This window comes from Scatophagus argus, chromosome 10 (genome assembly GCF_020382885.2).
Source record: "Scatophagus argus isolate fScaArg1 chromosome 10, fScaArg1.pri, whole genome shotgun sequence".
NCBI classification, from domain to species: domain Eukaryota; kingdom Metazoa; phylum Chordata; class Actinopteri; family Scatophagidae; genus Scatophagus; species Scatophagus argus.
Window position 1 is genome coordinate 14,471,951 of NC_058502.1, and position 121,896 is coordinate 14,593,846.

The 121,896-nt window shown below is 40.0% G+C and overlaps 5 protein-coding genes and 1 non-coding gene across 15 annotated transcripts; 1 reads left to right on the top strand and 5 right to left on the bottom strand.

The window, feature by feature from the left end:
• Window positions 1–34,447: 34,447 nt before the first annotated feature.
• On the bottom strand, window positions 34,448–34,521 carry trnan-guu. Its single transcript has one exon. It is a non-coding gene; the product is annotated as a tRNA-Asn (tRNA).
• A 20,368-nt stretch (window positions 34,522–54,889) lies between these two features.
• Window positions 54,890–66,953, top strand: LOC124065721 (lutropin-choriogonadotropic hormone receptor-like). Its single transcript, XM_046401381.1, is given in 12 exon segments — window positions 54,890–55,382; window positions 55,642–55,713; window positions 58,036–58,110; window positions 58,372–58,446; window positions 59,512–59,586; window positions 59,870–59,947; window positions 60,128–60,196; window positions 60,638–60,712; window positions 63,600–63,788; window positions 63,918–63,971; window positions 64,691–65,702; window positions 65,705–66,953. Coding segments are annotated over 12 exon segments (2,022 nt in total). The 5' UTR covers window positions 54,890–55,212; the 3' UTR covers window positions 65,783–66,953.
• A 178-nt stretch (window positions 66,954–67,131) lies between these two features.
• gtf2a1l (general transcription factor IIA, 1-like) lies at window positions 67,132–71,806 on the bottom strand. Of its 7 annotated transcripts, none has more exons than XM_046401385.1 (9): window positions 71,601–71,806; window positions 70,631–70,732; window positions 70,382–70,505; window positions 70,142–70,194; window positions 69,472–69,565; window positions 68,887–69,368; window positions 68,065–68,301; window positions 67,839–67,928; window positions 67,132–67,748 (listed from the first exon to the last, which is right to left on the bottom strand). In XM_046401385.1, exons 1-9 carry the CDS (start codon window positions 71,622–71,624, stop codon window positions 67,641–67,643), a joined length of 1,314 nt encoding a protein of 437 aa, XP_046257341.1. In that variant the 5' UTR covers window positions 71,625–71,806; the 3' UTR covers window positions 67,132–67,640. The 7 variants fall into 7 exon arrangements, with proteins under 7 accessions (XP_046257341.1, XP_046257340.1, XP_046257339.1 ...); XM_046401384.1 differs by having other exon boundaries at window positions 68,065–68,304; window positions 71,601–71,805; XM_046401383.1 differs by having other exon boundaries at window positions 68,854–69,368; window positions 71,601–71,805.
• Window positions 71,807–74,566: 2,760 nt separating this feature from the next.
• Window positions 74,567–81,909, bottom strand: LOC124065720 (stonin-1). Of its 2 annotated transcripts, none has more exons than XM_046401379.1 (4): window positions 81,732–81,909; window positions 75,200–77,137; window positions 74,841–75,043; window positions 74,567–74,711 (listed from the first exon to the last, which is right to left on the bottom strand). In XM_046401379.1, exons 2-4 carry the CDS (start codon window positions 77,052–77,054, stop codon window positions 74,646–74,648), a joined length of 2,124 nt encoding a protein of 707 aa, XP_046257335.1. In that variant the 5' UTR covers window positions 77,055–77,137; window positions 81,732–81,909; the 3' UTR covers window positions 74,567–74,645. The 2 variants fall into 2 exon arrangements, with proteins under 2 accessions (XP_046257335.1, XP_046257336.1); XM_046401380.1 differs by lacking the exon at window positions 81,732–81,909 and adding an exon at window positions 81,423–81,709.
• A 1,456-nt stretch (window positions 81,910–83,365) lies between these two features.
• On the bottom strand, window positions 83,366–95,675 carry ppp1r21 (protein phosphatase 1, regulatory subunit 21). Of its 3 annotated transcripts, none has more exons than XM_046402175.1 (22): window positions 95,024–95,675; window positions 93,862–93,930; window positions 93,232–93,414; window positions 92,931–93,032; window positions 92,650–92,814; window positions 92,505–92,563; window positions 92,128–92,222; window positions 91,839–91,891; window positions 91,217–91,366; window positions 90,968–91,069; window positions 90,779–90,867; window positions 90,548–90,684; window positions 90,264–90,356; window positions 89,570–89,697; window positions 88,792–88,941; window positions 88,353–88,445; window positions 87,060–87,314; window positions 86,622–86,657; window positions 86,089–86,205; window positions 85,343–85,441; window positions 85,118–85,246; window positions 83,366–84,474 (listed from the first exon to the last, which is right to left on the bottom strand). In XM_046402175.1, the coding sequence occupies exons 1-22, from the start codon at window positions 95,081–95,083 to the stop codon at window positions 84,445–84,447; spliced, it is 2,394 nt and encodes a 797-aa protein (XP_046258131.1). In that variant the 5' UTR covers window positions 95,084–95,675; the 3' UTR covers window positions 83,366–84,444. The 3 variants fall into 3 exon arrangements, with proteins under 3 accessions (XP_046258131.1, XP_046258133.1, XP_046258132.1); XM_046402177.1 differs by having other exon boundaries at window positions 93,298–93,414; window positions 95,024–95,674; XM_046402176.1 differs by having other exon boundaries at window positions 93,268–93,414; window positions 95,024–95,674.
• Window positions 95,676–97,417: 1,742 nt separating this feature from the next.
• On the bottom strand, window positions 97,418–116,344 carry foxn2a (forkhead box N2a). Its single transcript, XM_046401809.1, has 6 exons — window positions 116,176–116,344; window positions 106,044–106,627; window positions 103,301–103,425; window positions 102,930–102,979; window positions 102,193–102,261; window positions 97,418–101,055 (listed from the first exon to the last, which is right to left on the bottom strand). The coding sequence occupies exons 2-6, from the start codon at window positions 106,611–106,613 to the stop codon at window positions 100,631–100,633; spliced, it is 1,239 nt and encodes a 412-aa protein (XP_046257765.1). The 5' UTR covers window positions 106,614–106,627; window positions 116,176–116,344; the 3' UTR covers window positions 97,418–100,630.
• Between the last annotated feature and the right edge of the window lie 5,552 nt (window positions 116,345–121,896).

Below are 121,896 nucleotides of genomic sequence, written 5' to 3' on the forward strand. Positions count from 1 at the left end.
TTTTCTCTGCATTCTGTGTTTTCTAGTTGTTTGATATCATTTTTGTTTGTTTTCAGGAGGTGGAGTGGATTATGAGTACACAGCAACAGTGCGATGTGCCTCACCTGCAGGCTGCACTTCTGAGTCAGGCCTGAGAGGCAGAAGCTCCCCATCACGCTTTTCACTCTGTCAACAATGCATCCGGTCTCTGAACTACAATGTCTCTTTTCCCCAGCTTACAGGCTCCTTTTTAAGTAGTCAGAACCACACACATATGTATGAAAGGAGAACTGACTGAGCTTGCATTCTCTCTCAGCACCATTTGTACTCATACTCACTCAGCTACAACTGCAAGAGCTGCCCTGTAAGATCAGTCTTTAACTGTTGCAACTGTTGCAGCAGCTCTGTGACAGTAACAACAGTGCTCACTGGACTTATATATAGTCAGAGACGCTGTCCACACTGTTATAATGATAAATGTAGATGAAGATCTAACGTCTATCGTCTAACTTCATCCGTATGTTTACGAGGGTTGATGGCATGAAGAAATCTGAGCTGATTCTGATTGTCATATTTTAATTCCTGACATTAAAAGTGCCAGATAAAGCCAGTGGACCTTGATTTAAGAGTAAGGACGTATAATTAAAAAAAAAGATATCACTGAATATTTAAATTAATAGATAAAATGTGGCATATTGTGATTCTTTTTAAATTTTAACATTTCTGGGTTTGGTTTTTGGGCAGCCAAAAATGTATGTGCGTTGAGTCCTAAAACTTATGATGTCAGTAGTTCTAAAATCCTGGCAAAAACTGTGTGAAACAGCTTCAAAAACCTGACAGAGATGCTCCATTATCTTTGTTTTAGTCTGAAAATCCGTATATGACCCAATAAGGTGGAAAATCAACTTCGACTACAGATTACAAACTATAATTCAAAAGTTCCAAAGGAGTAAGAGGCGTGCAGTTAGTTCAAAAGAATAGAAATTTAAATGACTGAATTATAATTACCAAAAATATAAATGAATAAATAAATAAGATAAACCAATTATTTTATCTTTAATATCAGTTAATAATTATAGTATCTTCAATCCAGTAAAAGGTATTTTTTCAAACTTGCCTCTTAACGAACAAAATGAACCTAATTCCTGCTTCGGGGATTAACAAAGACAAAAGGAATTAATATTCTCTGTCATTAAAAAAAGGTATTTAATCCTGATAAGTTTGACTCAGTCCTGGCAGATGAGAGAAAGCAGTTTTGGTAATTTTCAGCTGTAGGACGATGAGGTGGTTGTGGTCTAATACTGTGGTGCCTCATGCTTGCAAATCAGTGTCTTTGAGAGAAAACACATGCATACTTACTCGGATTGAAACCCTCATGTCACAGCACCCAGTGGTACAGTATAGCTGTGGGAGACAGTAAGTCAATGTAGGTCTTTGGAAACCATCCTGGATGGCAAAAACACTGACTCCAACTGCCAAAAGGCCAATCAGAGGGTGTTTTAATGTTGAAAATGTTTTATTCACCTCAAGTTAGCTAATTGACCTCTGAAACCAACTTGAATGAACATGGCTACGTTTATCAAGTTAGAACCACTCAGAGGGCAAAGGCCATAAAGAGTTGCCTCCTGCCATCAGGAAGGAGGAACACTTGGACTGTCACTATAGGAAAACTGGAATAACTGACAGAATAAGTCTAGTTATTAGAATTTCCCCTATGTGTGACTTACAAAGGTCTATCTTATCTTATGTTATCTTATCAAGGGAAAATACCCTTCTAACCATTATCCATTCTTTACCTTCTTGTAGTTCAGGCTATACGAGGAACTGCACCTTTGCTCTAATTTTAACAAACATCTTTAGAATTATGGTTTATCTCTCTCAAGCATAGGCATACCAAAAGGTGATGCCATTCATGCAGGAACTAATATGAGAGGCATGCATCACCCGTCACAGATAAAGATAAATTAAAGAACACAAGCAGAAATAGAAAGCTCACAACTGTTGTAGATCACAGTTTAATTCAATGAGGACAGAAGTTAGCACGCTAAGCAACTAATCCTCCCCTTTGACTGAGGCCTCACCCCAATATATTCTGTTGATGTATTCTCAGAAGATGCTTGTCAAATCAAAAGTATCTCACACAGGTATTCTATATCACAACTTGACAAGTGTTAAAGACTCAGCAAACGAGAGACAGGCAAACCTTGTCATCCCTGACAGCAAGGAAATGTGTTGATTTGTTTTTCTCCTCGAGAAGCACTAAGACAAAAGCTACACTAGCACTCTGAGGCTGTATAAATGAATAAGAAATTGGATGGTAGTAATAAGGACACGGACAGCGATGTCGTCACTCCAGCTCATTAGGACTTTTAGCCTCCAGGCCCAGGATTGTTCTATTCTCAGTTATATAAAACACTATAACACCTCCTTTATTAATACTTGCATGATATAGTGGGTATTTTACTGGAAGTGTCTGGCAGCTCTCCAAAGACACCAAGAGTTATTGCATGTAACGAACAGGTGGCATGTGAGTACAAGCTTCCCTCCTTCCAATTCCTCCCTCCTGCCTGTAAAGGTGTCTTATGGCTCTCTGGGGCAGGAGGCATAAAACTTCACTGCAGAGCAAAGATTTAAATTTTGAGGAGACTAAAAAGTGATGATGCATAAACAGTGCATGTTCATAAAATTCTGCATACACCACCTGTGCTTTGTTATTTATTCACAATCACAGTGACTCTCCCAGAAAAACAAGATATCAGCAGTGCAGGACTTAGTGGCACCCCTTAGCACCCCAATTACAATATGTCACTTCTGCTTGACAGGAAATAAATGAATGACTATCTCATTCATTTTCACTTTTAGGTGGAAATCAGTCCTTTGTGGCCATTTAATAAAAGCTAAACTGCTTAAAATCAGCACGGTGATCATCAGCCAAACTTCCAAGCAAAACAATATTGAATATTTTTACATATTCTTAACATATTGTATTGTAATATGATGGATATTACAGTGCACAAAAATAATTTGTATAATTTTGCATTATTCCCAAAACTGGAAAAACATAAGACTACACTGATGTGACTGTCAGGCACTGTCAAGCAGGAAATATCCCAAGCACATCCCTCAGGAGTCTGGTAAGCTCCATTGAAACTTATCCTTGCCTGATATAAAATAATGTCTGGCAAATTAACACAACTTTCAAGCTGAAACCTGATTAAGAGGCATTTCCCAGTTATAAAAGATTAACTGACTAAGATCATGTGAAAATATCAACAGATCAAAGGAAGAGCTTTAGTTTGATGAAAGCTAAAACTGTCAGTTGTGGATGAGCCAATGGAGAAGGAAGAAAGTGAAACTCTTGCCATAAAAACTACAGCAAAAATATATTTCTCAAAGGGTAAGTATAAGATATTTATGAGTCAGACATTTCTCAAAAGCACGGGAAAAAGACTGAATATCAATTTAGCTTAAGAAGTATAATGTTAATAAATTTAATGCATTCTGAGCCTCATCAGCATCAATAACCATAATTCTATTTTGAAAACGAATACTGTAATGAATTACAGGTTTATTCTTAGGAAATGTGAGTGATTCCAATAAGTGTACTGACAAAGTGACAGGTTTGTTTACTTCTGCTTTGGCCTGATAGTTATCTCATGGGTTTCTCCCCTAAGAACTTTGTTTATTTCCTCTTGTGAACTAAAAAGGATTCTTTCTTTCATCTTCTGTCAGGTCTTTGTTGTAGCACACATTATGCCAGCTTGTTTTGTATCGTTGCATTGTTATCGTATATCACCCTCCCTGTCAAAACAACAGAATTGTCTGTTGTTGGTGTGTTTATTGTGGATGACATAGTAGTATGTTTGCCATGTTGTGAGTGGAAATGTTGATGGAAAGTAAATTCACAGAGCAATAATTGGATTTAATTATTTTGCACATTTTGTGTTATAATGACGTTTTAGTGCTAATTAGAATATTTTATAATCAATTTAGTTAAAACCTTAATTTCAAATTCAGTCATATGTGCCCATCATGATGATGCACACAGCCTGCAGTCTAGAGCAGTAGGACGCAACCTATTTCATTTAAAGCGAAGCATTTGTGATGTACAGATACATTCTTAAACAAAAGGGCAGTTCAATCAAAGAGAAATTTTAACATCCCAGATTGTTTCATTTCAAGGATTTTTAGACGCGGATGAAAGATGAAGGTTAGCTAACTGTGAGCTAAATGCACATTAGATATCAGACAATGACATTAAGCAGGTAATGTCTGGGAATTTCACAGTATTATTTTAGTGCGTTAGCGTACTTTAGGTTTGCTTTGCAGGAATTTGGTCACAGGTCAAAGTGCAACAACACAATACGAACAGACCCTGCAATTGACTGGCAACCAGTCCAGGGTGTACCCCGCCTCCTGGCCATAGTCAGCTGGGATAGCCCCCCCCCCAACCCTGACGGATATGCGGTATAGAAAATGGATGGATGGATGGACGATAAGAACAACACAGGGACCATAAAAGAGATTACAATTTATCCTGAAGTCAACACAGATACTGTACCTGAATCTAATTTCATGATCATCTGTCCAATAAATAAATTCAGATTATTAACCTCACAGTGGCACCAGAAGAAAAGTCAGAGAAAGTACAGAAAAAAAATGACATAATTTTGTAAGAAACTAATCCTCAGGTTACAGGTTCCTCTTGTTCAAACATTTCAGAGCTAACTGTTTTAGTTAACTAAGCACAATCTCACGGGTTTAAAAAAAATGTATTATTAATTTTGACAGAAACCAAGCTGGTGAAAAATGCAGATTATGTCCAAAACATACTGTATCTGTTTTAAACAAATGTTTAAGTAATGAGTTCCTCTCTTACAGACAGCTGAATCTATCCATCACAGAAACTAAGTTGTCGAAGAAACCCAGAGGAGATACCAGCCAGTGAAAGCAGGAGCATCTGTAGCTCCTCATCTTATGTGCTGAATCAACCATTTTGCTAATCTGCTTACATTGTAGAACTCTGATTGTGAAGACTCACTATGATATTTACATGGGAGCATAGCTGTGTAGTAAAGTTTCTCAGAGGTTGTTGTCTCTTGAACCATCTGAGCGCGTTATTAGTTGGTTGACTCTGCACTCTCCCTTAACAAGGCAACATTAATTTAAGATGCCATTCCACATGAGATATGAAACATGAAAACATTTGCTTATCACAAGGCTTTGGCCTGGGGTGGGACCACGACTGCATTCACCGTGTCGTGAACAAATACAGGAATTAGAGGAATAAGAGAGGAGATCAGAATAGCGGGATGTTACTTTGCTCTGGATAAATAGTGGATTTAAATCTGAAAGGATTTCAGCAGCTACTCAATCCTTTCAGGCAAACTTAAATCCCGTACCACACGCACATATACTATATAGACAAAAGTATCCAGACAGGCCTCTTTTTAGGGCTATTTTCAAGGGATGGGCTTGGCCCCTGATTTCCAGTGAAGGTAATCTTAATGCTTCGACATACCAAGACATTTTGGACAATGCTATGCTTCCAACTTTGTGGCAGCAGTTTGGGGAAGCTCCTTTTCTATTCCAGCATGACTGTACCACAGTGCACAAAGCAAAGTCCATAAAGACATGGTTGGATAAGTTAGGTGCAGAAGAACTTGACTGGCCCGCACAGATTCATGAACCTCAACCCCACCAAACACCTTTGGGATGAACTGGAATGGAGATTGCAAGCCAGGCCTTTTAATCCAACATCAGTGTCTGACCTCACAAATGCTCTACTACATGAATGGGAAAAAATTAGCACGGAAGAGTGGAAGCTGTCATAGTTGCAAAGTTGCCTGTGTTTTTAGAATGTAACAACATTAAAGTCGGTTGGTGTAATAATGATATATCCCAATACTTTTGTCTATATAGTACTTGTGTTGGGTCACCCGCTACCTGTGTGAAACCTCAGGTTGCCTGCAACTACATTTAGGAACCCGTGAGAAGTCCTGTTGGTGCTTTCTCTGTTCCCTCGGCGCAATGTGAATTTTTTGTTTTGGTCCAGCATGATGTCTCATCATTTTTTCTTTCCTCAGCTGTAAAATGGCTTTGGCCGTCCATTGTCCTGTTGACTGTATTTTGCTGTCTATCTGTCAAGGAGACAACTTCCTCCCTGAGACACTGTCATTGGTAATTATGGCCTGAGATAAACTCTGCTGGAACAGCTGGAGCCAGCATCCAACATACAGCGTCAAGGTCAACCTCTGAAGGACATGCCACAGAAATGGGCCACTTGAGGAAACAGCCATAACAGTAAAATCAAGTGTTCATGTGCCAGGATTTTTGTCCCCTCACTTTAGCTGCTTTAAAATACGTCTTTGTCTTTATAACGTAACCTTTGACAAGCATTACTTTTTACTGTCATACGTCCAACTCAGTTGTCCCTCAACATCTCTGTTAGCTGTGTTGTAACAGTTTTATGAAGCTTCAGGTGAAAAACTGTAATCAGTTTTATGCCAGCGTCTGTGATGGAAGATATTTGGCTCAGGACTGAATCAAAGGCTGTGCTTTACAGTTCCAGGCCGGGCAGCACTTAGAGTTGGGAGTCGTAACTCTGCCTCCGGCTGACAGATAAAGTGGGCAGGTAGTAAATAATAAGAAGCACTAGAAGACCTTGGAGGGGGCCCCTGAACTAATTTAATGTCCCTTCTTCTGAATTTAAATTAGACTGTAATCCACAGCTGCTTTTTCATATCACAAAAATATGTTCTCACAGTCCAGCTGTACTCCACTGCTGAAACACTATGTGTAGATGAGTGGTCACTGCAATGCTTCCCGCTTCGCTAAAAAAGGAAAAAAATGTGAGAAATAAGATACTCCATCACATATTTTGATTCATCTGAAGGACTCTCTGTTGTATTAAATATTTATGGGGTGAGGTTTTCTTTCAATAACTTTAAAAAATGACTCAGTCATCAATCTTTGTCATTTAGCAGACGAGTTGCTCACTTTCACTTGGGAGAAATGAGGAACTTGGGCATATAGATTTCTATCTGAAATCGGTGGGAGAGAAGTAGAAATCAATAACAGTGTTTGTTTCCAGCAACATTTAGAATGAAGAGCGAATGGCACCAGCCAGACGTCCAGCTGCAAAAGAGACAAGGAGGGGTGGGAAATATGGAATTAATCAGTCGCCTTCCGTTTATGTTTCTGTCCCCTTCACTTCAACGTGCTTACCAAACAAAACATTTCTGTTTCCTCTGGGAAGAAAGTACAGTAGCTATTCATTTAATTTGCCGCCTACCAGCACAAACAGTTTCCTCTTATGCAACCAGAAGTGTTTCTTAAACACCAAGACTATTAATCAAATCCATCTAATATTTAATATATTTTTTATAAGCTTGACTCTAAATGTACACTCATCTATTCTTCAGCAGTTATGAGAAACATGAGTGTGAGAGTTAATACTACACCTTCAAAACAAAAACTGCCCAGGGAAATACAGGAAAATGCAACTGAGTGTAATACATCCACTGAGAAAGATCATACTCTGCAGCTGAAAGCCACAGAAAACTACTTTTTCCACAGTCAGGAATGAATTTTCTTCCACAACTTTTCACACCAAGTCACCAAGATGTGGCAGAAAGTGTCGTCAAAATAAATAAATAAATAAATAAAAATCTAGCAGGTAGACCTTGAGTTGAAGTTGCACCCAGCTTAGTTGTCATGAGGAGTACTATTGAGCCTGTGTGTAATGTCTTATGAAGTCAAAAAGTCAAAAATAACCATGCTGATGTCATACAGGAGTGATGTCATCACGGGCTTGGGGCTTGGAAATTTTTAACAGAAAGCCAGTGTTACAAACTGGAACCATGGAGTATGAAAGATGCATTGCATTACCGAGTTGCATTACAGGAAATGTAAGCTACATTTCTTGATGTTTCAACCTTTGCATCTATTTTGACCTGTCATTTTTTAATCTGTTGCTTTTAAGTCCCCCAACTTTATGTAAGCATGACATTAAATTCATGTTGCACAATTAGAAATATCTTCTTGATACCACACATCATTTTGCACAATTGCAGTTTTAAGAGCATCAGAGTTTTAAATATTTTGTATTCAGTTTATATAGGACGTCAGATGAAGGTAAATGGCCAAGAAATATTTTTAGCTGACATGTGGAATTATGAGGCATCTGAGGCATTGTAATGTCACAACAGCATTTATTTTGGTCCTTTTTCTTCTTTGTGGTCATGAGAAAAGTGGAAAAAGAGCTGTTTTGGTTTTTGGGTTCTTTTTTTCTTTAGCCTTGACATGTATGAGTAGGAAACAAGGGCTGCTGTCATGAGCAATGCTGGCCTTTGATGTCTGATGATCCAAAGGACAGTGGCATGTAATGGGGTTGCAGTGGTGTTATTATGCAAAACAGGTGGGTCAGAGCAGGGTGAGAGTAGCCGAGAAAGCATTTCTGAGTGTTCAGATGTTCCATGAGGGGACAGCGAGAGGACAGTTGTTGTTAGTATCCCAAGCCACCTGCTGCCTGCTGTGCAGCAAGGAGTCCGGCGAATCCCTCCACTAATGAAATTTGACATACTGGAGATGACAGGTGCCATGACAGCACTCTGCCAGGATACAGTGGAAGGGGAGGGGAACATGAATTCTTATAAGTTACCACACCTGTGCACCCCTGCTCCGCTGCTCCAAGGTGAGTGTGTGATGGAAGTGCTGGTGATTTCTAAGTCGACAGGTGATACATCATTCAGCAGCAGGTCCACAGAGGTATGCTCTCAGCAGAATAATGACAGGTGTGATGACAGTCGCAGATCTGAGTAATTGTGTGGCATTAATGTATGAACGTTGAATGGACCTTGACCTGATGTAGTGTATATCTTGTAGACTGAGGTTAAAATTGTCCTCCAGAGAAGAATTGACTACGCTGAGTTTGTGCACCTGTGTGTGTGCTCACAGTGAAGCATATAAATGTGAGTCTAATTTGAATGATGTTTCTGTTGTTTTTTTCTTTTTTCTTTCTTTTTTTTACATGTTTTCAGTTGTGTTGTCAAGTCTACCCTAATTAATTCACAGTTGGTGTCTGCCGGAGTCTGAATCATTTATCTCATTTCACTCCCAGATGTGTACCTCGGTTGCTGTTTTGGAATTGTCACTGTGCGCAATTCGTGGGCATGACAGATTTGACATTTCATTTGATTTTGTTGTCAGTCTGTCTAATTTTCTTGCACTTTGCCTGTTAATTATCATCACCTCTATAAAAATAAATTAGAACACAAAAATTCTTTTAGCAACTAGTTCAGGCTTACCTTTTGTACTATAAGAATATTCAAATGTGCATGTTGCTTCCCGGGGGATATCTGGAAAATTTATAGAATTATTAATGAGTTGCTGGACTCCATGGACTGGCTTAACTGGTTTATTAATTAACTTAGAGATTTGTGGTCAGGGCTCATAACTGAACGATGTCTTCATTGCCTTTAGCAGCCCTTCAGCTGTTGAAGACACATACTGAGACCAAAGCTGGTTACATGAGCTAATCATCGACAGTCACGATGATCAGCACCGATATGTCATGTTTGATCTTAATGGGCACAGCTGGGATTGTAGATCATGTGACATTCTCTGAAAAATGTTCTAGGATTTTAAAGAAAATTAAAACACAATGAAAGCATATCTCATGATTGATACCATGATTAGAACCATTTGGTTCAACACAGTTTTAACCCACCATAATATACTGAGATCGTTTATGTTATATCAGATAGTCCTAACTAAGGCAAGAGAGATGAGACCCAAATCCTGTGTCTAAGGAACACAAAAAGCTGAAAAACTTGCTCATCATCAGCTCAGTGAATGAGCAACCGTAATTGAAATGAATGGGAAACTGTCTTGGTACACTGTATCTACCGCTCATATTATATCCATGAACTGCTGTTTGTTGAAGTGCTCAGCAAACACTGCAGAGCAACATAAGAGCTTTGGGATCTCAACGGTGGAAATTAGAGTTCCCACATCCCAATGTTAAAACTGTAATTTATTATCAAATTATAATTGGTGCATTCACAGTATGGACCGAGTAGAAGTGACAGCCTTCAGTGGCCTCCACAAGTGAGCCAACTGAGACCATGAATCTGGGCCAACTCTGGCAGACTACTTTAGCTGCTGAATTGTCAGATACCACAACAGCTGACAGTTACCGCTCACTTTAATGACTTGTGCGGAACATCTTTTGAAACTACAAATGCAAAAATCAGCACATTTTCAGGTAAGATGCGACAGCCACATGATGGAAAAGCAGCCATTACTGAAAGGCTACCAAATTTAACACAGCCTTTGCACAATGCTCATGTTTGTCAAGACTGACACTCACGAGTGTGGCTGGAGGAGCACTGTAACAGCACAATACATACAAACAAGACATAGACACAGAGCAGTTCAAGCAAGTTAGTGCTAGTTTGTAGATGGGTAAGTTTGTGCTTTACACGAAAGCATTTGTTACTCATATTTATCATACATTTGTTCTTACCATTATTGGAAAGCAACATCCTTACTATACTTTTTTTCTTTAGAGAAAATATGAATTATTACCACTTTAAAAAAAAACTGAGCCAAACCATCACTGAATGACACTGGTTACAGCTTCAATATGTATTTGTCTCTGCCTACAGCTTGTGAAGTAAGAGACCTTTGCAGCTATGATGCACTGAAGATGTTAACTCATACACATATGTACTGTGTATATATAAAACTGTGTGGAAGAGGAAAGGAGAGCATGAAGAAAATAGTTCATATATTCCTTTGGGCCTCGTCTCTACTTCAAGGAGGAGGTGTGGATGTGTAGGCCAGTGTATTTGCTAACCATAGCTACATGACATCAGAGCCACACTCAGTTTTTGTGCATAAAATGAGAATTTAGATGTTTTATACATTATTTTAGTGAAGTACAGTCTGCTGCGGACATAAAAAGGTGGCACAATGAAACAACAGCTGAGTCTGTGTGAAATAATACATACAATTATTATGTTTAATAATACATAAAATAGCTCAATAATCATCTATTTAAACTAGTGTTCTAATGAATTTATCACGATTAAAAACAAGCTCACAGCAAGTACTCAAGTTATTCTTCCGTGATGTGATTAGTGACATACAGTATTGGGAAGTTCATTTGTGAATCTGGCAGCCGCAGAAGATCAATCGTGCCTCCCTCAATGCCCGTCTCCTGTTCGTATTCCACCACAGAAACAGTGAAGAGTAAAATCATTCTTCCCCATTTTAAAACTGTTTTCACTCCAGCTGCAGAAATTGCTTCATACATAATACATCAGCTTTTAGTTATTTATTCATTACAACTGTTAGCATCGTTACAGATACACACTTTTTATGCAGTCCTCAGTCTCCACTTCCTTTTTCTATGCCATTGCTCTATGGCGCTGGCTTACTTGAACTTACTTTTCTGATGTTGATTTATCTTTTTCAATTTAGACATCAAGCTTTCCTTCTGATGCATGATGCATAGCACTTTTTTTTCTTGCTGTGTTTGGAACATCTGAAATTCAGGCACCAAATGGGGAAATGGTAGGAGGCACACAGTCATACATATAGATCATACATTAGGTTTTATCAGATGGTCAGTCCACTCCTTTGGTCCAGATTGTGATATCTCAACAGCTATCAAATAGATTGAGAAAAACATTTTTACAAATGAAGGATGAATTGCAGATAAAGTGGGCCTCTAGCCCCATCACTGTCAGTTATTTTAAATGTATGACTGTTACTCAGAAGGAATACAATACAAAAATAAGGAGAATGACATATAGTAATTGTATTTCCGTTGCAGTTGATGTAAGTGAGAAAGGGCCCCATGGTGAGTCAGTAGCTATTACAATGAATAAATAACATCAAAAATGTCCAAATTTGTCTGCTTAATGTTAGTGCTAAGGACAGCTTTTGACACTAATACAGAATAATCCTTTCTCTGCTCACATCATTGAGACATGTTTGGGACTCGTTGAGAGCACCAATGTGTCACTTTTTCCACACACTTTCTGAAACAAATGTGACCTACCAAGTTGTAAGCCACAAAGTCACACTTTTGATGAGTGAACAAATTACAGTTATGAAACCGAAATAACCCAAACAAGTAGTTTTACACCTTGTAAAATATGTCATCAGACTGTTCCAACTCCTCGTGCTTTAATCATCTCCTATCCGGACTAACACTGGTTCCCAAGTGAGACAGTGTATATAAAGAGTGTCTCGACCCTTTCGCCGTCTCTTCACAGATTCAAAACAACAACGTCACATACATTTGCTTAGGGTCTTCCTTTCAGATGTGATCCAGCCCCTATCCTCTTATCACCATCATGAGTATTGCCTCTCTTCAGGCTGAACTCCTCTCACTGCTGGCTCTCCAGTGGAGGAGAGATAGTCTAACCCCAGCTACTGCTGCACATCCACTCCACATCTTCAGTAATCGACTGCAATAAATCACATCCTCTCTCACAAATCTCCTTTCTCTGCTCTACTGATCTAATATGCATCTATCAAAACATCAACAAAAGATATACCCCCCTCAACCCAGTCCCACTCCCCAACTGTCAAGGCACAAGACACGCTTTCAATGTAGTAAATAAATTTGGGCTGATTGTGAAATGATTCAAATGAGGTGATTAGGTCTTGTACACACGTCAAGAGTTATTTTTAATTTTCAAGTCAGAAAAAATAACTTGAATGATGTTACTGATCGTTGCTGGCGCTGCTGATATTTGAAGGTGACTCCTCGTGAGCTCAAACTGAGGTATGCCTCTTTCAAGGGTGTCAGCGCTCTTCCAAAGAGGAAACATTGCTCTGAGTCCAAAGCCATGTGTCTGTATTTACTACGCTGACTGCCAGGCAGATTAAATATTTTATTTTGACAATTTTCTAATTCTCCTCTCTACAATGGCAAGCTGTTATTGCCGCAGAATTTTGCTGGTACAAGCAATTATGGCTAAAGGGGTCCACAAGCTGGGCTTAGTGAACTATTGTTAGCATCAATTCCTTCAAGAATATGAGATTTAATGCATGAGAGGTGAGACTTTTCATTCCACTCTACAGAAATGAAGCTTTGTCCAATGTATTTGTTTGGGGCTAAGGTATTGTGTTTGCTGCCATGACAATTTATTCCTGCCCAACCTAATTTAAATTGTCCCAAAGATAACATGCTTAAGCATACAATGTTATATTGCATTTTGCCATACATTTGCAGCTGTAAGTATATCACTGTAAGCATTTCAGAGAAACAATGCTTGATTTGCAGCCTCAGTTTATTTTAAATTTAGCTATTGTCCTATTGGTTAAAGTTCAGAATATCTAAAAACAAAGAAAGTGACATAAAGGGTTGGAACGTCCTCTGTGTACCCTCAGCAGGATAAAAACTGTGTTTTCAAAAGTACTGAAGATACTACTTTGCTCATGTCAGTATTCTTAATAGCTACCTATTACTTTGATCATAGCGTCTCTATCCATTAAGAAATTCTTCTGACAGTTACAACCATATGTAATGTTGTATTTTGAATGATGGTGCTATAGGCAGTGGGAAATTCCTGTCATCTCCTGGGATCCCACTGAAAAACGTCAGCACTGGGTCAGCACTGGGACATCCCCTGGCCCTTTGTGTATAAGTTGAAAAATACCTTCTTCAAATGGCTTAACACTTTTCTTTCACGTGTTGCCTGTACCTGTCATCTGTGCCAAGGTTGCCTTGAATGATAGCAATTGAACTAAAAAGAGGTAACAGAAGACACCTGTGACTAATAACACTGCTTGTAACCCCGCAGTCCCCGCGCTGACCGTGAGTATACAGTACATTGGTGGGTATGTCTGGCTCTGGAGGCTGTATGCTCTGTATGGTTAGGTTAAAGTTTTAGTTTTCAACCCTGCGAGTTTCCATTTGTTTAGGTCCTTGATGTCTCACAGAGGATGCATGTCAAACATTCTGGTGTTATTAAATGTTGATTTTCCAGTAGTACTTATTTTGAGTTGACAAGTGTTGATTGGAAGGTTGGGGGTACGTTCATGGAGCTGATATGGCTCTGGGGCGACTGTTCATAATTAGAGTGTTAAATTAATTTTGCATAAACACCAGCATAGTGTTAATTTTAACACTCACACTTAATTAAAACTGATGTTGTGTACAATAGAAGCCTTAAAAGGCAAGGTGATCTGATTTTGAAAGATTTAATTGCTTCCAGAGACATATGAAATGTAACTTTAATAATTACATTGACATTCAGATCTAATGATTTTAATGTAACAAAGTAGTACTTAGTGCTTGGTGATAAATTAAAATCATATGGAACATATATGATTCAAAGATTTTACTGTGCATGTGTGGACATTTCATTGATTTATTTATTCATTTACCATTCCTGATTTTGAGAGCCTGCAGGATCATGCTTTGAGAGAAGGTGACACAGAAGGTACCCTGGAGCTGTTCCTATTCTAGCTTTTTAATTTTATTATATTACCTTTTATCAAAGGGACCTACAGTATTTAATAGTCAGCCATTAGAGTTACCTTTATTTAAAGCTGTTGAAAGGTGCATTAAATGTGTACAATATCACTAAAATAAAAAATAACTGTATTTGACTAACACTAGATAACACATGTAAGCAAATCCAGTAGATCTAAGATTGAAAAAGGTCAATGCAACGCTTTCTGTACTAACAAGGTAACCATAGTGGCATTTTGATTAAAACGGTTCTCATTTCCTGCTGCTCAGAGCCTCAAATGGTATCGCAACTTTTGAAAACGTTGTCCTTGATATGACAGTTGATGAGGTTTTCTATTTATGGATTTTACTGTTGACTATCTCTTGCCGTGGCTCCACACAAGATCCAGAGGTACAATCTGTCAAGGACGATGACATTTCAAAGTGATGAACACAAACAACAGTCACTTAACGGTTTGTGTTTTGCAGATTATTTATATTCATGTGACTGAGTTTGTTCCAGCATGAGCAGATGAATAAGTTTATATTCATATTCATGTCTGTGTCCTTATATGAAACATACATGTATGCATTTATATGTGCATGAATATTTCAGTGGTACTCAGCAGCATCATTAAAACAGATAAAAAAAGTGAAAACTGCAAAGACTCTTTCTTACTGTTTTGACATTAGTAATAAAGTCCCATTGCCATTAATTTGCAGTAAGCTGTTCAGTGAGGAGCTTCATGCAACAAACATCTTACCAGTGTAAGAAAATATTACATTTTCTCACCACACTCTCACATGTATTCCAAGCAGAGCCCTGAGTGACAAATAGATGCAACTTTCATAGACTCAAATTAAACTCAACAAAGCTACGGGACCATGAAAGGATGATTTTCATTCCTTAATCTGCTGTGTTTGTGACTGTTTAAGGTCATGCATATTTATAAAAGTGGAAGCCCCAGAAGTAATGAGAATGCCTTTCATTTATCTTGTTACTGTCATTTTACAATGAATGCCGATGTGCTCATGAAGAGGGAATTGCACAGCCATTCATGTTCCTTTTACTTACTTGCATTTCAATTGACTTCAGCAGTAATGGAGAATTGATGTACAAGGGAATTTGAATACAATAAACAACATTTTAGGCAGAGTCAAAAATGTAATTCAGTGATACAGTACACATAATCTCCACAGATTAGCAGAAATATTATGGGGAAAACAGTAAAGGGGGGATTTTTTAAAGATAATTTAAAGATATAGGATTTCAATTATCATAGCACTTTAAAGTATATTAAACGATATAGGAAATAGATTTTAAAGAAGGTGCTGTTCTCACATCATTGTTTACCTTCTGGATTGTCAAGGGGCCAGTTTTCTCCTCCTCTTCAAGTGATTGATCAAGAAACGTCTTTGACAGTTTGATGGGAGCTTGAGTGATGGGCATCCCTGACTGTATCCCACCTGTCAGGCTGGAATGAATTGTCCATCCCATCAAAGATCACCTTTGATCTTGCTAGTGGAGATAGTGGAAAGGCACAAGGCAGAGGACCTGGCTGAAAAAGCATCAAGTAATGTTACATGAGAGAAAAAAAGACTGTGACTCCCACTCCCTGTTTCCAGTCAATCTCAGTCTGTGGAATTGCTCACTCTTTCGAGTCATTTCACATGTGGAGTTTATGTGATATGGTTTAAAGGTCTTTTATGAGATTCTCACATGATATGCCTATAATTGAACACCTTGACAAGATGCCCATGTGACTGACTCAAGCTATAATCAAACCACTTTGTAATCACAAGTAAACAAGGTTTTGTGCAGACATGTCACATTTTAAATCAATCAAGAGCAAGCATGACCTCTTCAACCTCCAAGTGCTGATGCATAAATATGGAAGCAAACAGATTTGGTGTAATCTGTCATGGGACTGTGTGGTGTTTAAGTTGCCAGGCAGACTTAAACATGATTATCCCAAAGACAAATGTTTCTTCTCAGCGCAGAAACCCTTTCACCCTCACTGCTTGCTAACAACAAACACGGGGAGTAGGATGAGCCTGGGTGGCTGAATTACCATGTACACAGTGTTTGGAAGGCCTAATGGATAAGAGCTTCATGGCTCGACTTGAAAGAGAGGCATCGATGTATCCAGGTGGTGTAGAGGTAAAATACTCAACTACGACTGTAGGGACCTGGGTTCAACTCTTGGCAGCTGTGCCTTTAGTCTTAAACAATAGACATGAGGGGAGGCCAGCTAGGGATCACAATCTGGTCGCTGCTAGCATCTCATACTGGGCAGACTCTCACTCCCACTGGGTGGTTTCACTCTCCCAGTGAGAGTTTCTGTTGTGGCAGTGCAGGCCAGTGAACACTGATAACAATGAGGAAATATTGAGCCACTATTACAACCTCATAGCTGACTGCTAGCTGGGCTTATTTTCATTTATTCTGCACTAATCTGTTAGTGCACCATCACACAAGGCAAAGACATGTTTCAAAAATAGGTGACTCCATTCCTTTTTTTGGTATCTTTGTGTTGAGCAGTCTTGAGTGTCATCTGTCAAAAGACCTACACCAGTTTGACTGCTTTTGCTATAAAGTTAACTGCCTCTGTATTTGTTTTCCCTTTTGGACCAACCACAAACCGACAAAACCTGAAAGCCTTTGAAGGACACTGTTTTGGATGGCAACATGTGGGGCATTTGCTTCAGCTAGCTACTGAAGCTAACTCAAGCTAAGCCTCAAACATCCCACTGCCAGCCAACTTTCAAGGTCTTACTTTGATTTATTTACAGTTTTAGTTCACACAAACATTTGCAGACACTTAATGTTAGAGAGTGACCATATATTTTAAATGACCATGGTATAAGTGGGATAAAGCACTTCAAGGTGTCAATAATTAGTTGGCAACATAGATGCCAGGACTGACTCCTCACCCTGGGGATCAATAAAGAAAGTAAGTTTCCTTCACCAAGTGTATGACAGGGTGAAGAGTAACCTCAGAGGAGACCCGCCTTGACAGGAACTTGTTAATGTGGGCATTAGGTCACCTTCTGATCTACAACTAGAAGGAGACTACAGGTCAGAACTAGTGGGATTGTTCCATCTGGTCTAGGCGTAGTTTCAGACTGCCTAATGAAGCACTAGAATATGTGGCTGGAGAAAAGGACCTTGCTTTCCCTATCTTGCTCAGACATTTGATCACGGTCTTGAGAAATAAATAAATAAGCAGTGGAAAATGAACGGATGGTTGGATTGCGCCAAAAAGCTGGATTTCCAGCTATAAGGTTTAGTTCTTTATAATGTAGTTTTAGCAGGTTTTCCTTGCATTCATAGGGATGGGACTGGATGGCTGTAAAGCCCTTTGAGACATTGAATGTGATTCATGAGCAATACAAATGAACTTGACTTGACTTACTTTGCTATAATCAGAGAATAAAGGTGTGCATCCCTCTGCGCCTTGGATTGCTTTCAGTCTAGACAGCTATCATATGAAAATACACTTATGCAAGTTACGCAGTTTTGTGGAAACCAAATGTGACATTTGCCTTGAAAACCATTCGTCACTGTCATAGCATATCACAATCAAAATATGACCTACAGTACCAGGACTGTTTTGTGCCAAAATCAAGTAATTTGATCATTTGTGAGTGTTTTTTCGTTATAGGTAATCTATAGTCATTACAGTTAACCACAGCTATCATTTGTCATAATCTTCTCATCGCCATTCCTGGATCCATTTCATGGTCAGAGATCAGGCTATGTATAAATATAACATTAGATGTGCCTTGATCTTACATGTATGCCTGTATTTAATCTATTTGGAGGTAAAATTGCTCATAACCCATGCAACAAATAATCCTGATGAAATATGAAATATTGTTAATAGCAGTTTCATTCTTGGACTCTTTAATATTCTTTTATATTCTTCCTCTGGTGTTCAGCACATTTAAATTGACCTTAATGTTGTACATTAGTGCTTTGTTTCCTAGTACGCATGACTTACAGTACACTTGATTCACCTGGACCTGCTGTATCCAGGAGAGGGATAAGAGAGAGAAGGAAGAGCAATATTCATGATTGATGACTTTCATACATGTCTTGAGGGTGCATTGCATTATACACTATTGAAACTGCTGCTGATAGGAAAACTAAAATGGTATGTCCTTTTCAGTGGATAGGGCTATACATGATTGCTGAACATCACTGAAAAATGGTGATTATAAATAAAAGCTCTTAGTGTTCATTATTGATATTAAACTTGATTGAGATTCAAGCTCATTTATTTATTTTGTATTTTGTTTTCCTTTTTTGTATCTCCATATGATGTACTACCATCTAAATTAGGGAACTCTTCAGAGAAATATTATGAAACAACATACTGAGGGAACCAGGGATCAATGATATATCCCCAAAACTGCATTGTAAAGCAGTCCAGCAGGTTTGTTCCTCAGGTCTTTTTTACATGTGCCACTGTTTCATACGTGTTACAATTATCCATGCAACTGCTGGTTGCTCATAGACCTATGTCTAGCACATCTGTCACAGTCAGGCTAATGTGTTTACCAAGTGCACAGCTCTGTCACTACCAACTCCCGTGCGCAATGAGGCCACAGGGAGGGCTCGACCTCCATCATCCCTCCTCAGCATCCACCCTGTCCTTCCTTTGGTTGGGTGGTTCTGACCAGCACGAAGGTGACTTGTGCTAATGAATTAACTGTCCAATTATAGATAGCACAGTTTCACAGACATCCCCTTTCACTTTCGTTCATGCACAGTGGACTACCTGGATTCCTCTGTTTACCTTATTCAGCGTCTCCGGATAACGTGCACATAGCAAGTCCAGATAATTTGGCTGTTATTATGGAAAACAATACAGAAATAAAAACACTCTTGGATGCAAATAGCTGTAAATTATTTTCTCAAATGTTAGACACAATATGATTTCACAGATTGGCAGTTCTGCTATCAAAGATGTTAGGGAGCACAATGTGAATAGAAAACATACCACGTATAGACAGATTCCTCATTGCAAGATATTAAATGCTGATGTTCTCTTTTTTCTATTTACCTACAGTTGTTGTGGCTTTATCTATAAAGGCTGCTGAATTTTCTTTTATTCTCCGCTTTGACAGTTAAGAAGGCGTCTTGGCTTTATCTCGCACCATACCAGTCTGTGTGCCTCATATTTGTCTCAGTAACTCTTTTTAAGTACCTGCTGCTGTGTGTTGTTCTCCCCTCATTATAGGCAAATTACTGCTCTGTCTTTGTTTAGTAAAAAAGAGTGAACCTAATGTAGATCAGTAAACAGCCCGGGGCCCCAACCCACTTGAGCCTGAGTCTGTCTTACTGTCAATCACATATAATTGGATCAACAAAAGAAAGACACGGACAATTTATGAATCATTTCAGGGAAAAATACTAAATCAAATGGACACAGACACGGACTTGTGCAAACAGGGAGGTCCTTATGCAGGCACAGGCACACAAACAATTATGTGATGAAAAGATTAAAATCGTGTACTGCTTTTTATTTTTAGTATACTGTAGTTGTGTAACATTTGCTATACAGTATATGAGGGCAGAAATAGCTCTACTTGAAACCAGTAAAGAACTGACATCCTTATAGTTCTCAAAGCATCACAAACTAATGCAGAACCACTGTCCACCCTGAAAGCGCATAAAAGTCTCAGGAAAAATATTAGTGCATTTTAGAAAGCGAATGCAGCCATTTTATGCCGCCTTTTTAATACATCAACACTTTTAGTGTCTTTAATTGGGTCTACTTGTGCTGCTTCACTCTTAAAGGCTGTATTATTTTATCAAACATGTGGACTAAATGTAAGTAAGAAAGTAAAGTAAAAACTTATTAATGCACAAACACGACCGGGGCAGCTTTTGTGCAGGGAATCGGCAACCTGAAACAAATTCAGGGCTGTAAAACACATTTTGTGACTGTTAAAGACTTGTACAGTTGCTGCAAGATACACACACACACAAACACACACATGGGAAAGTGACAAGTGTAGCGCAATATGCCATGTAAAGCTAAACTTTTGTATTTCATTTTTATAGTAAATTAAAAGTGGAAAAATATATGACAGCACAGCAAGAACCAGATTTAAAGTCACCTCAGCAGTGGCACTTGAACATGGGAGAATTACACCCCACTGGTACCTTGTCAGGTATCCTCACATCTCCGGCATATGTAAATCCTGGAAGTGAAGCAGTGTCTGTCAAAGATGTCAAAACACTATTCTGTAGAGACTTCATTCAGCGCAGGATATGATAAACACACCTTGTTCCTCCACTTTGTTATTGTCGTCTACTGTAAATACACTGAATCATGTCAAATGGAATAGGCTCTTATTCATCATTCAGCTGTAACAAGTCCATCAGCTACATTGTACAAAATAAATTCAGTTTCATAACAGAACATCACATCAGCAAATATGGGCTGCATTTGTGTTTATAGCTTTCAACTGTGCTGTCTCAAGGAATTATAATGCTTTAAGGATGCTGTAAAACAGAGCCAGATGCTAACCTGTTTTTAGGTACACCCAGAACCATATATCTTCCTGAACCACATCAAGGAGGCATATTCTACCCATAGCTTTCATTCCTCTTGGTCTATTTTTAAGTGAAGAGTTTCCATGGTAACCCGAGGTGCAGGTATTGCTTGTTGAAAGTGTTTTTTGAGGTCTAGCCACAGAGTTGGAATTGAATAAAGTAAGAAAGAACAAGAAACAACAACTTTACCTCCAATCTTTCTTTTTAGCTGCATAGGTGATGAGGACATGAAAGAGAAATGTTTGAACTGGTGATCTGTGGAAGACAGATGGTAAGGACAGGTGAGGATACCAAACTGTAGCTGGATTGATGCAAGCTTGGCTGTCTTTGTGAATTGGAAAGCTTTGTATCAGTTCCACTGTTTACCTTCAGTGCATGTTTCAGAGCTGACCCAAATGTTCATTATTCTGTATGTAGACATTTGAAGGGCATTGCCAATTGACCCTGACATGTGGCAAAAACTCAAAAGTATGTTTAATTTAAGGCACAGATAGGAAAACTAAAACATTGTTACTCAACCATACAAGTGCAGGAGTAAAGCATTGGCATTTTTCTCCAAAGATTTCAGGATGAAAGAAGTGATGATTTAGCTATCAAAAAGCATTTTTTTTTTTACTGCTGTGATTGTGCCAAACGCTGGTCAAGAGAAAAGACATCTTCATTGATTATATTGACTGCCAGAAGCAACAGTGACAAAACAAAATGAATAGTCATGGGAGTTGTTCAGTAATCAAATGAAAAGCCACCTCATCTCAGCTCCATCAATAAGAGAGACTGCAAGAATTCTTCAAGAATATCTGTTGAAGTGTGAGCATCCTTCACAGGCAATACAACTTCACACCTTAATGGAAAATCCACTCATATATGTGCATACTCTATTATATCAAGCATTTAAATTTACATATTTTTTTAAGTGGAAGTCACTTTATAAAACAATTTAAATATTCTAACTTTCATAGAGCGGTGCAGCCCTTTTTTCACCTTCAGTCAGATAGTCATATTTGTCCTTATGTATTCTCATGAATTTGAAATGCCAGACTTCTTAAATCAAATGTAGATTATGAAAACAATGTATATTCTGACTAACATGTTTTGAAATCTAGCATGCCTATGTTACATAAATGTCACTGCCTTTCTTAGGCATTTACGTTAATAGTACTTTCTAAGACTCTGTTTCCTGTTTAAATTAAGAAAAAAACTATTGCTGTTGTGACTGACAAAAGAGCAATGTTCTAACCTCTAAAGAGAAATCCATCAGAATGCACTTTGGCTGTAAAATGTCAACCATGATATTTATATGCCTTACATCAGGGTAGATATCCATGGGAAAAGGATAAACACAACAAACAATGCCAAAGACAACAGAGGATTTTTTTTAAAAAGTGTTTTAAGGTGCATTTTTCCTTTCAACCTCAATCAGAGGTATAACTTATAGTCAATATTTCTGGCTTCCAAACACCAAAAATGGCTTTTACTAAAGTACTTTGTGGCCGTGACACATAGCTGTGGGATTGGAAGTAAGCTGCTAACATTGTTTGTAGAGCATCAACACAGCTGGTAAGAAAAAGCTTCCCTCAACAAATTGACAAAGAGCAGAAAGGCTGAATTTGACACAGACGCTGGCATTTACAAATCATGAATACCTTCTTATAACCCGGAGTCCAACTGACCAGACAGAAAACCAGGCCGACTGTCAAGGAAATATGTGCTGAAACTCAAAGTCTGTCTGGCTTCAACTCACCTGCTTATTGAAAGAAAAGATCTTTACGGCATGGACATTGATCTGGGTTTTCTAACTTGTTATAATCATTTGCAATTCAAGAAACAAATCATACAATAAATGACTGTGAAAATTGAAAATGGAAGCTCAGAGTTACAAATCATAAATTCTGCTGGTTAACTGCTGAAAAAAATAACATCACTGAGAATATGCCCCACAATTCTTATTGGATATAGTTAAAACAGCTTCCTACTGACCTTAAGGGACTTCTTTAAAAGGCCCTTATTATTATATTTAATTATTTGGACTGGTTAAAAATAGACCACTTAGTCTTCTATTGTGATTACCCCACATGTTACCTTTCATGTGGTTAGCTCAGCTGCAAATTTGGATATGAACAGGAAAAAATAAGGGGGGAAATTAGACAGGGCAACTTCTAAAAGCTCCAGTGATCTGTGTAGTCACTTGACTTTAATACAGGCAGACACAGATGAGACATAAGCAGTTCATCTCCTCAACAATACATTCATGTTGGAGGTTGTAATGGTCCAGAAATAGAAAAATTCAGTGTAGTAGTAGTAGTAGCTATTACAGCTACAAAAGCCTGTCAGGATCTTTTCATGATAATGTGTAAGTGACCCTTACGTATCTGTCCCACAGGCATTTTGGTTACTGATCTGGTGAAGTGTAATAGAAGCCTTTACATAGGCAAAGTGAAATTTAACCAACCCTGCAAGAGCTTCATTCAGTGTGATTTTTATTTTCAGTGTACAACTGCAGCTTCATATGGTGTTTTTCCTGAGCATCCTGTTTAGAGCATATTTACCCACACTGCCAATGTTTTCTGAAAGGATACTGTATATACTGTAGATCAGCTTCTCCAGAAATCTTGTGTACCTTGGCTTTTCACTATATTTAGTCAAAGAGCATTATGAGTCATGGCCATTGTTTAGCATTGCTGTGTCTGTTGTGTTGCTAATCTGGCCAGTTGCTAAATCTCTGCAATTGTCCTGCAGCAGTGAGTCAGTCAGTTTTCAGGTATAGATTTATAATGTTTTGTTCATCTCATGGTAATCTTATCTTCCCTCTTCTTCTATTTGTTCTTTTTTTCTTTTCCTGCTAGTCTCCTCCACTCCCCACCAACCCCACAAAGGAAGGGAGTATTAATCAAAAGAACTGTGTCTCCCCATTCCCTCCTAATAAGTAGAGAGTGAATGCATGGCTGCCTCCATCACAAATAGCAATGAGACCTTACACTCCATTACCACGGGTTTGTTAATTCATGAAGTGGGTTTCTTCCTGCCCCCACCCACCACCACCCACCCCCACTACAGAGGTCTCTGCTTTCACATGCCCTCTTTTCTTATTCTCCTTGATTCCTGATATATTCCGTACCCTCACACTTTCGCTTCTTTGTCATATTTAAGGCAGAAGAACATTGTTTCATTTGGGAGTGCTCCCAATCCAAACCATGTCCTGCTTCATAATTCAGCAGCGTACAAGGTACAAGTTATTTCCGGACACGCAGGAATAACAGAAAAGCTATCATGACGTGTTGAGAGCTTTTTACCTGCTAATGGACTCACCAAAGTGGCATGAGGAAAAAGGCTAACATAATTTATGAACATTTAGTCTTTAGATTTTTTTTCTGTACTTTTATCTGAAGAAACTAGGCTTACATGGAAGTGCCTACAGTCTTCTGATTTTGTTGGTGTACTGCTCCTGAACTGGTCAATCTGTTTCCAATTCCAAATTTCCTGGTATTGAGCTTGCATTTGTAATTCTACAGGTATTGTTTAAGTGTAATTATATGGAACCAAATATTTACAAAACTGACATCTGACAAGGGCAGAAAGTTCAGGTGTATGCAACTGAAGCAAAGGTTCTGGCACTGTTGTTTTTTACATGCTTTTATAATTTGTAATGCAGTCAAGTTTTGTTATTCTGCATCACCTTCTTTTTTATTCTGAACAATTAAAGGAAGTCTGACCTTCCGGGAAATGTGCTTATTCACTTTCTTGGCAAGAGTTAGATGAGAAGATTCACACCACGGTCCTGAAGCTACAACCGGCAGCCTGTCTGCTTAGCTTAGCACAAAGACTGTCTGAAGGTGAGAGAGCCAGATGAGGCCTACCAGCACATCTAAAGCTCATTAATTATTCACATTATATTGTATTTGTTTATTTTTCGAATTGTTTGCTTGTTTATTTTGTTTATTTGATTAGTTTTACATGTACTGCATTATAACCTGGCCAGCTGCAATAAGGTTTTTGTGCTAAGCTAACCTAACTGGCTGCTGCCTGTAGCTTTTCTCTTCTTCTAACTTTTAATTCTTTACCTTGGACCCTTAGGTACTTCATTTATGTGTTGAATGGCATTATGTAAAAACTCAAAATGATCTTTCAGTTCAATAATACGCTTCTTATGAATAAATACTGAAAATAATTTTTGCTACATCAGTAATTCAGTAAAGCCAGTGAAGGTAAAGGTTGCTAAATTGTTTTCTTGGATTGTTGGCTCCTCTTTATACAATAATATCTGCTACCTGCAGCCTGTGGCCATTGCACCTGAGCCTTCCTGCTGTCACTAGCATAGATTGAGGGCCCCAGTAATATTTGCAGAGCTCATTTGCACTCTGTGTGGCACATGAAATTGCCATTGACTGCAATCTTGCAAGGGCTCAATGGCCTCACATCGACAGTGCTTGTTAAAACCACACCATGAATAAGTCCTAGGATAGGGACACATGCCTCAGGGGATTTCAAGATGGCTAACAAGTACATTAGGTATGGCAACTATGTTGTGCACATTGTTTACACCCACACTCAAGGCACACATGCACATGAACACACACTCACAAACACACACACAGGCCTTAAACTGGAATGTTGAAGGGAAGAAGAGAGGGTGAGTGGAGCGCAATGAGTAAGATTAGCTTATTAAGCAAAACACTTAACGCAGGCTGCAGGCATCCTAGTTAAGGATCACATGCAGGACAAGTGCCAACAAAAGATCAGGTAGTCAGGATAATGATTGTAAAGTGGTTTTGAGGTAGCAATTAGCTGTCATCCGTCGCTGTAAGAGCTGTTTGTCTTGTCTGATGGTCTATAACAAAAGAAACTCGTTCAAACCATTTCCTCTCTCCTCCTCTATTCCTCTGTGCTCTGCCTCTGCACTCTGGTGCATTGCCAGAAAATCAGATTTCTCACATGGGCAACTTTTCTCCTACTGAGAGATTATTTCAATAAGAAATAAACAGTCTTCCCCCGCAAGGCATGATCCACTCAGAGAACGTGGCTTTAAGAATGAATAATGCATATGTTCACTGTTAAATAGCTTACAAGAAGGGGAAAAAGAAATATCTGTCTTACCGCCAATCTGAAATGTGTTAAACCATCAAGAAATTTAATAATGCATGCTATTTCTCCTGTGCTGGAGAAAAACTATACAGCTGAAGCACACAGCATGAAAGCAACATGTAAAGAATATTTACTAAGCCAAATCCTGCAGGTTTTCTGTTTGTGGCCTACTGTGTTCGCCTCTTTGCTGGCTTTTTGGTTTACGAAAAATCATTAAATTATATAAATGTCTAACTAGAGTCAAAACAAGCATGTAGGATCATAATTCTGTTTTGCTATACAGCATCACATCGGTCCTGTGTCGATAAAGATAACAGGTGCATTAAATATGGAACATAATCAAAAATGTATGTCAAACTGCACCCTTTGAGAAGCTTTCAATGGACACACATGAACTACAAAGTAGGTAAAAATACACTGAAGATTATTCTTTATCCCTGACTTCTGTATCCTGATGTTTTTAATTAGTGCCTGCTCTAAGATATTGTACTTGGAACTGGAGTCTCCCTGTAGGAATTTTATTCATCAACATCTGCCCTGACTCCAACATTAATTAAACAAACTCTTAAATTATCTACAATCCAATTATAGTATCTTAAAATGAAACCCCAGGTGATGGTGTAGCTTAGTAGTCAAATTCCTCACAGTGTTAAAAGACTCTTTCAAGATGCAGATATTTCTCATAAGCCCAGTACATGTACAGGTTAAACTACATTAACACTTAACAGTCTCTTAACAATCTCTCTCTATACACACACACACACACACACACACATATATATATATACACATATACACATATACACACACACATCAACCATTGTTCTCATGCTCTTCCAGATTGCTTTTTTAAAATATTGCCTCAGGTAATGGAAGTCAAACATTTTGGGTACCAGCCCAGTGAGTCTATTTGGCTGGCACCCGATACTATTTCCATTAATCCCCATTGAAATTTTGGCAGGTGAGGATAATTTAGCACAGTCACAGTCTGAATGGTAACAAGAAGGAGGAAGAATGAGAGGAAATTTTTGTTACAAGCCATCGCAAGGACTCTGGACTGACATCATAATGTTTGAGTGGCACGTGTGATAAGCTCAATATTTTTACTGTAAATTTAGAGCAGTTATTATTCTAATTATCTGATTCTGTCCACCCCTCAAAAAATACAATTTTCTGCCCTTAACTTCCACTGTTTATAGACTTATAGTGCTGGGCAGGAGCATGTGACAGTAATAGAAAAAATGATAAATAACACTAGATTAGATAGACAGATGATAATGGATTACTTTTCTAATAGCAAGTCGTGCAAGGGATTATAATGTAAAATTTAGTAATATATTACAATTCAGAACCAAAAAGAGTCATCAGATATTGGATTAGTTTATTGATAGAAAGGTAATCAACTATTTTAAGCTTCTAAACATTAAAGTCACTTAACAAGCACAAATGCTAAATATTCTCTGGGTGCTCCAATGTGATGACTGCAGTTGTTTTATGTGAATCACCACTAGAGCAGCACCTCTTCACAAGAGCCTGTTCTTAGCGGACAGGTCTGGGACATGCAGGGACTCATGTTGTTTCCTATTTAACTATCTATGACTATTTTTTACAAAAATGTATACTTGCATTAAAATGGAGCTGTCACTTTGCAAAGGACCATTTTTTGTGTCACTAACATTTCATTTTATTTACAGCGTCATTTAAAAGAAGGCCTCGTACAGATACAATTATGTTAGTTAGTGACTCTCAGTTTTTTTCCAGGGATGCATTTCAGAGTAAAATCATTTCTGCTGCCAGTGTAAGAGGGCAGGGGGGGAGCAGCCAAAGCGCCTGCCAAAACAGACCATTAGCAACTCATACAGTGATCAAACCCACATCCCCATTATCTCAACCAGCCTCTTCATTTCTCATGCAGAGCCATGTGAATTGTCCCTCATATCTCCCATCTTTAAGCCACTCATCTTTATTCAGCTGATCTGATTACAGTTTGCATTTTCAATTAATGCCACAACCCAGAGAGAGAGAAAATGGAAGAGAAGCTGATTTTCAGATTGAGTTTGAAATGTGCACTGATTGTAAATGAAGTGAACAAGAGCTGCATTTATGGAAAATAGCCAGAGATGCTGCAGTCCACGGTTCTGGAGGAGCACATCTGGAGCCCCTCCAAGTGCCCCGGGGATGTCGCTAAGAGGAGCTCCACTCCGATGAAAGAGAGACCATTTAAGAACAAGAAGAAAAGAGAGAGAGAGAGAGAGAGAGAGAGAGAGAGATGACTGGCAGTGTCTGATCTGTAGTGTTGAGCAGCTGTTCCTTGCAGAGCTTCCCGTTTTATCAGCCCTCAAAGATATAGGCGTCTTTGTCTGACATCCACAATCACGCACAGACATTCTGTTATAAAAGTTAACACTTTATATGGACTGGCATCATGCTCCAGAATACCAAATCACTTATGTAAAATTTACCAATATTCTACTTCAATATAAGGATGCTGGAGCAGGCGAAATCATCTTTAAATTTTTTACATTTTCAATTAAACTTAAATGCTATAGGTCAAATGTGCTGAATCTCTTTGAAAAACGTTCACAGGGAGGGACTGAGCACCTTTTGAGGATGGTGAGCGTGAGGTTAGAGGCAGGCAGAAATAGCTCCAAGCTCAGGGCACGCAGAACATCCTGTGTGTGCGAGAGGTGATGTGGAAAACGAGTCTTTTTGAAGGCACAGAAGACGATGCCTTATTTGGAAGCAGTTAATTAGAAAGGTTGATTGATTTGATGGCACTAGCAGGGCAGGACAGCAAAGTGCACTGGTCTGTGAAGGAGTCCACGCTCAGGTCGATATTTACGCCTTCCAGGGAAGCTTTAATAACGACATTAAAGGCTCTATGAAGATGCCTTGTCTCCTCTGTGTGTGTGTGTGTTTGTCTTCCAGGACACAAATCTTTTTCAAATAAATTTCTGTTTGCTCTCACAACAACTCTGCTACAAATATCTGTTAAAACACCCAGAATGACTTAAGCTTACTGTATGCTCTTGTGTCAGAGTGTTGACTTTTTTTTTTTTTTTTTTTTGAGAAACAGAAATAAGCCACTTTAATGAAATGAAATTGTTTATGGTGCCTGGCTGTTCCAGAGGATATGAAGCTGTTCTGATGATGACTTCATGCCATGTCTCTGTATCACTTTGCTGCTTGCTGCTTTGCTTCTTTCTTCTATACCGTATCAATTCAACTGCTTGATTTCTAATCATAAACTTTTCTCTCATCTGTGACATCTGGCTGTTACATGACTAAACAAAGAAATACAGTAAATACACATTACTGCTGTTGGGCAAAAACCTTTAGATTTTTTTAGTTCAGTTAAAGTTGAACATTTGATTTGTGCTTAAAAACTAGCTGGGAAAATTCTGCAACCCTTGGGCTTATCAACTATTCCAAACAAAAACTAGCTGCAAGAAATCAAGAGTTGTAAAACTCATAGCACATACTTTGGAAGGATGATCACCATGCTGACATCAGCTCCCACTAAATAAAAGAATGAATACAATGACACTGTGGGCCTCAGGATTATGCAGGAAGTGGGCAAACTTACTTTACGTTAGTGTCTTAGAGGCACAGGTTTAAGAGACAAGTGAGAGACTAGCTTTGAAAATACTAGTTTTAACAGGTTACTTCACTGAATTTATGGTTTTTAACTGTAATAATAATGAACTAGTCTTTGAGACCCCAGCTTGATATGCCATGATGACTTTTTCCTTGTTTTCCTTTTCCTTCCACGCTCAGGTGGAACCACAGCTGTAAACTTTTGACAGCATATAGATTTGACCATGCATATCCCATGTATATAATAAATAACATATAACATAAAAGTTGTTTTCAGCTTTTTCATTTTCATGACCATACTTTATGCTCATATATGTTGTTATCTTCAACAGAGAAGAGCTTCCTATTTTTAAATGGTTAATTTTTAAAAAAATATATCTTTTTTTATCTCAAAATACAGCAGTTGGATCCTTGAGACCCTGAACACAGAGGAAGTAAAACTCATCTCAACTAAACATAGGGGTTATAATAGCACTGTCACTGTCTTCTAAAAGGAAGAAAAGATGAAATTTAGGTGCACACTAAACACAAAATGAATTGTGATCAATCTAAAAGCAGGGCTGTCTTTATTTTCTTGAGTTTTGACATTTTCACACAAGCAAACTGAATATTCATGTGCACCTGAATATATACACAAATAGACAGACAGAGACTGGTGATAGATATATGCAAGCTCACACACACCCCCACACACTCAAACAAACAATAAAAGTCCATCATTTTCTTCTGACATCCAAATTAAAACTAAGCGTCCCCCAGAGGATCACATTACCGAAGTGGTGCATGTTTATGACAGCTTCATCACAGTAGTATGAAATGCAGACCAGGCCAGGTCAGGACACTATTGTTTACCCCCAAACCATTACCTACTATTCCCTCTTATAAATCATTCTTTGCATTCTCGCAGCCTGTTTTCTTCACTCTGTTTCTGGTGGTTTATAAATACTTGCACCCTTCACGCGTGGCTGAACAAGATGAGCTCCAGACTTCAGGCATCATCCATGCACCTTGTCATGTGGAATTGATCTTGCTTTGTTGTTTTTGGATATCTGACAATGTCCAAAAGTATAATTGGCAGACATATGTATGTAAAGTATGGTGTGTCATCCATGTAACAGAGCCAAAACCTGACTTTGACAACGTTGCATTCATGCTCCACATGCATGCGTATACTAATAACACAAATAAGGCTGTCTCAGTCAGTGGTCTTCTGACCGAAGTTTTGAAACTTTTCATGAGAAAGGTTTTATTTTATTAAAAAAAATTTGTTTTTTGTATTTCCAACTTGTAAATAAATTGCATAATAAATGGATTTTCCTGTCAAAATTCACATCACCCTTGCTTTTGCCTGATATTAACTGAACCTCAATAAATTAGGAAACTGCAGACTTGCCACAAAGACAGAAATTACTGCTCACTAAGCCATCATTATTTAATTTAAAACAAAATCTTGAATAATAGTTAAAAAAGAACATATTTAGGCTGAGGTTATTTATTAAGCAAACCACAAAGTCTATTCATGTTTATTTCAGAATGTAAATTGTTTACTTTATGTTTTTGTTTTGGTGGCAACCCACAAAGATGTCTGAAGATCCAAATACTGACAAATTTCCAGACAGGCCAGAGCTTTGGTTATCTGCTGTACAGGATCATGAAAGGATTCTGAATCTCTGCGAGTTTGCTGTAAGAAGCTTTGCAATAATGAGCTGCTTTTTGATGAGGACATGCAACTTGCACACAAATCTCTCAACCACAAATATTAAGATCATCAGTAAAGTCAAGATCAGTGGTCAAGACTGACTTCAAAGTCAAATTCTCTTTCCTGTTCAAGGCATCTTAACCACATCAGAGCAAAGCAAACAATTCACTTTTTATGTCAATGATGTGCTATTATTCAGTGAAAATTGATCTCTGATTGATTAATCTCAGTTCTGGAGGAGATACTGCTGATGCTGAAAGCACACACCTCATACCTCTCATAATTTATGAATTCACATGTAATACCCCAGAAAATGCATTCTCAAACTCACTGTTGCGACAAGTTCACTATACTGCACTACATGTGCCTTGAGAGAACAGTGGTGGATTGGACTGGTGCTGACTTTTACAACCCAAGTACAGTTTATTTATGTGGTTATATTTAGTCATATAGCTCAATACGCCCACTGTAGGTGGTGTTAAAGTCTTTCTTTTAGGTGAATGGATACTCGAAAGAGTAAAGAAGCTTTGTTTTGCTCAGGTTAGTCAAGCAAGTGAGAACTAATGTCAGCATGATCACCATTTAAAAGAGTTGATGAGATATTGGCATTTTGTAAAGGCATGCATGTTGATTGGCTGCTTATGCTTGATGCCGCCTGTGACCTTTCCAGTCAATCAGAGAAGAATATGGGGAGGTCCTACATGATGCTTTGGGATGTATCGACTGTTTTCAGCAGATGGTAAGAGCCATTTCAAATCCCAGTGGAGGCTGATAGGCCCTACACCAGGCTTTGTTCCCCCACACTCGCACACAAACACACTTCAGGGCTGACGCGATAAAATCAATCTTGCCGTGACAGTGCTTCCCCCAGCAGCCGGGGGCCTAAATTTATTGGTCTAAATTAGGATCTGACCCAACACCTTTCTCTCAGAGGAGACAGGAAGTAGTACAGTTTGGGAAAGCAAACATCGGACAATAATGTCAGCAAAATGAAAGTTTCCCTATGGATGCTGACGATATATATTGCCGACTGATGTTGGACCTCTTCGAAAATGATTTAGACTGTTAAACAGCAACAGTCTACAGGAAGTTATCAACAAGTAATTAAATAGTTTGCTACAATTTGACTGTTATTTGACATATGTAAAAAAAATTGCAATCTTTTCAGAAGAACATGTGTGGAACATGATTGAGGGGGTTCTTCAGCTGATGGATGGAGTATGTCGGACACACACAACGTGTCTACTATTAGTATTAATATTAGAAGTATAACTATCGGTTTCCTTGATGCACACAAGTCACACCAGAAAGCTTTTATTGAAAGCACTTAGCTTAGCGGGGTGCAATTCTGTGCCCCCTTAAATTCTACCATTTGTTTACTGTTATCAATATGCTTAATGAGCTGGAAAATAACCTGCATTCAAATGGCAGCAGTTGGTGTCCAGCTAATCCATTGCAGTGGTGAAAAGTGATTCACAATTTCTCAATTCAAAGGGGGTGCAGCAATCAGAGCAAAACTAAACTCTTATTAAGGGACTCCGAGCTATCATCTTCATCAAACGACCTTCAGAAACTATTGGCTGTCTTTCAGAAAGCATCTATTGAGGTAGATGTCCTGGATCAAATATTTACAGAGATCAAAAGCAAACACTTTGGTGCTTTACAGAGGCAGCATAAGGTCGGTAATACTGTGTCTGTATTATCCACTCTATTGTTATTTTGTTACAAGTTAAAGTCCTGTATTTAAAATTTCACATCAGTCAAGTACTGGCATAAAAATATAATTAATCTGAAGTATATCACATGTGTGGAATGTATATTATTGGACTCTGATTATTAGAATCTTCATGCGCACATCACACTAATGTTGCAGCTGATAAATGTGGGACTAATTATTAATGTGGAGCTAAATATTAATTTACTTATATTTATTTCAAGTCTATATTCATATACTGTGGGGCATTTTATGAATTTCCCCCTGAGGATCAAGAAAGTCTTACTGTCATAATGATGTCACATGATGGTGAGTGGAGTAAAAAGTACAGTCAGCTACTAAGTAGGATAAAATGGAAATACGAAAGTATGTAAAGTACAAATACCTCAAAATTACACTTGGCAAATGTACTTAGTTGCTTTCTGTCACTTGAATTATTTTATGTTCAAAGTTAAATTATGGAGGTGGTAAACTATGATGATGAATAACTGCTAAATTAAACTAAAATGAAAAGTGAAGTAAAGGCAAATATAATGTAAACTAGTATAATAAATTAAACCAGGTTATTGGATCCCTGTTACTCAGGTGCAATTGTTACATATCATGAGTCATTATAATGATACTGACTGCGTTCCATTATACAGACTTACTGAGATTTAATCTGAAGTCAAAGCTGCATGCAGTTTCACATCACTCATTTGATTACTGTCGCTCCATCTATTTAATTTTGCCTTTCACCATGCTGACTTCCTTTACACCAGAGTTAATTTGTCCACTACAGGTTGATATGCCTGCAGTGAAAACTTGCAATATTTCATTTCATTAATAATGTGACACTTAATTGATCTCTGCAGAGTAATATATCTATTTGCTTCCCTCCTCACTATAAGGTCACATTTCAGGGTCGACTTTTAAACAGCAGCCCTTAAGCTGGAAAAGCTTTAATGTGATGCTCAAAGAAACGCAGGCACAACAAAAGCACCTAAAACTGAATATTTTTAGTAGAAAGGGAGTCTCTAAATTCACCTTGCTGCTGGAGATGTCCTCAGCTGTAGTACCTCAACTTTTATCATTTCAATATCAAATACTTTTTAACTAAATAGGATCCAGTGTCTATATCTTTTTTTGTCATGTTGAATATGGTTATACAGTATTAGTTAAAGCAGCATTTGCACATAATGATAATGAAGATGATTGTAATGATATGAAAGTGACATATTTTGTCATTGGAGGGAACTCACTCCAACAAAATTCATGCTCTGCATTTAACCCACCCAAGTGACGTGCACACACACACAGCAAACCTGGGACAGTGGGCAACCGCAAAAGGAAAGACGTCCCTGGGTGGGCTCGAACCACCAACCTTTCGGTTAACAGCCGAACGCGCTAACCGATTGCGCCACAGAGACTGATAAACACAACAGATAAAGTTAGCAGATTTTTTTTAACAAATATTTTATAATAAATAATAAATAAATTTAAATCCTGCATGTATTTTAACATCTGACGTGTGTAAAGTCTGCTATGCTGTGAAAAGAAAAGAATGGAGACGAAAAGAAAAGAAGATTCGTCCTATACTTTTCAGTGTGTTGCTTTTTCATAATGCTGTTAATTTCAGTCCGACATCGGCCAGCCTTTAAATGCTCCATTTATTTTCCTGTTGAAAAACTGATGCTCCATTAATTTCACAAAAAGAATAACAATACTCTCTTGTGCCCCCCTTACAAGGAAGGCAGGAGCTCTGTGAACCTGAGCGGACATGCTGATGTAGAGCTGTGATTTTTAGGTGCATGTATTCAGGACCGGCTAGAGACATAAACCTAATAGGTGGTCGTCTAGGACACCACAATCTGGTGGGTGTTGCTTGCCTTTAAAAGAAAGATAAAAATAGGTACTTATTTGCCTTTAGGTAACAAAGGGACAAATAAGTGAAGACAGAACCACTCTTTGCATCCCTGTTCGTCACAATTTTTTATCTGCCTGGCCTGTGCACTGTAAATCCTGAAAGTGGGAGATGGCTTGCACATCACAGACAGCCTAAAGGCCCTTTCAGACACAATGCGACAACAGGACCTACTGGTCTCTGAAACCCATTAATTTCAATGGCTTGTGCCACACCATGGCTGCTTTTTGCTGCATAGATCAAAGCTGATCACAGTGGGTATCACGTTAAGTTCAGGACGCAAGAGGTGGCAGATTGCTAGACTGACTGAGTGATAGACAGATGTCAAGAGGCCGATATTTATTTTCAAAATCTGAGACTTAATGTGCACAAGGAAGAAAACTGAGAAAAGAGGAGGAGGAAAAGAAAGTCCAATATGTGTTAATTTGTAGTAGTTAGCCCATTCAATAGCAAAAAAGGTAATGCTAAGTAATGATGCTACTATTGCTGTTGGATGGAGACACAAAATGAATGAATCTGAATTGCAGGCCAGTGGCTAGCTGTCTGGGTAACTGCTCCTTATTAAAACGTAAGGCACTGGGTTAAAATTTAGCTGAGCAAAACGGGCATGTGTATCTATTTAGTTGTTACTGTGAGTTATGTTGGAAGTTATCTCTATGTTGCAACTGCTTTTATTTTATTAATGCATGAATCATAACTTAGTGGTATTTTACATTATTCCGAGCAGGCTGCAGCAGCAGTTTGTCCTACTCTGCAGCCACTGTAATAATATAATATCTATTCTATAGCTGTCCAGATGTTTACAGGAAAACTATATAAAATTAAATAAAGTTGATGTGTACTTTGCCCTTGGAGTACTCACTGTCCTCATGGGAACAAAATGCCATTCCCCATAATGTAAATCATTAAATTTTAGGGTGAAAACTTGCTTTAAAGTTAAGTTGAGGTTAGGGATTAAGCTAAGGGTTAGGATGAGGCAAGTAATGTTTGTTGTTGCGGTCAGGTGGTGGTTAAGCCCCCAGGAAATTAATGTAAGTTTATGCAATGTCCCCAACAGTGATGGAAACATGACTCTGTGTGTGTGTGTGTGTGTGTGTGTGTGTGTGTGTGTGTGTGTGTGTGTGTGTGTGTACATGGTCTAATCTCGCTTGGGGCACCAAAATGGCTTGAGCCTGACCTGCATATATGCTTCTGTGGCCTCCCCATACCTGTACTTCCATGCCATCACTCTGGCAAACCATTCAGTTTGGAGGAAAACCATTCAATCTGGATTCCCTGTAGGTCTAATTAAGCCAATAATTCCAAATACACTCCACGTGTTTTGTAGTCTGCAGTCTGGCCCTTTTCTAGCTCCTCCGCAGCTCCACTCTGTGAACACTAGAAAGAGAAGAGATGCATCACAGAGATGACAAAGCAAGGTAAACCCCGAGGACCAGGTAATAGACAGCCTCAGACACTTGTTATGATACATGTCAGTGATATCAGACACCCAGGCCCACCCCTACAGACTGGTGTTTCCACAGCAGCAGCTCGGCAGGGAGTCGATGGAGGTGAACCCCGCCTGTCTGATGGATACTCCTCCTCTGTTATACCGATGACCAGCGCAGCGTAAGGAAAAGCCCACCAGGAGCTCAGACAGTAAAAGTGGTGTTAGACACTCCCTTCCACCTTACAGCGTGACAGCTACTGCCCTTGACGTCGGAAACATGTACTGGTTTAAAATATGTATCAGCACTTATTGGTAAGACAATCACTCTGCCTCTCCCTGTTTCGATTTCTTAGTTTTCCTTTTCAGGAAACATCGACAAAATCTCAGATCACTTCACATTGATACTTCAAGGGTGGGGTGTGTGTGTGTGTGTGTGTGCGGGGGGCATCAAGGCATTGGTATGAGTGTGATAGTATGAATGGTATCCGCTGCCAACAGCATCTCAGGCTCGATCTCAGGCCATCAGTCCATGAAATATTCATCCATAACTCCAAAATGTCTGTCATGAATACTGTACAACATGGCCCCCGTTGAATCCTGGAACAAAGTGACTGCAGCAGTTTAATGGAGTCACAGTGTAGGACATGACAAATGTTTTTCTTGCTCTGATTTGTGTTTTACACTGTTTAGGATGAAATGTAGCAACAACATAGCAGCGTGTAAGAATAGAGCCAGAAGACAGTCTCATTCCCTCAGTATTTTGTTTCCAGATAAGGCAGAGCCGTCAGAGTCTTTCTGTGTGCAGCAACATGTTTCTGTTGCACGCAGCCCTGAATTCAAGCCAAATCCCTCGACTACATGCCATCGGACATGGTACAGTTACCACAGGCCGTAGATATCCGCTTCCTTAGCACCCATTAGCAAGAAGCCGAGGATTTATCACTAATGTCAGGGAGGCATTAGCAGATCTAATGAAATTTCACGTTGTTCTTCGAGCAATATTATCCCTGTGACCCTACTCTTTTCACTACAGCAAGGTTTAACTGCTGAATGTCAAACAGCTGGCTAAGCCTGTGGCGTCAAGCTTAGTTATGTTTTTTTTTTTTTTTAATCTGTGCTCATTTGGATTTGTGTTCCTCTCAGAATAATAGAAAATAATGACAACCCCCTAGCCCCTTTCAGTCTGAGGTGGGCTGCAAGTTAATGACATTGGGCTATGTTGCGCTTGGCTGCGTCCCCACACATAATTATGGTCTGATTGTCACAAAAATCGCCTGCACTTGCCCCCCCTCCCCTCCAAGATTGCCGAAAAGGCAAATTATCTTTAGTGCGCTGGGGCTCCAACCATAACTGCCCTGAAATGAGTAATTAAAATTTAGCTTCATAACGATAGGTGCAGTCTGGAAATTAATTGCCATGTCCAAAATACAAATTTTCATTTTGCATGAAATCCACTGCCAGAGAGAAGATGTACAGCAGTTACATGTGGTAATAATGCACTCACTGTATGTATTTGAATAATATAGCATTTTTAAGTGTGCATGAATTAGCAAGGACGGAAACCTGTTAACATGGCCATTAACTTATGACTTAACTTACAAACTACAAACCTAATTCCATGTAAAATATTTTTGAAAAACTCTAAAACACAGGATGCAATGTCCTCTCTGTTTCTGGTATAGATTTTATTATTTGCTTTGAGTATCTTCCAGTACAACAAATTTACAAGTTGTCTGGCAGGTTTAAAAGACACATTTCCACAGTTTTGCCTGTGCACGGAAATGATAACATTTGCTTTGTCTGAAAATAGACTTCCTTTGTGGCCATCAACACAAACAGCAGACAAAGCCAAATAAAGTCTTTTCTGGCTCTGTATACCTTCTGATAGAAGCCGCTCTCCTGGTGCAACGCTGACTGTGTGAGCTTTCCGTTTTTAAAAATCAGTAGTTGTAAACCAGTTCCCTGGAAGTGAGAAAATTCTGCTGGATTTGCCACCACCGCTGACATTAGACAGCCTTCACATGTAGACACGTCTGAGGCTCAGAGTGGATACCTGATCACATTCTGGGTTAGGGCAACTCGAGTTCAGGCATATCAAAGAGAATCCATTACATGTGTGGCACATGGAGAGGTGGGGCAGCTAGTTGACAGGGGCAGGAGAGCACAAGAAGGCAGAGTCTTTTATAAATAAATAAACATTTTTGGTGGGTAGAGACAAGCAATTAAAACTCTGAGAAAGGTACGATATTGAATTTTTCAGCTAGGTTTCCAGCATCTCGGTTGTCTCTTAAATTGAGCTTGCCAGTGGGGCCGCCGTTGCATAACATTGGGACGACTTGTGTGTTGTGAGGAGATACATGGAGGACTTGGCAAACTGTAAAACCAGGACACGCACACACCTCTCTTGTCCCGCCTCCCCCTCCTGCCTCTCGTGGGACTTACCTCCAAGTTCAGGTGGTTGGTCGTCATGGTAACTGCCAGAGAGCGAGGGCTATTTGCATTGTTTCTGCTTTCATCTCTAAAACCATGTCATTATCCATACAGTACAGGTACTCGTGTTTATTTGTATGCCTGATTGTCAGTCTATTTGTCTGTCCACCTGCTTGTCTATCTGCCTCTGTCAGAGTTTGCCCTCCTTCTTGACTGCTCTGTCTCCTTTTTCTGTGCAGTTGATCTGCGCACTCTTCCTCCATCACGCATTCACTTTCCACATCTGCCTGTTTATCTCATGCACATCTGGTGCAGTATATGGATCTGCACCCACTTTGTTCTGTACCCATTCTCCATTAACTACTAACTTACCACCACAGACTAAGACAGAGACACTGAGAACCTGCTCATTTAGACTCCGTATTTACACATCTGACAACATTCACTAAAAGAAGCCAGTCCTTGTGTTGCACCAGTATCATGTGACTGAACATTCATATTACATGTAAAATGTGCAAGGAAACAAGCTTGAATACAGTAGCGTGGCATCAGAGCATAGAGGAACACCCTGGTTTTGAGGAACACTTCTGACATCTGCTGGTCATGATATGAACATCACAAAATATATTTTATTTTAAAAAAGGATCGAATAAATTGACCAAAGCTTTATGGTGGCAGGTGGAGGCAGAAACTGCAAATATGGTAGACTAATGCACTAATTAATTCTCTGCAGGAACAAGATCAACTACAATTTATCATCATAAAAAGTGGAAAATATTGAAAAATGCTGGTAATGTTTTCATATATGCCTTTATTTACCATAGAAATTTCAAATCCAACAGTTCATTTATGCATTCAGTCACCTTACATCTGCATCAAATTATACTCAAAAACTAAGCATGCAAAAGGGCAAGAACACATCCACAAACACATAAATAAAAACACAAACTCTGTTGCTATGCGCAATCTGCTCTCCATTGACAATTTTTGCTTGAGCAAAGCACACAGTGATTATGCTGGAAATCTGAATACTAAAATTGTTCCCTGTGAGATATTCTTCCCTTTCCTTAAAAAAAGCAAGACTTGCTCCTCCACAGGCTCACTGCTGCACTAATTGGCAGGGGGGATTTATAAGCTATGAAAATGAAACCTTTTTTTTTCTTTGCCTCTTCAGTACGTCATCTCTTCTGTAAATGTAAAGAAAAGGTCTGTTTCAAGTGCCATTATTGGATGGAACAGCATCTATCTGAAAAAAATGTACCTGGAGCAAACATCCCTCTCTCAGGACTTAATGTGTTATCATATAAATATGACAGATTAAGGCCTTGGAGAGTTGTGTTTTAATCTGTCCATATATATGTGAGCAAGACTAAAGTGAGAATACACAGAAGACTGTGGAAAGGCCCTGGAGTCTACAGTTGTTTTTACTGTGAATCTGGATATATGCCAGTATTTCATGAGAGGGAGAGCAGCTGTTTGCTGAATTCACATATCCATATCCAACTGCTCGATGTTTTGTCTAGATCAATTCCCACCTCTTCACAGCATGGTTCATTTCAGAATAGTGGTGCTTGAAAAATCATTGCTGCTGGAAAAGCCAATTTGACCTGCAATTTTTTTTGTTTCTCTTCGAACACTTGGCCTAAACAATGCTAAGCAAGATCATCTCCAAAATATCAAAAAATAAGCCATTTTGTTTAAGTAAAATGTGCTGTAGTGGTGCTTAAAAATGGGGGGAGTGGATTACAAAAAGGTTTACATAGCAGAAAAAGCACATATTTATCTATGAAATATTTGGTAGTGCATGCAATTTTAAGTTTCAGTGTGAGCATATTTTCATAAACAACTTGACTGAATACATAAACTCAAGAATGTATTCATGTTTGATATTAATTCGAATTATATTTCAGAAAATATCTTTTAAAATATTTTTGTTCCCGGATTCAATCAACTGCGGGCACTAGAACAAGCTCTGAACATAGCATTATCACCATTTTGTTGTGGCATTAGCATTCATTTTAAGTCCTGTGTCTGTCCACCTGGCAAATTCATCTCCAATATTCACCCTCCTTTAGGATTCTTTTGACCTCCACCAACACCTGAGGGAAATATCTGACTCTTTAGCTGCTAAATGCTTCATTAAGTTACCTAGTTACCTTGTCATTTTTAACGGTTTGGTGCTGGGCAGGTAGCGTGTTGGATTATCAGAGCTTTGCCTCAGCTGCCTGCTTTAGCTTCAAAAGTAAGACTACTGAGAGCAGCGAGACTGCATCAACAGTCAAGCCAAAATCAAAGCTAAAACTAAAATAAGCTAAAACTCTAAAGCCGTAGAAGGCTTTCCTCAAGAGTTTGGAGTGTTTCTGTGGGATTTTTTGCCCATTCATGCAGTAGAACATTTGTGAGGTCATACACTGATGTTGGACCAAAAGGTCTGGCTTGAAATCTCTGTTCCAGTTCATCCCAAAGGTGTTGGATGGAGTTGAAGTCAGGACTCTGTGCAGACCAGTCAAGTTCTTCCACACCAAACTCATCCAGCCATGTCTTTATGGACTTTGCTTTGTGCACTGAGGCACAGTCATGCTGGAATAGAAAAGGACCTTCCCCAAACTGCTGTCACAAAGTTGGAAGCATAGCATTATCCAAAATGTCTTGGTATGGTGAAGCATTAAGATTTCCCTTCACAGGAAGTAAGGGGCCCAGGCCAACCCCTGAAAAACAGCGCCATACCACACCTGAATTCAATAATAAAGAGGTCTGTCTAAATGCTTTTGTCTATATAGCATATCTGTGCATTCATCACTGCAAACAAACCCTCTCACATTTTATGTATTTCATAATGTTAGTATAAAATTTTGATTAGTGCAGCTGTAAGTACAGTAAGTTACAGTGAGCTGTAAGCTGTAAGTATTTTAAGATGCATTATTATATAAATTAGAAAAAGACAATTCTAGGTGAGCCTATGAATTGTTATTTTGACGGTATTTAAAGACAAGGAAGCTTCCACATGCATAGACTGCAACTTTTTTCTATAAGTGTAAATACGTTCCACTTTCCTACAGAAACGGTCTTAGATTCCACGCATATATTTCCTTCAGTGAGCAGTTTATGCCACAGGAGCAGTGGACCCACTAAGAAAACCCATGGAACAGTGAGTCATAGAGCAGACACTGCAGACAGGATGTGAGGATATGATGGGCAGCAGGGAAGCATACTGGCACTGAGAGCTTAATCCGTCTTATCTATGACAGGTCAGTGTCGCCATGGAAGCCTACGATCGATGGCACTTGACCCCCTTAAATAGCAGAAGTACCGACATCCCTCTCATCTCCATGTCTCGCCCAATCAGGATTGATTGCAGCACTGCTGCAGTCCTCTGTGGACAAGTGACTGCTGTTAGTTCCTCATCTTTAATAATGATGATTCAGCACATTGATCTCATAACAGCTGCCAGTTGTGCTGAGGAACGGCTTAAAAACCACTGTTTCATATTGTACCTGATCACACAATGATCTCTCATTCACTCATCAAGTATAACTACACAGAAATGGATGCAATTATAGATCATGAACTAAGTGTTTTGTTTTTACTGTGGATTTTTTCATGGTAGTTTCCACAGAAAAATGTATCTCTCTCAGAAGTTCTTCAAAATATGTAATGTGTGATTTTATATGAATGTTGAACACAAACATATATAAAAACTCAATTTCTCTTCAACATTCACTTTTGATTATGATTACTATTGCCAACATATGCAGCTAAAAAGTGAGATTAAAAACCAAATAGTTAAATATTGCACATGGGTATTATTCATAAATATTGCACATTGCACATTAGAGGGGTGTACTTTCAGTTTGGAGTGGTGATGGCTTTAGGATAAAAACTGTTCAAGGATCTTGTGGTGTTTTGATGGATCTGTAGTGTTTTCTGGAGGGCAACAATACAAACAGGTGATGAGCAGGGTGGGATGAGCCCTTCAGGATGCTTTGTGTCTTCCACAGGCAACAGGAGGTGAACATGTCATCCAGGGCAGGTAGCTGTTGGTTTATTATGTTCTGTGCAGTCTTCATAATTCTCTACAGGGACCTTTTGTCAGCTGCAGAGCAGCTACCATACTACACCAGTATGCCATGTGTGAGGACACTCTCCATGGAGCAGCAGTAGAACAACACCAAAAGCTGTTGCGACAGATTTACCTTCCTGAGTGTTCGCAGGAAGTACAGCTGCTTTTGTGTTTCTTGACCAGTGCCGTGATGTTTGTTGTTCATGAGAGGTTGTCTGAAATGTATGTGCCCAGAAATTTGAAACTGGACACCCTCTCAACTAATGGGAAGAGTCCCCATTAATGTGCAGAGGCACATGGACATCCTGCTTTTTCCTGAACTCGATTATGAATTATTTTGTTTTGTTGATGTTATGAGTCAGATTGTTTTCTGCGCACCATCATGTGATTCAAGTTCTTCATATTTTGCAGGAGCAACATGTCATGCTGGAATTACTTTCCAGATGACTTGTTGACCTTGCATGGCTCTCTGGGTACCTGCAACCTGCAGGGCAGAGACAGCACTTGTGGTGTGGATAATGCAGTAAACTGCAGAATCTCTGCAAAATTCTTCCCAGGTTGAAAATCTGGTTTGTTGTAACAAATAATATCTGTTTACCATACAGGCAGGGTACATAATAAAAGCCATCTCCTAGAAAGCTTGCATTTAGCTTGAATGCAATATTGTCTTCATCATTTCTGGGAAGTCTGACATGCTGGAACCTTATTACAGAAATTCCTAATACTGAAAACCTAACTCAGTTTAGGATGATATTTAGGATTTTTCATATTACAGAACCATGCCTTCTAACTGCACAGATAAAATCCAGTAGGAATTTAGCTCTTAAAAATTTGTAACTGAAGAATTTCCTACATTTGGAATGATAAATTAGGATGGCATGACCCCTGTCCTTAAAATAAGTGGCACAATGTGTGATCTGTGCCCTCTCCATGCATCAGTGCTGAAAAGCACACTATCTTGCATTGTAAGGGGAAATACTTGAGCACTCACATCCTAAATAGTGCATCAATTGGTAAACCACATGTTCCTGTTAACGGGCCAAACCCACAAATGCTGGCCTGTCACTGGAGAATATAGGACGAGGTTGGAAATGGGATAATACACAGTCATAAGTATAGAAATTGCTTCTGTAAATAGTGAGATGAGATTTTCCCTGTACCTTTGAAACTTAAACTGAGATAGGGCAAGCAGGAGGAAATTTTGTCATGAGGTCCCCGTGGATTTGTGTGAATGTTCTGACCTGAAGGAATTGCTGATCGCTTTCCAAACAGATTGTAGAGGAGCATCGTGTCTTATAGTTTATATTTGTCAAATAAAGAGCACCTGATCAGCCTCCTCACAAGGCCTCCCAACAATGCTATTGACCTTTTCTCTGACACTGACTGTATTTCAGGTCACAGTATGCTCAAACAGCCAACACTGGTGCCCTGGAGTTGCAGGTTGTGCGCTGTGATTAACGCTCCTCTCTCCCAATCTCTGACAAGCACACGGGCCACTCTGCTCGTGTGATACACTTCTTCCCAAATTGAATCCTCTCCTCTTTTTTCTCCTGATGTAATCGCACTACCACTCCTCGCAGGACACCTATCCTCTTTTCATTTCCAGCAATAAAGTATAAAGTGTGAACTGACTTCAGCAGCAGCTCCCAAAACGCGTTTGGCGGTTTTGAGGTCAACATGGGTATTCATCAGAGCTGTTTCCCGCAGAGGATGTAATGATCAAAGTTTGTGTGCCACAGACATAGCACAATTTACAGCACCCCCAAGTGCCCTTGCCCATCACTCTGCATGGTGCTAAGGTTATCATTGTTCAGACCAATTATATGACCCGGTGAGAAAAATACGATTGCCGTTCTGTACCAGTGGTTTGCCAAATAAATAAGTGCTTAATGACCCTCTCACTCCCCTTTTTGAACTTAATTAGGTGGGGGACAGATTTGCTGGATGGATGACTCTACAGCAAGCAACTGGGAATCTGAAGCAGGGGACTGCCAACCCTTCATTCACTGTGTGTATTGGTTTGTTCTGCAGCTGCTTGATTGCTGCCAGAGCCACTTAACTATAGCTGACCACCAGCAGGCCCAGCTGTGTGGCTGCAGCCATTTGAGCATCCTGCTGCAGCACATCTGACAGAATCAGACAAGACAATCATGTAGCCAAGTCCTCAGGCTGCTCAACTGTGGCTCTTCTATGACATGAGGACATGTGTTTGTGTGCATGCTTTATTGTTGAAATGTCATAGATCAATGTGTCTATGACCCATCTTCACACTGTCAAAAAGTGACAGAAATGAGGAGTCGCTGCCAGTAAATCTGCAAACCCCTCTGGTTTACAGATGACACATTAGTGTGACGCCCTTCAATAAAAACAACATGACTGAAATAAACACTGTTCATTGGATGGCTAAAGTGACTGTTCATAACATGTATCATAGGCCTTAAATGAGACAAAAGATGAGGAGCAAAACTGTCTGAAATACTGAAATTTAAAAACAACAGAATAAGAGAAGTGAATAAATGTGGTGTCCAGTGTTGGATAGACAGTAAATTGGTTGTATTGATCCTTGGCTAAAATGGTTCCCCTCCTGAGAAACACCAGAAAGCAGTGTGCACAATCACACAAATCATTAAAGCCATTCATCTTTCATTTCATCACTTGAGACTCTTAAAACAAATTAGCAAAATAACCTCTGTTCCTCCTCATCATCATTATCTGCACAACACATGCAAATTTAATGTTCAACACAACATAGGACAAAATTCAATGGCATCTGAGAATAAATAGAACAAGATTAAGATGCTCCAGGTGAAGGTGATTTCCTCTGGTTCGTTGTGCCAGGCAATTACAAGTTTATTGAGCGGCAGCTGGGCTGGATGGACTTCTGTGTGATTGAGAGTATTGTGTAGCTCGTACTGAAGCTGCTTATGTCTTGACATCATTACATTAATTCATTTCTATGCTTTGATGCAAAGCTGGACTTTGTAGTGGTAGAGTTTGCAAATAATTTAGCTGCATTGTCTTTTTTTTGTGAGGTCGTAAGTAGATACCAAGGAAAAAGCAACGATTCAAGAATAGCATCTGAAAAACTCCATATCTACATAATATATAAAAGCATTTGGCTTGCAGGTGTGTTTGTCATGATGTGATTTACTGGATCCTGGCAATCTAGGGACAGAGGGTCTCATGCACTGTACAGATTGTAAAGCCCGCTAAGGAAATGTGATTTGTGATTTTAGGCTTCATGAATAAAATTGACTTTACTACATCATACCAACATCTCAGTAGGTAAAGTGGTCAAGCATGTGATTATTCTAGATGAACACAAACATTGGAAGAATGAGGGAACTGAGCCATGTGAGCACAGGCCTTTTCCAGGTGGTAGGAATACAGTGGCAAAGTGTGCCACTAAGTCATGACAGTGAGGCAGCAAGCCAGCATGAACAGTGCGACGATCCTGAAAGTGAGGCAGCTAAATAGATTCCAGCCATCACTGGTTTTATGATTTACACCTGTGTCCTGCTGTGACATCATCAGTCCAACTGATGCAACTGAATAATCCGCCAGCTGTCCTGGTATTTATTAGCTGTTGATTCCCAGCTACCTCCACCTGCTTGTGATGAGAGTTTTACAGAAAAATCAGAAGCTTGTAACAGCTAGTGGTTTGTTTGAGTACTCAGTATCAGGAGTTAAAGAGCTAAAAATATGACTTCAGGCATCTCCAAATTGCCCTGTTTTTGCCACCAATACACCCAAAAGTGTCCCAGGTGTTAAGTTACAAATTTTAATGGTTTGAGTGGGTTTATGCAGAGGATTTAGTTTCCCGTGCTCTGACAAACAACCTTCCAAAGTGCTCTGTTAGGTCAGTAAAAAGTGTTACTTTGCTTAAGTGACACCAAAAATAGACACTAATTATGTACATAACAAAACAGTAATGATTGGTTATAGATTATGTAGCACTCGATTCAGATTTCATCAAGAGATCAGTATGCAGTTTAACTTTGGCATTGAGTAGTCTGTTGTTAATTAATATTCCAACATTAATTAAGATTAAATTGATTAAATTATGGTCTTTTTTATTATTTAAATTGTAATTATCTTTACTATTTATTAATTAGCACCTAATTTACTACGCTTTTGTTTGTTTTTTCATGAAGCCTCCACACAGCCATAGTCTACCTACACAGGTGTTTCCACTCACTGTGCCTGATTAGACTCCTCTCAGGACTGCGTGGTCGTGAACAGAATGTGATTGATTCACATTTCTCTCGTTCTTCTACTTTGTTGTAGCTGTTAAAGTGGCACATCTTTGCTTTTCATTTTCTTAATTATTTTGCAATGGTTTTTTGGCTTTATTAAAAGGTCCACAGTAGAGATATTTAAAAAATGGCCAGCACCTTAACCTCAAGCTGCCCTCATCCTCATTATTCTGGAGTTTGGTGCAGCTCCACCCACTCTGAACCTGCAGGTCTAATCAGCTCCAGTCACTGGAAACACCTGTGTTAAGTGTGCAGGTTCTGTAATGTTCTTTGCATTTCCTTTCATTGGTCCCCCTGGCTTATCACTGATAAAAAACATCATTAAAAATATTCAGGAAAAGATTTTTTTTCTCATTCTTTTGCAAACTTAAAAATACACGAAAGACACATTTTAACAGAAACAGGAACAGATGGCTTTTTTCTTACTTTGTGCAGGCTTCAGTCTTTCTTTCTACAGCAATTTGTAATTTTACACAATGCATACAGAAGCGAAAACAGAGACTGGTCAGTTTACAGAATGAAGGGCATGGCCCCTTCAGCGATCCCTTTAATCATACCACCACAGTGTGGCTGATTAGGGTCTTAAATCTTGAATAATGAGGCTAATAGTGTCGGGTCTCTATCATGGACCATCTTGCAGAAATGAAGATGAGAAATAATCAGTAGACAAGTCCCGGATGAATAATGTAATAATTACAAATTTACTGGCTTAAATAGATCATGGGATCATATAATCAGATGTGATTAATTTGTCATTCAGTCTAACAAAGTGCTGAAAAATCAAGTCAACAGCATAGAGTTGTGAGATGCTGATTACTGGTAACATATTAAATTGCATTGATATCAAAACATATCAAAAGCTTCCATCTGAATCATAGATATTCTCTATATTTTTTGTAACTGATTTCATAGTTAACATAGATGACATATCATGTAGGAATACAGTGCATTAATGCACAAAGATATCCTTTTGAATACAACAGAAACGGTTTAGTCTAACAAACCTTATCAAACCTTAGACCAACCAGAAACTGATCCCTGTTTTGGTGGCTTTAATGTTTTCCCCAGGATTATTAGATGTTGTTATAATGATTCACATCTCATTAAAATTGTATCTTTGCAAATTTTCAATTTTTAATTAGCATATTTGGTTGCCACCAGGAATCCCAGCTGCTTCTGCATCTTGATGGGCGACACCAGCTGTCCTCTGAAAGCTGCACATTACGCTGTCTTATGCACAGAGACAGGAGATGCTGTAGATTTCTGCTTTGTGGGCTTTTCGGGTTTAAACAGCATCCAAATTATTTATATAGTGGACAATGATAGCACTTTATCTAACACTGTCTGAGAGACGATGAATGGAGCAGAAAATCTCCATTGAGCCAAAGTCCCTCTCATCATCAGAAGTCAGAAATCCTTGCTTTGTGATTGTTTGACAATTAAAAATACAGAGCTGGCGGCAATGCAAGAATGCTTAGATAAAATCAGGGCATTCTTGGCTGATAAATCAAGGTGCTAACCGTCCAGGTTTGGACTCACCCAACAGAGCTCAGATCGTGAACAGCAGGTACAGAGAGTGCAGGTCCTCAGATGATCTATAGAAAATGAGTATTTGGTAGTGTTTTTTTGGAAGTCGAACAGATCAGCCTGTAGAGCTGCCCGGTAGCAGACAAAACTGAACATCAGTGAAGACTGTCCCAAGTGGACTACAACACTTTCTTCTTCTTCTCCTAAACGTCACAGCATCCAGAGGAAAAGGTGTGTGAAGATGTGTTTATCCACGCAAATATGGCAAAGGCTGGGCCTCGGTCCAAGCCTCCCACTCTCGAACACAGAAGTGCGCATGCACACACACACACACACACACACTCATTCAGCCAACACCACCACTGCTGTTGCAGTCCAGCTGGCACTGAAAGGGCTGCTTTGATGTTCGTAGAGGCCAAAAAAATCTGCTGGAATTGCATGAAGGGTAAAAGTTGTGAGTGGTTCTGCCTGTTGTAAACATATTTCAGCTACTGAGCTGGAGATAATGTTGAGACATTTAGAACAAAAACATTTAAATGGTTGCAAAGTCACTTTAGATCTTTTTTTTTCTTTGTAGCTGTGTGCCCGTCATTCGGACCACCACTCAGGACAGAGCGTTCTGCACACTTTAGTATAACTTTAGTATAACTGACACAGATAAAAATGAAATATTATGGTCACTTGTGTTCAAGTCTTTGTTTGTAAACATTTAGATAAACAAAACGGTTCAACATTCATGTTTTACATCTTAAAATGAGTCTTAACACATCCCGCATGCATTCAGAGATGTTAAACTGTAAGTACTATAATGATCACTTACTGCTAATTGGAGGAAACTATTTCATTAAAAAGACTTCTTCAAAAATAGGAACTGGTGGCTGCTTTCATTGCAGAGATGTGTTCATTAAGTGTGCATTTAATTAAGAAATATCTGATGAGTGCAGTGACCTTCCATTTGTCCAAAAGGTGTGTAATGAATGTTCATGTGGGCCATGAAAACCAAATTATTGTCACTAAAATGTGCATCTCTTAAGAAATTCAATGTAAGAAGATTTGTCTTTACATCAGGATTTTCTGTAAAATGATCATAGCTTTCATGAAGTATTTTGTGCTTGCTAATTGTACCTCCAAAATCTTCACACATATAGACCAAATCACATCTCGCAAATTTGACTTCTTTCTTGCATCTGTAGCTCTCTGGACATGATAATTTGAGCTTGTTGGCCTCCACAGATGCTCTCACCAGGCCCGTGTCCCATTTTCACAACACTGTTTATTCTTTAGCTCTGGATCAGAATGAATCAGTGATCAAAGACCAGCTGGCTTTACACAGTTGGAATCCTGAGCTCAATCCCAGATATGAAAGAGGAGTGCCCTATGATAACTGTTGATCAAAATGAAGAACTACAGCCACGTCTAACAAGAGGTATTGATAATAATGTAAGTGTAGCACACATGGTAGAAAAGAGGACAGCATATTAAAATGACAGCTTTCTAGGAAACTTTTGTCATGAAATGAAGAACACTCTCATCACCCAAACACTCTGTTGTGACTTTCCAGTGGACGAGATTCACACTCTGTCTGATTGCGAAAGCATTAACTCTCTTAATGTGATAACTCTGTGGTGCATTTCGGATGTCCAAGGACCACTGAATTCCTGCACTGATAAGCTGTCAGGAACATATCCCTGTGTGAATGTATATGTTTATCTGTGTGCAACTGGGGACCGAGAGCGAGCGGACAGCTTCAAGGTTATGTGCCATTAAAAACAAGACTGCATAAATTCCACCTAATAATTCATAATAATGACTCCCCTGTTTGTTGGCTGCTTGTTTAGCCCACATTCATTAACATGCCATCCTCATGGTGCTCATTTTACAAAATGTCTTATGAGTGGGAGTGAGGGAGAATGATTAGAGGGCATATGGAAATGATAAAACCTGCTGAAGTGGAAGTATTCTAGATCCACAACACTCGTATGCAAAACCCTTATGAACAGTGAGGATTATGTAAGTAGATTAGTAAGTAGAGGTACTTTGTGTAAGGGTACGGTGAATGTGTGTGTGTGTGTGTGTGTGTGTGTGTGTGTGGCTATCTGTGCTTCATCATGTTGAACTTAACTTTTGGCTCTCTTTGGGTCTCCTTGGCCGTCTCTTCCTTGGTTTGTGATATGAAACTCCTGTGGTGGCCTTGAGTGTAGAGCCTTGATTTTTAAAGTTTTGAAGCCCAAAAAAAGATCCTAGATCTGATCCTAGCAGTTCTTCCTCAACATTTTCTTGTTCTTAGTGCTATTGAAGGGGAGTTATAAATCAATATATTTTTGAAGTAAACTGAGGTATGGAGGAAGAAATCAGTAATTATGTTATTAATATAAGCTCAGGAAAAGAGTGTATAGTTGGTCAAAGTATAAAAAAATTACAACCAAAGACAAAAGGGAGCTTACCCACCAAAATGTGTCAGGATGCTCAGGTTTTTGTTCATTTGATCCCAGGGACGACATGGTCAGAGCCTTAAATATCCCTCATGCCTTGAATTGCAATGTTAAGTAATACTGGTTCAATCTGAGAGTGACAAAGTGGACTGGGCATCATTTGGAAAACTCCTATTCAGTTTTAAAGAAGCCACTGTTCAGTTTGACACTGACGAGAAGAAGTTGTTCTTCACTGCTCACTGCAGCTACAGTGAAGAATAGAACAAAGGGACTGTCAGCACACACCCAGAGCCCCTGTTTCCAATTACCCCAAACGCCACACTGATGTGTGTTCACTCTTGAACTTGCTCCTTGAAAACGTCACTTTGCGTGGAATAGCAAGTAAACAGCATTTGACACCAATTGCTGCCTCCACCACTTTCGGTAATGACTGCAGGCCTGTTTGGACTCTGCTCTTATGTGTTTTAGTGATGTTTGTGCACCTTTTGTGTGCTTCCATGTTATGATGTGTTGCTTCATGTTGGCCGTTCTTCTTGGTTTGTGTTCTGTTGTTTCATGCTAGTTTGTGTTGAACTGTGTCGTATTTCCTGGTGTCACATTGGGTCAGGTCATTTTGTGTTTTATTGTGTTGCCTTCCTCGCACACACACTCCTTGTGTGCTCTGATAACCAGCAGGATGCTGACAGGTCAACAGCTTCCCACCCAGAACTAAAAAGCACCTTGTGCCTAAAAAAAGGAACCCCTAACCACAAACATCGTGCAACTGGCAAAGTAGGTGAAGATGACAGTGTGGGGTGCGATCGCACCTACGTCCATGCAGGTCTGTATGACACTGTTCTCATCTGCCCCTGTGGCACAACTAAAAAAAGAAGACGATTTAACTCATCTTAGCTCTTAATATAACTGTTTGCATGTCAGAGTCTCTATGCTTTGCATAAAAGCACAAACACAAAAGCAAGGTCAAAACTGAGCTAAAAAACATGTTGTAAAGTTTATCTGAAGCGTGGACATGGTCTACTGCTAACACTCCAACTCAGATTACATATTAGTTGAGCTCAGTTAGGACTGAGAGTGTAATCTCTGAGTCACCTAAAGGAAACTGCACCAAAATGAGCAAAATAAAGCTCCTGAGGACAAACTTGTACTTTGGACTTATGTCTTATTTACATAACAAGGGAGGGGCAGGAGGGGTGCCATGTACTCCCAAACTGACCACTGAGAGAAAATGGCCAAAAAGAGAAGTAAAAAATGCAGAAGCAGATGGAAAATGATCACAAGCACACACAATCACCAAGAGAAAAACTCATCCAGAAGAGACACAAACCAACCACAAAGAGAAGCAAATCCACCACAAAGAGACAAAAATCAACCACAAAGAGACAAAAATCTACCAACAGACAAAATGTCTGGACCGTCTCATAATTATAATAAACTGCAGTATTGTGACATTAATATTAGTAATACGATTCAAAGAGTAGTTTCAGTATTAATTGTTCCAGCCAGGCCAATGAATTCAATAAAGCAGACAAAGAGCTGGCTACTAAAGTAAGCAATGATGCTAATGCATGAAAATCAGCATTAATCTAACAATCAACTCAGTGCAGCTACTAGAATAGGTGTAACTGCTTCTTTTTCACATTCTGTCAAGCAATTATGAAATTTTAATGTGATGTAAGGCTAATTTTGAAAATGTGTCTGTATGCTTTTTCTTGAAAGTGTCTCCCTGCTGTGTGTGACCTTCTAGCTGTGATTTGATGCACAGCGTGGTGGTTAGCGTGAAGATGTGGGCTTATTCACAGAGGTCCACTTGCATAAATTAGTCCCTCTCTCTATCTCTCTCTCTCTCTCTCTCTCTCTCTCTCTTGCTCCCTGTCAGTGTTTTTTCTTCTTCTACATGGTTAAACATAGTGGAACCTGACACTGTGCTCAGCTGAGAGGCTGGCAGGGAATGTCAGAGTCTTGGTAAACAGTAGCGAGCTGTAACCTCTCCAGGGAACCGAGTGTGTGTGTGTGTGTGTGTGTGTGTGTGTGTGCTCATGCTTGTAGCAGTGAGAAGAAGGTGCTGCTGCTCTGTTGACATGGGTCAGGGTGGAGTAGTGGGATGAAAAAGCCATAAATGGGGTCAGGGTCCCTGACAGCAGAGATGATTCAGCTAAAGATGGCATTGAGGTGAAGCTTTACATTTGCAAACTGGCATAAATGGGATGCCTGGTGTTGTCTCTTGTCATGTTAGATGTTGTAAAAGTTGAAGTGGTTTTGTTTAATTTGTATTAAGCCGTTTCACCCCCCCACACTCTCTTTTTCCCAGTTAACAGGCCATCCTTTGAAAAGGGATTTCCAATGGTACAACAAACAGAAGCATCCGGCCAGAGATTTATCTTCGTCTGTGGATACATTTAAAAGGGGCGCTGCAGATTCACCGCTGCATTGATTTCAGAAAAATGTACAGTTAACTCCCAGAAATTGAACTAACTAGCTGGACTCTTCGTTCTCTGCCATCCAGCTTTCATTTGCTCTGTTTTTATGTTAGGTTGTCTGCAGACAGGAGCTACAGTGAACAACTCTGTGAAACCATTTTGCTGTGCTGCTGCCTTTACAATTTGGGCTGCAATTGAAACAGCAGCAGCTTCAGCAGCAGCATATTTTTGTGAAGAATAACTTAATCTTTTGAATATCAGGTCTGATTTCTGTTTCTGATTTTCTTCAGACTTGTTTATTGCTGTTTCTTTTTAGGGCTATTTACAGCCTTATTGGAAGGGGGACATGCTGCGTTCCATTACGCATGTGCATATGTGCTCTGATTTCCTAGTTTGTTTGCTTCTTGTGCATTTGAGGGATTTTGGTAGCATTAATAACAGAGTGAACATGTGTAACATTAAAATCCTTATGATATAAAATATCTTTTTGCAGACCATTAGCCAGTAGCTTGTTTAAGTTGTATAATCTATCACAGTGAACATCAAGTTTGCCACAGGTGGAAGAAGCTCATCAGATCTTGTATTTTTATAGTAGCAATACCACAGTGTTGAAATGCTAATTTATAAGTAGAGGTCATGCATTTAAATTTTTACTTAAGTAAAAGTACAAAAGCATTAGTATCATAATATTTTTAAGGTATGAAAAGTAAAAGCGCTCATCATGCGTTTTATTATCGATTGCTTCATATAGTTTATCTGCTGGCTTGTGAATTTTTTTAATTTACGTGTTGATAATAGTTTGTATTATTGAACTAAATCTGGAAAGTAGTAACTGAGGTTGTCAAACAGAGAGTAGCAGAGTAAGCCTTACAATATTTGCCTCTGAAGTTTAGTAAAGGAGAAGTGTAAAGTAAAAGAAAAGTACAAAAGTACTTAAGTACAACTACCTCAGAATTGTACTTGAGTAAATGTACTCCCACGACTGAAGTTGGCATCAACTTTTGTCATCTCTTCCTCTTGTTGAAAGCTAGTGCAGTACAAATCTGTACTTAAGTAGGTAGATTTCCAATCTTTATGGATTTATTTGAAGCCAGTGATTGACTTTAATTGTATACTAATATGTCCTTAAAGCTAAACATTTGAAGTTAACAATACCAAAAATTGCAAACCCACTGTTGGGGATTTTTAATGATCATGGATGTTATTTGGCAAATAATTATTATTATTATTGTTATGGTATGGTATGCAGCCACATGAGCCAGATATTAATTTTAAATGATAGAGCTACAGCTAAGAGTGACAGAGTGACTTCACCTCATCACCAGAGCCTGACAGTTTGTATGATCTCCACCCACCAAAACGTCACATCTCTACAGCTCGACTGTCAAAGAAAATCCCGCGTATGTTTCACTTTTTTCGGGTCTTCAAGACGAGTAGCGTTCTCGCAATTACAACGGCTCCTGAAGGCAGCAGTAGATCCTGAAACTCATTGAGAGCGCAGGTGGAAGAAAAAAACACCGTGCCGATATTTTAGCTTTGGCGTGGCATGTTATATTTACCACAATAGTTTGTTTTCTTCAACTTTGAGAAGATTCAGCAGGTTTTTTTGTCTTTCTTTTGTGGTGGTGAGTGGCCCGGTGTCACACATGGCTCCCCGGGCGGTCTGGCTCCTGGTCGCCCTGTCCGGTGTCTTGAATGTGCGCTCCTGCTGGGCTTTTACCTGTCCGACCATCTGCCACTGCGGCGCCGACACTTTTCAGTGCAGCAGAGACACTCAGCTGGCCTCCCGGGCGGGAGCAACATCCGTGCCTCGACTGTAAGTAACCAAACTTTGTAGCTTCAGTACTGATAGAAGTCTAGTTTGCAAACTGTGGTACTTCACATTGAGTCCATCAGTGCCCGTGTGGTAGGCAACTGGGAGTATGTGTGGCTTCTCACTTAGCCTGCTTTTTGATTCTAATAGTCCTATAAGGACTTTTGATTAAGCTTGTTATATGGTTCTGGAAGATAACCTGAAGATACACGTTGTATTTTCTTTTAGTATGAACATCTTGACTAAAATGAACCTTTTACAGATGGCTCACTCATCTGCTTTTGAAACAAGTCCCCACTCACGCCTTCAGGGAGCTCATCAACGTTACAATAATGTAAGTTTTTTTTTTCCTTTAATGTATTTGTTGGGTGAAAATATATAAAGTAATTAAATTAATCTCACATTGAAGTAGGGCGTAACCATTGCACATACACGCAAACCTTTGCTTAAAAAATTCAACTTGAGCGAAAAGTTTTAAAATGATCAGATAAGTTATAGATTTACTTAATCAATGTATGTTGCCAGTCTTGAATTATGGCAGAATTTTGACACGTAACTTAACCTGAAATACATTTAACTGAGCCGAAAAAAATCGTTTACAGTATTATTATCAGTTACATATCACGTGTTTGGGTAGTGCAAGCATAATCCACTGAAATGTAATATATTGGACAAAAAAAATATCTCTCTAGGCCTTTATTTGAGCTTGAGAAATTAACTGACGAAGTTAAAATATACTTTCCCCTTAGCGCCCCCTGTTGGTATGTTTGTACACCTGCATTCACAGGTTGTCCACTGATTACACAACAAAAAAAGTTTGCTGTGTGTACTGTATGTACTGTGCTATTACTGAGTTCTCTTTTTGCCAGGTTTTTAGTGTTTTACGTTAAAACCTTAGACACAAAATATTTAGCTATGACATTTAAAACTGCATAGCTTTCCAAACTCAAGCTTGGAAATACAAATGATTTGGATAGTTGAAACACAATGTTGGAAAAAAAAAAAAACTCTTATGATCCATTTAACTGTGACTAACGCAGACTCAACTATAACATCAGACATTTACCAGATGCTTGTATGTTTACCAGCCACAGTAGCAACAGTGGAAGAGGTGAACATTGGTTTATGACTATTCATTATGTCCTAACATGATTGTATTTCACTCCAATGTCTTGCTCTGGGGTTTCACTTTTCATTCCTTATCTAAAAGTTTAGCCCCACGTGTACAAATCATTATGTTTTGAGCTGGTACTGAACTGGACAGAATGCACACATGAGTGCCATAAAGCAGTACACATTATTCTTTATTGGTAGCTTTTGGGTATTACTCCCATTCAGTCAATGTAGATGTGACTGTGATTCTATTAAGATTCAACAAAAAGGTGAAAGGTGAATGTGTCCGTGAATCAGGAGGAAGTTAGCGATGCCACCTAAATACAGAATAATCAGCTCCTCTCCAATTGCAACTGAGTGACATGTTGCACCAAAGTCACCAAAATTTCATCTTAATTGCTGATTATTTAAATCTCATTTCTATCATGTTTACAGCCTCTAAGTACACAGTCCTGCAGCTACAACATTAGCCTGAATTGTTTCACTGAATGGGTTTCACTAACAGTTTGATGAGAGGATAACATTTGTTAGCCTGTGGTGAAATCATTTTCAGATTGAATGTGTTTGAGTGTGTTTCACTTTGCTCTCCCCCTCTCTCTGCTCCTCAGGGACAAGTCTTATCAGTCTCAGATACTTACAGTACTTACATAAGATTGGTTCATAATGTTCCAATTTTGTCTCTATCGCAAAATAGTTTGCAGTGATAAAACACACTCAAGTTTAAATGAGGTTACAGCCCCGAAGCTGCGATCCTTCATCTATTCAGCCTGTGGCAGGTTAGCCAATAAAACCTGTGTCAAGGTAGAATGACACAAGGAGTGCCATGTGTCATTGATGACGCAAACTGGAAATCACAGCACAGCTTCATCGAGAAAGCTTTTTGCCAGTTGTAATTATGACACTACACATCATGCAATCAAAAAATGCGAGTCTAAGCAGTACAGATGGAGTCATTTAATTGTTTATTTGTTTGAAATGAAAGCAGAGTGACATTAACCTAGGAAAAGTGTTTGTGCTGATTACAGCAGAGTGGCAGTCTTAAAACGATAATTGCAGAAAAAAAAAAAAAATCAGTTGGAGAGCGGCTCGGAAAAGGAAGTCAGCCGTGCCTCTATCAGAAAACAAAAGTGGTCAAGGACAATTCAAGAAGTCTTGTTGACTTTGTTTGTCTCTGAAGGGCTTTGTTTAGTCCTCCTTTTTAAACATCTTCACTCAGTCTTCTTGGCCCAGATGCATCGGTGATGTATGTTTGGAGCTTTTCCAAATGTGAGGCGAAGCATGTGTGTAGTGCCCTAGAAATATGAATTGTTGTTTGTGGTATTTTAATATTTCCCTCATGGATTGTATCCCAGTATCAATCAACTCTGTCCTATTTCTAAAGCAAGTGCATTAAAAAGTACAGAAATCCATAACTTATATAACACTTAATGTTTCACTAAAATTTCCATATTCGCTACCTTGATGTGTCAGACGTTTCAAGTGTAATTTGTTTACCGGCTGTTGTTAATCTCTTGATTGATGTGGAGCCATGTTTTTGTGCCAGTGAGATTTCCCAGAGCGACTGCATCACACAGATACAGCGACATGCCTTCCTCTCCCTCCACAGTCTGGCTCAAATGTAAGTGACACTTTACCTTCCACCACATGTCAAATTCAAACTGCACAGTGAGAGCGATTATTCATTTGAACAGCCGGCATGTGCTTTGCATTTCATTTAAGTTTCATAGGATTAGCCTCTCAATTACAAAGCAGCGCGTTTAATCCTTGACTTTCAGAGCAGTTGACATGTGAATGGGCCTTGTTGTGTTTGTTTGTTGACAACCACTGACAGCAGTTTTGTAATTACTAATACATTTCCTGATTTTTTTTATTCCCACAGTTCACTGCAGAACATCAACAGTCTGAGGGTTATTGAAAAAGGGGCCTTCACCGACCTGCCCAGGCTGGAATATTTGTAAGTCATGCTGTTCTACTTAAGCATTTTTTACATGTTTAAACCCCATTGACCAGCAGGTTGGTCACTTATTACAACTCATTCTCTGCAGCCAAACACTGTTGCATCTCACAAGACCTTGAGGGAAATTGCTCAACAGCTATTAGATGTAGTGCCATTAAATTATGTATACACATTCATTTTCCCCTCAAGATGAACTGTTATCCTTTAACCCTTCATTTAGCACTGCCATCAGGACAAAATGTTAATTTATTCCATTCTTAGGTTTGTGACAAAATACTTGAAATGAAATTCCCATCAGCCTTAGCTGGTGTTTGATCCTAATTAGCTAATGCTATCATGCAAACATGCAAAACTAAAACATTGAATATGGTCAGCACTTGGCTCACATGCTGACCTTTAGCACGGCCTCATGGCAGGATAACCTAACATGGCTGTAGACTCTCAGTCTGTATACTGTCCTACTGTTTGTGTTTTGTATATAGAGTAGTGTGTATTAAAGGCCGAGGTGAGGCATTGCAAAGCAGCTTAGGAAATAAACGCTGTTGCAAACGGCATTGTTCCATGTTATGTACTTGTCCCTATAAAGATAAACATGAAATAAATAGAAACGAAGAGCAAATACAGTGTATCCAACACTATAAGACAGTGTTGGATAACGTAACAATAACGGGGGAAATAATGAAAAGTGGAAAACTGGATGTTAATAAAGGAGCACTGCAGCCATTTATATCATTAGGCATAAGACTCCAAATATACGTCTTTATCTTTCTATCTATATATCTGTAACTATATAGAATAGTCGGCTGCAGATCTACTCTCGTGACCTCAACCCGAAAAATGTCGATCTGAAGATATTTTTACCTAAATAGCATTCCTTGCTTCATTTTAAATGAGAAGAAACACGTCAAAGGTCACAAGCAAAAGCGCATTTAACCTGGATTGTTTTCCCAGAAATGATTCCTGAAGTTTCTGTTACCCTCTGAGACAGTCTGCAGCTCTGATATTCTGTTGGCACTTTGAAGATTTGTTTCAGTCATCTGTCTTTGATTCTGGTCTTCATAGGAGCATCTCTAACACAGGGGTGATGCACTTCCCAGACTTCACAACTATCTCCTCTTTGGTGCCAAATATTATCCTGTAAGTAAGCACATTTAAAAATAGTGTGTTTTTAAATTGGATTAGTGTCTTTTTGGATGATGCAAAACTGCATGATATCCAAGGTACAACTCTCACTGGAGCCCAAGTTGCTCATCCTGAGTACAGTTTTACTTTTATCTATTAATGTCACAATGCCATCAACCCTGCCATAAATCCTCCAACTGGGTTACAGTTCATCAGACTTTTCTTTTTTCAGAGTGAATATACATAATTTTGTCTGACTGATAACTGATAGCCAGGTTAATGCTGTCTCTCTGCCCAGTGAAATGACAGATAACATGAGGATCGACAGCATTCCTGCCAATTCCTTCCAGGGTATCACACAGGAGTATGTTGACATGTAAGTAGAGGAGCCAAATTGCTTTTGTTGCAACATTAAAGGAGGTTGGAGCAACAGTTTTTCATTGTTCATTAAGAATGTGTTTTGATGTGTCTTATGTAATTTGATGTTCAGTTCTCTGGCCTTGGTGATAGGTGCTTGACAGCGAACTACAATTTATAACATTTATGTTATTGACAGGAACCTGGTCAGAAATGGCTTCAAAGAAATTAAACCTCATGCATTCAATGGAACCAAGCTCAACACACTGTAAGCATAATCATAATCAAGATTCCCCCCCCCCCAAAGCTAACAACAACTGGCCGATATAGTATGTTGTTCAGGTTTAAGGTTGTTCAGGCTTTTTTTTCCTAATCATAAAAACTGAGTGTACCAGTAAACAAATGTTATGTAAGACTAAACAAAGATTGGTACCCTGTTGTTTTTCTTGCTCTGCCCCGCACTGCTGAATGTTGATAGGGACAAGATATGTGCCGACACCCGCAGTCTAAAAATAATGCCCATCTTCCTCAGTGTCAAGTTGAGAAAATAGTAGAAAGGAAAAAAAAGGGTAGATGAAAAATGTTTTTGGGCACTGTTGGCCATTAAAGTGTCATCTTGAATTGTCTTTTATATTGCATGTTAACCGCAAAAACTGCAGTTTGGACTGGAGGTCACTTGAGTTAGATTGTTTTTCTATGTCTTTCGTAGAATTTTGAGAGACAACAGGTATCTCACTGACATCCAAGAAGACGCTTTTGAAGGAGCCACAGGTCCGAGTTTCCTGTAAGTGACACTGATTCAGCTTAATAAAGAAATTACAACCAAAGAAAATGTCAGTTTCCCAAAGTCATGTTCAGCATCAGTGGTGTAAGTATTCGGATCCTACTTAAAGCTGCTATTTTTAATGTCAACAGTTGATTATAAGAGTACTGGTATGTAAAAGCTGTAACTCACAGAGTATTTAGCTCATGAATGTATAAAAATGTGTGTAATGGTGGCCCTCAAAATATTTTTCCCATTGACCACCATTATAAAAGGGATGTCAGTAAAACAAGAGTAATTACAACTTTTTCTATTATGTCCTTTTTGATCCATGGAGGTTTTATCTTCTTTACTTTAAAACTTTACTTGAGCCGAGAAAATCAATTTGAAAATCTCTGTCGTCATCACAATGTAAAGTCTATTGGGCAAACTTGCAGACGGGCTCAGCGGCTCATATCCAGAGGACTGCATTCCCCGGAAGTAAAACTGAAAGCTGGAAAACTTTTTTTGACATGTGCACAAGGAATTGAAAGTGTAATATGTAATAAAATCCAAACATAAAACATATGTAAAATCTTCACCTGCAAAGTAACTAGAAACTAAAATGAAAGTAGTGAAGTAAAAAGTGCAATGTCCCTGTGAAATGTTGTCATTTTGCTGCGACTTTAGGGGAGAGCGGGGATGGTTGTAACAGCACCACTCTGACTAAGAAAGAATGATCTGAAGCTGTGGATGGCACCAACAGAACCACTCCACTATCTCCCATTTTATGTTACCTCTCTGCTGGCATTCCAAGTGAGCTGAGTCAAAACTAAAAGATGGAGTTAAAACACTACAGACCGCTGGCTGGTCAGAGAGAATCAGAGAAACCTGGGTCATCTTGTGCTCCGCTCTCTCTTTTTTTGCTGCCTGCAACCTTTGTTGCAATAAACAACCACATACAGACCAGAAACAACACAAAACACTCTGTGTCCTCCAAATTGTCTACTTAGGAAGTGTGTGGTTAAAGAAGAGAGAGCAGCAGAAACATGATGGTGAATGCAAGCTGAGGAAAAGGTTAGCAGTAAGGTGTAAGTCTAGCAATAAATGTACAGTACAGGTTACAGTTTGTCCCTTCATAAATTCTGTTTCTGTTGACCAAGAAAAGTCCGGCCTGTTGTTTCAGCATGACAAGACGGTTGGTGAAAAAAAAAACTGATAGACGTGACCCTGCACATGTACTAAAACCTGTTTGAGACAAGGTGAGGCAGGGAAAGACAGTAAGGTCTGGCACCAAAGAATGCTCTGCCATGTGACAGTAAGCAGATACTGCAAGAAAGTGCACAACCTCAGAGAAGAAGGATCAGAACAGGTGCTCTGTGTGGGCTATCACAGCAGTCAAAAAGTCTTCATTGCACAGCAAGAGGTTATTCACTGAGGCAGCGGACTTGTATTTTAGCCTCACTCCATGTGAGTTTGTAAGCATCAGACAGATTCAGGTTAGCAAGTTAGACCTAAGTAGGGATTGGTTACTAGTTTAAGTATCAGTTTTTTTATGTATATGTATAAGGTGCTACTTCCTTTAATGTCAGGAAGAATGCATCTTTTACTGAAGTACAACATCAGGCACACAATCCCCACAGTCATGGGACGAGAACAATATGCCTTGTCCAGGTTGGAACTAAACTTCTGCAGATCCATATTTTTTGGTGTGACCGCAGTTTTTTTACTTCCTCACTCTTATTGTTACAACTTAATCCGATAGCGGGGCGGGTTGTAACAATGGCGATCCTTGTAACGGACATCAGTTAATGAATTGGAGAATTTAGACACTAGTAGACAAACAGGAGTATTTTGTATGCTCAAAATTGAGATAAAGAGGGTTACAGCTGTCCCCATTCTGCTCTACTTGAGTAAATGTACATAGTTACCACTGCTGAAAATGAATCAGTCCCTTAAAAGATCATGTTCCACAGATAAGACACTGAAATCCAAAAGCAGTGAAATTATTACTGTGGCGAAGTTAAATACGAGAGGGGATCATCATACGTTCTCTATCTTCTCTTGTTTAAATCAAGACGGCCATACTTGAACTGGGTCACTGAAGCAAGATTAATATTCATAACAATGTTTATCATTTTTTTGTATAAACATTAGGGCAGTGACAGCCTGTCTGTGTAAACAACCAACAAGGCAGGCAGGACTGCTGAATACTGATTAGTGAGCAAATAGCCCAGTCTGTGGAGCATACAGCTTGCAAGGTCCCTCATTGCAAGCAATCCTGTGTTGTAGATATGAAATATCCTCTTATCTTGATTATGAATTAGTATGTGTGGTATTCACTGACATGCAGGAAATGCTAAAGGTCTTCCTTTTGCTTGTGTGGGGTCCATTGTGGTGCTTCTGGGTATTTATAGATTTGACGAATGTCAGGTTCTAAGTAGTGGAATCAAATGAGGGAGCAAACTGGATCCTGAGTGATGTGTTGCTTCGGATAAAATGCATTCAGTCCTTCGTAAAATGTCAGTAATTTAAAACTATATTTGGTAATGAAGCATTTTTGTTGTGAATGAGCATCTCTGTAGAAAAACAGTGTGATTTGCTCATTGACTGGATGAACATGAAAACATTGTAAATTAGACTTTGGCTGCTGCAATCACTAGAACTGAATGAACACCTGTGAGATTCAGCAGATTCGCCTGAAATAGCATTCCTACCACTGTCAACAAAAAACAAAATGATGACTCTTTTTGCAGGAAAGAGTGACTTTGTAACCCTTCAACCAAACTTAAATTTCATGTGAAATCCCAAAAGCTAAAGAAACCTGTTCTGGTGGCTTGTTGTAGTTCAGTGCCTTATTAAAACACTGTATGTTATTGGTAGCTATTTCACTAATCTTCACTGAATGTTCTCTCTGTGTGTGATTCAGGGATGTTTCCTCCACAGCTCTGAGTTCTCTCCCCCCTAAAGGGCTTAGGCAGGTGCGGTTTCTGAATGCCAGCTCTGCCTTTGCTTTGAAGACCCTCCCTCCACTGGAGAGCCTAGCCGAGCTGTCTAAGGCTGAGCTCACGTACCCCAGCCACTGCTGTGCCTTCCACACATGGCGTCGGAAACAAAGGTAACGGACCACCACTGCCACTGAACAAATGCTTGGTCCAATGAATACAAATCATCAGTGGTTTGGTAATTAGCAGCTGAGTTTATCGACATTTTTGGTCTAACCTTTTCTCTTCTTTTTTATTTAAAGGGAAAATGCCTTGAAGAACTTCACAAAGTTATGTGATCTCAGCGACACTGAAATGTGAGTTACTTCACTGCCCACTTAGAGACTATATATATAAATGATTGCAGTGGGGAGTGGGGTGAGTTTCATAGACTCTTCCCAAGATAAATATTATTTTCTCTCTGGAACGTTCCGTGAACTTAAAAAAGAAATACCCTCCCACCAGCATCTTAAAATAATATGGCACTTAATTAAATGATGCTGTTCAATTCACCATTAATAACTAAAAGTGCAAATTCGAGATGGTCTTTCCTAATTTACACTACAATTAAGCAACTGATAAAATCATGAAAAAAATGATGATGCACCCTGTTTACAAATTATTCCAGCCATGTTTTTAATTTTCGAATGAAGACCTGGCACTATTGTATGACACATTTAACTTTTCCTTCTCTGGAGAACGTTCAGTCACCAGTAGCAAAAATTCACCTTCTTTGCTGTTTCTCAAAGCTGACATGTTGATCCAGTTAGTTTCCGGGTGACTTTGGTTAGAAAAATACACCCCAAATACCGAGATGCCACTGATGAGTGGTGATGCACGCAAGGTCCATCCCTTTTTCAAAGACAATCTAACTTTGTCTGCCAGTCTTTGGTGTTAAACAGCCTTCTCTCACTCCTTCAAGTACTCAATTCACAGTAAGAACAAAACATAATCCTCCCCTTTTCTGACTCCTGACTCTTCCTTTATCATTTCACTGTGATTTGTATGGTAATCTTAGCATTTGTGTATTCTGCAGAGAGACCACTGCAGATGGTAGGAATCTTATTGATGACATCAACTTTCAGTATCCAGACCTGGAGTTTGATTGTCTCAACAACCCCTTCGTCAAGTGCACACCAAAGCCAGATGCTTTTAACCCTTGTGAGGACCTTCTGGGCTTCCCCGTCCTGCGCTGTCTCACCTGGATCATTACTGTTTTTGCTGTGACTGGTAACCTGGCTGTTCTGGTTATCCTGCTAATTAGCCACCATAAGATAACCATCTCCAGGTTTCTCATGTGTAACCTGGCTGTCGCTGACCTCTGCATGGGGCTCTACCTGATGCTCATTGCCTTCATGGACTACCACTCCCGTCACGAGTACTACAACCACGCCACGGACTGGCAGACAGGGCCTGGATGTGGCATAGCGGGGTTTTTGACTGTGTTTGCCAGCGAGCTGTCAGTATATACACTGACTGTGATTAGCCTTGAACGCTGGCACACCATCACTAATGCCATGCACGTCAACAAGAGGCTGCGGATGCACCACGTCGCAGTCATCATGGGGGCAGGCTGGGGCTTCTCTCTGCTGGTTGCCCTGCTCCCTCTTGTGGGGGTCAGCAGTTACAGCAAAGTGAGCATCTGTCTGCCCATGGATATTGACACACTAGGCTCTCAGGTTTATGTGGTGGCTGTGCTCATTCTCAATGTTGTAGCTTTCCTGGTGGTCTGCTACTGTTACATATGCATGTATTTGAGTGTTCACAATCCAGAGCACTCCACGCGCCATGGAGACACCAAGATTGCCAAGCGCATGGCTGTGCTCATTTTCACCGACTTTGTGTGCATGGCGCCGATCTCCTTCTTCGCCATCTCTGCAGCCCTGCGTATGCCCCTCATAACGGTGTCTCACTCAAAGATCCTGCTCATCCTTTTTTACCCCATCAACTCCCTCTGCAATCCTTTCCTGTACACCCTCTTCACACGAGCTTTCAGGAAGGACGTGTGCCTGCTGCTGAGTCGCTGCAGCTGCTGCCACGCCAACTCTGACTGTTACAGGTCACAGACTATGGCTTCACACCTCAACTCTGCTCAAAAAATGTCCACCAGAAAACCTCAATCACTTAGCTTCTATGCCTATCACATTAAGATGAAGGGTTGCTTTATTAACAAGGGAACCACATGACTACCAAAGCAGAAAATCTTATTATGAACTTGAAGTCAGCATCTGCTGTCTTGCTAAAAATGTAGCACTTCTTCAAAATTTAGGTCACGCGGAAGAGATTGTCAGTCTTGTACATGACAGCCATCGGATCAGATTTGATCTTGGTTTGTTTACAAAGTGAGAATTTCATCAGTCAGGACCAAGAGACCTCAAACTGGAGACGACAGCTGCCGCAGCTTCCATTTCTGCACAGGTGATGTGGTACGAATTAACAGATGGATGGAGCAGGAATGGGGAGCAAAGAAAACAGGTTTATTTGTAAAAACATAATAAAACGCTGATGGTCCTTTACATTATTAAGATCAAGATGTTACAAGTAGATCCATTTAGTTCTGTTAAAGATCAATCAATAAAAATTATTTATTATTCTGTCTTTATGAAAGTTTGGATGCTTGAATTTGAATACAGTGAAATAAATGTGATCAAATGGGAGTCTGTGTCTTAGCTCATCAGAGATGGGTTTTAGCGCCATCTATTGGGGTATTGTACTCAGGATACATTTGGTCAGGGACACTTGAAAACTGCAGACATGCCAGAGCAGCCTCAGAGACAGTTAAAGCTGGGACCAGGACTATGAGAAACTTGACTACTGTTCAAACCGTCCTGGATTTTCATAATGAAAGATTTTAATGAACGTGTGGTCAGTTGCCATCTTTCTTAAGTTTCCACATTTAACAACAGCTGTCAACTGTGGGTTTGCCAAACATTCATTTTTATTCTTACTTTCAGAGAACATATGGGAGTATGGTTTTATTTTTAAAAAAAATCCACTAATTTGGAAGAAAACAAACATAATTTGGTGTACATGGGAAGGGGGTGGATTTTATATTCTTTTAATAATCTTCTATCCCTTCAGACTTAATCTGCAACTCCTTGTAGGGGTTCAAACCCACAGAAGCACTGCAATACAATTCACAATTTTATATGAAGGAATGTACCAGGACTGTCAGTATAACTGCAAAAACACTGCCAGGATCAAAATGAAAACTTGACATTAAAAGCAAACATTTTCCAAGGATTTGTCACTGATTTTGATCTGGTTTTGTAAGCTGTTGCTGGAGCTGTCACATCACCCTTCGTATATTCTCTAGTTCTCTACTTTCTAGACTCAACAATTAATTGATTTTAGGGTCCATGCTGGCATTTATATATTTAATTTTAGTAATATTAAGCCAGTGGGACCTGTATGGATTCAAGACTGAAAACAAACCCTCTTAGTTCATTACAGAATAAAAAACAAGGCAACAATGACTTGCAGGGGTGTGCAGAGGTAAGGGGTTTATTCAGTGCAGCACAACAGTGCAGGTCAGCATATTTGAAGTATGATTAAAGGCAAGACATTACAAGGATTGCAAATCAAACAGCACAATTGGTAACTTCAAAGCAACATGACAGAAGAAAACTAATTTCAGGGCAAATAAACTTTTACTCCACTAATATATCAAACTGTTTTCAGCAAAATATTATACAACATAAATTCATGCTGTTTGTTTCAGTAGATTGGATTCAGAGGCAACACTCTAAGTAATTGGTTGTAACATCATAAATGACTTGCAGCAATGCTCTGATAATTACATACTGAAAAAAAAAACCCAAAACACAAAAGCATCAGTGATTGTGCACAGTGGTGTTTTAACTTCCTGCTTCATGAGCCAAATTACACCACCAAGAAGTCTAAATTCACTGACTGTTTTCCCCCTTTAAATCATTTTCCCTTCTTTCTACGTGATGACCTGATGTGTGCGACAGAACTGAAGCTCATTACCACTCAGCTTCCCCAACAGCTTTAGAGAACACGTAGTCCCTGCCTCCGTAACACATCACTCCATCTTTCAAATGAAACTTCCAGCGATTCTTACTGCGGTGGATCTACAATACAAAGAAAATGTGAAAATATTAACAGTCAGTTTTCAGCACTGGTCTTTGTTGAAAGGGAAATAAAAGCCAATAAGTTCTTACTTTGTCATACTGGCAAACGATTACATTGTCAGTGTCAAACAGATCAGGGATGTCCTGCTCAATCACATCATCACCTGAATTCAAAGGATCCTAATCGACAGGAAATGTGTTGTAGGACAAACAGTTAAACTGTGCCTGCAAAACACGACTGATGCATGTTATTTCTATTTCACAAATCAGCTACAAATAAACTGTGAGAAAATGTGTATCAAAGTCACCCACTCACCTCTTCCTCCACATTAGCGAGTTCATCAGCTGCCTCGCCGTCGCTGCTGGAGGAGAGGCTGTTGCCGTCACTGCTTCCATCGCCTTCCTGCAGGGCCTTTACAGCCTCTGCGTTGATTATACCCAGAAAGTCATTCTCTTCCAGGGGAACTCCGTTTTCCTCCTCAGTGTCAGAGTTGTCTGCAGGACCGTCCAGCTGAACGATGTCCGACAGCTCACTGTAGCTGTAGTCCAGGTCCAGCTCGACAGGGATTGAAAAAGAAATGTATCATTTACATTTTACATTTTAACTGCCATGGTATAATTGCTGAACTTCCGTAAAGATTTACAGTATGGTCATGCTCTAAGCTGAAAATTAGATCTTCCACAATGCAACTCAACATCTTTCATTTGACATTCTAAATGGCACCTACATTCTGTAACACTGGTTGAGTGCCCCTTAAAAAGGAACAGTCCTACATTTTGTGAAATACATATCTGAGTTTTTGGAGAGAGACATGTTACAAGCCTAGTCAATACAAAGCTACATCTAGCTACGAGACATAACGTGTTAATTTGTGAACTGCTGAGGTGCTGGTAGGCAGAAGTGGTTGCCTTTCGACACAGCCAAGCTACCTTATTGCCCATTTCCGGTCTTTATGCTACACTAAGATAACAGACTGCTGGCCCCAGGCACATATTTTACACATATGAGTGTTCGAGTGGAACTATTCATTTCACAATACACATCCACACTCCAACAACTGTCATTCCCTATTTCTGTTACTAACAAAACTACTAGATTCCTCACCCTTTCTGCTTTTTCTCTCTCCTCCTCAATCACCTTTTTCAGAATGTCATCAATGTCGCTGGTCTTAAATTGTGTTGTTTGTGTCAAAGCCTCCTCAGTGCCTGGAATCTGGAAGTCTAATAACTGACTGTGGGTTGAGGTGGCCATGCTGAGATTCACAGGTTCAGACTGTGAACTCAGCGCCGCCTCTTCCAGCGTGACCTCTGGCTCTGGAGAGTGGGCCCCCTCAGAGGTCTGAGCAGCAGGAACTTGTGACTGATGGGGGATGCTGCTCTCCTGACCGGGGGGTAAACTAGCCTTTGGATGTGGAGGCTGTGTGACAGAAGTAGCTGAGCTGAGCTGAACAGAGGATGGCTCCACCTCCTGAGAATGAGTGGTGTTTGGTGGGACTGCAGCTGACTGAGGGGCAGGAGCTTTTCTCCACTCAGTGACTTTTTGTGTGGGCTGGGACACAGTTTGATGACCGGCTGCAGCCTGAGTAACCACAACGGGAACATTGACCTTGTAAAGTTGTCCTTAGTAAAACAAAAGGGAAGAGAGAAATGCTCTTTAACCCTACCAGTACATGCTAAACGTTGACACAGATTGAGGCTCGTAACGAGTAAAGTCATTGTGTACCAGAAGCTGTTTGTAGCGTGACTCCAGCTGGTATCTGCACAGGGTAAGCTAACCCAGCAGGGAGGGAGAAAGTAGCGAGCGTCTCCGAGTTGTTCTGCAATGAACAAAGGAAATATATTTCATCATATCAAACATAAAAAATGATTCACAGCGATCTGAAAAACTCTGGCCACGACAATCAGACATTGCAGATTCTTGGCTGACACGGTTTGACTGCACTATAATTCCAGTGTGACACCAGCCTCCTTAAAGCACTAAAAACTCTGAGGTCAACTGGTCGGCTACGCAGCTGTCTTGTCAAATAAATCAAGTGAATGTGAATACGAAGGCAAATAATAGTCAATAATATGAATCTTACAAGAAATCACACAACTGAACTTTAAATGCTACTTAATATAGCAATTAAATGTTATACTATCAAAACCATTTGGTTGAATTTATGTGCTTTGAATGATACTCTTTGATATAAAAGTGCAAAAAAACTTGACTTTAAGTATTTTTACAAATTCAAATTCCAAATATATATTCAAGCCCATCAAATTACAATAGTGAGTTCTTGATTTTGGTATCTGAAATTTAAAAATCCAAAATGAATCAACTTTGACTTATTTTTGTAAAAAGCAATATGAGGTCAGGGAGGTGGTGTACTGCAACACCTGATGACACTTGCCTTGAGCCTTGGGAAACTGTGGATATTCTGAGTTGCCGGGATCACAACTGAGGCTGAGAGCAAAAAATCAAAAGAATAAACTGGCTGCTCTCGAAATCACTTCAGTTACATCTGCAGCAGCGTACATCTGAAGAAACTGATCTAATTTTACTACGTGTTTGACAAGCTGTATTAATGGACAATATAAATAAAGACGTTTGTTTTGTCAGAAGCAGTTCACTTCAAGCAGCAGTGCGTCACCTGTGACCTCTTGATCAGACTGACTGTAGTTGGCAGGGAGCTGAAGCACAAAGTTGGATGAGTTGATATTGTTTTTCCTGAAGTCTTCCATTGCCTTTGACTGCATCATCTTTGACTCCCAAAGCTGCACAGCAGAGGACACAGCAGTCTGTCTTCACTAGATGATCTAACTGAAAACCTGAGTCATGACGTGCATTTAAAAAACAAACAAACAAACAAACAAGCAGGTTTAAGTAGAATATGACTCACATGTCTTAAATCTTCCAGGACACGGTCTTCAAGCCCTTCATCCAAGAAGAGCTCCCTCATACTCTCAATCACATCATCAATTATGGACAAGTAGAGTTTGGCCTGCAGGTGTTGACAAAGACTGCAAGTCAGAAGCTGTTCAGCAGCTTGTGCGGATAAAGTGATTCATCCCCAACAGTTAATCTTTGCTTTGATAAGCAGCATACCAACTTCTATTTACACATACACTTTTTTATATGTTGCTGCCTGTTGGATAATGTAGACTCATTCTCATACTCATGACATTTATTTACCTCACCCACTTGCACTATACTCCACCCTGCACTACCTCACTTTTGGACTACCTCCAGAAAAATATTTATTTCACTTATTTTATTTTGTGTTACCTTATTCTATTTTATTTTTATTTTATTCTTCAATTATATGTTACTTGTTACGTTCTATGTATGCACCAATCACCAAGACAAATTCCTAGTAATGTGAAACCTCTTCACTTTTCTGTTTCTGTTCTTTAACATACGAAAAGTATCGTTTTCTTTTCTGCAGCTTTATGCAGCTAAAATTACTTTGAGAAAAACTGAAATTATAAATTACTCAATACTGTACATTTCAGTCAATTCAACATAAAAAAAAAAACCCAAAACAAATGATAGTAACATAAAATATGTCAGAGCAGATTTATTAAACGGGACAAAACGTGGTTGATGTTGGCGACAAATAAATCTTTCTGAGAACTAACTCGTATTTTTTGGATGACAGCACGATTAAGTAAACTGCACCGAGCTAAAACAAAGAAATAACTTTCGGTTCAGAATAAATGCGCTTACAGGAGCGCAGTTATTAGTTATTATTCACCCGTAAAGAGTAGGCCAACACGCAACAGTTCTGCTATTCGTTAGCTTTTAGCAAAACTATGCTAATGCTATTAGTAGACCTACAGCAACACAAGCTAAAAAGTAGCTTTGCTTACCACTGGTCCTGTATTGGTCAGCATGATTTAAGTCAAAAATAACTGCAGTGGGATGAGAATAGACATTGGAAAAGCAATATAAACAATTAAATGAAATAATCTAATAGTGGCAGTTTGGCCCGCACCAACTTGTTGACACACAGGTGAAGGTAATCAACCACCACAGGTAGACGTGATGGGAGCCGACACCTTCACTGTTTGGGTGAAGAAAACAGAGAAAACAGTGACTGATGGAAACACTTCTTAATATTACATTATATTCCTGTCACCTTAAAATGTGTTTAGATAGACATTCAATTTCATTCCACTTAATTTTAATCTCTTTTGCCAAAGTAAAACGACAGTTTAGACTTTCTTCTTGTTCTCCATTTCTCCAGCTGTCTGTAACCAAACATTTGGTGACTTTTTGTGACAAGGTTACAATGAGAAATTCTGGTACAACTTGAGAGGCATCATATCTCAGCTGGGTGGTTGGGGGCGCTTATGTCACACAGTACACAGTAAATATCCTTTTGTTGAATAGTAGTAGCTTAACTGTGACTTGCACAACCCTGTAGTTTTAGAGAGGCTGAGGTTGTCCAATCCCTCAAATAGGCTATTTCTGTGAAACACAACCTTCCCAGCTCCACTTTTCTGGTTGCTTTTAATAGAAGGGTTATTCTTTTGTACATTTTCCACAGTGCTGGGAGCTCAGCACAGTCTGTGATCCCCAGAGTGCACAATGCCAGAAGTTAAAAATCTTTCGACCTTTGCAAAACACTTTATTTTAAACTTGGCATTCGATAGATTTGTAGCAGGAGGTGCTTTGGCACCTACTTCCCCAAAGCATCTGTTTGGCAAAGCTGGCTCTCTGTCAACATTGGAGGTGGACTCTAATGAGGATGAGAAAGCTGGGGCTGAGAAACAGCAGCATGAGACACACCTGTGGATACTACAGTCAGTTGGCTGTCACTTTTCTACAAAGCTTCTCTTTACTCACACGTTCTCCATGACTTATAAGATGACACGTTCTTTATATAACCAATATTACTTTATCTATGTTATGCATATGCATTCACACTTAACTAAAAGATGGCTTTCAGAACATAAGTGAGAAGTCTTTAGTAAAAAAAAAAAAAAAAAAAAAATATATATATATAAAGCCCAGAAAACACATAATAGCACACAATTAATAACAAGAAATAAGCAAGCAAAGAGAGTGAAACAGTTTAATTGTTTTGGAAATTATTTCTTCAGAAGGTGAGACTCAAAGAGGCCAGTGTGAAAATTACTGCATTGAAAAACAGCAGCACTCATGTAAAAAAAAAAACAAAAAAATAAAGTGTTATTATAACACTGGAGTTTTGAATGTGCAATATCCATGATTGATCCATTGTGTTCCCAATTCAGGATAGGATACTTCACAACCTCTGCACCTGTGGACTTAATCAGATAAAACTAAATGTCACAGCATGTGCCATTTTGAAAAGATAATTTCCTCCAAATCATGTCAATTACTGAGTTCCAGCCTGTCATTACTCACTGCTGGATGTCTCGGTCCCTCAACAGCACCGTGATGATGCACCAAACTGTTAAGATGTGCTCTTTTGGCACTCAGTGGTGTTTAAAATGTTTGTTTTTCTGTGAAAACAAATATCACTTAATGTTTATCAGTTATGTTTGATTTTAACATGTTGCCGTAGCCATGTTGGATGGCTGCATTCATATGAACAGAAAGCAGCCTCTTCATTTAACAAGTTGGTTAAACTCAAAGCTAGTTTCTGTTCTACGAAGAGTGTGTGTGGTAGAGCCACATACACTTCACAAGGTGTTCAAAGACTGGAATAAGTACCATAAGTCATTCAGGTTTAATTCAATCTTTACTCTTGATGTGCATAATATCCAGCTTAAGCCAGGTACCTCACATATAAAAGTCATCACTGAGGCTTTGTTGGTCACTATGAAGCTTTACCATTCTTTTCTTTTTGTTTTTTTAATTCAACCTATTCACAACTCAGAGGCAGAAAGATCACATAATAAAAGATTTGACTTGCTTAAATAAATTTACAGTCCTCCAGAATACAACCTTGGTATAAAGTCAAATGTCAGCTTGAGGTAAGCAACAAAAGTAATGAGTTGTATTCCATGTGAAAAGAATAAGGAAAATTAATATTAGCACCCTGTGCTGCATACTAAATTTCAGACATACTGACGAAATCATCGTCATATTTGGCAAAAACAAGACAGTTCCCGTTAAAATAAGAAATGATTTTATATCTTTGTAATTTGGGCAAAACGATTTAATTGTCCGTTTGTTTCATGTTGCTTTGAACCTCTGAACAGAGTGTTACATTGCTGAGAATGGCTGTTAATTGGCATGGTCTGAGTCAGTCTGAAACTAAACTGTAATAAATGTGATTGATCCACTTCAGACAAAATCTGCGACACAAACTATAATGTGACCTACCTTTGAAATTATGTTTGTTTTGCAGCTTTTTCTTTTGTGCAGTTTTTGTTTTTCATACATAAATAAATCACTTTGGAAGTATGTGAACCCGCTAAATATTACAGCACAGCAAAAGGGCCTGACCCTAAACATCTGCTACTGATGCTGATAATTAGCTTTTCTCAAACACAGTAAATATCCCTCATTACTGAAGCTGTTTATCTCATAAAGACTGTATAGTATACATTTATTAAGGATGCAAATCATTCTGGAGGTGCAGTGCAGATGATGCAAATGCAAGCTTATATACAGTACTCATATACATTGTAAATTTACAGTTCATAAATCTATTAAATGTAAAGTGCTAGGCAAAAGGACCATATTAATTTGTTTATTTAGTCTATCTAGACTAATTCAGTCTTAGTTAAAGGATACAAAATCAGTTAACCTCCATGAGAATTACTACCAGGCTATGTGTGAGTAGAAGAATTTGACACCAGATATAAGCAGAAAGTCCCTCATCACCCTTGTTTTTTTTTTCTTTTCATTTTTCATTAGGAAGATTTTGGCAAATATCTTGGATCAAAGGCATAATGCCCTCTTCAGAGCTTCTTCGATGATCACTGCGTCATGCAGGCAGACTGCCTCTGTGACTCTGTTTCAATCCATTTCTTCTCCACCTCCACCTAAAAAAACAAAAAACAGCAAGACAAAAATAAGTTAGTCACACTAATAAATAAGGATCTCTCCTCTGTCGACCTTCTGGTTGGTGCACTCATCCAGCAAGATATTATTCCACTTATGAAACATCTTACCTGACAATGATAGCGTGTCCAACTGGTCACATTTTTCTGCGGCTGGATGTCGTTCGTTGTGCCAAGTGACTTCACCCTGGTCTGTGACACAACTGCACCCATAATTTCACATTCTACCGTGACAAAAGGGTACCAGTCACTTGGGATCTCCTGATCGGATCCCAGCTCTAGCTTGCATGAAAATGAATGGGGATGATCCACTGCTGCAAAGGAGAAAAAAAAAGGTGTGAGTGTTACGCCGCAGAGTGGCAAACAAACTGTACGCATGCACATGAAGACAAGGCAAAAAAAGCCAATGAGAAAATGATATGTTAGGCTGTAGCACTGGGCTAAATTTTAATCTCTCAGAAATGTGTTACCCGTATTTTTTGCAGGCAGCCTGTCAATCCTCCACACGATGGCTGAATAGACATTCTCATATTTGACAGTGCCAATTGTCACCTGCATGACAGGCTGTGAATCTGCAGTGCTGACAGTGCCCAAACAGGCATTTCTGTTCATACGGGCCTTCAGTGATCTCTGTCGCAGTAAGGCCACCGTCTGTGTCACTTTGACCCAGTCGCCTGGCACCGGCACGCGGATCATTACATTCTCACACAGCGGATAAGTGTCCGACACCATCATAGATGAAAGGAATGTGGCTGACATGTTAAGAAAGGCCTGGAGCTCCACATAGGCACCTTGTACTGTGACCACAGCTTTGATTGAGAAGGGAATTTCTGTGCAGCCCAAAATCGCTGTCTTGTACCGCATCAGCTCCACCCTGCAGGCCTCAGGAGGAGCGAACTTAATCAGCCGGGACCTGTGAAACTCAGTCTCATTCACACATTTGTGAAAACAGCAGTCGGCAATCTCCATCCAGAGTTCACTTCCCTCCGCAGACCCGTAACTGGAATTCAGGCGCAGCAACACAATGTCGTTAAGCGCAAGAAAACAATCCCCTAGTCCGTTCAGAAAAGCCAGACAGTGAATCTGGGTGAAGGCTGTTCGTTCCATGACTCTTCCACACTTATCCAGTTGTACCCAGATGTTATCAGTGATCTGCAACGAGAGCTCCTGCTCCTCATAGTGCCGCCTCTGCTGATGGGGCACAGACAGTTTGAAGATTTCTTCTTCCATGGAGACTACCAGGTCCTCCATGTCGTCATGCACTGTGGAGCCAAACTTGAGCAGCTGCTCTACCTCCGCCTCATGAGTAATCTCCAACTTAGGGTGGTAGCGTTTCTTTTCAGTGTACGAGAAATGTTCCACCTTGAGCGTGAGAACTTTGCGCTGTTCGCTGTAGCTTTCCAGCTTAAGATCCGAGATCCTACACTGAGGGAGAAGCTGGAACTCCTTGTACGGCTTCTCCAGCCCTTTCTCGTAGTACATCTGCAGCACACCTCCTGGCAACAAGCGGAGATAGATTGGCCCCCACTGTCGAGAGGACATGCGGTTCTTTTTTTCAGGAATCCTGACCATGACAGACCAGCCGTCTCTCTTCTGACTCCGAAACAGACCACGCGGAACGAAATGAGAGGAACCCTCGCTTAACACTTCATTTTTGCAACGTAGGCTTCTCTCTGCATCTTTTTCTGTCTGTGTTTTGTTATCCGGCTCTGTTTGCAGATCTTCTAGTTTGTGGCAAACATAGGACAAAGAGCTCTGGAGATGGTCGCGTGGAGGCTCACTGCCGTCTTTGGTGCGAATAAAGAAACGTGGTAGGCTGTTGTCAGATTCTGAGTCTGAGGAGGAGCTGTCCACATCTGCGCTGTGTCTAGATCCATCCCAGAAGGGGTTATAGTGTCCTGAGCTCCCCCGGAAAGAAGGAAAAGGGCTTGATCCATCTGAGGTCTGATTCAGTGCTTCTATTGCAGGAGAGGGAACAGAGGTGGTAGATGTGCTGGACAAACCTTGGAAGAAGTCGTTCTTTTGCCACGTGTTGGAGTGAAATGGGGATGCACTGCTAGGAACCCCACTCACAGGAGTGCAAAACGGAATGTTACATGGTGCACAGGAACTGCCACTGAGACTTGAGCTGCTTTGAGGGGATTCCAATGAACTATTGAAGCTCCAGGAAGTATCCCTGATCGGAGGAAGCACTAATTTCAGACCATTGGGACGTGGTACTGATGCTTTGATAAGCCCTGGTGACTGTAAGGGCTTCTGAGGTGATGGGAGTGGCGCGTTATCATCTTCAAATGTGACCCAGTTTGAGTGATTTGTAGAACACATGGCTGAAGAAGACTGATGACCGGCTCAAAAACAAGAATTCCTCTTTAGTTGCCTTAACTGTGCACCACTTCAGGCCTTCTCCTCTGCAGGAAAATAAAAAGAATAAGGAAACTATGAGAAATTCATGTATTAAGAAAAAAAAAATCTCTAGATTCCAGAGATAACACATATGCTCTTTAACAGATTAGTTAGAAAGCTTCAAGTCCATAACAAGTCCACTTATCCTGTCAGTAAACAGAAAAGGGAAAGAGCTCTTGGGGGTATAAATAAAACATATTTACTTAAGGTTCTCCATTAAAACTTAATGAAAGACTGGCCTTGAAAACCCGGAACCTGTTTTTATGTGTTAACACCACAATTATCTAGAAAGAAGCAGCAGGAGATTTTTTCCCTCCACACCACAGTGGCAACACAGATTGGAGCTTTTTGCTGATTTCTAAGCTTTTGGAAAACCCTTCATGCAAATATTTATTAACCGAACTCTCCTGTAAGGACACAATCACAATGGTATCAACCAACTTTTACATGTCTGTTGTAAGTGAGAAGTTCAATGAAATATCAGCTGATATATTTTTCCCTTTTCTTTATTAGGATCAATTTGCAGGCACTGCACTTGAGCCTTTATTCTCCTGGCTTGATATACTCATATATGGATAGCTCTAATACAACTATACTTCTTCACGTATTGTGACTCTAAGTAATACATTGTGATACTGTAATATAAGTCCCACTGTTGTTGGTGAAAATCTTTCGGTTTCCTTAATTATGATCTCAAAGGACTGTCAGTAGAGTCACATATGGTAGCATGGCTGCAGACTCTTGGTCCTGTTTTCCTTTTCTTGATTTACTTCATTAACAAGAAGTGCAGAATATGATACAGCCCTGTGGTCTCTTTCTAAGCCATGTCTGTATTGTAAGTTTGAACAAAGACTATCCCTCTTGTTATCTTGATATATGGGCGAGGCCAATAATGAAGTGCTTATTCATTCTCATTGTAATTTGATATATTGAGATGTGTACAACAAAATCTCCTCTCCCATTCAAAATTTAAAAACTGTAAAAGCAAAGTCTTAGGACAACCGTGTGGGAAACTAAACCAGCCTACATAACTGATGAAAAATCTTCTGTATCCATAAATTCACACAAACTGACACTGGATTTCTCTAAAGGTCTCTGACACAGAGAGGCAACGTTTTTTTAGAAGTTCCTGCTGGAGCAGAGGAGTGTTTAAAAAGCAGGGAGAATAAAGAAAAAGGTCAGAGAAATGAAAATGTGAAAATAAAAGTTTTGAAAGTTCCAATGTTTTGCATTGCAAATTTATGAGGTAAAGAGTTGTATTTTAGACATATTGTGCTTTGATATGAACATGGTTTAAATATTTAATAGCAAGCCTGCTATAAAATGCATGTGAAAAAGGTTAACGATGGCAGGAAAGATCGTGCCTCATTAACCGACATGAAGTCAACTGTGGGAACCAGGTATAATGTGGCACAGCAGCTTGGAAAGGCACAAAGCTGGTTAAATGGGTAAGAAACCTCTGCAAGATGAAGGCTTTATCCTTTCTGACATCAGATCTACAGAAAATATTTCTACAAAGGTATTAAGATTTTAAAGAGAGTGGGAATTCCCGTGAGACAACCTTGGTATTTGGATTAATTACCCAACGGGCAGAGAGACGCCATGTTGTCATTCTTATACAATCATGCATTTAATCTTCCTGCTAGTCAATGGCTCAGTCTTTAGATGTGCTGGCAGTTCTGCTCTCAGTGACATCCAGCTCAGAGACCACAGAGAAGCAACTTTCAAAATGCTGAAGCCTCATCTCCCCATAAAAATCTTGAAAACAATAATTGAAAGCTGAAGGCCTCAATTACAGAGTTCCTCCTCCCTTCAGAATCACAACCATGACTCGCATGAAGGAGATCCAGAGGCAACTTCCTCTTGCTATAAATAAACAGGGAAGTGGGAGCTGCGATTGAGGGCGGTGGATTGACGTGTCTTGTGTCAAACACTGGAGAACATCCTTCTAATGAGAGGATGTTTGTAATGGCACGCGGACATCACCATGAGTTTATCCCTCAGCTTTGGGTCAAAGAGATGAGCACAGAGGAATATGAGTTCTCCACGGGGTTACTGACAGCTTTTCAGTCTCATTTCCAGTCTGTTGTCTCTTCCTGGGCTCTCCAGCATGCAGTAGAGAAGTGAGACTCTGCTAAATCCACAGAGGACAAAAGAATACATTCCACACATTCCTCTGGGACAAGCAGCTTTGCACACAGGAAATACCAGCCTGCTCAATTGGTGTGAACTGTCAACAAATATTAGCTTAATGTAATTTTATCAAATAATAAACTCTGGTTTGTCTGGTTATTTATAGGTGCCAAATGTAATGAAACAGTTTTGTTAGGAGCCTAGGGATTGAGATACGTTTACTAGAGTAACAAGGTACCGTACTTTAAAGAAATTGTCTGAGGAATTACTTTTATAAGTTTAACTTTACTTTCTATTGTTATAATCATCAGAAGAGTTGAGATCTGAAAAACTCTCAGAAGGTCACGCACATGAAGAAATGCAAGGACAAGAATCATAACCCTAAAGAGTAACTCTAATCAAGTCTCTTTAAAATACTCTGAATGTCTGGTCCCAGTTAAAGTGCAGCACTCCAATTAAGACAACGAGTAAGCTAGTGCCATGCAATATTTCACTGCTGATTATTCTTCTACTTATGTAAATTACTGCACTTACGAGGGAACCTGGAGGAGGCACATCACGGACAATGAATTCAAGTCTGAAGTCAGTGATAATTACTGGTTCAAATTGACTCATAACGTGTTGCCAAATAGCTGCATTTACACAGCTTTAAAAGTGGCCAGTCAGCACGGCAAGCAGACCAAATTACAGGTACAAAAACTGCAAATTGTGTGTCAGCTTGTTGCAAACACAGAAATTTCATTCCACAAAGAGGAACTGCAATCACGAGTTGATACCTACTTACAGGGATATGAGAAAACAAATGACATCTTGACATTTCACAAAATATGATCCATCCTTACTGCATCGATAGTAATGAACATTTACCTCAAGATAAAAGTCCGTTTTCATGAGGCGTTCTTGTTGTTTTGCCTATCTACTGTAATTACTGTAATGAGTCCTGTGATAGAAAGGACAAACCCCTTGGTGCCCGGAAGCCATTTGCAACTGTCGCCTGACACATGATGAATGAGCGGAAAATGATGTGGTCTAATTTAAAGGGAAAAAGGCGCATTTGAATTTTAACTCAGAGGACAGATGCTCCCTAATTAATGAGACCAGTTCCTATTGGATTCTCTGGATGATTCCTTCCTATTTTCACTACAGAGTAGATAGTTTTCCTTATGAAAGCATATATAAATAAACCTAATTTAATATGAGAAGGGAGTACTACCATTGTGACCACAGTGGCTGTGTAATCTGGTGCAGAGCTGACAGTTTGATGACCCATTTCCAGTGGCAACACTGTCTGCAAAGTGAGCTCTGCTCTCCCGTCAGACAACACGGAGAGTTGCTGTTTGTCACTCCTGACACACCAGATACACTGAATAAATCAACGTTATGTTAGTTCTAAACTTCGATTCCAAAGCTCTCTGCATCTACTGTAAAGTTGCTCCAGTTCAGAAAAACATCACTGAGGGAAAAAAAAGACAAGCAGGAATGAATGGGAGACGTTTGTGTCAGCTTAAAAACGTTTCCACCACTGCTCTGCATGTAGTTTAATCGAGTAGAAGCGATTCATTTTGAACCTAGGAGTATAGGGATAAACTAAAAAAAAAACTCATTAAAAATATACATTACAAATATGTCAGAGTAGCCTTAAACAAGTACACATTTTGTTCCTTTTGTGAACGAAAAGTTGGAATTCAACTTCAATTCAACAAATCAACACAATCAGGAGTTTTACTGCTCCTGCATGACTTGTTTAAGAAGCTTTTTTGTTGCAAAGTACTGAATAATGGCAGTCTTTAACCACATTGTGCCATGACAGACACTATTGGACTTAGCCGACTTTATGACTCCTCCACTCTCACCATGTTGGACTATTTGCAGTTAAATACCTTATTACAAGTTACATGGAGAAATATGTGCTTTTAATAAAAGATGGCACAGAAAATGCCCGCGAACGAACAAAATATACCGTTCCAATGAATGTCTTCAACTTGGCAAATAAACCGTATCCCTCTCGGTCAAACATCTTGATTCACTGTTACTCTGTTGTTAAAACGCATTCTTGTAGCGTGGGGTCAGTAAATGCCAGACAAACACACGAGTCACCGGTAAACAACTTCACTTTTTTTGTCCATAGCAACTCAGACCGGGGAAAGAAAACAGTACCAGCACGCTGTCACCCACAACAGAGCCAAGCCCATGTCCCGGACACAGAGGCCCACTTCTGGGTTCAGTTCTCCTCCTTTGTTTTGATGCGAAGTCGGAGTAAAGTTGTCACTCAGCGTTACTTCGGTCGCACTCTACTTTGTAAACGCTTCATTGAACACAACATGCGCCATTCACCCGAGCTACGACTGACAACAGACTGAGTCAACATTAAAATGAGTAGTTTTAAAGTCGTTTCTAACGTGACCTGAACTACAGCAGCTCCCTCAAAAGCAGACTCGAGTGCGAACAGAATGAAGAAATACTCACAAACTCAGAGGCAGTTCACTAATTCAGGTCATGACTTGTGTTTAATGGACGCATCTGAACGCTTATGTCGGCCGGTTTTCCTCAAAATGGCAGAGTGTAAATCCTGGGAGTTTTAACAGCGCAACGCTTCCCCTCCCGGGTTCAGACAGACTGTCCTACGTCGGGATATTGCAGGAATGAACAGGGCACTGTGCTGCGTTTACAGCTGTAGGAAATGTCGCGATCAGGAGCTAGGGAGCGCACATCAATGCAAAGTATCGAGTGCGGATCAGTGGATAGCTACACGCCAGATACAGACTACACATTTAGGTTTAATAAAAAAAGAAAAAGAAAAGAATTATGTCTGCTGGTTATGTCACCATGGTTGGAAATAAATAATGTGTGAATGCTTCAGTCTAATAAACAAACGTGTTTTAAGACATGAGGACAGAATTTAATCACTTTCAGAGGTTTGAGATTGAGGTTTCAAAAACTGAGCAACAATAACAAGTACCTCAAAGTATATGCAGTAAGCCCCACAGACAGGAAGGACTGACTTTTTGCACAGGATTGACATTCTTTGTAAGAAATTGTTTTTGACTCCCGTCTTGTGATCTTTTTTGTCTTACAATATTAGTATTATAAGTATATAAGTATTAAACAATACACCATTCAAGCAATTTTCTTTTATTTTTTATTTGGCCACTGTCAACCCTCTGCATCTTTTGTATGTGTTCTTTAGTTAATAATGTAGCCACTGTGGTCTGTCCTCTGTGCTTTCTGAATTTAAAAAAGGAAAACCTAACAAATGCGTCTTTAGTTACAAGACCTAATTTCCAGTATTACTGGTCAAAAGTTCTTGAATGCACAAACAAGTAAGAAGTGGTTAATACTTTTACCTCTGAAACAGTGTACCAAGAGTACATGAAAGCATCACGAATTCATCTAAAGTGACACAACACGTTTTTCCATCCAAAACAAAGTGACGGCATCAAACAGTAATCTTCCAGTTCTCATATGTCCAGTTAAATGGTGCTGCCTCATTTCCCAGTGGTTAGGGTGTGTTACAGGCTTTTTTCTTTTAAATCACAGGCAATTTTAAATCCCAGTCTCCTCCAACTCCCAGAAACGCAGCACGAAAAGACATGTGAAACAAGCTCATATATCAGGTGAATCCAAATACATGAAGCACTCAAATGTTGAGCAAGAGTTTTATTTGATTCACACATTTATATGTGCTTTTGAACATGTTACAATGTGAGAATACAAGTATTTTATTATTTTTATTTTTTTTATCAGTTGAAGGGGCGTTGGCAGATGTTTATGGTCTGCTGGCAGGTGCAGCCTGGCAAACAGAAGGCTTGAATGAACTGCTCAAAACCACTACTGGGTTTGTCTTTCATTTACCTCATGTCACTGCAAACCAAAAAGGTCCTATTTTATTGTAAACTTTAACTGCACTCAGCCACAACTCATGAGCCAGGCTTTCTAAGCAACAGCTCCAGTATGGGCCAACCCTTCTATGACACAAAAACTAGCTGAAGATACTTTTCCTAATTTTGTGGAAAATAAAGATTTGAAACATCTGAATAAATGCCTTTTTGTATTCTATATATATATATATATATATATATATATATATATATATATATATTAAAGAAATTAAACAGTACAATTAAATCATGATTTCAGAGTGTATATTCATTCACATTAACCCTTTTTGTTCATACATATTACAATATGAATAAAGAGACTGTTGTGCCACGTCAGCTTTCTCAGTGCACGTCCACATTAACTTTGGTGATAAAAATTACTATTGTTACAAAGTAACTTCACAGAGACAGACTGACACCATTTTACAAGCTCAGGCTTGTCCATCTTACCCTTTTCGTCTTGGTAAACACAGCTAATCAGTGCTTGAAGGCAGACATTTTCTTTTCTTTTCTTTTCTCCACTCCCAGAGGATTGAAAATTTTCCAAAATGGGGAATGACTTCAAGTGTGTTGTTCATTCAGGTTTTAAAGCCCTTCTTTACAGAAGCTTGTGACATATGCATGTGTTATAAGGGGTATTTATGCTGTACACAGACGTGGCCATTGAAGCCATGTGCACAAATAATCCCAAATTTGATCTAAAAAAAAAATCTGTAAAACAAGACTCACATGTTGTAAAGCCCAGTGCGACAACACTGTGCACACACACAGTCACACCAACATTTGCTCTATTGGCCTGCTCCCACAGATAAACAGTACGAATGCACAGTTTCATTTGCTCTCACAAATATGTTAAGCAGGAAAAATACACACACTGATCAACAGGGGTTTGGTCTTCAAGTCTTGACTTCAAACTGTTTATCTTGCTCTGTCCCTTGTGGAGATAAGTTGCTTCTCTCCCATCCTGCTTTGGCCAAAAGGTCAAGCTGCAGCTTCTGATACTGTTTCAGAAAATATTTCTAGCAAATCATCTTATAATTGGTGCTGTGAAAAGAAAAAAGGTAAAAAAAAAAACAAAGATGCTTTTTTTCAGTCCAACATCTTTAAACCTCCATACAGTTTATCTGTATTGCCACTGTCTGACAGCAGAGGAATATGAGGCGCAAGGAGCCAGTCTGGTGGTTTGGTGACAGTGGCGGTGATGTTAGCACCTGGACGCTGCTGGGAGGCTCCACAGACCAGATCTTCTCTTAAGGTGCCCTTTGTGAATCTAAATGGAGCCAGAGTTTTGGGGGGCAGTTCTAACGTCCTTTGTTCTTTTTGGCATTTCCCTAAAGGACACAGAAAACATTCAAGTTGAGTTCTGCAAAAAAAAAATGAATCACATCCTGGACTGGCACAAAATGAAAAGCATTACATTGCTGTGTTTAAGTGCGGAAAGTTGAGATTGGACAGATCTGATGTGCAATCTGATCAAAATTTTAAAACGTGCTGAGGCTGGTCTTTGGCCTTTGAGAGGAAAATCACCACCTTGAGCTTGACAAACACGTCCCGTCCTGCAACTTCCCAACATTCAGCCATCTGTGTGCACACATGCAGGAACATGCACGCTGAAAGCAGGCCTCTCCATTTCTGCGGCTTTAACCTAACGACTTTTTCAGATGGTTCCAGCAGGTGCTTTTCCCATCAGGCACGGCAGAAAACCACAGCACCACTGACGACCTCCCGGTTAGTCCCATAACTGACAGAAGCTTTTACAGCATCCCATTTCACTGCCAAACCTGAAAAGATCCTTCACACTCTCTGAAGCCACTTGATTTTTACCACTCCTCTGTAGTGTTAGAGCGTTAAGATTTATTTATACGCCAACTGACATAATGTGACAGCTGAAAACAAACCTGACAGGGAAGCAAAGATTTCAAAAGGCAAAATTTTGTCACAAAAACATGCATAAAAAGGATGAAATTGTTGTACCTTGCTGCCCAGTTTGAGTGTGTCGATTTCCTCTCTCTGCTTGCTCAAGGTCTCATTCATACTACACAGGTGGTCGCTCATCATGCTAAGCTGGTCTTCATAGCTCCTCTTAGTTGTAGCCAGCTCATCCTGTGTGAGACATACCACAGTTAAAATGTGAATGTCTTGTGATTTGAGAAGGAGGCTGATGTCTATACTTAGACAGGAGGCTCTTTGGTAATTTACCTGCAAGCGTGTGATGTTCTGATTAGCCATTCTGACCTCCTCACTCAGAGTTTCCCGTGATTTTTCTGCAATAGCTAATCTTTTGGCCAAAGCTCGACACTAGAAAGGGAAAAAAGAAAGTAAACAACTGCAGTCCCCTGGTATCTTTAATGCATGTCTAGCGCACATTACAGATCTTTCTCAAAAGGTGCAATAAGCTGAGATATTTCTTCCAGAAATGGATATATTTAAGGATGGTGCCAAAGGTAAATACACAGTTGGAAAAAGTGACAGTTTAATAGCTCAGACACTGACTTGACATCAGGTGTATCCCTCTTGCTACGACACAAAACAAGGATGACTGATATGCTGGTTATTCACAGTGCAACAGGATGTCACTTAGACATATATCTCAATTCAGATCAAGGCTCACTATAATGTCAAAAACATGAGGTGCCACTTGCTTAGTAAAAAAACAAAACAAAAAAAGGCAAAACTTGGTAATAATGTACAAAGAGGAAAGAACAAGAAACAAGGTTAAGTTCTGGTTCAGTTTATTTGCTCTCTGTTCTCAAGCAAATGAAAGAAGCAGACAAAAATAGCTGTGGAATGGTTATGGGAAGGTACACATGAGGGACTGCTCTGCACTAAAAGTTTCCATATCTTGTGGATGACATGCCCTGTTAGAAAAGCTTTGTTCTGTGTAAAGGTCAGTTGTTTGCTCAAAAAAATATTGACTGAGATAAACATTTTAGTAAGGGCTTTACCTCAGAGTGAAAGTGCACAGCTTTGCTGTCTGAAATCTGGAGCTGGGTGGTGAGCTCTCCCACTCTGGCCATATAGTGAGTCTTTATCAGCTGCTCCCTGGACTCCTCGTCTCCAACCTGCAAACACAGACACAACATCCAGCCAGATAAGGTTTATGTCCTTCTGGAAAGTACTGTGAACTCAAATACATTGTATTGCTCATTCACTGTTCACCTGCTGTTCATTTGCACTGTCTACCTCACCCACTTGCACTATACTCCACCCTGCACCTTACTTTTGAACTACCTCCAGAAAAATATTTATTTCACTCATTTTATTTTGTGTTACCTTACTCTATTTTATTTTATTCTTCAATTATATGTTACTGTTATGTTCTATGTATGCACCAATCACCAAGACAAATTCCTAGTAATGTGAAACCTCTTCACTTACATGGCAATAAAGTCTTTTCTGATTCTGATTCTATTTATTGACTGTCATATAGAAACTCTTCCTTTTAATGTGTTGACTGGCAAAGTGTAGCAAAACTCACATGCTCAACTGTAGGTGTTGTGCACAACATGCCAACCTGGTGATGACAAGGAAAAAAAAGACAGAAATTTCTTAGGAAACTTCCAACATAGATCAGAGGTAAAATCCACTTCAAGTACAGGCAGGCCTCTACTACAGCTAGGACAAACTAACCGTGCAAAAGATTAAAGAACAGACACGCAGTACAGAGAAAAAGTGCTCTTGGTTGTGGCTGCACTGTGAACTCTGCACCGACTTGCATAAACAACAGTATTCTTCTATTCTGCCACATCAGCACATTGGAAGTCTGAGTTTTACTAAGAAAAAACCTGCTTAGAGTAGGAACTATAAGAAAAGAATGTCCTTTTGTTGAAGCAATTCAGACACCAGCGCCATGGGCAGAAAATTTACTCTGCAAGCAAAAACTATCAAGTCCATTAGCCAGCGGAAGGGACTGTACCAGGCTGGTGCACAGCGTCGTCTCTTTCCCAGCAGCTTTCTGCTCTTTCTCTGCCTCCTCATGGCTCTGTGCGAGTGTGCTGGCTGCAGCTGCTTGTAAGTTTGGACTTCCCCCTAGAGCTGCCGCGAGCTGCGCTTCCAGGTCCGCAATGCGCTGGTTCTCCTTTTCCAACCGCACCTTCCCCAGCTGGGCCTCCAGGAGCCAGTGCTCTTTCTCCTGCTCCAGCCTAGCAATCTTCTCCTGACTCTGCTGCACCTGCATGAGGCCAGCGGGGAGAGCAGAGGAGCAGACGGTGAGCTTGTGGGAAGAGGGCTGAGCAAAGATTTGGGGAAGTGAAAGGTAAAACAGAATTTATGGGCCAATTTAAAACGTGCTATCCTGAAATTGGTAGATTGTTCCTGGAGGTTCAAATGCTAAAATCCAAAGGAGCTTTAAATTTAAACCTTAATTTTAGGACTTGTAATGTTAAACCTGGTGCTTTTACTGAAGAGAAGAGAAAGAAAACACTTTGAACTTGTCCAGGAGAGAATATGCTCTGGCTCACTGGCCAAGTTTTTCACACCCTGTCCCTAAAGAACGACTGTTTGCAGCTCGTCTGAAAATACCACAAGTGACTTGTATTATTCTACGACAGGGATATTTTGCTATTGTGGTTACACAAATGTAATGTATGGCCCTGTTAGATTGCTGCAAGACCACCACATCAGCACAGGAGCATCCCTGCATTGTGTGCCACAAGCAGGAGAGCCAACAGTTTTCACCACAATGAAAATTGCATTTTTGAAAGACTAACTAGCAACAATTATAGATTGGAGAAGATCAGTTTGTGATCTAAAAATATGGTGTGAATTTTGGAAATTATTATATCTTTCTTTTTCAATAAATTTTAACTCATCGGGAGTCATTGGCAACGACACACAAACAATCCTACACAGACACCACAGCAATCTAATTCTTTAAATAGTATAAGAAGGGCTTTTTTAATGTTTTTTCCAGTTTTCCCACATGTTCACTTTGTTCTTTAATCTTTATGCGACCCGGAGAACACAAAGTCACAATAACCATGTGGAACCATTTTTAACATTCATCTCTGTGTTATTATACTCCTGCATTTAGCCCAGCCAAAGATGGCGGACACACTGACTCACACACGATTACATTGTCCACAAATTATTGAGAGCTTGGCTGCAGCTCTTGCTCAGATGTGACCTATTTAAAAAAAACAATTAGCGAAATATTTAATTGAATCGATTCTTACTCAACAGAAAAAAGTTTTTGAGTTGAGTGTCATACCTGCTGAGTGAGACCTTCTCTGCTCTCAGTGGAGCTGGTAAGTATACGCCGGTTTGACAGGGCTTCTCTGTATGGAACAGACTGTGGCCTGGGCTGAATGAAGAAGCAAAGCAAGAAGTGGGGCTATAGAGAACAGTCATTTATCAATGCAAAAATGCATTTAATATTCAACTTGATTTCTATAGCGCTATTCATAACGCTGCACTTTCTATAAAACAGCGAATAAATGCAAAATAAAAACAAGAAACTGAATCATCAAACTAAAGAGGCAATAGGATACTGGTAAAAGTACACGTAAATAGAAAATAGAAAACAGAAAAAGTGGGGAGATAAAACCAGATAAAACAGAATGTTCGAAAAGTCTGAGGGCTTTAACTGCAAAGACTCTGTAAACTCTTTGTCATGAGCCAAGGACCAGCAGATTTAAGCCTACACTAACCTTTTTGATTGCATGCACGTAGGCAGCAGCTTTCTTTTTGTTGGCCAGCATACTCTCTGCTTGCAAGGGGTTGAGAGCTGCTGTGCTGCCTCTTGGGCTGTAGCCTGGTGATGTGAAGAAGTCCAAGTTGTTGCTGAAGAAAGTGGCAATCTGCAACAAAACGTGTGAGATAATGTCTTGCATCAATTGTTGGAAAAAAACCTTTGCAGCCTGCTTAGCTAAAGAAACAGTAATTAACACCTACATTCCTCAGTGCAGATACTCAGCATTCTGTTTAGCCTCAAATTAACCAGCGTGTTTACAGCAGACAGATGATTACACCACAGAGTGTCCAGGATGATAAATGTCTGAGCAATTGAGCTTTTTGCCTGCAGAGATGATCACACTCAAAATGCAGCTCACTCCACACATCGTGTGCCAGCGTGTTGTTCAACACTGCAACCCACTGGACTGTGCCTCCCATCAGCAGCACATCTCAGCCAATGGTTCGCTTGATTCACAGAGAGAAATCATTTGTCCCTTTGCTCTGAGTGGGGAGCAGCTGTACTAACCGCGATTTGGACAGTATTTTTGAACATTTAACCGCTGCCCACCTGAGTCCTGCCGTTCTGTATTATCACATTAGTGGCAAATTACCAGTGTGATCCAGTTGCAGTGAAAAGTTACTGCTACTCACAATTACGCTTTTATGCATTACAGATAACATACAACGCATGCTGTTTGAAAATACGTATAGGAGGTATAAACCTGGCGGCTGCCTGCCCCCTTTTGGTCGTACCTTGCCAGTGCTGCTGGTCAGAGAGGCCAAAGATCCAAGCAGGCACTCTGAGGTGGTAGAGAGCTTCTGGGTGACGGTGGGGAGCTCCTGCTCTAAGCCCGCTTTCTGGTTATAGTGCTTTGACATCTCTGGGAACACAGAAAGGGAGCAGAAGAGCAGGCAAGGTATTTATAGTGTCTATTAAATCTGTGTCTTTAGTTCACCAGATAGATGTAGCATCTTAATCATCTTTTGAAATCAACATGCAGCTATTTGGTGACTTTCCTGTACTGATTAGTGTGTAAATGTTCTGCTAAAGTTTTGCTAAATATTTTCATATTGTAAAACTGCAGTATGTTAGATTGCAATCACTGTGCCCACAAGAACCAAGGCAAATGGAGAAAGGTACTCATTACATCAACGCATTTCTACTTAGCTAAATCTGCCAGTCATAAGTGACTCTTTTCTGCCAGACAGCACCAAATCATGTTTCAATTTGATGTCGCAGTGCATCAGATGCCAGACTAAAGTGGCTAGATAGTTATTCTTCAAAAATGACCTGGTTGGTTTTGTTCCAAAAACAGTGTGACTTTTATGAATGGCAACGTCAGCTTGGTGGTTACATGAGGGAATCATCATGCTGTGTCACGCTGGTTGCGAATGGCTCTGGGTGGGAAAAAAAAACCCAGAAAAAAAGGCTAACTGTGCTGCTCACCTTTAACGGTATCGTGAAGACTGTGTAGGCAGGCAGCCAGCTGGGTGAAGACAGCTGAGGTGTTGCCCTGTGGCATGGCGTCCTGACGAACACCTGAGACAAGTCAGACACATTCGTAAAACAAGAATACCACTTCACAGCACCCTCTCTTTCCATGTTAAAAGGCTTTTTTTTATATACACTATAATAGACAGCGATCTTAGGTCATGCTCTAAAACAGTTCAGCTGTATGAACCACCAGTATCTGTGACATAGTGAAAGTATTTCTGCCTATGTTAACTCACTAGGTAAGGCCAAAATGTTAATGTAGTTCTGGATTTTCTCAAACACAGAAGTTACTCTCTTCATGTCACTTTGCAGCTCCTGGTTTTTGGCAGTAAGGGCATCAGTACAAAGAGGTGCCTCGCACTCTTCTTCTAGGCTGAAAGAGAAGAGAAGATAGCCATCATTATCACCTCCTCCACTCCATTTCTCTATCACACACACACACACACGCACGCACACCCAGTGCTGACCTTTTCAGTTGGTAGGGAAGAATCTTTTGCAGAAAGTGGGTGTATGAGGAGAAATTATCAGCAAAACTCTTCAGCTTGACCACAGTCTCCTTCAATTTGTGACAGAAAAAATACAATAAGTGGCCACATGAATAAGCCCACACAAAGACCCTGACCCTCCCTTAAAAGAAAAAAAAAAACACCACTCACCAATATTGTGACAGTGTCCTCTGTGATGCTTTGGTGTAACTGCAGAAAGCTCTCCTCCAGGGGGCGCACATAGGCTGCATTCTCATGTAGATACTGAGAAAACTAGTCAGAGAAAGGGATTATTACATTGGCACACTGAATGCCACATTTTATATGAAATAGCACTGCTACTGTCTTTTACAGTTCACCTTGCTCTACATGTGTAATGTAAGTAATGCAGTCTGTATAGCTTGTGAATGGAAGCCTCACCTTCTGGTTCAGTGGGGAGATGGGCTCAATAGAGGAGTCTCTGGGATAGATGTGCACTCTCTGTTCTGTGTAGGAGTGGAAGTTCAACAGAGCAGCCACAAGATCCTGAATAAAGCTCAAGGCCTGACCTGCAACATCCCGGGCTTTAAGCTATAACCACAGAAAGAACACACAAGCCACACACTCAATGTTTAAGTCCTCTCGTCGTATTCGTCTGAAATGATAGACTGTCGGTCGTGCCAAGTACGGAGTTGGAACAGAATGTACCTGGCACTTTTCACTATTTTCTGACATTTGACCACTTGATTAATTAAGAAAATAATGATAATAATAATGTAAATAATCGATAGCTGCAGTCCTATCTACCACCATAACGGAATCTGTGGAATTGTTTTCTTTGAGAAAAGTTTTGCGTTATTATCTTAGTTATTGGTTGCAAAATCTTTAACAGCAAAATCTGTATTATATGAACAAGAGGTTATAATTGCTGTTGAAATATTATCAGGATTTTATTCAACAGTAAATAATGCGAAATGACACTTGTACTGAGAGCTGTACTTGGACCAATGAATGCATTCATACCATAAACCCATCAAAAAATTTCATTTGTTTTCTCACTCACCTGGTGCCTTCGATTGTGTGGTGGCACGTTTAAGCTATTGTAGTCACTAAATTCTGCAGGGTCGGAGAGAAAAAGCAGTTAATCCAGGGCTGAAACTCCATGCACTGAACTTTATGGACTTGACAAACATAACATAAATGCTTTAGCCTCCTTGCACGCCTTATTACAGTTTGATGTAGCATTACGCTATTTACTCCCAGGCTGAAGATTTGTATGGGATCAGTGACAAACAGATGTCTGATCTGTAGTAGATCGAATTTGTCAGTGTTCCTCAGTGCCAGATACTCACTGGTGTCATTGAAGGGCACTTTCTCCTGGATAACACTGCTGCTTTGTTTCACCTGTCTGTTCAGCTCTGACTGGCATCGCCTCAACTGCTGCTGACTACAGAATGAAACGGCAAAAAAAAAAAAAGGTAAATGAATTCAGTTATGCATTTTACTAGGTACCTTAATACAACTGCAGTGAAATATATATATTTCCAAGGTTTCAGATCCAAATTGTCTGTCTAAATGGAGTTGCAAAATCATAAGCCAGGGACTTACCTGAACTCCGCTGTATGTGCTACCTTTAAAATCTATGTATCTATGTGTACAAATCACCACTTTGGTTTTCTAACATCAGATTGGTTAAATTATTCTCAAGCTGTGAAGAAACAGAACATACCACTCTTCTGTTCGCATTCTGCACTCTTTTGCTTCCCTCTCCAGGGTCTGTGCTTTCACCTATTGAAAAGAAAGGAAATTTAATATTTTAATAAAACTGACGTTCACATCATGTACGTCATCCTGCTCCGACTGCTTATCCTGACCTCTAAACGTGCTTTGTCACTCTGCAGCCGCTCGATTGTGTCCATGTACTTAGTGGTGAGTCCATCTATGATAGCCTGGTGCTGCTCGGAGTCTTTCTCCAGCTCCTGTAGTCGTGTCTTCAGCTCGGCCTCCTGTCTCCTGTGCTGCTCATCTGCTTCAAAGAACTAGTGAGCATACAGACAGCAGAAAACATAGGTCATCACATGCGTGGCATCTCCAGTACACTGACTGTATATAAAGAACATTGACAGACCAATATAAACACAGCACAACTGCTTACTTGGATATGAAGTCGCTCATTTTCTTCTATCTTTTTCTGCAGGTCCTCATCAAAAACACTCTTGGTCTCCTGACCATGCTGTGAGGGAGAGTCTCCTTTACTCTGGAGAAGGTCAAGATAAAATATGGGATGTTTACCATGATCTTTTGACACAACCAACATTAATGTTTCATCAATGTTTCATAATCATTTTTCAATTAGCAGATTACATAACAACTCTTAAAACTAATGTTTCTCGTGTCAGATTCATTTTACGAACATTGCAAAAAATACATGACACATCCTGTTCCCTATACCCAACTGTGTAGCCACTCCCTTGATCACCCTTCATGATCACCTTCCCCTTTTTGCCCTTGGCTTCACTAACAGCTAGCTCCTCTTGGAGCAGCTCCACCCTCTTGGCCAGCTGTTGGTTCCTGAAGCTGAGACTGTCCATCTCCTGCTCCTGCTTCCTCAAGCTCTGGTCTCTCTGCTTTAGCTGCTCCTGATGAGGATAATGACAAATACGTGTTAGGCATAAAAATGCTGTACGTGTCTTCTTACAAATCAGCACATTATGCAAATCACCACCTCTAAATGGTGAAGGCATCACCCTGAGCACCATTATAGAATTTGGAGTACTTGTTTTGACTGAAAAAGGAAGTCTACCTGGCAAATGTGACTGAGTTGTCATTGTGCAACTCCTGTTTAACTAATAGCAACATTGCAGCAAGTGAAACATGTCAGATAAGGTGACCCTTGTTTAGCAAATACGAAAACAACATTTCATTAGCAAATTATCGATATACTTACTCATAGCCAGTCTATAATATAACCTGGATTCTCAAAAACATTAGAACTGTGTCTTAATTATATACTCTATATCAGGCACAAAACTGCATATTACAGCTGTGGCTCACATTTATTTTTCCCGTTTAATATAACACTATACCTTTAGGGATACACAGTTGGCCTGTTCTTCCACAACTGCCTTCTTCAGCACCTGGTTCTGTGCACGGAGCTGGGAAAAATGAGGAACAGAGGAGAAGGTTGAGACACAAAAAATAAATGAAACATAAAACATTATCAGTGTTCAGGACTGAGAGGCAAAGGCAGTTGTCAAACAAAGAATAACGCATTATATATGCAGCATCATGAACTGACCTCATTTCTGTCTACACAGAAAATTGTGGCATATGTGTTCGGTTGTTGTTTATCATCCTATTTTGCATAATATTAGGAAGACTCATTAAAATATGTGATACTGAATGCTGTTTACTCTGTGGCTAGTGGCGTTCAAACATATAAATTATTGAGCACAACAACACAGAGTGACAGTTACTAAGTCAGCACTTTCTCAGCAGGATATGGTGCGTGGCTAACAGGGAGATCAGAGTTGAACAGGAAACAGCACAAACTCCTCGTGCTGTCAGCTGACACAGAAACAAAGGGCACACACAGCTCACGGGAGAAAATACAGAAACAGAAGCTTTACTGTCACTTGTCACAACTAACCTTTATGATTCTGAGGAATACAGCAAGAATATTGGTTACTTAAAATGTAAAAGCTCATTATTCTCAGCTATGACAATCTTTTAAGATCCAATTTCTTATAGCCTAAAACATAAGAGTGGGGACACATTATTCAAGCTAAAATACACCATGATAACCACAGTCCTACGAAATATCTGGTCTTGTGTGCTGAGTTGCATTGTCAGTATTATATCAGCGTGTATTCGGTTGCCTCTGTGCTTATAAGGTGCACCTGGCTCAGTCTACCTTGGGGATTAAATTAAAATTCTACCTTACTGATGGTTATAAAGTATATTACGACAACACTACAGACCACATCTAACAAACTAACCAAGTTCATGAAGCTTAATGAACACCACTTTTACCGGGCTATTGTTCTAAATGAACTAAAACAGTTTCATCTTACTGTGTGTCTCTTTGTATCTACGTGACAGTCGCATGATGATTAAGTGTTAATCAGTAGCTAACGCTAGTAACACACTGGTGATTCTGTTCCACGATTATCAGTAACAATGTATTTAACAGTGACGACTAACTTCACTGTATAAACCTTAAATGGGCGAACCTATGCGCTGTTTTACCTTGGAGTACTCCTGTGCCAACTTGCTGTATTTTGTTTGCAGGTCTGTAACGTTAGCCATTGTTGCTGGAAACGTTATCCTTACGTTACGCTAACAGTTGATATTAGAAAATGGTATTCTTGCTAGTCCGCCTAGCTGATGGTTTTCCAGTTAACTTGCCAAAGCCCGTTCTTTACACTGTAAACCTCTTTCAACACTGACGTTAAACGGACACGGTCAGGTTAGCTAGCTCACTGTTATTACTAGCTAACTATCTCAAGACTGCTTATTTCGTTACGTGGTAAAATTGAGCTCAAATACATTGTGAAAGAAAATCGGTAGTGAGCCACGGAGGATAAAAAAACTGGTTGCTGGTCATCTGATTTACGCTAATGAGTTAGCAGTAGCGGCGACAACCTCATAGCTAGCTGATTAGCCAACTAGCTATGTAGCATAACAAATCCCGACACCGAGTAACACATGTAGGTCATGTTATGTGACAACATTTGCGTCCGCAAATCGTATCAAAGAGTGAATGTTGCTTAAGCTAAGCTAGTGAAAAAGAGTTGTCAATCCATTCATAAAGAATACTTTCATTTTCGAAGCCGCAAAATGTTGCTCGAATGAGACCCGACCGGAGGCACAAGCTCAAAGGTGAGAGTTCAGATAACGGAGAAGTGGTGAGCTGGTGTGAGGAGGGCGCCATCTAGCGTCTGAAGGTCTCTCGGATAGATAGATAGATAGATAGATCCATTTTTATAGATATTATAGGTAAATAATTACTTAAAGAATCAGTATTTAATGTATGTTAATTGAATATTTCATAATATTCAACACACACATAATATTCAATTAACGTACATAAACTAGCATGATAATCTAAAGGGGACAAGTTCTACCTTTTTTATACAGAGTGTATTTTGGTGATAATTTATGTCACTGAACTTGTATCTTGCTAATTTTAAATTAAACAAAGGTTACGAGATTGAAAAGTATACTATAAATACTGTACACATATACTATTGTATATATTTGTTCATTTGTTTGCAAAGATGATTATAAGATCTTAATATGACAAAACATGGAAATACTGTATCTATAAATACTATTATGATCACCTCCTTGCCTTTCCTTTTCACAAGCCTTAAAGCCATTTAAAATTAAGTGCTGTGATGTCCCTGATAAATTATTTACTGCTAAGTATGAGTGTGGTACGGGTCGCATTAACAAAAACAAGGTCAGAAATCACATGCGTGCTCTAGCACTGTGCAGGATAACCTCTGTGATTTCCCTTTAAAACGCACATGACCTCGTTTAGACTACAAGTGAAATGACATGTTGCTAATGCAGCCATCACTGCTCAAATCCTACATGATTAATTTCACCTAATCCATAATAATCTCTTTATATTTTTGCCACATCTTTCTTTCTCTCTTTCTATCCCCATTAGAACCAACATAAGAACACATACACAGTAAAGAAATCTGGAGAGCTGTTCTTTCAGCTGTTAAATTTGTAACATGCAAAATAATCACAAAATGTTTTGGGTTTTGTTTATTTTCCAAAGACAGACATTTGTTCTGTTGCTGTTTCACCACTCATGATCTTAAATGCATACAGGCAAAACACTAACTCTTTAACACACACTTACTCATACATACACCACAGCCAGTGGCTCCAGCATTGTCTGGTTGCCTGGCAACTGTCGGCGTGGCGTGGTTGCTAGGGCCATGTGTGTGTGTGTGTGTGTGGGGGGGGGATGCTCTGATTTCCAGCTGAATTGAGGCAGTCAGTAGGGAGAAGCCCCCCTCTTCCAGTCGACACACAGGACTCTATTGAACAATAGAGCCGTGCCAATGGGCCTGAGGCTAGTCAGACAAGCCCTTGTTCAGGGTCACAGTGTGTTCATCCCACAGTCCTCCATGACTAATTAACTTACAGCGAAGAGTGCCGTTAGGACATCTGATGATGCATCCATCACTGGCACAGCCCTGGTATTTACATTAATGTGAGGTGCATTTCTGGCAGCATGCCATGTTGGTGCATTCAGAAGACACATAGAAGAAAAAGGGAAAGTGTGGTGGAGCTATCACACGTGGTGCTGAGCACAGCTTGTCCAGTCAAAGCAGCTCTGAACTGCTGGATTTGGTGGGAAATATTTTCCAGCTGTAGCATGGCTATGTGAAAACTGAGAAAGCATCCACATTGAGAGGCAGCTATTCTAAAGAATGGGCTATTATTAACTGTAATTTTGATCATGTGGCCTTCACAGCAGATGGCAATGTTGATCAAATATCTAGCTAGTGTAGGCTACTAATGTAAAGTGAGGGTAAGAAACATGGCAAGTGTTGTTTGCAGTGATAAAATTCTGAGGCCGAGCTGCAGCTCAGGCTAGAATAATGATACTCACAGGAGTAACAAGAACAGGTTTTATTAATATTTTGTAATACCATATATAATGCAATTGCATATCTTTGGCGAAAATAAATCTTATAAACATTTTATCAACAGAGGTTAGCATACAAAAACCAAAAGGTGTCGGTCCAATAGACATGGCAGACAACTGACACAAACTTATACTGGGTTGGCAGCTTTGTCAAATGCAACACAATGTTCATCATCCCCACAGGAACTGCAACAGAATTTTGAAAATCGCATAATCAATATTCAATACCAGCTGTTAAACAATGAAGCAACTGGGTTTTGAGTTAGGTTAAGTCAGACCCCAAAATGTCTAGGTAGTTCATCCACAGATCAACTCATTGACTCAGTGGCACTTTGAGACCAACATAATGTTTTTTGCAAGTGCTACAGAAATAATGAGTGAGGTTATCCTCAACAAGTCTCTCCTTAATTTGTCTACATTTAAATGTACACAGGTCTGAAACTACACAGCAGCAGCCTGGGGGACTGAGTTAGTCTGATCTGTTTTTTTCAGAGATATTCAAAACCCTTCAACTTCCCTTAACAATACCTGGAAGCATTGAGTTATGAGTGGCAGTATTTTTTAAAAAAGATTCTAATCTGCGATGAAATTGAGAGCTAATCTTCAATTTGTGACTACATAGTCAAAATATCTAAACATAAACATGAGACAAATGTAAAAAGATTCAATCATTTTCAAAGATCTTCTACAGTACATGGGGATTGTGTCCATCTTACAGTTTACACCCCAGCTGTACATCAATTTTGGCAACAAAAGCTCTCAGGATCAATGTTAATTAACTGTCTTCTAGCCAGTCTAACACAAAGCAAAACAAAACATGAAGAAAACCTGGCAGTCATAGTTAAATTGTAAAAAAACAAAAACAAAAAAACACCCGTTCTAAAGACAACAGACATTGGCAAAATACTTAATCACTATAACATAGTGAAAGAAAAACGGTGTATTGCTGTAAAATAAAACAAGGAGAAAAACAAAATATTTAATCAAGAGTAGTTCACAGAGGGAGAAAAATAAATGTGCCCAGTCATTCATTTCAAATGACCAGTGTCTGATAGCATTCAATAATCCCATAAATTAATGTTATAAATAAGGTGATGATTAATGAACAATAATTTGTTCTTTTTTCACAGCTAAACAAGACCAGTGTATGCAAGTATTACTTCAGCTTACTCTGCTCAGAACAGTTCCCACTCTAAAGCAACAAAAATAAACCGAAAGACTGATTAAGTCACTGTACTGAGTCCTCTCCCATTTCCTGTCGGGATGATTTGGAAAGGTAGGGTATTGTGGCTCTAAATCACAATTACTCTGTGGCAGCAGGGGGATGACCATGGCCCTTTGCAGTTGTACTTCAGTGGCACCAGAAAATTTTGGCACTGTCCATGCATGCTATACTAACAGTGGCTGTGACACAAACTGACCCAGTACTGTGCAAAATAAAAAGTACAATTTTGTCACCCTTTTGCGCTTCCACGCTACTTTGTATTGTATGCTGCGGCTACATGTAGCCTTTTTAAAAGCTCAAACAAGAACTGTGGCCTTTTACACAAGTGCTTCACAACTTCCCGTCAGCAAACTGCACGCAATCAACTGACAATAAACACTCCATTTCACAGTGTGAGAAGAGAGCGTGCACTTCCTTATTTTGTTCTCGGAGGAAGAGCAAGGACTCAACACTAGTTCTTAACACTCGAATAGGTTCTGTGCTCTCCATCTTTTGCTTGTTTGAACCAAAAGAGCCAACAGAGAATTAGCTCTATAATTTTCAGAATTTTTCAAAAGGACAGGGTTCAAAACACATGGAGAACACGTGAAGATATTATCAAACTGCAAACCCAAATAATGGTGCAAGAAGTGATGGTAAAGTTCCACCGTGTCTGTTTCTTACTATAAACCAGCTCTGCATTCAAAAGGGACCAGAAGAAAGCAGAGAACCAAGCAGCCCTACAATACAGCTGTAGCAAGGAGAAGAGTCACCAATCACATTCAGTGGAGGGGTATGACTACTTTGCCAGGAGGAGAAAAGTGACAAGTCATTTCAAACTCTTCTGTCACGACCGTCATCTCAGGCTTAAGTCGACATGCACTACAATACACAAACACACACAAATAAAATAAAATCCACTGAGGATAACCTATGACCATGTAGTGAACATCTGGCAATAAATAGCAGATGTTCACTGTGCATAGGCTGTCACCAATCACATGAACATGATCTGTGGACAGTAAATGTCAAAAACACACCGATGAATGAAAGGGTTCGACAGGATGAGCAGCGGATTTGCAAAAAAAAAAAAGAAAGAAAACAGCTTTCACTTGTATAGCACAGTAATGGCTGCACAAAACTGAGAGAAGTAGTATAGCTAACTTTGCAACTAAATTTGGCAGTGACAGAGTAATACTATTTCCATATCTTGCTAATCCTGAAACAGAGCCAAAGCTCATGTGTAATAAAGTTTATAGCATAACAAGATCATGGTACTACTCCATTCATTCTCTTAATTGTAAAGCTTAACTAGCATACTCGACTCGACTGAAAAATGCCACCAGGAAAAAATGTCAAAAAGTTAAGGTTGTGGATTAATTATTGCATCTCTCTTACAAGAGGAGTTGTAGAGCAAGAATTCCTTTCAAAACAGGGACATTTTTTTCTCTTTAGCACAAAAAGGAGAAACTGATAACACCAGGAGGTTAGATTTTGTCTGTTACAAACATGCACTCATTCGCTTCATAAATAGGTTCACTTGGAAGAGGATACAGGTTTGAGGAGGAAGCATGCAATGCTGTGAGTTATAAAACCTTCAGCTTTTTCCCATTTTGTCTTTCAGAGGAAAATTCTTGAATCACAATCTTCTAATCCAACAGAAGCAGGCAGGTCATTTTGGATAGGTTTGATGGTTCTCCTTAGCCCAAGCACCCACCTCCAACAGTTACCCCCGAAGTTACAAAAGTCTCTATATGGCTTTGTTCTCCTGTGTGAACGATACTATTGCCATTTGTTTTGTTTTTTTTGTTGTTTTTTTCTTGTTGAACAGGGGATAATCCCAAACAAATAAAGGCTCGAAATGGCCAATGAACGATCAGATAAGGAGAAGGAGGCACACTGGGACACACGATCAGGGGTCAGAGGTTAGGGTTCACAGGGTCCGGAGTCTGATGGGAGCATAAAGAAAAAAAAATCTTCATTTCCTGCTATGTTTTGTGCTTTTGACAGTGCGTTTGGAACCTTCTGTGCAGCTGCGTATACCGGCAAGGTGCAGCAAGGAGCCCGCGGCTTCCTTCAGCTCCTCATCCAGCTCTGGCTTGACCTCGCGTCGTGGCCTCTTACCAACGGGCCATTTGATAGCGGGCGGACGTCGAGAAGTCTGGTGGACGCCCCTCTCATCCCAGAGGTCCGAGTCCTCGTCGCTGTGGAAGCCCTCGCTGCCGTCGCGGTGGGACTGCCTTCCATCGCAGCCTCCTTCATCCAGAGAGGAAAGAGACGAGGAGGAGGAACGGGAGGAGCAGCGCTGCAGAGCTACGCTGCTATAGTTGTGGTCCTGCTTTGGATCACTGCTCACTAGAACAGAGTCAGGTCGAGAGAGGTCCAGCGGGCTGTCAGAATTGCCTGAGGAGTGCAGGAGATGAAAAGAGAGATAAGTACACATTCATATGCAAAAGAATTTTTTACTTGTAACAGAATGCATAACAAATGCTCTAAATATTGTGCAGTTGTGTAGTCACGGTTGGTTTAAAATAGGTTGGGACTAATACTAAGTAAAAGAAACTTACAGTAAACTAGTGATGATTTTTTTTGTGTAAGCTTTTTTGTTTCTAAAGAGGAAAAAGCAGAAATCAGACAAAACCACAAGCTGTAAATTTAACTTGCTGTGTTTACAAGTATAAAGCAGAACTAAGAGTTATCTCAGCCCAAACCTGATACAAAAATATCTTGTTATGTGTGTGTCAAAGCAGAATTACCTTCAATAGGAACAGTACAGATATCAGCAGATCCCAATCACACTATAGGAATTCTAAGAGGGTTTTTGATTATTGAATTAATTACCAGCAGGATAAATAATATATAGTCTAATGTAAAATATAAGCAATAACAGTCAGTGAGCTTGATTTTTTTTATTTTTTTTATTTTAGCGTGTACAAAATCCTTCACTAATAACACTGACTACAGCTGGTAATATTCCAAACACAAACCTTTTAGAACTCTCATATGTTAAAAGGTCTGGTTAAACATTGTGGGAAACAGGCTTATTCACTTTCTAGTAGAGAGTTAGATGAGAAGGACCAGTTACTTCATGGAGCCTCCAATTGTTGCCTGGCAACTGCTCCCAGCCAAAAAAACCTGTCGTTGTTACACTTAGGGTTTTGTACTGTCTAAACAAATAATGTGTTGATTAGTGAGCATTAGAGGTGCTTGTAGGTAGGAATCCTTTTCCTGCTATTTCCAGTCTTTGTGCTAAGCTAACCAGTGAATGGCTCTACTATTTCCCAAATGTCAAATGCCTTTAATCTGTTTTTAGAATAATGTCCACAGGAAAATTATACATGACAAGGTATGAATAATGTTCTTGAAACTTTGTTCTTGTGCAAGAAGAACATTTTGCTTGCAAGAACAGGTGACACACATCACAAACTAAAGCACACAAAATGAAAAAAGATTGAAGCAATGACAGGGTGGTGTGTCTGGGGTAGGAGACGAAAAGTTGGCAGAACAGATGAAAGTATGGCTACTTGTGGATTCTCTTACATGGGTCAACGTGTTGCCCGGGGGCAGAGTTTAAGAGCATCATGGCAGTGGCAGCATCAATGTCAGACTCTGGAAAAGGAGAGAACATGCATGATGGTCAGTCCTAAGGTGTGAGTATGGTAGCATGGCATTTCTACTAGGACTGGAAGGACTGTTTTTTTATTTCGTTTGTTTTTAGTGATTTAAACTAGAGTCATAGTGACCCAATCAGTGCTTAGTTAACTGACTGGACACGCAGAAGGTTTGCTGAAACAAACCAGAAAATAAATACCAGCCACTGATATTGAGAGTGCATCTGATCTTTTCAGAGCTGACAAAAGTGTCTAAAAGCCTCATAGCTCACTTCTGGGGCTCTAAATTATTAATGATTACAGTGAGACTGAGTGCTCAGCACCAGCAGAACCTCTGCCTGTCGTCAAGGTTACAAATCCAAGAGGCAGAGGGGGGAAAGAGGAGGCTGAGACATCGACTGGGAGCTCTCAATATTATGGTCTACATGAGGCACCAATGACTTGAAAGCAACAAATCAAACCAAGAGTTGAGGATAAAAGCACAGTGATGCTGAATGTTCTGGGACTGAAATGTGCAAAGGCAACAAAATCAAAATACTGCACAAACACAAACTTAAAAAATGCACAGACTGGAATTTTTATACATCTGTAGATTCTTGCTGGGCAGGCGACTTTTATTGTGCATATCCAAAATTAAACACTGAGACATGTTTGCTTCGCTCTCACCTTTGAATGAGCAGCCTTGTAGAAAGAGATGGCGAGGGGGTGAGGAGGCACTGCAGAAGGCAAATAAAGGACAGCAAGGGTCAGATTTGGGTTTTTTCGAAGCAAAAAAAGGCAAATGTCAGTTTTCAAAATTTTGTTATTTTAAAGGCCTGAATGTAAATTAAATACAAATGTTTACCTCCAAAATAACATGAAAACCTTTAAAGTCATGTGTGGCTACAAATGCCAAGTTAGGCAAATTAATGGATTATGGTAAGACTGATTTGACAGAGCTGATGTGCCAATTCTGGTTGTCAAAGTGATTTCCTACACGTCAAACCCATACAAACTTTTGCCTGACAACATCCACACAGTGGCTGATGACAGTTTACCTGGGTGGGGAGGCGGGTGGTGTGCAGAAGGCATGTGCGGCAGGGAAGTGCTGCTTCTTAAGGGCTTGGATCAGGTTGGGGCGGTACTCAGGGTCAACACACCAGAGAGAACCTTTTCCACTGGCCTACAGGAAAGAGCGGGGACAGTCAAACTTCTACCCACGTCACAAAGAAAGAAACTTGCCAAAAAAACTTGTTACAAACTATAAAAGGAATTCTAATTTGATAATCTTTGTACGTTACCACTATCAACTGTTGGTCAGAGAAACAGTGCAAAACCAGCAATGCATTTGCTTGGTATAAACGTGTGCATGGTGCAAACAAAACGAGGGCCACTACAGGCAAGAGGCAGGCTACATCCTGGACTGGTTCTGGGATTGTGGAAGGAAGCTGGAGTACCCGGAGAAAACCCACACAACCACAGGGAGAACATGCAAACTCTGCACAGAAGCACCCAGACCGGCATTCAAAACTGGAACCCCCTTGTTGTGAATCAACAGTGCTACCCACTGCAACACCATGTCACCCACAAAACGAGGGCCCAGGCGTGTAAACATTTTCTCTACTGAGACAGTTAGCAATCACTTTTGGTGATCTGAGTAATTGCAGAGCACTACAAATGATTGCTATTTATCAGGAAAAAGGTAACCCTAACCTTTATGAGATTAGTCACTGTGCCAAAGCAATCACTTTTTCAATAATAACCTTCAGAGCACCTTTTTACACAAGACATGCTAGGATTGCTATAAAACAAATAACCTGACCTATTGACAAACCTACACTACTTGTGGCAACAAACAACGGCAACCTCTGGACTACAACCTACACGCTGAAAAAGGATAGTCACCTTAACCCTGAATTGGTCTCTAACGGTACAAGCCAAGCCAACCGTGGTCTCTTCTCCTGTACCAGAGTGATAATGAGTGCCGACAGTCCTTTGTCCAGTGCTGACACACTCTTGTGGAGATGGGTCTGGTTATGTGAGATTACTGTACTACATACAGTAGATTGCACTGAAAGGTGCATAGTGATGTTTCAGATGCCATTAGATCTAGTTTAATTTAGCACAAATGGCAAAAACATTAGAGCAATAATTCTTAGAGGAGCACTTCAACATTAACAATATCGTTGAAAACAGCAAATGCATAACTGAGAATTCCTTAACAGCCTGAACAAAAGCAGGAAGTAGCTGCTTCACAGCACTGTGCGAGGAGTGAATTTGTCTGTTGGCGATGTGAGTCGGAGTGTGTTAACTGTCACTTTATCTGATGGCGGCGTATTGCCCAGTCTGGAAGGAGAATGGAGGGAGGGAGGGAGGAAAATAACCTTGACTCAGATTACCAACCAGCCCTGATGCAGGAAGAAGGAAATGTCTCCATGGCAACGGAAACCACCAGCCAGCGTCATGTGACACTGGTAGCGATCTCTCAGCAGACGAAGGGCTCATGCTGTGCACCTGCATGCTGAGCGGCCTGTGCCTCACCATGTTGCTACTCGCTGAGTGCTAACCACCATCCCCTCCCTGTGGTGGGAAAACATGAGGTCTTAGCCAGGCACAGCCTTGGCACCACGGGTTCTGCCGGTCACAAGTCTGAACTCATACTGTAGCTCAATATGGCTACCACTGTGTCACTCCCTGGATCAGTATGGCATCATACAAACAATACACAGACACAAGTCTGACTGTTCTCTTCAAAACCTCCATGCCTTTCTGCAAAACTTTTCTTTATTTTTCTCATGACAGCTTTGGGGCTGTTTGCTTATGAAACCACTTAATCAAACTGATCAAAGCACACCATCACAGTCTTAATGAAGCAGATAAGCTGACTTTATGGTTTCTAGACTCCCAATAAAAATACCCCCCCCCCCTCCCCAATTTTTATTTCTCTTTGTGAGCTTCAACTTTGAGCACTAAGTCATATTTATTTCATATTTAATGAAATACATGGTATTTGAAACAATGTTTTCACTGACTGAAGAAGAGCTACGAGCTACCCTCTCTAGCTCACTGCTGTTCTGTTCCTCATCACATTTCTCAATGCAAAGGTTGAAAAACTAGTGGAAATCGCAACCATTATGAAGTGAATTCACAATTTCACAAACAACCGTTCACTCATTTCCCATTCAGTTCACAAGAATGTTTGTGCAGGATATGCAAGTGTATGTTTAATCATACCATCCATCTTTTTTTTTTTTCTATACAGCAACACAAATACAAGTAGGCAAGTGCGGCATGCAACTCTGCCGTGACCAGGCTGGCAAAAAATCTTCCTACAAACTCATCTCTGCACTTCAGGTCATGTTTGCTTCATTCTCATAGTGTGACATTAAGGTTTTGAACTGTGGGATGCTTCTCTCCCTGATTAATACAAGGGCACTACCTTGTACTTGTAGTGCACCGACAGATAGTCCTATCTTAGTGTGCTGTGTTTGCACTTCCTCTGGAGGAGTATCTGTGACCTTGACTGGATTCCACCCTTAGCGCAGCAGAGTCAGAAGTCCCTGTGGCTGTATTAGAGCTCCGGACACTGTGGTGAGCCACACTCCAGCTTCTCACTGTGACACACTGCCGAGTATGTTTTGCTAAACAAAGCACAGACATTTTGGCCTATGGATATTTTACTCTCACATCATCAAACAATGATGCAATGACAACAGTTTACAGAAGCATCATTTAAACAGCACAGCTTTAACTTATGTTTAAATCAGTGTGTCAACGTTAGGAGACAGCCTGACAACCTACCTTTCCCAAACTTCTTTCGACCTTGCGGAAGCATTTGTTCAGGGACAAGTTGTGACGAACAGAATTCTTCCAGCCAGTGGGAGCGTTGGAGAAATAAGGGAAGTGCTCGAGGATCCAGCCGTAGATTTCTTTAACAGGCAAAGATTTGCTGGGAGACTGCTCGATGGCCATGTAGATGAGGAGAGAAAAAGAGAAAGGGGGCTTTGACTTCAATGAGTCCCGCTCCCTGCCTCTGCCGTGTGACGAAGATGACGAGGATGACGATGATGACGGGCCCTGGTTGGACCTGTAGTCTCCCTCTATGTCAAAGAGGGGACTGCCACTGGGCTGAGCTTCCGGACCCCCCAGAGTGAAGTTCTGAAGCAAGTTCTCGTGAAGCCAGTTGAGGTTGGTGAGCTCCTCATCCTCAGTGCCTCCAGTACGATCCACACTAGTCGCCAGCGGACTGGACGCACACTCTGCCTCAGGCAGCGTTCCCACACCGCAAACACCTCTGAGCCCTGTCCGTTCCTCTTGCATACCCGGAATTTCCGTTTTCTTATCTGGTGACATCCCAATGATTGGACCCATTAAATCAAACAGGTCTGGAGAAAGAGAGGAGAGAATAGTTTGTTAATGTTAAACAGCTTATGCATATAGACAAAAATCACAGATTTGATGGTGAGCTGATAGCAACACAAAGTTGGCAATATGAAATAAATGCATGTGACATAATGGAATGATGTGCTCTTTCAAGCGTTGACCTTGTTTTCTTAAGTTTTCCCAGAGGGCACAACCCCTGTGGCTGCGTCTGTCTGCCTCTATCGTACTCCCTGGCCCTCTCCTCTATGCCCGGCGAAGGCGAAGAGGCTCTCAGCCACCACCCGCTCCCATTGACTCCATCAAGGAGGTCCTCTCAAGAAACTGAACTGACTTAAGGTCCACTCCTCGACGCCCACCTCATTTCAGACAAGAACCAGCTGCTTGTTATGTGTAAATGAGCATGAGACCATCCAGCGACTGCAGGAATGAGTGGAAGGTCTTTATCTTACGGAGTGGATGACTCTTACAGACTGATCCACATTCAGCCAGGATCAAGTCTCAATTTGTCACATGCCAGATTAAACAGGCTACAGACCCCAGAGTGTTTAGTTATTTAACGGTATTAGGAAGTTCAATATTGCCAGTAGCCCTGTATCATTAACCAGTTCCACCCAAGTACCGTTATTAATAAAGACAAAGACACTTTTTATTTACATGGGCTGAATGAAGGAATTGTTGGTATGTTGTTTTGTGGGACAGCAAAGATCCTGTTAGAGATTTTAGTTCAACCTAATGTATTATGATTTTAATTACAGCCACAGAAAAAAAGATATGCGCAATAAGCTAAGCAAATAAGGTAAACATCAAATAAAGCTGAATGTGTCTGTAAAACAAAAAAATGCATGCTATGGTCTTGCTTGGTGAGAGCCATGACAAGCTTCACTGTATGTTCTGGGTGTCACCATGATAACCCTGCCATTCTGTCAATTAAGAGAAAAAATCCTACAAACAAAATGTATAGATACAATTGAAAAAGAAAAAGTAATCCACGCTGGCTGGCTCTGCCACAGATGACCACCGAGCAGCCAGCCTGTGGCCAAAATTCTCCAGCTGCACTTGTGGATGGACACCAGATGTCTCGGTACAAGGTGGTCTGGGATGTTCTGGATCTGGACTGAAATGGAAGTGGGGCTGGTTGGTTGAAGAGGTAACGGAGCACAGAGGGTGGTGGATAGGGATATCTTTACATTTCTGTGATAAGATAAGAATTGGGTCAAATTCCAGAGTGTTTGCACTGTGGGTGAGACAAGAGAGGGAGTGTACACACACACACACACATCACTTTATCAAAGCAAGGACAGGAGGGGGGGAAGGAGGTATTAGTGCATTTACAAAATGACCACTAAACTCTCAATGAGGGGATAAACATATAGCAGACAGTCCTACTTTAGTTTAGAGTGACTTCTAAATCTATGGTGCATTCAGCCTTGAAAGGATACATTCAGTATATCTGTTTACACTTTTGTCATAAAAGTACATAGTGTCTGTTCTATAGGCCTACTGTTTTCATTTGTCAGCACTACTGACATTTCCTTGTGTACCACACTGACTTCTGCGATTTTGATGACTAAAAAAAGGAAGCAAGTCAAAGAACTTTCCAGGCCAAAGGCAAAGGGACAGGCAGAGTGAACATAGGAAGAGACATAACAATAGGAAAGTCCTTTTATGGAAGGACAGAGATAGAGCAAATGAACAGAAAGAGTGAAAGAGAGACCAAGAGACTGACAGACAGGAAGACAGAGAGGGGGGAGGGGGGAGAGAGGGAGAGAGAGAGAATGAGACAGCTGAGACTTAGTGGTAGTGAGGTAGGCTGTGTAAGTTAGGATGAATCACAGCTCTCAAAAAAGTAGAGCAATTAGATATGTCAGACAGCGAGAGAACTGCCCATTTGTGTTAAACGAAAATCTTTGCTCAAGAGGTCAAAACACAAAAAGACATCTCTTGACATGACAGATTCCTACTCGAAATGAACTTACAAATAGAACGGGGACTGAGCAGACAAACAGGCATTCCGTTTTGACAATATAATTTATTCTTCCAGGAATCATTTCAGAATTAAGCTAGCTGTGCACACAAGCCACATATTAAATACTCTGGTAAATGGTTTAGGTACAATTACAGGCAGATGTTTGCAAAGCATGTATATACTTGTGTTGATGACAGAGAAAAACCAGCAAAGATGCCACTGAACAAGGATCCCTGCTCTACTAGCTCTACTTTAGGCGGTTTTTGGTGAGTTTAAGTCAGGTCTAGAACCATTATTGTGCTATCCGATACATGCAGATACAGTAAGGTCACAGTAACCAACATTCATCACAGGTGTGGCAAAAAAAAGCCCTGGTTGCTTCAGGTCTTAGTCTGATTAGAAGGTGTGGTTTTGGAGCATCAACAGTAAACACTCCACATGTTTTTCCCCATCTTCAACAGGACATGAGTGACTGCCTATAAACATGACTCACTTCTGTGGCAGGGAGATGACAAAAAGTCACGAGATGGGTAAAGCGTCAGACCATTGATTAACCTTAATGCACAAGAGAGCTTCACCTCTGACCACTTTCACAGCCCTGACCTCTCAGCTGGGCCCTTGGACGCCAGGAAGTGCTTATCCTCTATTGAGTAGCCCCCCCAGAAGAACGTAATTTGAATATCAACAGAGGCGGGCTGGACGACGGAGAAGGCTGCCTTGCATCCAGCCAAATACAGGAAGTGGTTTACTGTGACTGCAGCTGGCCAATTACCACTGGTGTTGCAGTGATCGCAGTTATCAATGCTCTTATGAAAAAGGCATCAAAGAGAGGCGGCTGGGAATGCAATGAATAATGGGACACTAGTGTTTAAAGAGTGGAGAGGGGAGAGGGAGCTAATAAGCCGCGCTGGCCTGTTGACTGCAGCTCATCCTTGAAAATACACCAAAGCTGCAATGGTGCTGACCTGATGGCTCATCTGCAAGTTAAAATAGCCCTGTGCACCACCAGCCTCATCATATTCATGTGCAAACAGGCAGGCACTAACAGCAGGTGCCAAGGCACATTTCCCCCCCCTTTCAAACTGCTCTTTTATCCTGTTAAGCACTTATCCTATTCAAAAATACACAAAGACATATGGAGATAGCTTTAAGTGGCAAATCAAGCCGTTGATGTGTCAAATATGTACGGGGGAATGTAAAAGAGATGATGGCAGCGTCAAAATGAACAGGCACTGGTTTGAGATGCTTTCCGGGAGCAAATCTCATGAACAGGACTCAGTTGCCACGGCAGCCAATGTTGTAAGGGAAGCAATTGTGCTCATGTCTGTGCATGAAGAGAGAGCTAATGTGGGGAGATCAATACAGGCGGAAAATGCTGAGGCCAGCAGTCTGCTGCTGTCCTCCACAAACCTGTCTGACAAAGAGCAGTGGGAAAAGCCACAGCCAACCTGGATGTCATGACGTTACTGACTGTGTGCCATGAAGGGATACTTTATAATATCCATTCCACGGGCCAAAAGCTATTTTTGTCAGGTAAAACATGGCATACAACTTTATTAGTTTTATGTAAAAAATAACATGATTTTGAAACCAAAACTCAATGAGATTACGTATGTAACTGCCTCCAGTTCATATACAGATGTAGTTGTGCCACACCCTCTTCACAAGAAGTAAACCAGTTGACACAAACCAGTTACACCTCTGTATTAGGTACACAAAGGTGTGTCACAAAGCCCCATAGCGAGGGCTGTTATTTGAAACCCTAACTGATATTTAGGTGACTACTGAGTCTGGCTGGAGCTCTAAAAATGTGAATGAGACAAAAGAGGGGCTGAGTTAGAGTGGCAGAGAAAGAGAGAGACAGTGAGAGAGAGAGAGGGATTTTCATTTTATGCAAGGGTCAAAATATGTCATAACAAATAAAGCATTCAGTAATGTGAAGGCTAATCAGGCTACTGTTAAAGCACGTCTAAATGATACATTCTCTAATAAAACTACTCAATGGATTGAAAAGATCTACTCAGTGCTCGGGGTGAAAGCAAATGAAAAGTTCGCACAAAGCATTACAATTGGCCCCGCACTCGGCTCGTACAAAGGAGCAGTTGTTTTTGCTCTAGTCATGTTTCAGAAGTGTTCAGTATTCACCTCACAGTTTCAAACAGAGGACCGGGAGGGGAGGAAACACCTCCTGCCTGTTGAGGAAGTTCATTTTCAGAAAACAAATGCGGACTTCACACAGAGACAGCGAGACTTGCTCTCCACCAAACAGTGGACTCGAGAGGCTGAGAGGTAACGTTTATTGAAGCAGCAGTATTTACTTTGGCAATCTATGAATTCCAGCAGCATGAAGCTTATAGACTGCTGACAAACACCCGGCTGAACCTAATCATTTAGCTGATGCAATCACTTAACAGTCAGGGAGGAAAACAAGCAAACAAAACAATTGATAATGCTTTGTGAGGTTCATCAGAGACATTAACTTCACACAGTGTTTTCAAACTCAAACAAACTCAAACTCACCTCTGCTGACTACACTTCAACAGAGGTGAGGCCTATAAGAGTACATGCCAGCACCCAGCCAACATTGAAACCTTATCTCTTGGGTCATGTGGCTCTAAGTTTAGTGTACACAACACTCACTGCCAGTCAACATACAACTTCCAATACTTTTAAACACCAAAAACAGCATTATTTGCCAGACCATTTGTGCCTGTATGCTAGGGTCCAAACCCTTGTAATAAATGACTGCAAGAAGGATTTTTTTTTGTTACAAAGTTTTTAGGTATTTGGAAGCACAATGACTGTTCCTTTAAATTTGTCAGTTTAAGTTTCAACATAAACCCTTCCAGGAGTGTGCTCTGTATGGGATTACTTTCCATGTAAATACAGTAAGTGTTTGTGAATGATAGTGTATGTGCAAGAAACAGACAAAACTACCAGTAAGGCCCTGCAGGCGAATCAAGTGACATTCCTGAATCATAGCAAACGAACGGAATCTTTCATTAGATATCCATGTCAAATACACACACACAGGGCTCTCAAACAGACCCAAAGAAAATAGCATGAAGACAGCTGTAAGTACCTTGCCTTCAAAAAATTAAAATATTTACTTAAGCTTCCGAAGTGAGTAAATCAAGTGCGCACACAGCAAAATATAAATATGCAGTAATATAGCTGTAAGAAGAGCTCAATGCTCTTCTCCTTGCTGTACTGAAAGACTGGCACATTACATGTTACATTTCTGCATACAGTGTTTATCTTTCGCTCACTCCTCAACACCGGCACAATCTTGAGCACCGTAGATTTTGATTATATGCATATTCATTTCATGGAAAACAATTTCATAATAAACAAAACAAGCTAAATTTCTCCAAAGAATCTGTTTTAAAAGGTCTTAAAACAAATAAACCTACAACAGCATTTCCTGCAGGCCCATATGTACCAACTCTGAGTATGAGAAATGTATGTGCAGCACTACAATCATCGAACACAGTGGCACCAAAACTCTGTTAAGGTGACAATACCAATAACCATTTCTCCCAAACACCCTAGAAAACCCTGATCATCTGCAGACAAGCTGGTTAGCCTGTGTCGTTGTTGTACTGCCATCAATTAAATAAATCCTGTTAATTCAGCCAGGGGCGACGAGACAAAGACCCATTGTGACACAGGACATAGCCATGCTTCCCTTTTCCTTTCTCTCAATCAAGGAAACGGTCATATTAGTGTTGCTTTCAAGGATGCGGGCCCTAATGGTCTCCATCTTGTGTCCACCCATCAGGACTGCTACAGACACAGGGACAGTTAGGATGTTTCAGAAGGAAGGGGGCGTCTCACTACAGAGTCAGTGCAAAACCACTGTGATCAATCAACCAATCCCATGTGCAAGTTAACACACGCACATATGTAAATACACACATATACAAAAAGTGAGGTTGTCAAAAGTATTTTTTTTCTTTTTTGCCATGGTAGCGAAAGACGGCTTTTTTTAATGATAGTTTTGAAGTGAAGCTTCAAATTCTGGTATTGTGGAAACCTTAACGCAGAGGCAAAGAGAGGGAAAACCGAGGCATGAAACTCAAAACAATCATATTGTATGTATTTTTAGATTTGCAGAACCAAAACTTGACCTTTTCTGTCTTTTTTGTTGACATCATGACTTGATCTACAAAACATCAAGCCCAGTTTGTAAAAATAGTGAAAGGTATCAAATGGAAAACTGCCATTTAGCTATACCTCGATCTCTTGGAAGATGAAACAACAGATGCTAAAACAAACAAGCTGATCATCTGAACAGGATGGGCAAATAAAATCAAGACCAGAAGAACTAAAGAGGTTAGGCAGCACGTGTGTAAATACGCCTCAGCAGGCGTTTACATTTGCATCTCCAATTCTACCATCTTTAATTAGCAGAACGTCACAGGACAACAGAAGACTACCTAGTCCTGAGGATATCCCTCTCTCTAAGAACACAAACTGGGGGTGTGAAAAGGTGATTAAACATGAGTGGCTCCAAACATTCAATCCAACTATCACACAGCTGCATGAAGCAATCAACTCCACAGACAGGTCAACGCCAGTTAGAGCTGGATCTCGCTGATTAACGACTGGTCTCAGCTAGATATGCAGTTGTTTAATTTAACATCCTAGGTCCTCGTAATGGAAGGCAGAAGAAGAGATCAACACATTCTTTATCAAAACTATGAAGACTTTCTTTGGCAGATAATTTACTTAAATGACCTCAGCAAAGATCATCCATCTACATTCATTTATGTTACACCACATGCTGTTAATGTATTTTAAATTATTTTCCACTTGGAGTGTGTAAAAAATCTGCACAACTACATAATTATGGGAATGCAGTCACTTCAAGTGAACAGAGACCATCAATTTCCTTATTCTGCCAATCATCAAAATCTTCAAACTGCCCCATTACACCAACAATGGCTACCCCAATCCAGCTATTTAACATGCTTAGGAAAATGACAGTTTCAAGGACTTGCTCTGAGCTTTTCTTTTGAGCTAATCCATAAGGTTTAGACTGTGTTAAGCAATCCCAATAGTTTCTACCACATGGGTCAGCTTTCGTAATGAATTTAAACACAGTCGCTTGTATACTTACAGAGAACATGGGGTGTTTTCAAGGACTCAAGCTTCCATTTACTCTGGGTCAGAGTACACAATGCTGTGATAAGGTTGATTACGCAGCAATACCACCATTTTGAAGTGCAGATTCTGTGCCATTCTTGCTTTTTTTTGGGGGGGGGGGTTACTACAAGCTACAATTCAGTACCATGTCATTTCCTTATTAACATGTTTTACACATAAGCAGGATGTGAGGACTGACGACATGATAACAGAAATAAATTGGACTGAAAATGTACTTTGTATGTTAAAAATTCACTTGATAAAAAGGAAACTGATGCTGTGGTGGTCTCTTCTGTCCCACTGCTTCACTGTTAGCATACGTCCTCTCAGGAAGCATTCTGTTACCAGTACAGTACAATAGAGATACTTCTCAAAATAGTGAGAGTAGTGTGTTTAACAAACAGTAGAATTTAAGTGTGGCATTCTGGAGAATTTGAGAGGCGCATGAGGTACATCTGATACCAATGTGTTTATTACTGTATTATACAGAACTCTCAGTTCATTACTCATTTGGAAAAAAACAAACAATCAAAAATGTCTAGACGGGCCAACAAGGCAGGGTTTACTGTCAAAGAATACCAAGTGGTTCTATGACTCATGTCATCAATTGTCAGCTGACTAACTGTAAATTTCAGTTTCAAGTGATTGGCAATAAAAGCATCAGACACTGAAGTTTGCCGGTTACATTTTCAGACACTGAAATATAAGAAGAGACCAGAATTTTCACAAAGACTGGACAGTTTGCCTCCTATTTCACCTGCAGTGCACCCCTTACTGAGGTAGGAAAGAAGCTCAAACCACATGTAATTTTACCTGTGGTACCTACAATGTCTTAGAGGCCTATTCCAGCACTTCAAATAACCTTATAACGGTACACAGCTTAATTCAACTCTACTGACAACAATTTAGATCCCTTTCGTTATTAAGGCCATTTCAAATCAGCAATAACCACATCACTGTGTTACGACAAGATTTATTTATAGTAATGAATGTTAGTAAAGTTATTCTGGGAGCCAAAGTACTTGTCCTTCAGAGGCTTCTGTACATGTAAACTTGTACAGGAACGGATACATGCTAACACTACAAAGAACAGATGGTTTGACCTACAACATGACCCTGGAGATTCTGGCAGTAAAATAATGGCAGACTGACAACATCTGTTTCTTTTTTGTCTTTTTATGTCCCTTAAGCTCTCGTTGCCTTTGTCTTCTATTTATCACTGGGGTTTTAACAACTGTCAAGCAAGGAGAAAGGACCGTCAGTCTACATTAATGTCATAACCTCACAAAGGAAAAGAAGAAATTTCCTATCACTTTTCTTAACCAAATACACATATAAGTCTCACACTGAAAAGCATACAATGAATTCTAGTTGAGATTTGTCCAGGCCTGTAGAAATAGCAGTCAGGTAGGGAGAGAACAAGGGCAAACATGTGGAATAATAAAGTACATAAAGACCTATTTAATAACAACATATAAAGTATATCCACCTGGAATATGCAGAAATATTTTCCTACATTCTGACTTTGTTTGTAGAGCACTCTATATCTGGGACAATCTTGTAATAATCCATTACATCATGTGCTTAGCTAGTCAGTGTAGTCTCGCTACTTCTGGTAACGTCGAAACATGCCATGAAATAGTCTACTATCTATAGATATGAGGGCATGATATGCGTCTTTTAAATCAAAACCAGCACTAAAAATGGTTTACTGTCGCTGTCTACTACCTGAGAAACTACGCGATTAACAAAGGCATTTGTCGAAACAGAGTCTAAGCCAAGTGAGAACGATACACTGAAACAGCTGTAAACAAAGAATACCAAAACGTTTTGTAGATAACGCCACATATAACTTACAGAGGCATTCAATAAAGGACCAACCACAACCAGTAACACAATGAGCAATATAAAGTTACACGTTATGACGTGAACCATTACACAAGACTTCCCGACACGGGACTCGTTACGAACTTATAGCAGTTGATCACATTTTGATCAGCTATAATTAGAGTAAGTTCACGGACTGTAACGTAACCAACATTAACCTAGCTTACTCAGCGCAACCGAGAGGCAAAGTAGTGTTAGCAGTCGCTCGGTGGGTCAATGAAGGTAATTCTACCGCTAGCGTTAGCATAACATTTTAACTATCTAGATTTTTTCATAGTAGTACTAGTTTCACATATCAAACGATAACAATTGGTTGGTGCTATAAATATCACTCTCTACTCTTCAAGCTTCGAGCCCGGAGAACAGCGAGAAGTACATAACGTTAACATTAGCTAGCTGGCCACATGCTGTCGCTCGATCTGCCATGCTGGCTGCTCTAAGCAAAGTCACTTGACCACATTTACTTTTAGCTTGTTCAAAACACAAACCGTATTCTGGCGGACACGATTTAATCACACTGAACTTTTAAAAAAACGATTAAGTACTTACAATCATGCACGGCGTGCCTTGGTGCGGTGTGTTTAAAGACACGTCTGTGCGCAGTTTATTCAGATGTCTGTCTCCCACAATGTCAGAGATCAGATCAGCAGCTGCTTCCTCCATACACGCAGCGCGCAGCAGATCACACAGCGCACGCTACCAAACCCATTGCCGTCGTTATGGCAACAGGCCCACTTCAGCCAATCAAAACCCCTCCCCTCCTATCTCCCCTGGCAACTGCCGCAGCGCAGGAGCTCCGCGAGCGCGCACGCCATCCTATTTTGCGTCGTGCAATGTGCTTTCACTTTTATCGCCAGCTGCTTCTAATGTGACATAGTGGAGACAAATAGTGTTTCACCCTGATTTGTTGACTAATAAAGTATAGCTGATTACTGAGTTAGTAATGGGTTAAATTAGAAATTAATGAAGTGCTTGAGTGACCAAGCCGGATGCGTCCCACACAAAACACTCCCGCGTTATTAGGCTACAAACACCTCGGGGCGGAGAGAAAGGATGTGTCACCACACCCAGCCTCGTGACGATAGTGGACCCTTAAGTGGGCCCCTCCTAGAGTAAACGGTAATGGAAGGAGCTAACGTGACCTGTGTGTACACAGCATACACATGCTGGGTGATGCTTGAGAACTTAAACAAAGCAAAGAAATGGAAAGAAAAAGAAAAGGCACAATTATGTACTTTTTCCATTTGCAGATTAAACTCATTCTCTGTGGTTGTGCAAATAGCCATAATTGCTGTTATTCACATGGCAGATGTGTTTTTAGAACCGAAAGTGTTACAGGAAAACCATCTTGTTGATTTTGTGTGTTTTCCCGGCTATCCTCTGAGCTTCACTGCCCAACCGACTTCACACCAAACTGTAACTTTCACATAATGGTGATACCTTACTCATCTCAACCACTCCATTTCATAAGCGTACATGAGTAGCTCTCTGCAAACTGATCTAATAGCCTCTCTATTTGCTTTTACTGTGTGTGACCAAATACCTGCTATGCTAGTGCTGTGAATACTTCTGCACTAGTGTTGATGCACACCCTTGTTTTTCCCCTTCTTTCAACTGGACAAACAGGCTTTGCAGTGGCATAGGCCCAATGGCAGTTGTCAGAGTACTGACTGATACTCAGGAATGTATTTACGGTATGTTGATCTCTGGTTTGGTGTTTTTCTTTGGCAGAGGGCTGCTTTAATGAGTTCTTTGTTTATACTGCTTCAGATTGAACAGGTACATTGCAATTAGAAACACATGTATAATTTATGCCTATGCAGAAGGTGAAGAGTGACATTAAATGTGGTAATAATTATTTATCCAACAAAGAAGCATGTGAAGTGGTATCGGTGGTTGCCGAGCACTCTGGATACCATAAAATAGTTCATTCATGTTTTTGAGTCTTTGTTCAGGTTGCTGTGGCATAATTTTCTTGCACACCAAGCTATTCTTAGGGCTAGTAAGCAGCATAGACACATGCCCCACTTTTACCTTTCAGAATCACAGGGATGATGAAGTTGCAATGCTAGCGAATGAGAGTGAGGAGAAAAAGATGCATTAATCACAGGGAAACAGTTGATTGACGATGCCTTGAAAAGACAGGCCCATTAGTCTGTGTGTCTGCAATGGTGCTAATCTGATTGTAAAACTGTTAGGCTAAAACAGCATGCCCCACTGACCAGTATCAGAGCTGTGCATAACAGTATTCGAGCCATTTCCTGGATACTATAACATACAGTCTGTCCTGGCTGATGATGGGAGGGACTTGAGGAATGATCCTTTTTTGTGACATGCAAAAGTAACAAAAAACTCTTTGTGAGAACTGTGTTTATTTAACAGTGGGTGAGAATAATTACGGTAAACAGTACGCTTTGTATCAAAGGGAATGAGGTGAAGGACAGTAGGATTACAGACTATGAGAGGAGTTCATGTACGGCAGTAAAAGTGGTACTGATGAAGGGATGAACAATGAGGAAGCTAGCCTGTGATGGAGAGTAGTGACCGAGCATGAATGGGGGTGCAGTGTGTCTTAGCAGCCAGCCTATGGTGGCATAGCGGTCAGGAGGCCTGCTGCTTTAATGGTCCATAAATCTGTGTGGACTGGCTGGTCTGATGCCGCCCCAGTGAGACCCTCTCATGCGGAAAATGAATCAGACCATTTTTACGAAGCGCAAGTGTAGAAGCTCTCACCCTCCCCTGCTGCCAGCGAGCCGATAAGAGCTGCTGCACACGCACAGCACTCCATTTCAGCAGCTCTGGAGCTCATAAAACTCTCTATTAGTGACAACCCTTGTTTGTATGCTGCTCTTCATTCAATCTATCCTCTTGCCTTTGTTGTTCACTTCTTTTTCTCTTTTTTGTCTCATATATTTGGTTTTGGGGAGTGGGAACGCAGATGCTGACACTTTGGAATACAGCCAGTTAGGTGAAAATGGAAAAAAATGAATCACATTCCAGAAGGAACTCTCTGTTAAAGGCATACTCTAGATTCAAAATACTCTTTTTCTCTATCTCTGTCTCTCTCTCTCACACACACACGCATATATGCACTGAATAACACTTTTTACTTTTTTCATATTTGTTAGAAATATGCCAGGTACTGCCTCACACACATGTGCAAATGGTGTGTAATGTCAAGAAAAATATATTCTGGGTTCTTTCGTGACATACATAAGGTGAGGGTCGCAAAATATTTACCAGACTACACAATATGGCAGACCATTACTTTCTCTGGTTCGTTCTTCTTTGTGCACCTTGTACAGGTGGGGACATTATATAGTGTAGGCTATAAAGTCATTGCCCTGGTATTTTTAGAGGATTTAGTTGCTGGAACAATCACCTGCAGTTGTTATGGGAGCGAGACCAACAGACAACCGGCTCCCTGAGCTAATTAGTTTGAACCTCCTTTGAAATGCGAAGTGGAAGAGTCATCGAGAGAATTGTGACGTAGATTAAAGGGTACTAACACACATACACACATGCACAGCTATGCATGCAGAAACACACACAGACACCAATGAGGCTCTATAGCATTTTATTTTCCTTGATAGGTATGGTTACTGGTTAAACAGGTAGTATTTGCATTTGAAGGCAATCCCAACTGTCTGTAAAGCTGCCAGAGGCCGCCTGCTGTGTACAGACATGCAATGGAAGTCCAGACTTAATTGCTGTAGAAGGAACAAGCCACTGGTGTTTAATGAGAGAGCAGAAAACAAGCATTGGAGACAGCTTATTTTTATCTTTTAGTGTTCTTTGATAAATACTCAGAGGCTAAATTTATGTCTTTGCAGTTAAAAGAGTGTAAATGTTTCTTGTACGCACCCTCTAACTGTCAGCTGAGCAACCAGGCGTGGTCAACTTGTTTCAAATGCAACACTTTCTTTGTTCTCCAGGTTTTGTTTTCCCTAGAGGTTCTCCCAGCTTTTGCCTGCAGTTATCCTCAACTGAAGACTGTGTTTGCCTACAGAAGCCTTTGTTTGACAATCCTTTCTGCTAACCAGGTCTTATGAATTGTGTCAGCAGTGTGCTGATTGTCCGTTATCTCTCAGCTGATAAGTGCCTCCTTTAATGCACAGGCAATAAAATGCTCAACATGTAGGGCAGAGGAATGATCTTTTCAACAGTCAAACAAATATCCTGTAATTCTGTATTGATTCAGTCTATTTGTGCAGGTTAGACAGGACAAAAGCTTGTATAAACAGGCCCAAGTGTCAATTTGCTCCAGCAGAGGATTACGCATGCCAGTGTGGTTTGAGGACAGGAAGTCAAATTTTACAAGGGCTTAATTAAAAGGAACTCAACTGTTTAATGAGACAGAGCTGTGTAACTAGCTGCTTAGTAAAATGGTTTTTACTCGTTTACTCGTCTACTTTCAGTGCTCAGTGAACAAAGAGGTAAATGATCACGTATAAGCCAAATGAAAATTTACAGACTGGTTTAAATCATTTCAGAGGGGCAAAGCAGGGGTGTAGCTACAAATGATTGCTCCCCTTAGCAAGCTGTGGCACCCCTCTGCCCCCCTCCAAATTATGTGCTTAATTAGTACAAAACCCCCTCTATTTTTCTGAGAGGGTCACTCAAGTCTCCACTGCACCCACAAAACTTGCTAAACATACGTTTTAAATGGGCAGGGGAGTAATCACGTACCTACTGGAGAGCTGCAGTAATCTGACCACACGGTTACAGTCTCTAAAAAGGCCCCACAGCAGTCAGAGAGTCATCATGAAACCTAATTTGGCCATGATGACTTATTTTTAAGATTTTAAGAGTTGGTGGAGAAAAATGGGCCAGGCCACCATAGACAGTCAGAACACAGTAGCAGGCTGGAGATTCTTATAATGTGTGCCCACTCCATATGCAAAGAGAAAAAAACATTTTTGATACAATTAAGATACAACGTTGTGGATGTGGAGATAATGGTTGAAAATAGAAGTGTGTGGCAGTTGTCAGAATATACATTAAAGTCAGATTGTCAGAATTACAAATGCTTGATTTTCATGTAAGATAATCAGTAATTTGTAATTGGTTGCACTCTATACAATGACAGCACTTTTCCAAACTATAACAAGTGGAAGAAAGACTGCCTTTTCAGCCGGCTGTATTTATCTGATTGTTTAAGCTGTCAACACACACAACCCTGAACTTTGGTCTCTTTTTTTAATTCATTGTCTTCAGTGCTGTTCTTTACTCTTTTTATTGACCGACATCCACGCTATCTCTTTGCACTTTTAAGTACTCTAAAACTGCATGACTCCCATATAAAAGGCCTTCAAATGGCCCTGCCATACAATACACCACACGCAGAGGCAATTGAATTAACCCATTGATCCCTGGCTGTTCCATTGCCAAACTAAATTTTGTTATTCAACCTTAATGACTGCTCCTTGCAGGCAAATGAACACTTGTAGTCAATTAACTGTGAAGCAGGAGGAGGATAAGGGAAAGACAACCCACTCTGATATGTACCTAGAGTTTAAAACGCTGCTCCATCAGCGCCACGAAGTCGTGACATCTGGGGAAACATTCGACTTTTGAATGCATGAATGTAAACAACAACACAACACCAAAAGCTTTGTTCTGTGACACTCCTTTATCTTTTCACAGCGTCTGGTCCTCCCCGCCTTGCCTTGGGCACAAGAGCACTTTATCTTGTGAGACAATAGTGGTCTTGTGCCCAGCGGTGTTGTATGGCACTACCAGCTCCATAGTGGGCTATGACACGTATGAGGAATTGCTAATGTTCTTCAAGCAGTGGGAATATATGTGTGTTGTGTATATGCAACAAAAATCCACCTGCTGCTTGGTAATATGAATTACACACAGAAAAAAATGATTCATGAATTTTTACATGCAGTTTATCAGACCCAGCTATATGGGCACAATTCACAATTAGTTCACGATTCCCAAACATTGGTAGGGGGATATGTAAGCCTACTGCTGCAAGCTGCATATAGGAGGATTGCAGAATGGCTGATTTGATTGAAGAAGATTTTCAGTTTGTTTTCAAAAAATAAATGCACACCACACATGGTGTCAACTGAAACACCTGTACAATGTTGCAATTAAGGTGCATGAAAACAATAGAGTAAAAATAGCAAGCAAGCAGTTTAGACAGACAAAAGCTAAGAGTTAGCTAAACAAACTGATAACTGTTTGAAATGAAAAAAAAGCTAAAAGTAATGCACAGAAGACAGAAATGCACAAAAATAGTTAAGTAAAAATAGGCTG

Coding starts and splice junctions, on each gene's coding strand:
- gtf2a1l (XM_046401382.1), bottom strand. CDS start 71,624: ATGCTGACCAATACAGGACCAGTG. Junction 70,733..71,600: donor TGACCAATACAGGACCAGTG/GTAAGCAAAGCT, acceptor CAACACCTGCAG/GCCAAACTCTACTTGTCCAT. Junction 68,305..68,853: donor AGAGAGAAAAAGCAGAAAGG/GTGAGGAATCTA, acceptor ATCCCTGTCGAG/CTGGACCTGGACTACAGCTA.
- LOC124065720 (XM_046401379.1), bottom strand. CDS start 77,054: ATGTGTTCTACAAATCACTCAAACTGGGTCACATTTGAAGATGATAAC. Junction 75,044..75,199: donor GCTGCCTGCAAAAAATACGG/GTAACACATTTC, acceptor TCTCCTTTGCAG/CAGTGGATCATCCCCATTCA. Junction 74,712..74,840: donor GGACACGCTATCATTGTCAG/GTAAGATGTTTC, acceptor TTGTTTTTTTAG/GTGGAGGTGGAGAAGAAATG.
- ppp1r21 (XM_046402175.1), bottom strand. CDS start 95,083: ATGGCTAACGTTACAGACCTGCAAACAAAATACAGCAAGTTGGCACAG. Junction 93,415..93,861: donor CCAACTGTGTATCCCTAAAG/GTATAGTGTTAT, acceptor TATCCTCATCAG/GAGCAGCTAAAGCAGAGAGA. Junction 90,357..90,547: donor TAACATTTTGGCCTTACCTA/GTGAGTTAACAT, acceptor GACTTGTCTCAG/GTGTTCGTCAGGACGCCATG.
- foxn2a (XM_046401809.1), bottom strand. CDS start 106,613: ATGGGTCCAATCATTGGGATGTCACCAGATAAGAAAACGGAAATTCCG. Junction 103,426..106,043: donor TCGAAAGAAGTTTGGGAAAG/GTAGGTTGTCAG, acceptor TCTTTCCTGTAG/GCCAGTGGAAAAGGTTCTCT. Junction 102,262..102,929: donor ACAAGGCTGCTCATTCAAAG/GTGAGAGCGAAG, acceptor CTCCTTTTCCAG/AGTCTGACATTGATGCTGCC.